Here is a 142978-nt window from a genome sequence, read left to right on the forward strand (position 1 = left end):
ATCAGGGGTTTTGGAGTGAAGTGCCATCAATATGTAGGTGATACTCAGCTCTATCTGAATTTGGAGAGAAAGCTGACTTGCTAGACAGGTTTGGAGGAAGTGATGGGCTGTATTTGGGTCAACAAATTGAAGCCTCTTCTGGGTACCCTGAAAGGAGCCGATTCTTAGCTTGGGAATGTTCCTAGATCCAACATTGACATTTGGAGCTCAGGTAGTCTTGGTGACAAAGCGTGCCTCTTTCCAGCTATGGCTGTTTCACCAGCTACAGCCCAATTTGGACAGAGATGACTTAGCTGTATTCCATACACTGGTAACTTCCAGGTTGGATTATTATCTGGAGCTGCCCTTGAAGATGACTCAGAATTGGTCCAAAATGCAGCTGCCATTGGCTGGGGTTACCTTTAGAACTCATACATCCCCTGTTCTAAAACAGCTTCATTGGCTGTCAGTATGTTTATGGATGCCCGTGTTAGTGTTTAACAACCTAAATGACTTAGGCTCTAAATATGGGACATGCTGACTTTATCTCCACATACCCTACTGTATGTGAAGATCAACCGAGGGGGCCTGTGGTGATCACACAGGGTCCCTGGACGTTTGACGGTCTATTGATCCCTGTGCCACCACTGTGCTCGCTTCCCCGCTGCCACCAACCCGTTACTCTCGGGTACACACTGAGTCCAGACAGTTATTAAAATTGAACCAAATAAACAAGTTTATTGTATAAGCGTTAACAAGTTTATGGTTTCTCAGATAATATTCTTGTCAGTTTCTTAACTTTAGTTTCTTTACCGGCCTATACCTTCCTAATACCTTCTGACTGATTATATCAACTGTTTGACTGACTCCTCTTAACAGATTCTCTCACTCTCTCACATCAGACTAGCCCAACCCACAGACTTATCCTCTCTCCCCTTCTCTAACTCCAGACTGACTTCTCAACAACTCTAACTCTAACTCCTCCCCTTGGGTTCCCATTGGTTAGTCATTTTCCTTAGTTAACCCTTTCCTTATGAACACAGTATGATGTCACACACCTAGGAGGGCAAACGCCACAGGGCCCTCCTGGAAGTTCCACCTCCCTGAGAAGTTTGGGTGGTGGTGGCCCAGGAGAGGGCATTCTTTGTGACAGCCCCTAAGTTGTGGGATTCCATCCCAACAGAGGTGCACCTGGCTTCTTCACTATGCAGCTGGTAGCAAATGCTAAAGACATCTCTCTTTACCTTGGCTTTCACATAATGCACAGATTGGTGAAAATAACATGCAAAATGCATCATATTAGGGGTGATATGCTTTGTAGAGAGGTGTGAATTGAGGAAAACTGAATGCACAATGTTACAATAAATCCACATTAAGATGCTGGTGAATTTTCTGGTGCTTTTATTTATTTAAAAATAATAATAATAGGAAACTGATGTGGGAACATGGAACTCATATTTGGAAAAATAAGAAACTGAGATTGATGTCCTGGGTATGCAGTCAAAATGGTCTCCAGCCTCTTCAGCCTCTTCAGCAGCCTCCGCTTTTGTAGCTGGAGTCTATCAGAGTCCTGCCCTCTCAGGCTCCACCCACCATTTGATCTGACTCCATCCATCATTGGCTGCAGTCAACAGTCCAAATGTACAATGGTGCTGAATGAGGGACAAACACTCCTTTTATCCCCAAGGAGCAGACCTGAGGGAAGTCCTCATGAAGACTCAGTCAGCTCCACCCCTGGGTGTGCCCGCGCCTAAGCCCACCTGCCATTAGCCAATCCACTGGTGGCCTGAATTCAAATTATCCAACTGCTGTGAGAGGTTGCTGCATCTCTCATCGGCTGGGAAAATGTGGCTGTAGCAAAGGCCACAGAGGTGGGGCAGGGCCATGCCGCAATGTTATGCCATCATGGAAAGTAGGTGGAACTGTCCAATTGCTGTGAAAATAGAATAAAAGCCCTAGCTCTCCTGCCAGTTCTCCATGGTGGCAGGATCACCTGCCCGTTTATTTCACTTAGTGATTAGAGAAAGAACATCTAACATATGTCTAAGTGATTGAGAATTATTTCAGCCTGAACATCTCATCATAAATGTTTGAGCCAAAATCTATGTCAACACATGCTGAGACCATGATCCACAGGAAAACAGGGAGCTGCCATATACTGTGTCAGACCATTGGCCCATCTGGCTAAGTATTATCAACACTGACTGGCAGCTACTCCCTGGAGTTTCAGGCAGTTTATCCTACTAGGAGAAAAAGGGGTGGTGGCGGCTGAACCTTGGACCTTCTGTAGGCAAGGCAAATGTTCTGTGTATACCCCAAAGGCATCTGATTGGCTACTGTAAGAATAGGATGCTGAACTTAGATGAGTCTTTGTTCTGATCCAGCAAGGATTATGTTCCTTGAGTGACAGGTTAGACTAACAACAACAACAACAACAACAACAACTCCTTCAGCCCACCTTTCCGGAGAACTATGGATTATATGAAGGTGGGGTTAGGTGGGGGGATTGGCTGAAAGGTGTTGCAGAAATAAATTCTAGCAGACACAATTCCACTCAGTCCTGCTTAGATTAAATGAGTGGCACTTAGTTCCTGTTGAAATCAACAAGATAATAACTCATGAGTAACGGTGTCAGATTGATTTCGGTGGGACTGAGCTTAGACTAGATATAAACCAACTGTCAGGAGCTGCTGTATTTTGTGAGTATATATGTCTACTCCATGTATTCAACCAATGAGCTGCAGGGGGCAGCAAATAACTTTCTGGACTGGCTGCTCATTGGATCATCTTGAATCCTGTTATTCTTCAGCTCTGATGTGTCTCTCCTTCAGTCCTGCTGGGTTTTCAGTTCTGGCCAATAGCCCGTTTCATAGCTCCTGGTTTCTGGCTGCTGAGGCCTGCCAGATCCCTACCCGAAACTCAGTCTTTCCACAAACAACATTGTTTGCAAATAATTGTTCCCCCAGAGAGTTCTTAACAAGAATCACAACTCAATGAGGGTTTGAGACCCATTGGCTCTCCTCACCTGGTTTAGCCAACCAGTTGAAGCCGTTTCCCAGGGTGTGGACTCTGTTGCATTCTGACAGCTTCTAGGAACCACAGGTGAAAGCTGAGTGCAAGGTTGGGGCCAAAAGTGGAGAAACTACCTTGAAGGAGGCGGTTGGAGGTTGGATGGCAGTTAACAGATTGAGGTTGAATCCTGACAAGACAGAAGTACTGTTTTTGGGGGACAGGAGGCGGGCAGGTGTGGAGGATTCCCTGGTCCTGAATGGGGTAACTGTGCCCCTGAAGGACCAGGTGCGCAGCCTGGGAGTAATTTTGGACTCGCAGCTGTCCATGGAGACACAGGTCAAATCTGTGTCCAGGGCAGCTGTCTACCACCTCCATCTGGTACACAGGCTGAGACCCTATCTGCCCACGGACTGCCTTGCCAGAGTGGTGCATGCTCTGGTCATCTCCTGCTTGAACTACTGCAATGCTCTCTATGTGGGGCTACCTTTGAAGGTGACCCGGAAGCTACAACTAATCCAGTACGCAGCAGCTAGACTGGTGACTGGGAGCGGCCGCCAAGACCACATAACACACATACGTTGGCTCCCAGTACATTTCCGAGCACAGTGCAAAAGTGTTGGTGCTGACCTTTAAAGCCCTAAATGGCCTTGGTCCAGTATATCTGAAGGAGCGTCTCCACCCCCATCGTTCTACCTGGACACTGAGATCCAGCACCGAGGGCCTTCTGGAGGTTCCCTCAATGCGAGAAGCCAAGTTACAGGGAAACAGGCAGAGGGCCTTCTCGGTAGTGGCGCCCTCCCTGTGGAACGCCCTCCCACCAGATGTCAAAGAGAACAACAACTACCAGATTTTTGGAAGACATCTGAATGCGGCCCTGTTTAGGGAGGCTTTTAATGTTTGATGTATTACAGTATTTTAATATTTTTTTTGGAAGCCGCCCAGAGTGGCTGGGGGGGGGCAGCCAGATGGGCGCGGTATAAATAAATTATTATTATTATTATTATTATTATTATTATTATTAGAAGCATGACATGTCCCCCACCAGAGGTACTACCACTCCCCTAACACTGCTGTTTATTGTATAGGAAAGCACAACTTCAGTTTGCCTTCAAATGCAAAGTGAATAAAAATTCTTCCCCATCTGTACTCTGTAGTAAATGAGTTTAGATCTGCAGCCTCAGACAGTTATGTTGCAGTCTGGAAGGCAGCCATGGATAAGCAGCAGTCACCTGGAGAAGGACTGTATAAATTGATCTTTAAATGCATGCATGGAAACAGATGAGTGGTGCAAACAAATGAGAATTTGTGGTTACAGATTGTTACTCTTCATCTTGCAGGCACCAGGTTGCAAATGACAGAAAAAAAGACAGTAGAGCTCAGGTGAGTATCCCATGCTCAAGAGCTGCTTGCAAACAGTGGAGATGTTCTTAACCGTTGGAACGCAAGAGTAGGTTTTAGAAAAGCTCGTTTATTTTCTCTGATTTTCAATAAAACTAATTGCAATAACAAGAACTCAGTTAGTTAAGTGCGCGCTGTGTTTTCTACTGCACAATTTCTTCACGCCAACTTTCATCTCATTGTTCCTCAGAGTGTATATGAGAGGGTTTAAGAGAGGGGTTAATGCTGTGTAGAACACAGCAACAATACCATCAAGGGAGTCCTGAGATGGTGGACGCAGGTAGTTGTAAACCACAGGGACATAATAGATAACCACCAAGGTGATATGGGCTGTACAGGTGGAGAAGGCACGTTGTCTCCCTGTGGCAGTGGGAATCCTCAGGATGGCAGAAATGATATACACGTAGGATGTCAGGATCAGGAGGGAGCAGGTAACAGCCACTACTTCAACGTCAACCGAAATCACCATCTCATTGATGGATGTGTCAGTACAGGCCAGCTTCAGAACAGCTGGGATGTCACAGAAGATGTAGTTCACCTGACTTCCTCGTCCATATGGCAAACGGAAGGTGAGGTAGGTCTCTACCACAGAGTGCAGGCAGCCTCCAAACCAAGCGCCAACAGAAAGACAGGTGCCTAGACGATGGTTCATGATGGTGCCGTAGTGGAGTGGCTTGCAGATGGCCAGGAAGCGATCAAAAGCCATCACAGTGTACAGCAAGCACTCTGAACAGCCCAGAGTGTGGAAGAAGAAGAGCTGGGTTGCACATTCTGTAAAGGAAATGTCCCCATTGCCCTTCAGCATCCAGGAGATCATCTTGGGCACCACCACTGAGCAGATCATCATATCTATGATGGACAGATGGCAGAGGAACAAGTACATAGGCTTGTGCAAACTAGGTTCCAGTGCAACCACCAAGAGGATCAAGCCGTTTCCAAAAAGAGACAATATATACATGAGGAAGAAGAAGGTGAGCAACAGGATCTTTAGCTCTTTGGGATATGTAAACCCCATAAGTTCAAAATGTTCAAGCACTGATGTTACATTTCCACACTCCATTCAGGCAATACTTATTATTCTGAAACCTTTGCCAATCTACTGCCAATCATCCAGAGAGCTAACTTCTGCCTGCTTCTGCTTCAGACGCCACTATCCTAGCTCCCTATAAAACCCTTTCCCCCCACTCCAGTAGTCCTTGAACAGAAGCCGAAAGAACCAAAATGCTCAGTAAGACATTACTATTTCAGACACACAGGGATGTACCCAGTTAAGCTCTACTCATACTATACCTCTTGAAATTCATTTACATTATTTTCAATATATCTGCTTTGAACATGACTAACATTGGATAAAACCTCTGGTATATAGGGAGGAGACAGCTATATAGCAGACCCCCAACACATTTTTTTCATTGCAAAATTAGCAGAAACATCCTGATTTTGAAACATAGGCTATGAACGGGCTGTTGTTAGCTGGAATGCTCCTGTGATAGTAGTTTACCCATCACTGTTCATTACATCATTTTATCCCCCTTCCTCTGGAGCAGCAACTGATGGCTGGTATATTGAACAGAGCAGAGGATCTTCGAGAGAAGTGCTGCCTTTTACTCTTCTTACTCCTACAAATGAAACAACTCAGTCTATCCAGATCTCACCTAACATATAGAAAAACAGATATGTGTGTTTCAGTGGAGTGGAAAGAAGGTCAGTTAGCTGAAGATCTTTGGTGATAACCATCATGTGCATGAATCTAGAAAGCTTGTAACAAAATACAACCTGTAATATTTTATCAGTCATTAGTACCCAGTTGGCATACAAGATATCCCATCCTACTCATCCCCCTCCTCCTTAAAATAAAGGTTTCTTCAAATTCCCTTCATCAGCTTTTGGGTAAGAGATAGCTTTGCTGGCAATGAGTTATCAAAAATATTGGGCATATACTTCTGATATAGTGTTCTGGGCTCCAAGCAAGCACCCACTTGAAATAAGTGGCAAGAGGAGCCTAGACAATTGGCTTCCTCTTGAACACCTGCCCTCTGGTACTCATATTTATCTCCTACCTGCATTGCTTTCTTTTCCTTATCCCCACACTGTCGTCTCATTTTGCATGTTGTGGGACATAAGCTTATGAGGCATGGCATGATCTTGAGTTAATGATGATAGGAGCTGAAACCCCAGAAGTCCTTATTAAAGTGTTACTTCCTTTGGGGGAACGTCAAGGAACCATTCCATGATGCAACCCTTTGAATATTTATGCACATCACAATTATATTCATTTGAACACTTTTTGGGAGAGAAGGTTGCTTTTCCATCCATATTTGACTTTCCACATTATTGCTCAGCAGAAAGTGGAGGTAACAAGGCGGCCATCTGAACACTCCACTGTAGCTCCAGCTGCCATGGCAAGTGCTGCCAAGAGCAGTAGAGAACTACATCATTCAACCCACAGTAAACATTGTCAACTTCAGTAGCAAAATACATAGTTCAGTCCACAGTACTGTTCCATTCCATTCCCATTTATTTTCCAACCTTGTTGACCAAAGCAGAGATGATTAGGGGAACCCCTTCCCTCAGCAGTGATTGAATTAATCAAAATTAAATAACTTATAACTAAGTACCAGTTTATGATATTGGAGTTTGACACAGTCAAAGACAGGGATGGCTTAAAATCTGAAGGATCCTCAGGCAACCATCTCTGCTGTTCTTCCCTCTATTGCTGGGCCTTTCCTCTCTCCCCCTTCTTCCTTCCACTGCTGTGTCCTCTTTGAATTGGCTCACAGTCGGCCCTAGTATAGCATTGCATTGTCATTATACTGGGCATATATATTGTGACATACCACCCCAATCTCCATGAGCAGTGCAAAATTCCAGTGGTTCCAGGTGCGCTTGACCCAGAATCTGTGTTTCCGATTGGACAATGAGGCACAGTGGAGACTGTAGTGTCTTTGTGATATTTGGTTTATTTACACATATAAACAATCTGAGTCTAGATGGAGAGAGTGTGGAGCATTCACATTGTAAGAGGGTTTCTTGCTTCTCCCATTGGTCTCAGAACAGAGAAACCAGCCCTGCTCTCGGTCTCTTTGTTTCAGCCTGTCTCAGTCAGCCCGCAGGGTGCTCTTTGCCCCCTTCCTCTTCCTTGTCTCCACTAAAAGACTGTAAGGGATTTCCTCTCCCACCCACATCAGGCAGACTGAAATCCTAAACCCTTTTTTGGTCTCTGCCCACTAGCACACAGCTGGAGGAGGGACCCCACTCCTTTGTTGACTGGCACTTAATGTCCTCACTCACTAGGGGCCGCTGGCCTTGCTTACTTTAGTCACCTACCCTCCAACCCTTTTGCCACCCCACTTCCCACCATCTCACCAACCCCTTGTCCCTTTACAGCTGACCGAACCTCCCTCCTCTACAACACACCTGCCCCATCATCTATCTCCTCCCAGCTTACCCCAAATGCCTCTCCCTCTCCTCACAGATCACCCCAAACAGCTTCCCTAACAGCTTGCCACAACACCCACCCTTAAAAAAAAAAAGAAATAGGAAGGGGCTTCATGGAATGGTTTTTTGAAGCAGCTCCTCCCTCCGTTAGATGTTGCTGCAGCCATGTTTAATATAATTGGGAGAGGCACTGCACAGAGTGACTCGTGAAACGCTTCTCCCCTCTATTAATCCTTGCTGTAGCCATGTTTCACAGTGGGGAGGGGTACTTAGCCCCTACTTTCCTCCATTAAATGGGTCACCTGGGTGGCTGCCACCTTGTTGTTATTTGGTTGGAATAGGTACCTATACGCAGCCACATAAACTAAAATGTGATGATAGCTTTGCATTTTTCTCTATATAGGAACAAATATCTCTCTCTCTCTCTCTCTCTCTCTCTCTCTCTCTCTCTCCCTCTCTCTCTCACACACACACACTGATTTACCACTTTTTAAAAAATTTGGTTAGTAATATTTTGTATTGTATTTGATTTTTATTCTGTATACTGTTTTGAGGTGGTTGTCGTCGTCTTTGAGTTCTGTTTGGTGCCCGTTTTTATTTATTTTCTATACACTTTGTATATTTATTTAAGATTCCTTTATGCTGTATTTGATTTTAATATTGTATATTAATTTGAGGTTTTATTTGTATTGTGTTTGATATGCATTTTGTACAAGGTTTTGATATTCTATTGTATGATATTTGGCCATACTTTGGACTGAAATTGCACTTGCTTTCTATTTTCTCTCATCTCTTTATGAGTCTCTTAAATAGAGAGCAAGTTAGATATTCCCCAAATAAGTAAATATAAATATACATTTACATACATCTGTTAAAGCAACTCTCCAGACTGGGCCCGGTCAATCAAACATTTCAACCCAATTAGTTTCAACATGAGAGAGTTAAACATATTCCACTGAAATCTGTGGGTCATGGATGCCACTGTGGTTGGATCCAGGAGTGTTATATTGGAATGATTGACACAAACATTTCAACAAGGCAACACTCTAGGGCAATTCATTTGAGGAGACTAAAATGAAGACAAGTGCCATTAAAATGAAGCATTCAATCATGAAATATGCTGGGGAAGAAATAGATGCTGTGATTCCTTTCACTTTAAGGGCAGAAGATACTTAGGAAGGAGCACCCTGCATCTTGTACAATTGAATCCTCCAGTTACCAGCTGAGAAACAACATCAGCCTCTCCAGCTGTGATTCCCTAGTGACTTGCTTTCAAAGGCATTCTGCCTGTGATACTGGAGGAAATGAAACCACCATGACTAGTAGCCACGAACAACCTTAAACTCTATGATGGTGTCTATCACTACATTTTCTGTTGTGGTGGTTTTGAGTTGTTGTCTCAAAAGACAATGGAGTGGGAATTGTAGTCCAACAACTTATGGAGAATGCCCCATTGGTTACCCCTGCTTCACAGTTAGTATTTGAAAATAACCAGGTCCCAGTGGTTTACTCCACTGTAGCAGGTTTCCATTAGTTCCACTGCATCTATGCTCTCAATGACAACCAGGCACTCCAGCTGACACATTTTGGCTCAAAAGCTTTTAACATTAACTTATAAAGACCAACAGATTCTCTCTCTCTCTCTCTCTCTCTCTCTCTCTCTCTCTCTCTTAATTGCTCTGGCATGTATGTTTCCCCTTCAAATTTCATTGGTCTCTTTCAATAGCTGCTGCTGTTGTTGTTAACAACCTCAAGGGCATCCTGATCAAATTTGCAGATGACACCAAACTGGGAGGGGTGGCTAACACCCCAGAGGACAGGATCACACTTCAAAACGACCTTGACAGATTGGAGAACTGGGCCAAAACAAACAAGATGAATTTTAACAGGGAAAAATGTAAAGTATTGCACTTGGGCAAAAAAAATGAGAGGCACAAATACAAGATGGGTGACACCTGGCTTGAGAGCAGTACATGTGAAAAGGATCTAGGAGTCTTGGTTGACCACAAACTTGACATGAGCCAACAGTGTGACGCGGCAGCTAAAAAAGCCAATGCAATTCTGGGCTGCATCAATAGGAGTATAGCATCTAGATCAAGGGAAGTAATAGTGCCACTGTATTCTGCTCTGGTCAGACCTCACCTGGAGTACTGTGTCCAGTTCTGGGCGCCACAGTTCAAGAAGGACACTGACAAACTGGAACGTGTCCAGAGGAGGGCAACCAAAATGGTCAAAGGCCTGGAAACGATGCCTTATGAGGAACGGCTAAGGGAGCTGGGCATGTTTAGCCTGGAGAAAAGGAGGTTAAGGGGTGATATGATAGCCATGTTCAAATATATAAAAGGATGTCACATAGAGGAGGGAGAAAGGCTGTTTTCTGCTGCTCCAGAGAAGCGGACATGGAGCAATGGATCCAAACTGCAGGAAAGAAGATTCCACCTAAACATTAGGAAGAACTTCCTGACAGTAAGAGCTGTTTGACAGTGGAATTTGCTGCCAAGGAGTGTGGTGGAGTCTCCTTCTTTGGAGGTCTTTAAGCAGAGGCTTGACAGCCATATGTCAGGAGTGCTCTGATGGTGTTTCCTGCTTGGCAGGGGGTTGGACTCGATGGCCCTTGTGGTCTCTTCCAACTCTATGATTCTATGATTCTATGAAAATTAAATTTATATACTGCCCATCATCCATAGATCTCAGGGCTATTATGTGCTATTGCACTTTGATTGCTTAGTTCTATCCAGCCACCTTTGGACCAGTCAGAAATATTTTCATCCTAATCACTTAGGGATGATTCATCCTGAACCAGAAGTTGCTTAGATCCTATTAGATTTCCCCCAGTTCCATCTTCTCACAATACAAAAAGCCAACAGATGAATAGTTTAGACAAAGAATATTTTTAGGTTTGAGATTTCTATTTACAACAGGTAAAAGGAGAGAGTAGAGATCAGGGAAATGTTCCATGTTCAGATTATTTGTTGTCTCTAGCTATTCCTAAAATACCCATATCTACTTAACAGTTCATAGAATCATAGAATTATAGAGTTGGAAGAGACCACAAGGGCCATCAAGTCCAACCCCCTGCCAAGCAGGAAACACCATCAGAGCACTCCTGACATATGGTTGTCAAGCCTCTGCTTAAAGACCTCCAAAGAAGGAGACTCCACCACACTCCTTGGCAGCAAATTCCACTGTCAAACAGCTCTTATTGTCAGGAAGTTCTTCCTAATGTTTAGGTGGAATCTTCTTTCTTGTAGTTTGGATCCATTGCTCTGTGTCCGCTTCTCTGGAGTTGGACTGCAAGGATTTCTCAATATATAATGTTTTCAAGAAGATGATCTCACATGGTTAAGGGAGTGCTGTGGTTTCCTACTGCACAATTTCTTCACACCAACTTTCATCTCATTGTTCCTCAGAGTGTATATGAGAGGGTTTAAGAATGGTGTCACCGCTGTGTAGAACACAGCAATGGTCCCATCAAGGGAGTCCTGAGATGGTGGACGCAGGTAGTTGTAAACCACAGGGACATAGAATATCACCACCAAAGTGATATGGGCTGTGCAGGTGGAGAAGGCACGGTGTCTCCCTGTAGCAGTGGGAATCCTCAGGATGGCACAAATGATATACATGTAGGATGTGAGGATCAGGAGGAAGGAAACCAAAGACACAATCCCAATGTCAACAAAAGTCACCAGCTCATGGAAGGATGTGTCTCCACAGGCCAGCTTCAGCACAGCTGGGATGTCACAGAAGATGTAGTTCACCTGGTTCCCCCGTCCATATGGCAAATGGAAGGTGAGGTAGGTATGTACCATAGAGTGCAGGCAGCCTCCAAACCAGATGCCAATAGAGAAGTTGAAGCAAATCTGATGGTTCATGATGGTGCCGTAGTGGAGTGGTTTGCAGATGGCCAGGAAGCGATCAAAGGCCATCACGGTGTACAAGAAGCATTCTGTGCAGCCCAGGAAGTGAAAGAGGAAGAGCTGGGACACACAACCTGTGACGGAGATGACCCCATTGCCCTCTATCAGCCAAAAAATCATCTTGGGCACCACCACTGAGCAGATCATCATATCCAACACAGACAGATGGCAGAGGAACCAGTACATAGGCTTGTGCAAATGAGGTTCCAGGGCTACCACTAGAAGGATCAAGCCATTTCCAGAAAGAGATAATATATACATGAGGGAAAAGAAGGTGAGCAACGGGAACTTTAGCTCTTTGGGATATATGAATCCCACAAGTTCAAAATGTTCAAACACTGATGTTACATTTCCACACTCCATTTAGGCAGCACTCGTCTTAGCAGAACAGAACGGATGGTGATAATGGTCACAAATTGAAGGAAAACCAAAGTCAGCATCTCTTGGTGGGATGTGTCAGCTCAGGCTAGTTTTCACCTAGATCTTCCATCAGTGGGTGGATGCAAATTTCAGTTACGTCTAACAACTCCTTTAATGTGCCAGTCTTTTATTGCCACATGATATAAATGGCAAGAGAGTCCTAATATGCTCTTGTATTATGCATCTGCTCCTCTTGTTCTGATCACCCATCTTTATAATCTTCTTTTTGTTCCCTCTCTGCTCTCTTCTTATTTTGTGTCTCTTAGGTTACCAAGCCCTGGCCATTGGGGTGCTCTTGAGTTAATAACAGCTGAAACTCCAGAGGGCCTCATTAAAATGTTGATTCATTTGTGGGAACCATGGGAATCATTCCATAATGGAACCTTGTGTTTAGTTATGTGACTTACTAGGCAGCATAAGTGGTGATGGTGGATACATTATGTGGTTGGTATATGTAAGGTGTGATGGGGCATGTGTGTGTTTGTGTGTGTGTGAAACCACTCTTTACCCCCCTTCCCACTATGTCCCCTAATCCTAAGTTCCTGAGTTCAATGACTTGACCTAGCATCTGATGTTCAGCAAGCAGAAGAACTGTCCCATTGATCAGGCAAATGCACATGGCCAGGATTTTGATATTTATGCTAGATGTGGCCAATCCAGGCAGTACATTACTCAAATATATTTCACCAGAAGCCTGAGAACAAGCTGTGTTAATTATGAACCCCCAAATTTGGAATTTCCTCCAAACCTCCCAAAGAACAGAGTAAATGATACATCAAACTCGGGTACCTTATTAGCAGTGCTTGAAATCCAACCTTGTTCAATTTACTCCTAATCTGGGCCAAAGTTTTGCAATTGTTTTGCAGAATTTGCAGTGCAAACTTCATGTTTTGCAGAGCCCCCAAAACTGAATAGCTGCAAAATGCTGTAAAACTTTGGCCCAATTTTGGAGTAAATCGGACAAAGTTGGATTTTGAGGTGTTAGCCACATGTTCTTATGTTCGTGTTTTATCTACCCCATTTCCAGTCCATGCTTTATTTTAACCCTTTATATCTTTTTCAAAACAGTTTATTAGAGAAAATTAGTATCTGAAAACATTACATAGTGCACTTCAGCAATACACTATGAATATAACATTGGCATCAATGCAAATATGTCTAATCCTGAGAACTATGATTTATGATGAACGAATCTTTATTTTTTTACTGAAGAAGTGTGACTCAAAATATTTACTAAAAATGTCAATTTATTTTTTATTTGTTAGTATTAATGTAACAGAAAAGCAAAATCTTTTAAAATAAAATAAAATAGTTTTTCAACCCAAGAATGTGGATAGTCATCAGGGAGATGCTTATACAATCAAGGTAAGTAAAATTATACACATGTATATTAAACTAAAACATATTTCAGGAGGACCAAACTTCTTTCTTAGGGGCAGGTAAGGAATTGTGCAGAAAAGCAAAAGTTATTTCAACTACAAAACACCCTAGAACATGGCAGACATCCTGAGAAATTCAGAAGGGAATGCAAGGGGGCTTCTTCAAAGTACAGCCACATAGTTTTTTTAATATATCATTTAATTATTTTTGCTTTTCAATCCTACCTTTCAACCAGGGAGTTCAAGGTGAAGTACATTCTCTTCTTCTCCCCCTTTTATCCCCTCAACAACCCTGTGAGGTTGCTTAGGCTGAGAGATGGTGACTGAGCCAAGGTCACCCAGGGAGCTTCATAGCTGACTGGGAACTTGAACCTGGTTTCCCAAGTGTTAGTCCAACACCCTAACCAATACATGGCCCCACACCTTAAACTGAGCATAGACAACACTGGCAGTCACCCCAGGTCCCACAGAATTGGTTGGCTAAGTTCCAGCCTATTCCATCATTGTTTCAGCTCCCGCAACCAATTCATCACATGGTGAAGCTAATCCGACTTGAATGGACATTCTAAAAAGCAGCTAAAAAGCTGTGTGAAGATGGGTGCTGTTTACTCTGCATTACCACTCCACTTTTTCACCAGAGCGGTCTTCATCTCCTTGTTCCTAAGTGTGTAGATGAGCGGGTTCAAAAATGGGGTTATTGTGGTGTAGAACACGCACACCACAGCATCCATGGAGTCCTGAGAAGCTGGCCTCAGGTAGTGATAAACCACAGGTAGGTAATAAACACCCACCACAATGAGATGGGCTGTGCAGGTTGAGAAGGCCCGGCGACGCCCTTCCCTGCTGCTAATCCTCAGAATAGCTGAGATGATGTAGACATAGGAGGTCAAGATAAGGAGGAAGCAGGTCATTGCTACAATGCCAATGTCAATCAACATCACCATCTGATTGAGCTCTGTGTCAGCACAAGTCAGCTTCAGCACTGCAGGGATGTCACAGAAGATGTAGTCAACGGAGTTTCTCCACCCATATGGCAAATGGAAGGTGAGGGTTGTCTCCATGATTGAGTTCAGGCAGCCTCCAATCACCGTCCCCAAGGAGAGGCCAAGGCAGGCTTTCCAATTCATGATGTTGGTGTAATGGAGGGGCTTACAAATGGCCAAGAAGCGATCATAAGCCATCAAGGTGTAAAGGAGACTTTCTGCACATCCAAGGAAGTGGAAGAAAAATAACTGAGAGACGCAACTTGTGAAGGAGATGACTTTTCCACCGGGGATAAATCCTGCAATCACTTTGGGAACAACGACAGAGGAGAAAGCCATGTCCAGGATGGACAGATGGCAGAGGAACCAGTACATGGGCTTGTGCAACTGGAGGTCAGAAGTCACCACCCAGAGAATGAGAGAATTTCCAGACAGGGTCAGCAGGAACATGAGCAAGAAGAAGAGAAACAAAGGGACCTTCAACTCTTGTGGGTATGGAAGCCCGGAGAGGACGAACTCTGTTGGTGCTGTTTCATTTGCACACTCCATTGGTAAGAGAGGCAGATTTAGGGGAGTGTGACTGGCTTGGTTGCACGGGACACGGAGCTTCAAGGGTGCTGTAGGGGGTGTTGCAACTATGCTTTAGAATGGAGTGTGAGAAATGGGGGGGCCTCTGAATTTTGGGGTTGCACAGGGCGCTGCTGAAATTTGAGGCCGCAAGATCTGCTGCTGTTCGTAAGATACTTTGTGGTAGGTGGGATCATAAACTGGGGGAAATAACAGTGCACAATATTCAGAAATAATCCCAAACTACATTAATATCAGGATTTCATGCACATGATGTTTTTGCCATGATCTCATTCTCCAAAGACTATTTTGAGCTTATTTTATTTTATTACTTATTAAATCCTTAACGTCGTCCAGAAATGCATTTGGGAGCTATTCAATCCAGTTTCCTGATAGGCGTTGGCCAAATGACCTCTTTGATGAGATTATAGGTGTGCTATAAAATCACTGGTAAAATTACCTGAGGAATGGCTAGAATGTCTGATGGATCATAGGATAATTTGATCACTTATCAAGACATCATTAGCAAAAGCTTGCTGAAGCTTAGTTGTTATTATATCATTGCAGTTAGTTTCTGTTCAGGAGACTCATGGATATTTTACCAAGCTATTTGCCTCAGACGTACCTTCAGTCAAATGTCAGCTAGTTGAGTGTGCAGAGGAGATTCTGAAACTAACTTTCCTCTTCAGAGTAGTAACTGTGTGATCTTCTGCAGGAGATTATACAGAGGGTGTTGGAACACCTTAACTGCTTTCAGTTGTGTTGTGGCCAGGCAAGTCCTGAGCCCACAAATTATATTTTCTTTAATTCATATTTGTTTTTTCTGAGATGCAGAAAGAAAGAAAAACCAGTCTGGGGAATACAGGTTGGCTACAGGATAGCTGTAGAAGATAATCAACTGAACGTTTTCCACCATGACAGACACCATTTCGTCTCCCCGTGTCTTTATAATGTTGCAGCTTCTCTGAATTTCATGCTACCTCCTGACTTGTTCTCTCGGGATATGTGCACATCTGGGGAACATGATTATGCCCTGTGGTTTCACCAGAGTCCAGTGTGTATTATTAAAACTATTGTTTATTTGAAAGTTAAAAAAATATTGTTGCTTGGAACTCTACTGGGGAACAATCATTTGCAAACAATTGTTTTGGCATAGAGGCTTGGTTATGGGCAAAAGTCTGGGGTGAGACAGCAGCGAGAAACCAGGAATCATAGAATCATAGAGTTGGAAGAGACCACAGGGGCCATCGAGTCCAACCCCCTGCCAAGCAGGAAACACCATCAGAGCACTCCTGACATATGGTTGTCAAGCCTCTGCTTAAAGACCTCCAAAGAAGGAGACTCCACCACACTCCTTGGCAGCAAATTCCACTGTCAAACAGCTCTTACTGTCAGGAAGTTCTTCCTAATGTTTAGGTGGAATCTTCTTTCTTGTAGTTTGGATCCATTGCTCCGTGTCCGCTTCTCTGGAGCAGCAGAAAACAACCTTTCTCCCTCCTCTATGTGACATCCTTTTATATATTTGAACATGGCTATCATATCACCCCTTAACCTCCTCTTCTCCAGGCTAAACATGCCCAGCTCCCTTAGCCGTTCCTCATAAGGCATCATTTCCAGGCCTTTGACCATTTTGGTTGCCCTCCTCTGGACACGTTCCAGTTTGTCAGTGTCCTTCTTGAACTGTGGTGCCCAGAACTGGACACAGTACTCCAGGTGAGGTCTGACCAGAGCAGAATACAGTGGCACTATTACTTCCCTTGATCTAGATGCTATACTCCTATTGATGCAGCCCAGAATTGCATTGGCTTTTTTAGCTGCCACGTCACACTGTGAGCTATGAGACAGGTAATTGGCCAGAACTCGTGGACTGGATAGGGCTGAAGGAGAAACCAGGGATCATGAAAGAACGACCAAGAATACAGAAACACACCAGAGCTGAAGAAGAACTGGTTAAAGAAGATCCAATGGGATGCCTGGGTGGGCAGTATCAGTCCAGAAAGTTCTTCACTGCCCCCTGCATTTCACTGGATGACCACATGGGGCACACACAAAACCAGCAACCATAGGTAGGTACCACCTGCACACTTACTACATAAATTGGACTTTGAATCCATGTGCACAGATAGAGGAAGAGATGTGTGGTATAACCAAAGGAGACTTTGTGGTCATGGGTGGTTATTTCCTATCATGTGCACAACACATTGTAAATGGCATAAAGGGTTACAATAGAGCGAGGTGGGTATTCGATGCTCAGGTTGTGCACCATGTTGTCTGTCTTCTCTTGCAATGACCAGAAAATCAAATGTGCATAAACAGCCAAGATCTGCATAACAGTTGGACGGCATGGTTCTTTAAAAATAAATAAATTACAAAAAACACACACAAAGCAAACCAAAAGGCATGAAATATTTGTTTCCTCCTGGTTTCAGCAAAACTCTTACTTAAAACCCATCAGAGAATTGGAAAGGATCATCTAGTTCAGGGTTTCCCAGACATGGGTCTGCAAGTTCGAAAACAGCTGGAGATGCAAGCTTGGGAAACCCTGATCTTGTCCAATACTCTGCAACACAGCAGTATGCAACTGTCCCTTATGAGGATTAAACCTGCAACCTTGACATTATCAGCACCACGCTCGAACCAACTTGTTAGAACCCTGCCATTTTGTACTGCACAATTTCTTCAATCCCACTTTCATCTCATTGTTCCTCAGTGTGTATATGAGAGGGTTTAAAAAGGGGGTCACTGCTGCATAAAACATGGCAATGATGCCGTCAAAGGATTCCTGAGACGCCGGCCTCAGGTAGTTGTAAACAACAGGCACATAATAGATCATCACCAAGGTGATATGGGCTGTGCAAGTGGAAAAGGCACGGTGTCTCCCCTTGGCAGTGGGAATTCTCAGGATGGCACAAATGATATAAATGTAAGATGTCAGGATCAGGAGGAAGCAAGCCATGGCAACCAACCCCACGTCAATGAAAGTCACCATCTCATTGAGGGATGTGTCCACGCAGGCCAGCTTCAGAACAGCTGGGATGTCGCAGACAATGAAGTTCACCTGGTTTCCCCGTCCGTATGGCAAATGGAAGGTGAGGGAAGTCTCTAGAGCAGAGTGCAGAGCACCTCCCAACACAGTGCCAGCAGAAAGGTATAAGCACACATGGTGGTTCATGATGGTGCTGTAGTGTAGTGGTTTGCAGATGGCCAGGAAGCGATCAAAGGCCATCACAGTGTACAGGAAGCATTCTGTGCAGCCCAGGAAGTGGAAGAAAAAGAGCTGGGCTACACACCCTGCAAAGGAGATGGCCCCATTCCCTCCCATCAGCCAAACAATCAACTTGGGCACTACCACTGAGGAGACCATCATGTCTATGATGGACAGGTGGCAGAGGAACCAGTACATAGGCTTGTGCAAGTGGGGTTCCAGTCCTACCACTAAGAGGATCAAGCCATTTCCGGAAAGACACAATATGTACATGAAGAAGAAGAAGATGAGCAACATGGACTTTAGGTCTTTGGGGTACAGGAATCCTAGAAGTTCAAAATGTTCAAGGACCGATGTTACGTTTCCACACGCCATTCAGGCAGTACGTGTCATGGGAGAACAAAATACATGGCGTCGATGGTCACAAATTGAAGGGCAAGCAAGTCAGCATCTCTTGGCCGGATGTGTCAGCTCAGACCAGTTTATCCTGAGACGTTACCCCAGAGTGAACTATTTTGGGTAATGTTTAGAGGTAAAAATATAGAAATGTCATTTTAGGACACTTGTAGTCTAACAACCCCTCTAATACAGCAATTATATACGCTTGATTTGCATGCTGCTCTGAAGAGAATGTGTTTCTGGATTGAAATCAATGCATTTTCCTAACCTATACAGTTCTCTACTACTCTAAGGTATGGGAATTCACAAGTCTTGAAACCCATTTTTCACCTGTAGTTCTTTATACATCACACAAATCTTTGGGATAAAAAGACAAACAAACAGTTCCTTGTATACATTCCAATACTCCCATTGTTCTACCGTGGTGGGTCTTGCATAGAAGCCCTAATGCTTCAAAACACAGCAAAATTAGGATTTGTAAGGTCGTAGTCAACTAAGTTCTACTCAGAATAGAACCACTGAATGTTGCTAAGTTAGCATACCCATTACTTACAACAGGTCTATTCTGGGCATACAATAATAATAATAATAATAATAATAATAATAATAATAATAATAATAAAAATTGTACCCCGCCCATCTGGCTGGGTTTCCCCAGCCACTCTGGGCGGCTTCTAACAAAGATTAAAAATACATTAAAATGTCACACATTAAAAACTTCCCTGAACAGGGCTGCCTTCAGATGTCTTCTAAATGTCAGGTAGTTGTTTTTCTCTTTGACATCAGATGGGAGGGCATTCCACAGGATGGGTGCCACTACCGGGAAGGCCCTCTGCCTGGTTCCCAATAATAATAATTTATTATGATGATGAACATTGTATGCAATGATGAACACTGCATACAACCCATAATACATAAGGAGGCAAAAGATGCATAGCAGCTTGCAACCTAACGTCTCATTCTATTCTGGAGATCAAAATAGCATACACTTCCTAATTTTGAAAACTACGCTATGAAGTGACTGTTAGTTGAAATACTCCTCAGACAGTACGTATCCTATCACTGTTCACTACATAATTTTATCCCCAGCAGGGGAGTAGCAAATGATGACTGCAATATTGAATGAAAGAGTGGCTCCCCAGGATGGGTGTTATTTGTGACTCCTCTTATGGCTACGGATGAACCAGTCTGTGATGGTACACACCCAATATGGGTAAAAGCAAGGCTACAAGGCCCATCAGCTGAAGATCTCAGTGCAGACAACAATGGGAGTAAATCTAGAAAGTTTTTTTTAAAAGCAGTCTGCATGATTTTATCCATCATCGGTATAACATTTCTACTTGAGATACTTTAGCATTTGAATCCTATTCTTTTACCCTCTGATCACTCCCCAAATTCCCTTTCCCAGCTTTAAGGAAGATACGACTTCGTCAACAATAAGCTTTACCATGTTATCAAGAACTAACGTATTCTTCTGAAATAGCTGGTCAGGTTCAAAGGAAGGACCCACCTGAAAGAAATGGCAACTCTAGCTTTGCAAGGAAAATACCAGGAAATTGACTTTCTCCTAAAGACCTGCCCTCTCATTCTCATCCCCTGTATTTATACCCTGTGTATTTCTTACTTCTCCTTTCCCCTCTGCTCTTTAGTCAAATTGCACTCCTCAAGTGATGGGAAGTTATGCCTGTGAGACCTGGGTTGTTTTGAGTTAATGGTGCTAATGGCAAACTCAAGAGGCCCTCATTAAAACATGGCTGATTTGGAAGTATACAAAATAATCAATTCCATGATGCAACCATCCTGTATCCAATTATTCCCTTTGCAATGATGTTCTTCTGAGCACTTATTGGGAGAAGGAATATTGTTCCATCCATATGCATACCCTCTGAGTGTACCGATTTTCCAGGGACAGTCCCAGAATTTAAAAAACCCACCCTGGCTTCTGATTTGATCCCAGAATATCTCTATGTCCTTTGCCAGGGCTGCTGCTCTGAAGCTTTGGGAGGAAAATGAGTTGGTGCTTGTCCTGAACAAGAGCTGCTGTAGCTACTGTGAGAGAGCATTGCATTGCCTCTCCATGGACGCTGCTGCCATCCTCTTCCCTTGGGCAGATTGCAGCAGCTGCTGGAGAGTGGGCAAGAAGGACGAGAGGCGGCTGCAGCCAAGGCCCAGTACCATGTGACACACTGGGTCTGAAAGGCAAACAGAGGTCAGGGCTGCACTGGGTGGGAACAAAGGAGGAGTGGAGCATAGCACATTGAGAAGAAATGTGGGACACCCATGGGAATGCAGGAGAAGAAAAAGGTAAGGAGCAAACACTACACATATCTGGGGTATGGACCCCGAAAGTGATACCAGCCAGCAAGTACATGCAGCCTCAGACCCAAAAGAACCACAAATTCCACTGTCATTTATACCTTTCTTTGTGTTAGCTGCTCTCTGTTGTTCAGGTCAGGCCTCACCACAATAATGTAGCATTTAGGGCAAAAAATGCAAGCCAGTAACCCAGCACCAGAAGCAAAGATGGAGAAGATCTCCACAGCCACCATGTATTTTCCTCTGGTGCTCAGGTAGGTTGGAATGAAGGAGAGCCAAACACTGCAGAAGACCAGCATGCTGAAGGTGATGAACTTGGCTTCGTTGAAAGTGTCAGGCAACTTCCTGGCTAGGAAGGCCACCGTGAAGCTGATAGTGGCCAGGAAGCCCATGTAGCCCAAAACACAATAGAACATGAAGACTGACCCTTCATTACATAGAAATATGATTTCTTCAGGCATTGAGTGCATGTCCACATCTGGGAATGGAGGAGAGGTTGCCAGCCAGAGGACACAGATTCCTACTTGAACAATGGAACAGGAAAAGACAATGGAATAAGCCAGTTCTTTGCCTACCCATTTCCTCATATTGGATCCTGGTTTGGTAGCCATGAAAGCCAAAACCACCAATATGGTTTTGGCTAAGATGCTGGAGAGGGCCACAGAGAAGACAATGCCAAAAGCAGTTTGTCGGAGAAGGCAAGTCACCATATTAGGTTTTCCAATGAACAACAAAGAAGAGAGGAAACACAAGAGGAGAGAGATAAGGAGACCATAGGTGAGGCTTCGGTTGTTGGCTTTGACTATGGCTGTATTGCAATGCTTAATGAAGATGCTGAGCACCAGAACTGTGATGAGAGAGAATAAAAGTGCAGAGGAAGTTGAAACAATGGCCAAGGTTTCATCAAAGGCTAGGAAGTTTGGAATCTTAGGAATGCATAGATCCTGGCCGCTGTTTGGATACTGATCTGCTGGGCAACTGACACATGTTTCCATGTCTGAAAAGAAGGAAACAATGCATGACAGTTTGAAGCATCCAAAACTATTTTTAAGAATTTCCTCATCAATAATCCATCTAGCACAATGGTTTCCACCTAAAAATGTTTAAGAACTTCAAGCCCAAATGCTTTTAACCTTTAGGCATCAAAAATAAATCTCATGAATCAAACCCGGAATTTTCTACATGGAGGACATCTGCTCTTACAGTCTAAGAACCACATAAACTATTTAGCAAATTTAGTAATAAATTACAGCTGACATCTTTGGAGTCCAGAAAGGCAAGTTTAATGAGACATTCAGCCTCTTGTCAAAAACCTAACTCTTAGTGGAGAAATCACCAATTCTATTCCACTCTAATTTTGTAGAAGTTGAAGGTAAAATATATATTTTTTAAAATTCTTTGAAATATTTTAAAGATAAAAATATGTTGATGTTTTTTATAAACAATGAGATCAACACATCAATTTAATTTAAACCTTCCCTCCTTCAGCAGTTTAATAATCATGGAATTGCATTGTTTGGTATTGTCTTAAGATGACATTGTCCACCTTTCTCATTTGAGATCATTCCTTCTGGACATGGATCACAATCATAGCAGCAAAACTTCTTCCCCTCCTTCTTTTTCTTCCCATATCCAGAATGGCAGATGTCATTACATACAGAAGGGGGTGGCACCTATCCAAAGTGGTAGGAAAAGTTAATTTTTTTGGGGGGGGGTATTTATCTAGTATCCAATATCAGGTGATTTAACAGTAAATACAAGGACTAATAGTGTGAAATATATGATCCATAGGTGCACAGGTGTCACATACAGTGGGGTAAAGAGCTGCTCCTCTAAGCATTGTACAAACTCAATAAAACTGCAATATTTATACCTAGATCATCCACCCTTACAGCTGTGCCAGAATTCAGTCTAATTTCACCTCAGAACCTAACTGCATTTTCTTCAAGGATTTCACATATGTTCTTTGTTGTGACTCAAGGAGATGGGAATTAAAGGTACCCCATTACAGTGGTTCTGTTCCTACCTGCAGGGTCACGCTGAGAAACTAGTACAGTGGTACCTCGGGTTACATATGCTTCAGGTTACATACGCGTCAGGTTACAGACTCTGCTAACCCAGAAATAGTGCTTGAGGTTAAGAACTTTGCTTCAGGATGAGAACAGAAATCGTGCTCCAGTGGTGCAGCCGCAGCAGGAGGCTCCATTACCTAAAGTGGTGCTTCAGGTTAAGAACAGTTTCAGGTTAAGTACGGACCTCTGGAATGAATTAAGTACTTAACCCGAGGTACCACTGTACTAGGAAACTGCTCCATGGCTTTTGGGCTTTGGTGTCCCTTTAAAACCCATTCCGTGTTTTGTTGCCATTTCTCACCTGTATGAAACTCTTCAGAATCATATCCTAGGATCTGGAACACAGTGTCATCTGTATGATGATGATGTGCTGCTCTATCTCTCTATTCCATTGGAATGAGAGGAGGTGGTGAAGGTACTGGACAGGTGTCTGGAGAGAGTGATGGATTGGATGGGATCTGAATCCTGATAGGAGGGAAATGCTTTGGGTACGTGGTTCCTATTCCTGACCTGTTCTGGGAGAGGTTGCACACTCTCTGAAGCCAGAAGTTCTTAAGTCTGGGAGTACTCCTTGATTCTAACTCATCACTAGAGTCTTAAGTTGCTTCTGTGGCTAGAAGGGCTTGCACCCACCTTAGACCTATTCACCAGCTACAACTGCTCCTAGATACATGCACCCTAAAATTAGCATCATACAAACTCAAGAAGATTATAATGTTCATTCTCATTCCAAACAATGATATAGCTGGCTTAGTCTTCAATCTAATGCCACTAACTGAAGATTTGCCTCACGGATTCCACAAACAAGAATGTTGGCCAATGCTGGACTCTCTGTAAGCTGTTCTTCCTTCTTAGTGTGAGATGTCTTTTGTGCCTCTAGATTTTTTGGTATTTTGGCTCATTCTTTAGTTTACTGCTAGATCTTACAGTATTTCTTATAGGACAGTGTTTTCTGCTAGATGGCTTATAGGCATAAAATAAAAATAAAGGGAATTTCAGTCTACATGCAGTATCTTATCATGTACACAGTCAAACAGGCAGGGCCTCAGAAGCTGAAGGTGCAAACATAGAGGAAAAAATACAGTATCTCTCCATCAAAGTAGTATTCATGCAGATTGAAATCTTACTTTAAACCAGATTTTCAATAGTGAATATCAAAGTTAATAATGTGCTATTACGTCCCATATTGGGGATAACCACAGATTATGGCATTTCAGGGACTGTGCATTTATTTTCCATACCTTAGTGAAGCGTCTGTACCATTTGATTCTGTCTTCATTAATGGTGAGCTCTTTGCCCAGAGGGGCCTGAGGATCCAACCTTCCCACTTTCACCCTGACATATGAATTATTTGGGAAAGTGACCAAGTTGGTAATATCCAAGCCAGCTGCTAACTCTCCATACTCATTTAATGTAATGTCATCCCCAGCACTGTTGTTGAATGAGATTCTCTGCAGGAATGAGTGGAGCTAAGAGGAAGAGAATAAAAATGTCTATAAAGCATTCTGATTAAGATTGTTGGATAGCATCCCTAGATGGAATCGAATCCTTTTCCTTTAGCAGTTAAACACTTCAGTTCACAATGAAGAGCAATATTTCAGTTGCACGTACAGGAGTGGGAAATCATGAATCAGTCTCAATTCAACAGTCAAGAGGCTTCCATAAAGATATGTGAAGGACAGTTAAGCCTATAGATCTGTTTGCTTGGGATCAACCTTTGTCAAAACCCATGAAAGGGAGGGAATTTGAGAAGTCAAGTAAGAGAAGAGATGGGAGCTCATTCTCTCAAAACATTGGAAGGCAACATGAGAACGTCTGACTGGACCTTTACTTAGTTTATAGAGTAAACTTGAGCGTTGGTGTTAGGGACTGGCTGGATGTAGAGGAAGGGTAGGAGGCTCCAGCTGGGCAACCCTCAAGGCTCAGAGCCAGGGGATTGGTGGTGGGATAACAACGAGTGGTCAGTGGGAGAAGAGGGAGCAGACTGGGAGGAAGAAGTTTCAGAAACAGAAGAGGCAACAGGGTTAAGTGAGCAGGAAGAGGCTGTGGCAGACTGAAATCCAGACTTAGAGGCAGAAGAGGAGGAGGGAGAAAAGCAGGCTCTGGAGACAGTGATCACACAGTTGGTAGCCTCTTCTGGGGACCTACCAATGAGGCTTCAGGGCCCAGAAACCCCTGGTGGTTGGCAGACAGGGAATGATGAGGAGTTGGGGACAAGGCCTTCCAGGACGTGCCCAGGGCCCCCAATCTTACACCAGTGGGTAACTGGACAGGTCAGAGAGAATTGGGGAGGGATATGGGGAGAAAACGGAGGGGTTTGTAGTGTGAAGGAGGTGGTTGGCACAGCTATAGTTATCTGTAGTTGTTGGTAGTCTGTTGCTTCTGAAAGTCTGTGTCATCTAAAGTCTGTTTAGTATTATTATAGGAAATACTCTAATTCCCATCTTTCATACAATAAATTTATTTAAGGTTTATTTTTAATTTCTTAAGTTTTATTCTTTTATTTCTTTACTGATGATTAAATGCCTACTCACAAAATGGACCAATGCAGTGAATGCTTTGTAACAGGGAACAATACCTGCCAAGGATCTACATATTGAGGAGAGAGTTTTCCTTTAGCATCCCTTATTTTGCGGATGATTCCAGTCAAGTGCTTGCTATTTAAAGCATGTGCCAAAGCATAAACAGCATTATAAATACTGTAGCTGTGGCCAGTCATGCTCATTTCAAAAAGTGGTGCCGGGAGACTCTCCAGTATTTCCTCTCCAGTACACATTTTATCAAAGAATGTTGAGAAAGTGGAATTTGAAAGAGAACAGCCGAATGCATCTTCCCAGAAATCTTGGATAAAACCATCTGCCTCTGTCAAATGAGGATGTATACTTTGAAGAAAGTATTTAAAGTTGTGAATCTCCTTGAAGTGAATTGCAAAGGAGATGGCACCATGGAGCATTTGTATATTAACATCAATACTTTCTTGAAGGCTATGTAATATGAAATCAATTTGGGCAGTTGTAATCCATACTTTTCCTTCACGGGACTTCTTAAGAAGAAATAGCAGCTGAGTTAACTTCATTACCTTTAAAGTAACTGACAACCATATAATAAATCTACTTTCTCCGTATACAAGAACGACATTGGCGCTGCTGGTTGTGAAAGTTGGTAACAAAATCCTTGAGTCATCCAGCATTTCCAGTAAGTTAGCATTATAATGTATATTGGGTTTAACTCTTTCTGTAAATGCTGAACAGATTCCATTCTTTAAAAACATTTGCTCAATTGTCTGTAAGAACTGTTCCCCAGCTTCGTTAGCTGGAGTCAAGAGCCCAACCCATTTCCATCTGAAATGCAGAAGTAACTGGATAATTCCCTGATACTGAAGGTCTTCATTGGGGACCATGCGGTAAAAGGAAGGGAACTTGGTTCCATCATTTATGGCTGGTTCAAATAAACCATATGAAATCTGGAAAAAGCAAAAGCCAAACGTTTCCAAGTGGAAACGAGAACTCATGATATTCCAATTTATTTAAACACGCCCCACACATATATAGAATATATATTCAATATATATCCAAAGTTTACCAGGTTTAGGGACAGCACCAAACCCAACTTACATAGAAAACAGAGATAATTTTGCTCAATGATTCCTGTAGATATTTATTCTTGTTATTATGGCATCATCACATCTTCATTCTTGTACATATTGCTTGTCTCCAATTAGAGAGGAACACTTATCAAGGCTAAGTGGATCATTGAACAAAAGTCCAAGGTGGAGGTGGAGCAATAGAAATTGTTGATCATGCTCTTTTGCTTTGTAACCTTTATAGCGTTTGTAGAGAGAGGTTGATTCTGCATCTGCTAAGAACGCTCTCAGGAAGATATCTTGGGAAATCCTGAAGATCTCTATTAGACTGCATATGTTATTATTCGCTGAGCACAATAAACCACATCATATAAAATATCAGTAAGATACAGAAACACCATGCTAAACATTCCAGGAAAGATTAAAAGAACAAAAATGAAATCCAACAATACTGAAACCACTATATAACGCTCTGAAATGACGGGTGAGAGGTGACAGAACAATAGCAAGGAAACAGCCTTTTCAATTAGCCTCTGAAAGTGAACAATGTTGATTAACATCATACTTTGGGAAAGGAATATCTTGATTCTCAAGGGGAGGAACATTTTTAGTTAATGTCTTCTGAGTAATTTTTGCTTATGAACCAATGTCAATGTCATATATTGAGTAGCTCACAGGAAGCCAGTGCAGGGCCTGCAGGATTGATGTATATTAACCAATCTAAGTGCCTCATATATATACCTGGCAGCTATACAGAAATCTCCTATTTTATCTATTAAACACAAATTGACCTTCTTACAAACATTGTTGGATATGGTTATTATGGCTCTTTTACTTTGTCCATTTTCCCACTCCATATTTATAAATCACTAGATTCCTACTGCAAGGAAAGCATGAAATCTCTGTTTTCCAAAACCCATATTCTACCTGTGGAATCTTGAAAAGACCTAAGATGTTTGCCATGCACCAGGAGGTATCAGAGCTAAGTCCCCCAATGACTCCTATGACATTTTTCTGGATGCCACACCTGTAGTTGGGAACAAAGTGACGTGATTTAAAGATCAGGTCCAGAGTGTTTCGGTAGGTCATCTTTGAATCATAATAGCTATCATAGATGTGGAAGCCGAGAGAGACATTGGGCAACATCCTGGGATTCTCGTTGATCTCATCGACAGCAAACACCAAGGCCAGGATTTGCTGGTAGAACTTTGTCAACACCCTGCAAATGAAGTGAGAGTGGGAAAATTAAACATAATCTAGATATGAGAGTTTCATCTTCTACCTAAAATGAGAGGACAAAGCCAGAATAGTTTATTCATTTATTTAGGCAATAGAATAATACTGTGTCATTAAGAAAGCTGTTGCACTTTTCTTCATATCTTCAGCAACCTATGTTTGTTTTCACCACATTGAAAATTTGGGTATCATCAACAAAGTTGAGTACACTTTTGGCTATATGTTTCGCCTGTGTTTTTATGCCATCTCTTTTCTCTTTCTCCTGCTCTCTTTTCTGTCTCTCTTTACAGAATTGGATTTTTTAAAAAGCTTAATGTTCATATCCTATGTGCACAGAGATTTCTAATAAAATCTCTCCACATTCAAAAAATAAAGTGGAAGAGATTCCCCCCCCCCATCAATAAAAGTTATTTTCAGTCAGAAACAGCTTATAAGCAATAGATAAAATAATATTAATTACCGGTTACTTACAGTGGGGTATCAGTGAAGACCTGGGAAGGGTGTTTCTTGAAGGATAATTTGGGGACTATGTAAAAGATATGAGATGCCATTGCACCAATGACCAGGTCACCTGGCTCATACCACTCGTGTGGAACATGAACAGGATTATTTGTTGTGCATTTAACACTTTGTACGTGGGACACTATATTGGGGAGCAGCAGAAGCAGCAGGAGCAACATCCTGATGGCAAATACACTTGTGTGCATGGACTCCCCTGCTTCTCTCTACAGTATTATTCCTCTCCTCCACCTGATCTGAACAAGACAAATTGGGTGGCAGCTGACTCAGTCAATTTGGCACTTTAAGGGACACGTATCCACCTTCTTGTCAACTTGAACACTGTCACAACAGAATGCCTTGGATGGCAAACAAGATGCAGTGATTTGATATGAAAGAGGGAAACTGATAACTGATAAGTAACAGGGTCCAGCCTTGTCTATGGAGCACAGAGGAGGTTATAATCATTTCAGGCTTGGTTGTTGATTCTTTTTTTCCACTGTGACATCTGGAGGACCAGCCAGGTGGATTGATTATTGTAATTTTAATAATGATAGGGGAGAGAAGCACTTGTGCAGTATTTTTGGATTCTATGGCTCATCAGCAGTAGGGGAACTGCTAAGTTATTACTATTATTATTTTTAAATATATATTTTTATTGATTTAAAAATATTGTTCCAATAGCGACCTCATTATAACAATACCAATTTATTTAATTAATGCAATTATAAATGCGAATTATTCAAATGTCAAATTAAACTGCCCCCCTTGCATGCTAGATCTGATGGCTTCATTTTTTTTACATTATTTCTGCGTTCCACTGTGTTAATAATTTTCATTACATTCCATCCAAATAAAATAATCCCTTATATAACAGTTACAGTCTTGTGTTTCTATTTGTGTTGGAATATTAGGTAATGTATATAAAGCTTTAAGTGAGGAACTCTAACTGTATCCCTTATTCTTTCCTGCATGTGACAGCTTTTCCCCATGATGTTTCCCCATCCATATATGGTGCTATATCCTTCATTCCTACAGCTGTTGATGGATCCCATCATGCCCTGGGAGAAGCAGTTATCCCACTGTTTCCAAAAGTCACTGCAACGTTTTGTCCTGTGATTTGGCTTCTAGTAAAAAAGCAGTGTTCACCATTTTTTTCAGCCTAGGAAGAATGATCTGAATCCAGACTGCAGATAGTTAATCCAAAAACCTCTATTGCCGCAGTTGGTAGACAGGAAGCCGGATCTGCCAATGTAATTATATTTGTCACATCACAAGATCATAGGTAAGGAATGAACCTAAAAGGTCATCTAGTTCACTTCTTGCTATGGCAGAATATCTAGAGTTGAGCTGGCTCCATCCTTTCCCTGCTCCCTAATCTGGGAGATCCTTCATTCTCCCACTTATGTAACACTGATCAGACATGGTTTGCCATCACCCTAATTGAATTGTGGCAGCAATTCTGGAGAGCATTCAAGCCTTATCAAGATGTGGGGGCCCTGGATAATAGCATCAATAGACCTTAGAAACAACACATCTGTATTCTCTGAAGCCATCTGGCATGCTTGAGATATTTTCTGCCACAACTCTTTCAATCTGGTTAGAAGTGTAGTTCAGAAGACTCAAAGTCTTGTCCTATTATAGATAGTAATATCCAATGTGTGGAGAGAGATAAAGATTGTAGAGCCCTCAACTATTTCACAATGTGTGTTCCTTCTGGTACCCTGTGTTGCCTTCAACATGAATTTGCAGATTACTTGAAATAATTGTTGAGACTTTTTATTAATAATCAAGCACTCATACATGTACAATATCCATCAACTGAACGTAGCCCTTTCTAAATTGAAAGTCTGACAGTTTTGCTATTAAGAATCTATTTGATTCAAAGGTACAGTAATACATGACAGGGGTGTATAGAGTGTTAGGGGAGGGGTAGTAACTATAGTGGGAAACAAGTCGTGCTCCTCCTGGTGTAGTTTGTCTACCTCTGATCCCCCACCATCTGCACTCAGCTCTCCCCTGTGGCTCCGAAAACTGTCAGCATGCAACAGCAGCCACACCCCAGGAAACAGATTCACTGGCAGCCTACACCAGGTGAGTGTAGCCAATGGATCTCAAACCTTCAGTGAGTTAGGGAATTTCTCAGCATGCAAAGACAGGATATAGCAGATTGAGTGGATGCGAGCAAAAGAGGTCCAATGCTCAACAAGGTGGCTACTGAAAGGGCTGCAGAAGGAAATGAGGGGCAGATGGGTCTCGTAAACATAGGAAGGGAGCCCATCTAGGAGAAGAAAACTTTGAACTTAAACCAAAACTGCTTTACAGCTGTACTCATTCGTGAAAAAGGCTTTGGGAGTAGACCCTGAAGAAAAATTACCTGTACCCATTGCCTTTGGGAAACTTTGGCAGACAAAAAAGTTAAGAAGCAAACTCTACAAAGATCCAGAGTAGGGACCTGGAAATTTATACCTTCTAGCAAGTCCGTGTAGCCTCAGATCCAACAGAACCACTAATTTTTCTGTCATTTATACCTTTCTTTGTGTTAGCTGTTCTCTGTTGTTCAGGTCAGGCCTCACTACAATAATGTAGCATTTAGGGGGGAAAATGCAACCCAGCAGCCCAGCACCAGAAGCAAAGATGGAGAAGATCTCCACAGCCACCATGTATTTTCCTCTGGCGCTCAGGTAGGTTGGAATGAAGGAGAGCCAAACACTGCAGAAGACCAGCATGCTGAAGGTGATGAATTTGGCTTCATTGAAAGTGTCAGGCAACTTCCTGGCTAGGAAGGCCACTGTGAAGCTGATAATGGCCAGGAAGCCCATGTAGCCCAAAACACAATAGAACATGGAGACCGACCCTTCATTACAAAAAAATATGATTTCTTCAGTCATTGAGTGCATGTCCACATCTGGGAATGGGGGAGAGGTTGCCAGCCAGAGGACGCAGATTCCTACTTGAACAATGGAACAGGAAAAGACAATGGAATAAGCCAGTTCTTTGCCTACCCATTTCCTCATATTGGATCCTGGTTTGGTAGCCATGAATGCCAAAACCACCAATATGGTTTTGGCTAAGATGCTGGAGAGGGCCACAGAGAAGACAATGCCAAAAGCAGTTTGTCGGAGAAGACAGGTCACCATATTAGGTTTTCCGATGAACAACAAAGAAGAGAGGAAACACAAGAGGAGGGAGATAAGGAGACCATAAGTGAGGCTTCGGTTGTTGGCTTTGACTATGGCTGTATTGTGATGCTTAATGAAGATGCTGAGCACCAGAATTGTGATGAGAGAGAATAGAAGCACAGAGGAAGTTGAAACAATGGCCAAGGTTTCATCAAAGGCTAGGAAATTTGGAGTCTTGGGAATGCATAGATCCTGGCCGCTGTTTGGATACTGATCTGCTGGGCAACTGACACATGTTTCCATGTCTGAAAACAAACAAACAAACCATGTGTGACAATTTGAAGTAACCATAACTAATCTTAAGAATTTTCTCATCATTAGTCCATCTAGCATAGCGTTTTCTATCTGAAATTGTTTCTGAACTTCCAGCCCAAATGCCTTCCCTCTTGATGCATCAACAATACATCTCATGTAGAAATCTTTTTACATGAAGGACATCTGTTTTTATTGCCCTCCTTACTTTTTCTTAGAACCACATATACTGCACAGCAAAAGGAGAAATACATTACAGCTGAAATCTTTGAAGCCCAGAAGGGTGAGTTTGATTTAATTTTCACCCTCTCATGAAACAACCTAAGTCTTAGAGGAGAAAACACCACTTCTATTCCCCCCTAACTTTACAGAAGTTGGAGGTGAAATATATTGCCTACAATTTAAATATTTGTCTTCAAGCCATTTGAAATATAGGGTTACATTGAAGTTATCTATAAAAAAATGAGATCAACACATCAATTTGATTTAAACCTGTCCTTCTCCAGTGGTTTAATAACCACGGAATTGCCAGTGAGCCCAGACCTTACTAAAATAAATTGCATTGTTAGGTATTGTCTAAGATGACATTGTCCACCTTTCTCATTTGAGATCATTCCCTCTGGACATGGATCACAATCATAGCAGCAAAACTTCTTCCCCTCCTTCTTTTTCTTCCCGTATCCAGAATGGCAGATGTCATTACATATAGAAGGGGGTGGCACCTATCCAAAGAGGTAGGAAGAGATAAATGTTTTAGGGGATTTATCTAATATCCAAGATCAGGTGATTTAACAGTAAATAGAAGGACTAATAGTGTGAAATATATCATCCATAGGTGCACAGGTGTCACATACGGTGTGGTAAAGAGCTGCTCCTCTAAGCATTATATAAACTCAACAAGACTTCAGTATTCATACCTAGACCATCCACCCTTTCAGCTGCACCAGAATTCAGTCTAATCTCACCTCACAACCTAACTGCATTTTCTTTAAGGCTTTTATTGTTGTGACTCAAGGAGATGGCAACTAAACGTACCCCATTACAGTGGTTCTGTTCCTACCTGCAGGGTCACTCTGAGAAACTAGTACTAGGGAACCACTCCATGGCTTTGGGCTTTGGTGTCCCATTAGGACCCATTCTGTCTTTTATACGATTTATTTATTTTTATACTATTTAAACAACTATTTGACTTTTAGAAGACATCTGAAGGCAGCCCTGTTTAGGGAAGTTTTTAATGTTTGATGTTTTATCAATTTATTATTATCATTATTAACATTTTGTTGGGAGCCGCCCAGAGTGGCTTGGGAAACCCAGCCTGATGGGCAGGGCACTACTACTACTACTACTAATTTATCATATGTATGAAACTCTTCAGAATAATATTCTAGGATCTGGCACATGGTGTCATCTGTATGCTGATGAATTGTAGCTCCATCTCTCCATTCCATTGGATAGCGAGGAGGTGGTGAAGTTGCTGGACAGGTGTCTGGAGAAAGTCATGGATTGTATGGGGGCTGACTCTTTATCAGAAAGAAATGCTTTGGGTGGGTATTTCCTATGCCTGACCTCTTCTGGGAGTGGTTGCACTCTCTCTGAAGCCAGAAGTTCTTAAGTCTGGGAACACTCCTTGATTCTAACTCACTACTAGAGTCTTAAGTGGCTTCTGTGGCTAGAAGGGCTTGCACCCACCTTAGACCTATTCGCCAGCTACAACCGCTCCTAGATGTACGGACCCTGAAATTAGCATCATACAAACTCAATCAGATTATAATATTCCTTCTCAGCCCAAACAACGATATAGCTAGCTTAGTCTTCAGTCTAATGCCACTAACTGGAGATTTGCCTCACGGATTCCACAAACAAGAATGTTGGCTAACTCTGGACTCTCTGATAGCCATTCTTCCTTCTTAGTGTGAGATGTCTTTTGTGCCTCTTGATTTTTTTTGGTATTTTGGCTCATTCTTTAATTTACTGTTAGATCTTACAGTATTTCTTATAGGACAACATTTTCTCCTAGATGGTTTATAGGCATAAAATAAAAATAAAGGGAATTTCAGTCTCACATGCAGTATCTTATCATGTACACAGTCGAACAGGCAGGGCCTCAGAAGCTGAAGGTGCAAACATAGAGGAAAAGTCACTCTTTCAAACAGAGTATCTCTCTATCAAATGCGTATTCATTTTAAGCCAATATTTTCAATAGTAAATATCAAAGTTATAATATGTTAAGTTCTTTTGTTACATCCCATATTTGGGATAACCACAGATTATGGAATTTCAGGGACTGTGCATTTATTTTCCATACCTTAGTGAAGCGTCTGTGCCATTTGATTCTATTATCATTAATGGTGAGCTCTGTGCCTGGAGGGGCCTGAGGATCCAACTTTCCCACTTTGACTCTGATGTATGATCTATTTGGGAAAGTGACCATGTTTGTAATATCAAAGCCAGCTGCTAACTCTCCATATTCATTTAATGTAATTTCATCGCCAGCACTGTTGTTGAATGAGATTCTCTGCAGGAATGAATGGAGCTAAGAGGAAGAGAATAAAAATGTCTATAAAGCATTCTAATAGTTTGATTAAGATTGTTGGATAGCATCCCTAGATGGAATCAAATCCTTTTCCTCTAGGAGTTAAACACTTCAGTTCACAATGGAGAGCAATATTTCAGTTGCACAACGGGGAGCAATATTTCAGTTGCACATACAGGAGGAGTGGGAAACCATGAATCATTCTTAATTCAACAGTAAAGAGCCTTCCATAAAGATATATGAAGGAGAGTTAAACCTGTTTGCTTGGGATCAGCCTTTGTCAAGACCCAAGAAATGGAAGGAATTTGAGAAGTCAAGCAAGAGATGGGAGCTCATGTTCTCAAAACATAGAAACATAATATGAGAACGTCTGACTGGACCTTTCCTTAGTTTATAGAGTGGATTTGAGCATTGGTATTAGGGACTGGCTGGATGCAGAGGATTGGTTAGAGGCACCAGCTGGGGACCCCCAAGGGACCCCCAGGGAAAGAAGGTTTAGAGCCAGGGGATTGGTGGTGGGATGACAAGGAGTGGTCAGTGGCAGAAGAGGGAGCAGAATAGGAGGAGGAGGTGTCAGAAACTGAACTGGCAATGGGGTTAAGGGAGCAGGAAGAGGCAGACAGCAATCCAGGCTCAAAGGCCGAAGAGGAGGATGGAGAGAAGGAGGGTCTAGGGACAGTGATCAAACAGTTGCCAGCGTGTTCTGGGGAGCAAGTGGTGAGGCCTGGTTTGGCTTGAGGGCCCAGAAACCCCTGACGGTGGGCAGACAGGGAAGGATGAGGAGTTGGGGAAGGGCCTTCCAGGATGTGCCCAAGCAGCAGCAGCTCCCTGATTGACTGCTCTTCTGTTTTCTCTTGGACAGAATGAGGATCCCCACAGAAGCCAATGCCTGGGAGTGGGGTCCTGGCATTGCCTCAGAATTATGTGCCTGGGGCCATGCGTTCCTGGCCCCCAACCTTACACCACTGGTAACTGGACAGGTAAGAGAGAGACAGGGACAATTGTGGAGGGATTTGGAGAGAAAACAGAGGGGTTTGCAGTGTGAGGAGGTGGTTGTCACAGCTTCATTGACGTATAATTGTTGGTAAATTTTTGCTTTATTTCTTTACTGATCATTAAATGCCAATTCACATAATAAAGCAATGCAGTGAATACAATGAGGTAGTAGGAAAATATACCTGCCAAGGTTCTGCATATTGAGGAGCAAGTCGTCCACCAGCACCTCTCCTTTTGCGGATGGTTCCAGCCAATTGCTTGGTATTTAAGGCATGTGCCAAAGCATAAACAGCATTATAGATACTGTAGCTGTGGCCAGTCATGCTCATTTCAAAAAATGGTGCCGGGAGGCTCTCCAGCATCTCCTCTCCAGTACACATGTTATCGCTGAATGTTGAGAGAGTGAAATTTGAAAGTGAACAACTGAATGCATCTTCCCAGAAATCTTGGATAAAACCATCTGCCTCTGTCCAATGAGGACGTATACTCCGAAGAAAGTCTTTAAAGTTGTGAATCTCCTTGAAGTGAATTGTAAAGGAGATAGCACCATGGAAATTTCTTATATTAACAAATTTTTGAAGGCTATATAATATGAATTCAATTTGGGTAGTTATAATCCATACTGTTCCTTCATGTGACTTCTTTTGAGGAAATAGTAGCTGAGAAAACTCCATTGCGCTTAGAGCCACTGACAACCATATAATAAATCTACTTTCTCCATATACAAGAATGACATTGGCGCTGCTGGTTGTGAAACTTGGTAACAAAATCTTTATGTCCATCATTTCTATTAAGTTACTGTTATAATTCATATTGAATTTAAGTTTTTCTGTGAATGCTGAACAGATTCCTTTCTTGAAAAGCATTGGCTCAATTGTCTGTAAGAAACGTTCTCCAGCTTCATTAGCTGGAGTGATGAGCCCAACCCATTTCCATCTGAAATGCAGAAGTAACTGGATAATTCCCTGATACTGAAGGTCTTCATTGGGGACCATGCGGTAAAAGGAAGGGAACTTGATTCCATAATTTATGGCTGGTTCAAATGAACCATATGAAATCTGGAAAAAGCAAAAGCCAAACGTTTCCAAGTGGAAACAAGAAATCATGATGTCCCAAAATATTTGTATATAAACACACACACACACACACTCTGAATATATATCCCAAATGTACCAGATTACATAGAAAAACAGATATAATCATGTTCTTGGTTTCTGTAGATATTTATTGTTATTATTATGGCACCATCCCAGCTTTATACTTGTATACACTGATTGTCTCCAAGTAGAGAGGAGTATTTATCATCGCTCATGTTAATATACTAAATGGAGGTGGTTCATGTACTTTTGCTCTGTAACCTTTATAGCGGTTGAAGAGAGAGGTTGATTCTCTAACCTCTAAGAACCCTCTCAGGAAGATTTCCTGGCAAATCCTGAAGAGCTCCAAAAGATTATATATGTTATTGTTTTCTAAGCACAATAAACCACATCATAAAAAAAATCAGCAAAATGCAAAATAATGTACCAACACTAATTAAAACAACTAAAGTGAAATACAACAATGAAGCAGAATAGCACAATGCTGACACCACTATATAAATGATGCTCTGAAATGACAGATGACAAATGCCAGAACAATAGCAAGAAAACAGTGTTTCCAATTAGCCTCTGAAAGTGAACAATGTTGATTAACATCATACTTTGGGAAAGGAATATCTTGATTTTTAAGGGGAGGAACATTTTTAGTTAATGTCTTCTGAGTAATTTTTGCTTATGAAAAACTGTCAATGTCTTATACTGAGTAGCTCAAAGGAAGCCAGTGCAGTGCTTTCAAGATTGATGTATATTGACCAGTCTAGGTGCCTCATGCACATATCTGGCAGCTATACAGAAATCTCCTGTTTTATCTATTAAACACAAATAGCCTTTCTTATAAACATTGTTGGATATGCTTATTATGGCTCTTTTACTTTGTCTATTTCCCCACTCCATATTTATGAATCAGTAGATTCCTACTGCAAGGAAAGCATGATATCTATTTTTCAAAATCCATATTCTACCTGTGGCATCTTGAAAAGACCTAAGATGTTTGCCATGCACCAGGAGGTATCAGAGCTGAGTCCCCCAATGACTCCTATGACATTTTTCTGGATGCCACACCTGTAGTTGGGAACAAAGTGATGTGATTTAAAGAGCAGGTCCAGAGTGTTTCGGTAGGTCATCTTTGAATCATAATAGCTATCATAGATGTGGAAGCCGAGAGAGACATTGGGCAACATCCTGGGATTCTCGTTGATCTCATCGACAGCAAAGACCAAGGCCAGGATTTGCTGGTAGAACTTTGTCAACACCCTGCAAATGAAGGGAGGTTTTGTTTGATGGGAAAATTAAACAGTGCACAGAATCTAGATAGGAGAGATTCATCTGCCTGCCTACAAAGAGAGGATGAAGCCAGCAAAGTTTATTTACTCATTTGTGCAATCTAAGAATACTGTGTAATTCAAAAAGCTGTTGCATATTTCTTTATATCTTCAGCAACCCATATTTGTTTTCGCCACCTTGAAAATTTGGGTATCATAAAAAAAGTTGAGTACCATACTACTTGGCTATATGCTTTTCCTATTTTTTATGCCATCTCTTTTCTCTTTCTCCTACTCTCTTTTCTATTTCTCTTTAAACAATTAGACTCAAAAGAGCTTATTGTTCATTGACAGTATGCACATAGCCTATATGCACAGAGATTTCTAATAAAATCTCTCCACACGTTTAAAAAATAAAGTTCTAAACCTAACCCCCCAGTCAATCAAAGTTATTTTAAGATCTAGCATATATGGAATAATTAAAATAATATTAATTAATTGTTACTTACATTGGGGCGTCGATGAAGTCATGGGAAGGGTGTTTCTTGAAGGAAACCTTGTGGACTATGTAATAGATATGAGATGCCATTGCACCAATGACCAGGTCACCTGGCTCATACCACTCATGTGGCACATGAACAGGATGATTTGTTGCACATTTAGCACTTTGTCCTTTGGACACTATATTGGGGAGCAGCAGAAGCAGCAGGAGCAACATCCTGATGGCAAATATGCTTGTGTGCATGGACTCCCCTGCTTCTCTCGACAGTCTTATTACTCTCCTCCACCTGACCTGAATAAGACAAATTGGGTGGCAGCTGATTCTGTCAATTTGGCACTTTAAAGGACATGTATCCACCTTATTGTTAGCTTGAACACAGTCACAACAGAATGCCTTGAATGCCAAATAAGATGCAGTGGTTTGATATGAAAAAGGGAAACTGATAACTGATAAGTAACAGAGCCCTGCCTAGTTGTCTATGGAGCACAGAGGAGCTTATAATCATTTCAGACTTGCTTGTTGATTCTTTTTTTACACTGTGGCATTTGGCGGTTCAGTCAGGTGGATTGATTATTGTAATTTGAGTAATGATAGGGGAGAGAATCACTTGTGCAGTGTTTTTGGATTCTATGGCGCATCAGCAGTAGGGAAACTGCCAAAATATTACTATTATTATTTTTAAATATATATTTTTATTGATTTAAAAATATTGTTCCAATAGCGACCTCATTATAACAATACCAATTTTATTTAAATAATACAATTATGAATGCCAATTATTCAAATGTCAAATTATATGATTTAATTAAACTGGCCCCCTTGCATGCTAGATTTGATGGCTTCATTCTTCTTCATTAATTCTGTGTTCCACTATGTTAATAATTTCCATTGCATTCCATGCACATATAATAATTTCTTATATAACAGCTACAGTCCTGTGATTTCTATTTGTGTTGGCATATTAGATAATTTATAAAGTTCCAAGTGAGGAACTCTAAGTGTAATCCTTATTCTTTTAGGTGTCCTACAATTCCTCCCATGATATTTTCCTGTCTATATATGGTGCTGTATCTTTCATTCCTGTTGATGGTTCACATCATGCCCTGGGAGAAGCAGTTATCCCACAGTTTCCAAAAATCACTGCATCACTTTGTCCTGTGATTTGGCTTCTAGTAAAAAAGCAGTGTTCACTATTTTTTCCAGCCTAGGAGGAATGCTCTGAATCCACACTGCAGATAGTGAATCCAAAAGCATCTATTACTGCAGCTGGTAGACAGGAAGCCGGATCTGCCAATGTAATTATATTTGTAACATCACAAAATCATAGGCAAGGAATGAAGCTACAAGGTCAGCAGGATATCTAGAGTTGAGCTGGTCCCATCCTTTCCCCGCTTCCTAATTTGTTAGTACTGGATTATCCTTCATTCTCCCACTTATGTAACACTGATCAGACATGGTTTGCCATCACATTAACTGAATGGTGGCAGCAATTCGGGATAGCATCCTTGCCTTATCAAGACGTGGGGACACTGGATTATAGCATCAATAGAATAGAAGTTATTAATATTGCAGTTGTTTTATAAGGGATTATTATTTTGACCGTAATATAATAGAAATTAATAAGGTTTTGGAATGCAGAAATAAAGGAAATCATCTAGCATGTGGGGGGGGGCATCTAAATTATATGAATTGGTATGTGAGTGATTAGCATTAGTATTATAATTTGGTATTGTTTTAATGAGGCTATTATTGGATGGTAATTGTAAATTAATAAAAATTATTATAACAGAAAGAGTGTTTTCCTCCAGATATTGTTGCATATCTCTGCTACTTTTCTTTCTTAAAACTATTTAAAAAACAAGGGAAAAGATGGGCTTACTTGAGATTGTCTCTGCCACCACTCTTTCAAACTGGTTAGAAGTATAATTCAGAAAAAAAAGGTTTGTCCTATTAGTGTTAGTAATATCCAGTGTGTTTTCCTCCAGATATTGTTGCATATCTCTGCTACTTTTCTTTCTTAAAACTATTTAAAAATCAAGGGAAATGGCTGTTTTAAACTTCTCCTACTTCTATTCCTCAGCTGCTTTGTGGGTGAGAGATAAAGAATGTAGAGCCCTCAACTATTTCACAATGTTTTTTGTTTCTGGTACCCTGTGTTGTCTTCAAGATGAATTTGCAGATTCCATGAAGTAATTGATAAGAGACTTTTTATTAACAATCATTCATACAGTACATGTACAACACTGAACAACTGAACTTAACCATTTCTAAAAGAAAAGGCTGAGAGTTTTGCTATTAAGATTCCATTTGCTTTAAATATACAGTAATACATGACAGGGGTGTATGGAGTGTTAGGAAGGGGTAGTAACTCTAGTGGGAAACAAGTCCTGCTCCTTCTGGGGTAGTTTGCCTTCCTCTGATCCCCACCCTGCACTCAGTTCTCACCTGTGGCTCCTGCACATTGTCAGCATGCAACAGCAGCCACATCCCACAAAACAGATTCAACTGACTGCCTAAATCAGGTGAGGGCAGCCAATGGGAAATTCTCTGCATGCAAAGGCAGGATATAGCAGACGAGAGCAAAAGTGGGCTCAATGCTTAAAGAGGTGGCTACTGCGGGTGCTGTAGAGGGAAATGATGTGAGATTTTTGACCAGCTTCGGCCCATCTGAAGCTGATAGAAGCTCGTCTTATCTTGAGCCCAAGCAGAGTAGTCCACACAGCAGAAGGATAAGCAGGTAAATGTGCTACATTGCTAATATTATTTATTTACACTCTATGCTGAGAGAATGCAAACATCCATCCTGCCTCTGCCGGGAGCAGGAAGCAACCGTCTCTCTAACAAAGAAACCGAGAGAACACTGAAAAACAGGAAACCAGGGAACATCACATCCAGTCTCCCATTCCCGTGGGAATCCAACAGTAACTTTGACTGTGGAATGCAAAACAATGTCCTGTGACTGCAGTTGCTGCTCAGTGAGGGAAATAGAAACCAACAAATGAGTGGGCAGATGGTTCTCGTAAACCTAGGAAGGGAGCCCACCTAGGAGATGGAAATTTTGAACCTAAACCTCCACTGCTTTATAGCATTAGTCATTTGTGAAAAAGGCTTAGGAAGAAGAACCTGAGGGAAAATCTGTACCTATTGCCTTTTGGACATTTTTGGCAAACAAAATTTAAGAAGCAAACTCTACCCATATCCAGAGCAGGGACTCAGAAAGTGATACCAGCCAGCAAGTCCATGTATTCTAAGACCCAACAGAACCACAAATTCCACTGTTATTTATACCTTTCTTTGGGTTAGCTGCTCTCTGTTATTCAGGTCAGGCCTCACCACAATAATGTAACATTTAGGGGTGAAAATGCAAGCCAGTAACCCAGCACCAGAAGCAGAGATGGAGAAGATCTCCACAGCCACCATGTATTTTCCTCTGGTGCTCAGGTAGGTTGGAATGAAGGAGAGCCAAACACTGCAGAAGACCAGCATGCTGAAGGTGATGAACTTGGCTTCGTTGAAAGTGTCAGGCAACTTCCTGGCTAGGAAGGCTACCGTTAAGCTGATAATGGCCAGGAAGCCCATGTAGCCCAAAACACAATAGAACATGGAGACTGACCCTTCATTACATAGAAATATGATTTCTTCAGGCATTGAGTGCATGTCCACATCTGGGAATGGGGGAGAGGTTGCCAGCCAGAGGACACAGATTCCTACTTGAACAATGGAGCAGGAAAACACAATGGAATAAGCCAGTTCTTTGCCTACCCATTTCCTCATATTGGATCCTGGTTTGGTAGCCATGAATGCCAAAACCACCAATATGGTTTTGGCTAAGATGCTGGAGAGGGCCACAGAGAAGACAATGACAAAAGCAGTTTGTCGGAGAAGGCAAGTCACCATATTAGGTTTTCCGATAAACAACAAAGAAGAGAGGAAACACAAGAGAAGGGAGATAAGGAGACCATAGGTGAGGCTTCGGTTGTTGGCTTTGACTATGGCTGTATCGCGATGCTTAATGAAGATGCTGAGCACCAGAATTGTTATTAGAGAGAATAAAAGTGCAGAGGAAGTTGAAACAATGGCCAAGGTTTCATCAAAAGCTAGGAAGTTTGGAATCTTAGGAATGCATAGATCCTGGCCGCTGTTTGGATACTGATCTGCTGGGCAACTGATACATGTTTCCGTATCTGAAAATACACAAACAATGTGTGACAATTTGAAGTAACCAAAAGTATTCTTAAGAATTTTACATCACTAGCCCATTTAGCATAGTGTTTTCTGCATCGGAATGTATAAGAGCTTCAAGCCCAAATGCTTTTGTCAAACAACCTTAGAGGAGAAAACACCTAGTCCACCCAAATTTTCTAGAAATGGTAGGTAAAATATATTAGCTGCCACTTAAAAAATAAATCTTCAAGATGTTTTAAAGATTAAAGTATATTGGTGTTATCTATAAACAATGAGATGAACACATCTGTTAATTTAAGCCTTCTCTCCTGCAGCAGTTTAATGTCAACTAAATTGCCAGGAGCCCAGAGGTTCTGCATTATCTTAAGATGTCATCTCTAACCTTTCTCATTTGAGATCATTCCTTCTGGACATGGATCACAATCATAGCAGCAAAACTTCTCCCCTTCCTTCTTTTTCTTCCCGTAACCAGGATGGCAGTTGGCATTACATATAGAAAGTGGTGGCAGCTATCCAAAGAGATAGGAAGAGTTTAATATTAAGATATTGTTTTGAGGAATTTTTTCAAATATACAATATCAGGTGATTTAACAGGAGTTCACATGGTGTTCCTTTTGTAGTGGCTCAAGTAATTTAAGGTAACCTATTATAGTAGTTCTGCTCCTATCTGCAGGGTCACTACAAGCAAATTATCCCATCACTTTTGGGTTGTGGTGTCCTGTTAGGCCCCATTCTGCCTCCTATGGTATTTATCATCTATATGATACTCTTAGGAATAATATGCTAAGATCTGGGACATGACATCACCTGTATGCTGATGATATGCAGTTCTACCTTGTCATTTCATTAGAATGAAAGGAGGGACTGAAGTTATTTGACAGGTGTCTGGAGTGAGTGATGGATGGGATGTGGGCTGAATCCTTATCACAGAGAAATGCTTTGGGTGGGTGTTTCCTACGCCTGCTTTGTTCTGTGAGGGGTTGCATTCCCTTTGAAGCAAGAGATCTGGGAGCACTCCTTGATTCTAACTCATCACTAGAGTCTGAAGTATTTTTTGGTGCTAGCTAGGAGTCCTCCACCCTCCTTAGACCTATTCACCAGCTACAAACACTCCTAGGTGTATATATCCTGAACTTGCTTCATACAAAATCAAGAAAATTATGAAGTTCATTCTCAACCAAAATACTGATACAGCTAGCTTAGTATTTAATCTAAAGCCACTAACTGGAGAACTGCTTCATGGATTTCATAAACAAGAATGCTGGATGATGCTGGACTCTCTGATAGCCATTGCTCCTTCTTAGTGGGAGATGCCTTCTGCGCATGTTGCTCATTTTGGTAATGTGGCTCATTAGTTTTTGTACTGATAGACCTTACAGCATTACTTAAAGGACAATATTTTCTCCTGGATGGCTTATTGACATGCAATAAATAAAAAGGGAATGTCAGTATCACATGTAATGTAATACTATGTACAAAGAAAAGTGCCAATAGCAAAACTGAAGGCCAACAAGCACAGCCTCAGAGGCTGAAGGTGCAAACATGCAGGACAAGTCACTCTTTCAAAAAGAGAATCTCTCCATTAAAGCACTATCCATCTAGATATGAAAACTATATATGAAAAATAAGCTATATTAAATAATAAATTTCAAAATTATTAATGTATGAAATGCTTTGTTACATCCCATTCTGTGGAAAATCAGGGACTGTGCCATTTTTTCCATACCTGAGTGAAGTCTCTGTGCCATTTGATTTGGTCCTCATCAATGGTGAGCTCTTTGCCCGGAGGGGCCTGAGGATCCAGCCTTCCCACTTGGACTCTGATGTATGATCTATTTGGGAAAGTGACCAAGTTGGTAATATCAAGGCCAGCTGCTAACTCTCCATATTCATTTAATGCAATTTGATCCCCAGCACTGTTGTTGAATGAGATTATCTGCAGGAATGAGTGGAGCTAAGAGGAAGAGAATAAAAAGGTCTGTAAAGCATTCAAATAATTTGATTAAGATTGTTGAATAGCTTTCCTAGACGGAATTAATTCCTTTTCCTCTAGTAGTTGAACACTTTGGTTTGCAATGGAAAGGAGGAGGGAGAAAAGCAGAGTCTACAGACAGCGATGACACAGTTGCTATCCTCTTCTGGGGACCTACCAGTGAGTACAGGTTTGGCTTCGGGGGCCAGAAACCCCTGGCAGTGGGTAGACAGGGAAAGATGGGGTCTTCCAGGACATGCCCAAGCAGTGGCAGCCCCCCAAATGAGGATCCCCTCAGAAGCCAGTGCCTGGCATGGGGGTTCTGCTTGTGCTCACTCAGAATAGTGTAAACTGGGGCACGGGCCCCCGGCCTCCATCCTTACACCACTGGGTAACTGGACAGGTAAGAGAGACAGAGAGAATTGCAGAAGGATGTGGGAAAAAATGGAGGGGTTTTGCAGTGTGGAGAAGGTGGTTGGCACAGCTTCAGTTAAATGTAGTTTTTGGTAGTCTGCTGCTTGTGAAAGCCTGTGTCATCTAAAGTCTGTTTAGTATCATTATTGTAAGTATTCTAATTTCTATCTTTGATATAATTACTAAAGGTTTATTTTTTAATTTCTTAAGTTTTATTCTTTTATTTCTTTACTGATAAGTAAATGCCTACTCACAAAATGGACCAATGCAGTGAATACTTTGTAAGAGGGAACAATACCTGCCAAGGATCTGCATACTGAGGAGAGAGTTTTCCCTTAGCATCTCTTCTGTTGCGGATGGCTCCAGCCAAGTGCATGCTATTTAAGGCATGTGCCAAAGCATAGACAGCATTATAAACACTGTAGCTGTGGCCAGTCATACTCATTTCAAAATATGGTGCAGGGAGGCTCTCCAGCATTTCCTCTCCAGTACACATTTGATCGCTGGATGTTGAGAGAGTGGAATTTGAAAGTGAACAACTGAATGCATCTTCCCAGAAATCTTGGATAAAACCATCTGCCTCTGTCCAATGAGGACGTATACTCCGAAGAAAGTCTTTAAAGTTGTGAATCTCCTTGAAGTGAATTGCAAAGGAGATAGCACCATGGAACATTCGTATATTAACAGTAAATTTTTGAAGGCTATATAATATGAAGTCAATTTGGGTAGTTGTAATCCATACTTTTCCTTCACGTGACTTCTTTTGAGGAAATAGTAGCTGAGTTAATTCCATTGTGATTAAAGCACCTGATAACCATATAATAAATCTACCTTCTCCATATACAAGAACTGCATTGGCTCTGCTGGTTGTGAAAGTTGGTAACCAAATCCTTGCGTCCTGCAGCATTTCTAGGTTGTTACTGTTATAAATTATATTGAGTTCCACTCTTTCTGTGAATGCTGAACAGATTCCATTCTTGAAAAGCATTGGCTCAATTGTCTGTAAGAAACGTTCCCCAGCTTCATTAGCTGGAGTGATGAGCCCAACCCATTTCCATCTAAAATGCAGAAGTAACTGGATAATTCCCTGATACTGAAGGTCTTCATTGGGGACCATGCGGTAAAAGGAAGGGAACTTGGTTCCATAATTTATGGGTGGTTCAAATGAACCATATGAAATCTGGAAAAGCAAAGGCCAAACGTTTCCAAGTGGAAACAAGAAATCATGATATCCCAAAATATTTGTATATAAACACACACACACACACACACACACACACACACACACACTGAATATATATCCCAAATGTACCAAATTACATAGAAAAACAGATATAATCTTGTTCTTGGTTTCTGTAGATATTTATTGTTATTATTATGGCATCATCCCAGCTTTATACTTGTACACACTGATAGTCTACAAGTAGAGAGGAGCATTGATCATCATTCATGTTAATATACTAAATGGAAGACTCAACAAAAGTCCAAAGTGGACTTTTGCTCTGTAACCTTTATAGTGATTGTAGGGAGCGGCTGATTCTCTATCTATTGATATTTATTTATTATTTATTTATTATTTATTCTTATTTATTATTAATGACATCATCACAGCTTCATTCTTGTACATTTTGATTGTAACCAAGAATAGGGGAGCATTTATCATGGGTCATGTTTATATACTAAGTGGATGATTAAGAAAAACTTCAAGGTGGAAGTGGAGTGAAAGAAATTGTTGATTATGTACTTTTGCTCTATAACCTTTGTAATGTTTGTAGGGTGCCATTGATTCTCTATCTACTAAGTACTCTCTCAGGAAGTTTTCCTGGGAAATCCTGAAGAGCTCCATTAGATTGTACAGTGGTACCTCGGGTTAAGTACTTAATTCGTTCTGGAGGTCCGTTCTTAACCTGAAACATTTCTTAACCTGAAGTACCACTTTGGCTAATGGGGCCTCCTGCTGCTACCGTGCCGCCGGAGCACAATTTCTGTTCTTATCCTGAAGCAAAGTTCTTAATCTGAAGCACTATTTCTGGGTTAGCGGAGTCTGTAACCTGACGCGTATGTAACCCAAGGTACCATTGTATATGCTATTCTTCTCTGAGCACTATAAACCAAATCATATAAAATATCAGTAAAATATAAAATACTGTACCAACACTATTTAAAGTGACTAAAGTGAAATACAACAATGAAGCACAATGCTGACACCACCATATAACGCTCTGAAGTGACAAATGCCAGAACAATAGCAAGAAAACAGTGTTTTCAATTAGCCTCTGAAAGTGAACAATGTTGAGTAACATCATACTTTGGGAAAGGACTATCTTGATTTTTAAGGGAAGGAATATTTTTAGTTAATGTGTTCTCTGCTATTTTTGCCTATGAATCCAATGCCAATGTCATATATTCAGTAGCTCACAGGAAGCCAGTGCAGTGCTCTCAGGATTGATGTATATGAACCCATCTAGGTGTCTCATTTACAAACCTGGCAGCTTTAGCGAAACCTATTACATCTATTAAACAGAAACGGTCCCTTCTTACACACATTGTTGGATATGCATATTATGGCCCTTTTACTTTGTCCATTTTACAACTCCATATTTGTGAATCAGTAGATTCCTAATGCAAGGAAAGCATGACATCTCTGTTTTTCAAAATCCATATTCTACCTGTGGCATCTTGAAAAGACCTAAGATGTTTGCCATGCACCAGGAGGTATCAGAGCTGAGTCCCCCAATGACTCCTATGACATTTTTCTGGATGCCACACCTGTAGTTGGGAACAAAGTGACGTGATTTAAAGAGCAGGTCCAGAGTGTTTCGGTAGGTCATCTTTGAATCATAATAGCTATCATAGATGTGGAAGCCGAGAGAGACATTGGGCAACATCCTGGGATTCTCGTTGATCTCATCAACAGCAAACACCAAGGCCAGGATTTGCTGGTAGAACTTTGTCAACACCCTGCAAATGAAGGGAGGTTTTGTTTGATGGGAAAATTAAACAGTGCACAGAATCTAGATAGGAGAGATTCACCTGCCTCCTGATAAGGAGAGGATGAAGCCAGCAAAGTTTATTTACTCATTTGTGCAATCTGAGAATACTGTGTAATTCAAAAAGCTGTTGCATATTTCTTTATATCTTCAGCAACCCATATTTGTTTTCGCCACCTTGAAAATTTGGGTATTATCAAAAAAGTTCAGTACCAGACTACTTGGCTATATGCTTTTCCTAATTTTTATGCCATCTCTTTTCTCTTTCTCCTACTCTCTTTTCTATTTCTCTTTAAACAATTAGACTCAAAAGAGCTTATTGTTCATTGACAGTATGCACATAGCCTATACGTACAGAGATTTCTAATAAAATCTCTCCTCACATTTAAAAATTAAAGTTCTAAAGCAACCCCCCTTCATATCAATCAAAGTTATTTTTTGTCCCATTAAGCATATATGGAATAATTAAAATAATATCAATTAACGGTTACTTACAGTGGGGCATCAATGAAGTCCTGGGAAGGGTGTTTCTTGAAGGAAACCTTGCGGACTATGTAATAAATATGAGATGCCATTGCACCAATGACCAGGTCTCCTGGCTCATACCACTCGTGTGGAACATGAACAGGATGATTTGTTGCGCATTGAGAGCTTTGTCCTTGGGACACTATATTGGGGAGCAGCAGAAGCAGCAGGAGCAACATCCTGATGGCAAATTCCCTTGTGTGCATGGACTCCCCTGCTTCTCTCGACAGTATTATTCCTCTCCTCCACCTGATCTGAACAAGACAAATTGGGTGGCAGCTGACTCTGTCAATTTGGTACTTTAAAGGACATGTATCCACCTTATTGTTAGCTTGAAGATTGTCACAACAGAATGCCTTGGATACCAAATAAGATGTAGTGGTTTGATATGAAAGAGGGAAACTGATAACTGATAAGTAACAGAGCCCTGCCTAGTCGTCTATGGAGCACAGAGGAGCTTATAATCATTTCAGGATTGCTTGTTGATTCTTTTTCCCCACTGTGACATCTGGAGGTTCAGTCAGGTAGATTGATTATTGTAATTTTAGTAATGATAGGGGAGAGAATCAGTTGTGCAGTGTTTTTGGATTCTATGGCGCATCAGCAGTAGGGGAACTGCCAAAATATTACTATTATTATTTTTTAAATAGATATTTTTATTGATTTCTCAATATTGTTCCATTAGCGACCTCATTATAACAATACCAGTTTTATCTAATTAATGCAATTATGAATGCCAATTATGCAAATGTCAATTATATGATTTAATTAAACGTTTCCACTTGTATGCTAGATTTGATGGCTTCATTCTTCTTCATTATTTCTGTGTTCCACTATGTTAATAACTTCCATTGCATTCCATGCACATATAGCAATCTGTTAGATAACAGCTACAGTCTTCTGTTTTCTATTTGTGTTGGTATATTAGGTAATTTATAAAGTTTGAAGTGAGGAACTCTAAGTGTAATACTTATTCTTTCCTGCGTGTGACAATTTCCCCCCCATGATGTTTTCCCGTCCATATATGGTGCTGGATCCTTCATTCCTGCAACTGTTGATGGTTCACATCATGGCCTGTGGTAAGCAGTTATTCCACAGGTTCCAAAAGTCACTGCATCACTTTGTCCTGTGATTTGGCTTCCAGTAAAGAAGCAGTGTTCACCATTTTTTCCAGCCTAGGAGGAACGGTCTGAATCTAGACTGCAGATAATAATAATAATATAATAAAATTTTATTTATATCCCGCCGAAGCTGGGCTCAGAGCGGCTAATAACAGTAAAAGTAACACAGTTTACATAAAATCACAAGCTATTAATTGAAATACGTTCTAAAATCAATTCATAATCAAATTAATGGCAACCATTGCACTAGAGTTCTATGAGGATTACCAAAGGAGGGGGTCAGACTGTGCCTTGGCCAAAGGCCTGGTGGAATAGCTCTGTCTTGCAGGCCCTGCGGAAAGACGTCAAGTCCCGCATGGCCCTAGTCTCTTGTGACAGAGCCTTCCACCACATCAAGGCCACAGCCGAAAAAGCTCTGGCTCTGCTTGAGGCCAGCCTAACTTCCCTGCAGTCCGGCACCTCCAAGATGTTTCTGTTTGAAGACCGTAAGGTCATTCATGGGATATACCAGGAGAGGCGGTCCCGTAGGTACGAGGGTCCTAGGCTGTACAGGGTTATAAATGTTAAAACCAGCACCTTAAACCTGATCCTGTACTCCACCGGGAGCCAGTGCAGCTGGTATAGCTCCAGGTGAATGTGATCCTGATAGTTAATCCAAAAGCATCTATTGCCGTAGCTGGTAGACAGGAAGCTGGACCTGCCAATGTAATTATTTTTGTAACATCACAAAATCATAGGCAAGGAATGAACCTACAAGGTCAGCAGGATATCTAGAGTTGAGCTGGTCCCATCCTTTCCCCGCTTCCTATTTTGTTAGTATTGTGGGATCCTTCAGTCTCCCACCTATGTAAGACTGATCAGACATGGTTTGCCATCACATTAACTGAATGGTGGCAGCAGTTCTGGATAGCATCCTTGCCTTATCAAGAAGTGGGAGCACTGGATTATAGCATCAATACACCAATGGGATATCAGAGCCCCACAAGGCATGATGGAGAACAGCAACAACTTGGAAAAGAGAGATGCGACAAACTTGGCACCTCAGTTACTGCTCAAGCCCATGTGCCCGCTCTCACTGAAATATATTGCCCCCACCTCACTGAACAACCTTTGACCTGAAGGCTTAAAAACAAAACCTCACTATCCCAGGGGGATCTTTGTGAGGGGGATAACCAAGAATTTAGAGTCTCAAGCAGGTGTTCTTTAAATAAACAATAAAGATTTATTTTTAGAACAAGGTAGTATAATACAACTGGAGAAACTGAGGTTACTTCAATAAGAATAGGTAAAGGTAAAGGTACCCCTGCCCGTACGGGCCAGTCTTGACAGACTCTAGGGTTGTGCGCCCATCTCACTCAAGAGGCCGAGGGCCAGCGCTGTCCGCAGACACTTCCGGGTCACGTGGCCAGCGTGACAAGCTGCATCTGGCGAGCCAGCGCAGCACACGGAACGCCGTTTACCTTCCCGCCGGTAAGCGGTCCCTATTTATCTACTTGCACCCGGGGGTGCTTTCGAACTGCTAGGTTGGCAGGCGCTGGGACAGAGCAACGGGAGCGCACTCCGCCGTGGGGATTCGAACCGCCGACCTTTCGATCGGCAAGCCCTAGGTGCTGAGGCTTTTACCCACAGTGCCACCCGCGCTATTCAATAAGAATACACTACTTCAATTCGCTTTCAGAGGTTTGGGCTTTATAGTTTGTTTCCTTTCTAAGGTGGTACTTTCCTTCAGTTACCCACCCCTTTAACAAATGCAGCTCTTTTTTTAAAAAATAATATTTATTAAAGTTTTGAAAAAAATTCAAAAATAAAGAAAAACAAAAAAATACAAAATACAGAAAAAGTAAAAACAATGAAAAAGAAATCCATCTTTCCATGTCTTGTCTTTCATTTACTTGTTTCCTTGACCTCCTCACACCTCCCTTTTTTGTATTCTAGTTCAATTGATTATTTCAGCAAATCCTTTCCATTCTTGTTTTTATCTTACTAATTTATCTTAATATATTGTAACTTTACATTCTGACCTGTTAACAATCCATTCTTCCTTAACCCTATATAACATTACTGCAAAAGCCACATTACATCATTCCAACATCCTTTTAGCATTCCTTAATTTTACAGTGTTTCTGTAGATAGTCTTTAAATTTCTTCCAATCTTCTTCTACTGACTCTTCTCCCTGGTCTCGGATTCTGCCAGTCATTTCCGCCAGTTCCATATAGTCCATCACCTTCATCTGCCATTCTTCCCGGGTGGGTAAATCTTGTGTCTTCCAATTCTTCGCTATAAGTATTCTTGCTGCTGTTGTTGCATACATAAAAAAAGTTCTATCCTTCTTTAACACCAATTGGCTGACCATGCCCAGGAGAAAGGCCTCTGGTTTCTTCAGAAAGGTATATTTAAATACCTTTTTCATTTCATTATAGATCATCTCCCAGAAAGCCTTAATACTTGGGCACGTCCACCAAAGGTGAAAGAATGTACCTTCATTTTCTTTACATTTCCAACACTTATTATCGGGCAAGTGATATATTTTTGCAAGCTTGACTGGTGTCATGTACCACCTGTATATCATTTTCATAATATTTTCTCTTAAGGCATTACATGCTGTAAATTTCATACCTGTGGTCCATAACTGTTCCCAGTCAGCCAACATAATGTTATGTCCGACATCTTGTGCCCATTTTATCATAGCAGATTTCACCGTTTCATCCTGAGTATTCCATTTCAACAGCAAGTTATACATTCTTGATAATATCTTAGTTTTGGGATCTAACAGTTCTGTTTCCAATTTTGATTTTTCCACCTGGAAGCCAATTTTCTTGTCCAGATTGTAAGCCTCCCTTATTTGATAATAATGAAGCCAATCCCGCACTTTGTCTTTTAGTTTCTCAAAGCTCTGCAATTTCAATTTATCTCCTTCTTGTTCCAAACAACAAATGCAGCTCCTGAGGTACTTTCAGTAAAAGTCTTAAGGGCTCACCCCCCCCCATCTGCCTTCACTGGGATTTGGGAGTCTCTTCTTTCCTCAGAAGAGTCTCTCCCCTCCAGATTAGTTGGAGACCTAAGTAGACTCATCTCTTTCAGCTCCTCCTTCTCCTGTCTCACCCTCAGTCTCCCAGCAAGATCCGGTCCTATTACTCCTGCAGGACATTACACTCAGTCCTTCACTGTACACTCAGAGTGGATGTTTTATTCCAGAACCAACTCTCCCTCCTCCACCCTCCTATATCCCTAATTCCTAACCTCTCCAGCCTCCCTCCTCAACCACCTCAACTCAGCTCCCCTCTTAACCAATTACCGCCCGGTTTCGAATCTCCCATTCCTGGGTAAGGTGATTGAGAGAGCGGTTGCTGAACAGCTTGGTAGGTTTCTGGATGAAACATCGGCTCTCGATCCATTCCAGTCCGGCTTCCGCGCTGGTCATGGGACCGAGACGGCTCTGGTCGCCCTAACAGATGATCTCCGCAGGCAGCTGGATCGAGGCGGGTCAGGGCTGCTGATTCTTCTAGACCTGTCAGCAGCCTTCGACATGGTCGATCATGAACTCCTAGACCACCGCCTTGCCGACGTGGGGATCCAGGGCACAGTCCTCCAATGGCTGCGCTCGTTTCTCTCTGGTCGGGGACAGAGGGTGGCGCTTGGGGGGGAATTGTCATCGCGCCACTCCTTGGTGTGTGGAGTGCCTCAGGGTGCGATTCTCTCCCCGATGCTTTTTAACATCTTTATGCGCCCCCTCGCCCAGCTTGTTCGGAGTTTTGGGCTGGGTTGCCATCAGTATGCCGATGACACCCAACTCTATCTGTTGATGGATGGCCATCCTGACTCGGCCCCAGACACACTGACCAGATGCCTGGAGGCTGTGGCTGGATGGTTACGTGGGAGCCGGTTGAAGTTAAATCCTTCGAAGACAGAGGTCCTCTGGCTGGGACGGGACGATATGGGATTGAGGGGGCAACTCCCATCTCTTGCGGGGGTGCAGTTAGTGCCAGCACCGTCCGTTAAGAGTTTGGGTGTAATCTTCGATACCTCCCTCTCTATGGAGGCGCAGATTACAGCTATAACAAAGGCGGCATTTTTTCATCTCCGCCAAGCTAAGCAGTTGGCCCCTTATCTCTTTCGCCCTGACCTAGCCACTGTGATCCATGCGACGGTCACCTCCAGACTGGATTATTGTAACTCGCTCTACGTGGGGCTGCCCTTGAGACTGACCCAGAAACTCCAGCGGGTGCAGAATGCCGCGGCGAGACTCCTTATGGGGTCTTCGCTGCGAGACCACATTCATCCGGTGCTATATCAGCTGCACTGGCTCCCGGTGGAGTACAGGATCAGGTTTAAGGTGCTGGTTTTAACCTTTAAAGCCCTATACGGCCTAGGACCCTCGTACCTACGGGACCGCCTCTCCTGGTATGCCCCACAAAGAAACCTACGGTCTGCAAATAAAAACATCCTGAAGGTCCCAGGCCTCAGAGAGGTTAGGCTGGCCTCAACTAGAGCCAGGGCCTTCTCGGCTGCGGCTCCAATCTGGTGGAACGCTCTGTCAGAAGAGACTAGGGCCCTGCGGGACTTGACATCTTTCCGCAGGGCCTGCAAGACAGAGTTGTTCCACCAGGCCTTTGGTCAGGGCGCAGCCTGACTCCCTCCTCTGGCAACCTGCACAGAGTTTTGCTTAATGGTTGCCATTAATTTGATTTTAATTAATTTTTATAATGAAATATTTTTAGAATGTTGGTTTATTTGATTGTTTGATTATTTGATTGTTGTTAGCCGCTCTGAGCCTGGCTTCGGCTGGGGAGGGCGGGATATAAATAAAATTTATTATTATTATTATTATTATTAACCACACTCTAACTCCATCTCCCTCAAAATCCACTCCTTTTAAACTCTCCCTCCTGGAACCACAGCCAATCAGAGGCTGCCGTTCTTTAACCATTTACTGGCAGGAGAAAAAAGTAAAAAGAAATACTTGTGGAACCAACGTTTCCATCACAACAGACACAACATTTTACAGGGACTGAAAGAAACACCACGGACAGAATAACTGCCACACAGGAAGAACAAGGATATAGTTTGAGTGCCTCATTTTTAGTTCTATGAATCATTTCATGTGTCAACACGAATAGAAGTTATTAATATTGCAGTTGTTGCATAAAGGATTATTATTCTGACCGGAATATAATAGAAAGTAATAAGATTTTCGAATGTAGAAATAAAGGAAATCATCTAGCATGTGGGGGGGACGGGACCTAAATTATATGATTCGGTATTTGAGTGATTAGTATTAGTATTATAATTTGGTATTGTTTTAATGACACTATTATTGGATGGCAATTGTAAATTAATAAAAATTATTATAACAGAAATAATGTTTTCCTCCAGATATTGTTGCATATCTCTGCTACTTTTCTTTCTTAAAACTATTTAAAAAACAAGGGAAATGGCTGTTTTAAACTTCTCCTTCTATTCCTCAGGTGCCTTGTGTGAGAGAGATAAAGAATGTAGAGCCCTTAACTATTTCACAATGTTTTTTGTTTCTGGTACCCTTTTTTTTGTCTTCAAGATGAATTTGCAGATTCCATGAAGTAATTGATAAGAGACTTTTTATTAACAATCATTCATACAGTACATGTACAACACTGAACAACTGAACTTAACCTTTCTAAATGAAAAGGCTGAGAGTTTTGCTATTAAGATTCCATTTGCTTTAAATATACAGTAATACATGACAGGGGTGTATGGAGTGTTAGGGAGGGGTAGTAACTCTAGCGGGGACCAAGTCGTGATCCTTCTGGTGCAGTTTGTCTACCTCAGATCCCCACCCTGCACTCAGTTCTCACCTGTGGCTCCTACACATTGTCAGCTTGCAACAACAGCCACATCCCATGAATCAGATTCAACTGGCTCCCTAAATCAGGTGAGGGCAGCCAATGGGCCTCAAATTCTCAGTGAGTTAGGGAATTTCTCTGCATGCAAAGACAGGATGTAGAATATGAGAGCAAAAGTGGGCCCAATGCTCAAAAAGGTGGCTACTGCAGGTGCTGTAGAGGGAAATGAGGGGCAGATGGGTCTCGTAAACCTAAGAAGGGAGCCCACCTAGGAGAAGGATATTTTGAACCTAAACCTCCATTGCTTTACAGCATTACTCATTTGTGAAAAAGCCTTTGGGAATAGAACCTGAGGAAAAATCTGCACCCATTGCCTTGGGGAAACTTTGGCAGACAAAAAAGTTAAGAAGCAAATTCTACACATATCCAGAGTTAGGACGTGTAAAGTGATACCAGCCAGCAAGTCCCAACAGAGCCACAAATTCCACTGTTATTTATACCTTTCTTTGTGTTAGCTGCTCTTTGTTGTTTAGGTCTGGCCTCACCACAATAATGTAGCATTTAGGGGTGAAAATGCAAACCAGTAACCCAGCACCAGAAGCAAAGATGGAGAAGATCTCCACAGCCACCATGTATTTTCCTCTGGTGCTCAGGTAGGTTGGAATGAAGGAGAGCCAAACACTGCAGAAGACCAGCATGCTGAAGGTGATGAACTTGGCTTCGTTGAAAGTGTCAGGCAACTTCCTGGCTAAGAAGGCCACCGTGAAGCTGATAGTGGCCAGGAAGCCCATGTAGCCCAAAACACAATAGAACATGGAGACTGACCCTTCATTACATAGAAATATGATTTCTTCAGGCATTGAGTGCATGTCCACATCTGGGAATGGGGGAGAGGTTGCCAGCCAGAGGACACAGATTCCTACTTGAACAATGGAACAGGAAAAGACAATGGAATAAGCCAGTTCTTTGCCTACCCATTTCCTCATATTGGATCCTGGTTTGGTAGCCATGAATGCCAAAACCACCAATATGGTTTTGGCTAAGATGCTGGAGAGGGCCACAGAGAAGACAATGCCAAAAGCAGTTTGTCGGAGAAGGCAAGTTGCCATATTAGGTTTTCCGATAAACAACAAAGAAGAGAGGAAACACAAGAGGAGGGAGATAAGGAGACCATAGGTGAGGCTTCGGTTGTTGGCTTTGACTATGGCTGTATTGCGATGCTTAATGAAGATGCCTAGCACTAAAATTGTGATCAGAGAGAATAGAAGCACAGAGGAAGTTGAAACAATGGTCAGGGTTTCATCAAAGGCTAGGAAGTTTGGAATCTTAGGAATGCATAGATCCTGGCCGCTGTTTGGATACTGATCTGCTGGGCAACTGATACATGTTTCCATGTCTGAAAATACACAAGTAATGTGTGACAATTTGAAGTAACCAAAAGTATTCTTAAGAATTTCACATCACTAGTCCATTTTGCATAGTGTTTTCTATGTCAGAATGTATAAGCCCAAATGCTTTTGTACTAGGTGTATCAAAAATAAAACTTGTGTATCAATTCTGGAATTTTCTACATGGGTGACATCTTTTTTTACTGTCCCCCTGCTTTTTCTTAGAGCCACATAAACAGTACAACAAAATGAGAAATGAATTACTGCTGAAATCTTTGGATCTTGGAAAAGCGAGTTTGATAAGACTTTCACCCTATTGTCAAAAACCTACTTATTCGAGGAGAAAACACCACTTCTATTCCACCCTAATTTTGTAGAAGATGGAGGTAAAATATATTAAAGGTAAAGGGACCCCTGACCATTAGGAGTTGCGGCGCTCCTCTCGCTTTATTGGCCGAGGGAGCTGGCGTACAGTTTCCAGGTTATGCTGCCAGCATGACTATGCCGCTTCTGGCGAACCGGAGCAGCGCACAGAAACGCCATTTACCTTCCCGCTGGAGCGGTACCTATTTATCTACTTTGATGTGCTTTCGAACTGCTAGGTTGGCAGGAGCAGGGACCAAGCAGTGGCAGAGCACCCTGTCGCGGGGATTTGAACTGTCGACCTTCTGATCTGCAAGTCCTAGGCGCTGTGGTTTAACCCACAGCGCCACCCGTGTCCCCAGAATATATTAGCTTCCACTTAAAAAAGAAAACTTCAGGATTTTAAAGGTAAAAATATATTGATGTTATCTATAAACAATGAGAAGAACAAATCTGTTAATTTAAGCCTTCTCTCCTGCAGCAGTTTAATGTCAACTAAATTGCCAGGAGCCCAGAGGTTCTGCATTATCTTAAGATGTCATCTCTAACCTTTCTCATTTGAAATCATTCCTTCTGGACATGGATCACAATCATAGCAGCAAAACTTCTCCCCCTCCTTCTTTTTCTTCCCGTAACCAGGATGGCAGTTGGCATTACATACAGAAAGCGGTGGCACCTATGCAAAGAGATAGGAAGAGTATAATATTATGATATTGTTTTGGGGAATTTACCAAATATCCACTATTAGGTGATTTAATAGTAAATGGGAGGACTAATAGCGTGAAATTATCCGTAGGTACACTTATTCTTAAGGAAATCAGTCCTATGTGCTCACTGGAAGGACAGGTCCTGAAGCTGAGACTCCAATACTTTGGCCACCTCATGAGAAGAGAAGATTCCCTGGAAGAGACCCTGATGTTGGTAATGAAATTAAGAAGGTGCTTAAGTGTACCTTTCATAAAAAACCAGAGGCCTTTCTCCTGGGCATGGTAGGCCAATTGGTGTCAAAGAAAGATAGGACGTTCTTTATGTATGCTACAACAGCAGCAAGAGTTCTCCTAGCAAAGTATTGGAAGACACAAGAACTACCTATGCTGGAAGAGTGGCAGACGAAGGTGATCGACTACATGGGACTGGCGGAGATGACGGGCAGAATCCGAGACCAAGGGAAAGAGACGGTGGAAGAAGATTGGAAGAAATTTTATCTTAAAAATTGTTGTAAAATTAGTGAGTGATAAAATGTCATGGGTAAAGCATAGCAGATTTGCAGCGATAAATGAGTGGACAAGTAGGGAAGAAAAGGGTTAAAGAAAGGGAATTACAAGTAATTTAGATCAGGGGTTGCTGAAAAAGTTTTAAACAAGGATGCAGAAAAGGGAGGCATGGGGAAGTCGTTGAAATTGGGTACAAGAAAAAATTTATGAAATTATACATGTTTATATGTGTGTTTGTCTGTGTATTGTTGTTTGTAATGTCCTATAATATATGTTGAAAAGCCAATAAAAATTTTATATATATATAAAAAAGAGACCCTGATGTTGGGAAAGATGGAGGGCACAAGGAGAAGGGGACAACAGAGCACGAGATGGTTGGACAGTGTTCTCGAAGCTACCAGCATGAGTTTGACTAAACTGCGGGAGGCAGTGGAAGACAGAAGTGCCTGGCGTGCTCTGGTCCATGGGGTCATGAAGAGTCGGACACGACTAAACGACTAAACAACAAGAACACACAAGTGGCACATACAGTAGGGTAAAAAGCTGCTGTTCTAAGCATCATACAAGCTTAAGATGTCAGTATTCATGCCTGGACCATCCAACCATATAGCTGTGTTTGACTCCATCAAAAGGCCAAGCCAGGGGTGAAATCACACCGAATTCTGTGTGATTTCACCCCTGGTTTGGCCTTTTGATGGAGTCACCACCTAACGGCATTTGCTTCAAGGAGTCCACATGGTGTTCCTTTGTGTGGCACAAGGAATTAAAGGTAAGCCATTATAGTGGTTCTGCTCCTACCTACAGGGTCATTACAAGAAACTAGCAATAGGAAATCATTCCATGACTTTTGGGTAGTGGTTTCCTGTTAGGCCACATCCTGTCTCAGAGAGAAATGCTTTCGGATCCTATGCCTGACCTGTTCTGGGAGGAGTTGCATTCCATTTGAAGCAAGAGGTCTGGGAGCACTCCTCTATTCTAACTCATCACTAGTCTGAAGTGGTTTCAAGTGCTAGTGAATTTCAAAATGAATAATGTGTGAAGTGCTTTTGTTACATCCCATTTTGTGGATAATCACAAATTCTGGGTTTTCAGGGACTGTGCCTTTATTTCCATACCTTAGTGAAGCGTCTGTGCCATTTGATTCTGTCTTCATTAATGGTGAGCTCTTTGCCCGGAGGGGCCTGAGGATCCAAGCTGCCCACTTTGACTCTGACATAGGAATTATTTGGGAAAGTGACCAAGTTGGTAATATCAAAGCCAGCTGCTAACTCTCCATATTCATTTAATGCAATTTCATCCCCAGCACTGTTGTTGAATGAGATTCTCTGCAGGAATGAGTGGAGCTAAGTGGAAAGAGAACCAAAGTTAAACACTTCAGTTCACAATAGAGAACATCCATATTTTAGTTGCACATACAGTAGGAGTAGGAAATCATGAATCAGTGCCAATTCAACATTCAACAGACTTGCATCAATATATTATGGAGAGATGGGACCATACACCTGCTGGCTTGGGACCAGCCTTTGTCAAGATCCAAGAAAGGGAAGGGATTTGAGAAGTCATGTAAGAGAAGAGTTGGGAGCTCATGTCCTCAAAGGATAGGAATGCAACATGAGAACATCGGACTGGACCTTTCCATAGTTTATAGAGTGGATTTGACCATGGTTGGATGTTGGATGCAGAGAAGTGATAGGGAGCCGCAGCTGGAGAACCCTAAAGGGACACCCCGAGGAAAGGAGGCTCAGAGCCAGGGGATTGGTGGTGGGATGACAAGGAGTGATCAGTGGGAGAAGAGGGAGCCGACAGGGAGGAAGAGGTGTCAGAAACAGAAGAGGCAACAGGGTTAAGGGAGCAGGAAAATTTCAGCAGACTGAAATCCAGACTCAGAGGGAGAAGAGGAGAAGGGAGAAAAGCAGGGTCTAGAGACAGTGATCACACAGTTGCTAGCCTCTTCTGGGGACCTACCAGTGAGGCTGCAGAACCTCCCTGGTGGTGGGCATACAGGGAAAGATGAGTAGTTGGGGAGAAGGCCTTCCAGGATGTGCCCAGGTAAAGGCAGCTCCCTGATGGGCTGCTCTTCGGTTTTCTCTCGGATATGAGGATCCCTGCAAAAGCCAGTGCCTGGGGTTGGGGTCCTGGTTGTGCTCCCTCAGAATAATGCTCCCAGGGCCATGGGCCCCAGGCCCCCAACCTTACACCACTGGGTAACTGGACAGGTAAGAGAGACAGAGAGAATTGGGGAGGGATATGGGGAGAAAACGGAGGGGTTTGCAGTGTGAAGGAGGTGGTTGGCACAGCTACAGTTACCTGTAGTTGTTGGTAGTCTGTTGCTTCTGAAAGTCTGCGTAATCTAAAGTCCATTTAGTATCAATATAGGAAATATTCTAATTCCCATCTTTCATACAATAAATTTACTTAAGGTTTATTTTTAATTTCTTAAGTTTTATTCTTTCATTTCTTTACTGATGATTAAATGCCAACTCACATAATGTACCAATGCAGTGAATGCTTTGTAACAGAGAACATTACCTGCCAAGGATTTGTATACCGAGGAGAGAGTTTTCCCTTAGCACCTCTTCTGTTGCGGATGGCTCCAGCCAAGTGCATGCTATTTAAGGCATGTGCCAAAGCATAGACAGCATTGTAAATACTATAGCTGTGGCCAGTCATGCTCATTTCAAAAAATGGTGCAGGGAGGCTCTCCAGCATCTCCTCTCCAGTACACATAGTTGCTGAGAGAGTGGAATTTGAAAGTGAACAACTGAATGCATCTTCCCAGAAATCTTGGATAAAACCATCTGTGTCTGTCCAATGAGGATATATACGCCGAAGAAAGTCTTTAAAGTTGTGAATCGCCTTGGAGTGAATTGCAAAGGATATAGCACCATGGAGAATTCGTATTTTAAAATTAAATTTTTTTTGAAGGCTATATAATATGAAATCAATTTGGGTACTTGTAATCCATACTTTTCCTTCATGTGACTTCTTTTGAGCAAATAGTAGCTGAGTAAACTCCATTATGATAAAAGCATTTGCCAACCATATACTAAATCTACTTCCTCCATGTAGAAGAATTGCATTAGCTTTGCTTGTTGTGAAGCTTGGTAACTTAATCTTTATGTCCACCATTTCTAGTAAGTTATTGTTATAATGTATATTGGGTTTAACTCTTTCTGTGAATGCTGAACAGATTCCATTCTTGAAAAGCATTGGCTCAATATTCTGCAAGAAACGTTCTCCGGCTTCATTAGCTGGAGTGATGAGCCCAACCCATTTCCATCTGAAATGCAGAAGTAACTGGATAATTCCCTGATACTGAAGGTCTTCATTGGGGACCATGCGGTAAAAGGAAGGGAACTTGGTTCCATAATTTATGGCTGGTTCAAATGAACCGTATGAAATCTGGAAAAAGCAAAAGCCAAATGTTTTCAAGTGGAAACAAGAACTCATGATATTCCAATTTATTTAGATATAAACACATGCACGCACACACACTTAAAAATTGAATATATATTGAATCTATATCCGAAGTTTACCAAGTTTAGGGAGAGCACCAACCCCAGCTTGTACATACTGATTGTATCCAAGAATAGGGGAGCATTTGGGGGAGGAGCTTCTGGCAAGCTGCGATGGAGGATTGCTGAATTCCATCACCGCTGTACGTTCCAGAATCAGAGGCTGAGATGGGAGTAATCAGCCACCCTACATTCCCCAGGCTGGGGAGTGGCAGCTCATCCACAGATCGCCCAACACCCCAAATTCAGAAGGAGGGGCTGGGGGCGCTGGATGGAAAGCCCGGAATGTTTCTTGGCAACTCTTTAAAGTCACCACCATTTAGCAGCAAGCTTCCAGTTCTTAAGATGAAAAATTGGGTTTAAGTTTTGGACATGATCTTAGCGAAGGGGGAGAAACTACTCTGCTAATTAATTCAGCCACTGAGGTGCTAAAAAGTATTTGAATGGAAGAAGGATTAACATCTATGTAGACTATAAACAACATGGTTCCAAACAGTTTGACTGAGATTACATACAGACTCGGTTTACAGCTAAAGCAGACTGACTCTCACATCTTACAGAGAGCACAAAGTGAAACTGGCTACTAAGTCACATGTCAGAATGACTCAATAGTTAGCAGTTAGGCCTGAATAACTTTAGCTATTGTGCAGTCCCAGCACTTCCCAGCCTGATACATGTTGCACCCTAGGGAACGCTTTTATAAATAAATCAGACAAATTATCCGGTGATTGACAATAAACCAACTTAATCACATTACGTTGTATATGGTCTTTAACATTGAACAATTTGATCGCTACGTGTTTGCGTGTTGAGGTCCCCAATCCACCCCCCAAAATAACTCACAACGGACACGTAATTTTTTGTTTAAGATTTTTGGCATGATTTTGGCCACAACTTTATTAAAATACAAACTGTGAGTGGTTGTTTAGGCATTGGTTAAGACTATCTGTCCCCCCACCTGGGGACAGAACTGACTTCCGGGCACCACCGAAAGACAGTGCGGGGGAAAGCAAGTCGGGGAAGAATTGGAGCTGAGACACAGACCCTCAACTCTCACCCGCCTGCTCCCCGAAGGCTTGCCGGCCCTAGTCCCATTCCAGGGATTGGACGAAAAGATGGCAAGCCCCAGGATTCCTTTAACGGAATTCCCTTTCCGCAGCAACCATGGAGGGGCAGGCCCAGCCTATCCTAACCCCTCCTCCACCAGATTTATAACCAATGCCTAACCACAACCTTACAAGTTGTGACGATTTGCTACGCAGTAGGCAAAAACCACCCAGCCAGCCAATTTGCCAGGTGGAAAAATTCCTACCAGGCCCCTGCTCAAAGGCAGACGACCCCATGACAGGCATAGCAAGGTCAACGCAACAACCCCTTATTCTAGGGCGGGTGGGCGGGTGATCCGTTGCACGCAGCAAAAGAGAAAGTAGAAGGCTGCATGCAGAGTATTTAAACCTTTTACCCCTCCCACCAAAATTGCAACATAACTTTTCCCCCAGCAACTCGGCAATCCAATCAATGCCCCCTGGCCATCTTGGAGAACTTACCCAGCAACAAAGGGGGTGGCTCAGTAGACCCCACCGCAACACGTGCTCTCCCTGAAGGAGAACACGCTTTTGCACGTGCTGAAGTGTTCCCTGAATTAGCCATTGCGATACAAGCTTGATTATCCTCATAGATGGTCACAGGCTGTTGCACTTCATATCCCAAATCATTTAATACCTGGTTGTACCATGTGACTTCATTACACACTTCAAATAATGCAGAAAATTCTGCTTCACATGTAGATGTGGCAACAAAACTTTGCTTTTTGGATTTCCAACCAATTAGTGAATTTCTAAACATGACCACTAGACCGCTGATTGATTTTCTCGTGGATGGAAGTTTGTGAAGTCATTGTCCACAAACACCTGCAAATCACTTGAATTAGATGCAGATAACTTTATACACTTATTCTGTGTACCCTTCAGATCTCAGTATTCGCTTCAGAGCAGCCCAATCATGTATACTAGGCTTAGTTACTTTTCTGCTTAGAATACCTACACAAAATGAAATATCAGGCCTTGACCATTGGCTCAGGTACAGAAGAGATCCTATTACCGATTGGTATAAATCTGTTTGATCAAACAAAACATCACTTTCAATCTTTTGAAAATCTACAGTCATAGGAGTTTGCACAGCATTACAATCCTGCATTTCTAGCTGTTCAAGCAGACCTTTAATCTTTTCCTCTTGGCATATTAAGAAACTTCCATCTGCTTCTCTGCCTATTTGGACACCTAAATAGTGACTTATTGGTCCTAGGTCTTTCAGTTTGAAATGTTTTTCCAACTGATTTGCTATCTTTCGAATTTTACCTGTGGAACCACCTGCCACCATCAAGTCATCTACAAAGATCAAAACCAATATGTAATTGTCACCTGATCCTCTTGTATACAAGCAAGGGTCAGCAATGCTCCTTTTAAATCCAATATTTAAGAGTTGTGTGTTTATACAATCGTTCCAGCATTTAGCACTTTGCCGAAGACCATAAACAGCTTTGTCTAATTTCCACACCAAATCATTCCCCTCCTCAAACCCTGGGGGTTGCCGCATGTATATCACCTGGTCCAGAGGAGCATTTAGATATGCAGAAGTAATATCCTAATGATTTACTTCCAATTTCTCGTCAGCTGCAACAGACAAAAGAATCCTCACTGATTTTGCCTTGGCAGTGCGCGCAAAAAGCTCATCATAGTGAATTCCTGGCTTTTGTGCAAAACCTTTTGCTACCAGTCTGGCTTTAAAACGTGTGTCACCAGACACCTGAGTCTTCCTTTTAAAGACCCACCTGCTAGAAATTAACTTTTCACCTGGTGGCAATTTGGCTAGTGTGTAAACCTTATTTTCTTTGAATGATCCCAACTCTTCTTTCATGGCGTCAAACCACTGGGTTTGTTCCTTAGAAGGTAGTTTAAGAACTTGAGCAAAGTTCTGTGGCTCTGTACAATTAACATGACACACTTTTGTTGCGCCAAAAGTCAATTTATCGGGGGTAATACCCTTGGTAGTCCGTGTGGACCTCCTAGGAATAACCACTGGGCTTTCCTTCTCTTGTTGCTCCTCCAGTTCATCATTTTGTTGTTCCTCTGATTCACTGTTTGTTGCACTTTGCAAAGTATCAGTGTCTGAGGGCAATTTCCCCCCACTTTCTAGCCTTTCCTCAGCAGCTGGCTGTACTGAGAGAGGAATTAAAATACTAGGATTGGCATGAACCTGTTCCCACCTATCCTGATCAGCAAATTCAGCATTTTGTGAAATGACTACTCTGCCACGTCCCAAAGCAAAACGATAATGCCAGCTAGAATAGCCCTGATAGCCAATGAAACGTAGCTTTCTGGTTTTAGGCTCACCTTTGCATCTCAGAGACTTAGGGATATGAACAAAAGCCCAACTCCCCCACACATGTAAACCTGCGTAATCTGGTTCCTTCCCAAAAAGAGAATATCACCCGTTGAGGCATCTGATCAAGACTTGTATTTTAAAATGAGCTTAAAAATATATATTTGCAGATGCTTGTGTGTTTTTATGCCAGGCAGAAGACCAGCTGGCTAAAAGACTTTGGCAGATGTTTATCCTCCTGGCCAAAGGCCCCCCCGATTTATTTATAGCAGGAGCCAAAATTCTCAAAGTTGTAAAAAGGGAATTACAGGCTGGGAGCAAAGGTTACTAGGTTACTGACCCTACAGAATACAATCAAGCTGCAAAAGCACTAATTAAGAGTTAGTAAATAGTAGGATTTATTGTTTAACAGAAAATAATACCATGTGCCTCCCATTAGAGACTTTAGCCACATTTTCCTAAGGTTAAAGGGCAAGAGCTAATAGAAACAGCAGCTGGCTTGAAAGGGGGGTTGCTTTTGGAAAGTGTTTTTACTAAGTTCCTTTTTACTTTGAAAAGGCCTTTGCTTCTAAAAATCTATATATGTTATGTATGAAATATATTGGCTTAAATGCAATTATGCAAAGGATTTAGAAAGTAAGAAATGTTAGATTCTTATGTTAGATTCTTATTTCATTGATGGTGTGTGAGAATGTGAACCCAAGATCTCTGATCTCTGTTTAAGACAGAATGAGCATCTGTTTTAACCATCTGTTTTGGAGGGCAATAGGGCAAGAAGGGCAAAAGGTGATCTGGTAATTAAGGTGCCTTGTTGAGGCAAATGTAAGATATATGGCTACTTGTTTGCCATTTATAGATAGAAGGAAATATAGCTCTTTGTCTCCCATAAAAGGTAATAGGAAATGGGTGTATCTTTTATGATTGGTTCTAGCAAACAGCCAATAGGAATTTCAACCAGGCTGATTGGACAGAGGCAGCCAAAGGAGGAGCAAGGGGGCTGGGCTGAGGAAATATAAGTGCTGACCATCAGGGCTGGAGTGCGCAGAGCTTTGGTAACCATATACCACTGTGTCTCTCATTTATTTGTCTGACAAATAAATTATTATTTTAATTTCTCTATTGCTGCGTGGAATATTTCATTCCAGCTAAGCGTTAACCACAAGCAGGGTGCTACACCGTGGCAGTAGTCAAAGTACGGTTCACTAAAAAATTGGCAGTCAAGAGAGCTTCTCTCCAGAGCTTTGCATCATTTTGCAATCCAGCATCAGTTAACAAGCTGTCATTTACAATTTGTATGACACCCACACGTCTCTCTGCAACTCCATTTTGCCAGGGACTATTTGGACATGTGAGACGATGGCGTTTAAGCCATGCCTGGAAATGATTACTTAAATATTCGCCTCCTCGGTCGGTTTGGAGTTGAATAAGTGGCCTTTGAAAACATCATTCTGCCCATACCTTCCAGGACTTAAAAGCATCAGCACATTCTGATTTGTTTCTCAATAGATATAGCCATGAATACCTTGTTTTATCAGCCACAATAATTAGGCCATATCTAGATCCTCCCTCACTCTCTGGAAAAGGACCAATTAAGTCAGAATGAACAAGTTTCAAAGCATGTGTAGAAATTCTATCACTTCTACCTGGTATTGGCTGCAACTTTGATTTTGCTTGCTTGCAAATAGCACAATCAAGGTATGTGCTACACTGGTTAACATTTAAATCTTTACATATTTTTTGCATGTTCTCTAGATATTTGAAACTTGCTTGCTCCATTTTTCTGTGCAAAGCATGGATGCAGTTTTTATGTGGGCAATTAGAGTTTCGCTGACATAGTTCAGTTATTAACACATCATTTTTTCCAGCTTTAGGTCTCTCTGTTACCCCATCACTTGGCGGAGAATGCTGTAAAGGGTACAAGCCATCCACCATTTTTGTAGAAGCAATTACCTAGCCCTGTTTCTTAATAAAACATTCATCACCCTCAAAAATAAATTCAAAACCAACATTGATAAGGCATGAAATTGACAATAAAGAAAATTTTAGTTCTTCAACAAACAATACATACCTCAATTCTGCATCTAGGCATGGCAAATAACACATACCTATACCTGATATTGGGCAAGACAAATGCTGTCCTTGCCTTTTGGCAATTTGCTGAGTGTTGTAAAGCAGTCAGGGCTGTCCATTATGATTCTGGCAGAGCCAGAGTCCAAAATGTAGCTGTCTGGAGAAATTTTCTTTTCTTTTCTTGCGGTGGCCGAGACGAAATGCGTCCGCTTTTCTGTCTCATGTGTATCGCTTGCTTTTCCTGGGTTTTTCATGTGCCCGAGCTTGCCACGCCGATAGCATTTCTTTGCCAACATGGCACAATCTGTGGAGCGTTCTTCGGTCCCATCGCCTCCTGAGAATCTGGGTTTCTGGTTAGCAGGGCGACTCAAACTCCTCTGGTCTGCCTTCTCACTCAGCTTTTCCACGCACTTTTCAGATTCCTCCTGTAGACGGGTTGTTACATACACCATCGATAAATCTTCTTGCCTCATGCTTTCAAGAGAGGTTATCACAATATTAAAGCTTGGTGGGAGACTGGATAGCAGGATATAGACTTGATCCAGGTCTGGAAATCTTTTACCTCTCCTTTGCAACTGGAGGAATAGCATGCGCAAAGTCTGGAGGTGTGTAGTTAAACATCCACCTTCAGGTAGCACAGTTCTATACAGTCTCCTAGTTAATCCAATTATTGAACAAGCACTGTCAGACAGGTGTATCTGATGTAGACAATCCCAATATTCTTTGGCAGAGTCCAAATGTGCAATGTGCAGGACCTGTGGTTTCTCTAGAGCCAACAAAATGTGCGCTCTGGCTCTATCATCTTCTTCACGTTCCTGCTCAGAGGGTTGTGGATTCAAACCAGTTTCCACACAGTGCCAAAGTCTATCATGTTTTAGAACCAGTTCAAGCTTAAGAGCCCAAGTCAGTGCTTCTTGAAAACACAGACATTTTGGACTTGGAAGGGTTTAATAATAGATTTGGCTGGCATGCATATATATGGTACGACAAGGTCAAGATCCACCAAGGTTTCAAAAATCATATTGTTAGAAAAGCCCTATATAATGTATGGATTAGATATAAAGACTTGTTGGAAAACAAAACACCCAGGTGGTTGTCACCGATGGAAGCTAAGGAAGTGAAAAAATTAAACATGGAATCTAAATGGCCGAAATATGGGGAAATTATAGAGTATGAGGAGGGAAAAGTTAAATTGCAAAGTTATGAGAAATTGAAGTCCAAAGTAAGAGATTGGCTCCATTATTACCAGATAAATGAAGTTTTTAAACAGGACAGGAAAATTGGCTTTCAGGTGGAAAGGTCGAAATTAGAAACAGAGCTTTTGGAACCCAGTACTAAGAATCTGTCAAGAATGTATAACTTGCTGTTGAAATGGAATACACAGGATGAGATGGTTAAATCAGCTATGATTAAATGGGCACAGGACATTGGACATGACATTATGTTTGCAGACTGGGAACAGTTATGGACCACCGGTATAAAGTTTACGGCATGTAATGCCTTAAGAGAGAATATTATGAAAATGATTTATAGGTGGTACATGACCCCAGTCAAGCTTGCAAAAATTTACCATTTGCCCAATAACAAATGCTGGAAATGTAATGAAACTGAAGGTACTTTTTATCACCTTTGGTGGACATGCCCAAAGATTAAGGCTTTCTGGGAAAGGATCTATAATGAAATGAAAAAGGTGCTTAAATGCACGTTTGTGAAGAAACCAGAGGCCTTTCTCTTGGGCATGGTAGGCCAATTGGTGTCAAAGAAAGATAGGATGTTTTTTATGTATGCGACAACAGCAGCAAGAGTACTTTTAGCAAAGTACTGGAAGACACAAGAACTACCCACACTGGAAGAATGGCAGACGAAGGTGATTGACTACATGGGACTGGCTGAGATGACCGGCAGAATCCGAGACCAAGGGAAAGAGACGGTGGAAGAAGACTGGAAGAAATTTAAAGTTTACCTTAAGAACTGTTGTAAAATTAATGAGTGCTAAAATGTTTTGAGTAATGCAAAATAGAATTGCAGCGATAAACAATTGGATATGGGAAAAAGGATTTAAAGGAAGTGCCATAAGTAAATAAAATTAGAGGTTGCTGGAAAAATTTAAAACAAGGATGCAGAAAAAGGAGGTATGGGGAAGTCGTTGAAAGAAGGTTTAAGGAAAAGAAGGTTAAGAAATTATACATGTTTATATGTGTGTTTGTTTTTGTATTGTCTTGTATTGTTATTTAATATGTGTTGGAAAATTAATAAAAATTTATTTAAAAAAAAAGAAAAAGAGCCCAAGTCAGGTAGTTTTTACCATTCAGACGTTCCATCTGGGCAGTGTTGCCAAGATTAATAAACTGCGCAGGTTGCTGAGCTGACATGACTTCTGCTCCTTGCTGCACCAGGTCTGCTTCTTCGGTAAGCGGCCTCACCACTGGACATTCAGTCCCTTCAAGGTCCTCACCAACAGCACCCTGATTCTACAGCTTTAGCAATTCGCCATCCATAAAACATTGGGTCCCATAACCTGACGCATGACATTTGTATGTTGGAAGTGAAAGTGTGTGTGTGTGTGGGGGGGGGTTGAGCCTCCTTTGTTATTTTATTTCATTTTGCTATGTTATATGGCAAAATCCTCCTCTGAAAAAACCAACTGCCTGATTATATATAGCAAGCGAGACTGGAGAGGTGGTTTATTTGGTGATATAATATGATTCCAACAGTCATTAACTGTGTGGAAATAACAATTATTCAAAAGTGGAAAACCAAGTTCAAAGTATTCGGCTGCAGATATATTTGGAAGGGGATAAACACTTTCCCAACTTTGATTTGGAGAATGACTAGAGAGACGCCAAAAAAATTTAGGAAGTTTGCCTAGAATTAGAATCAGAATGACGCAGCTCCAATTAAACGAGTGGCCAAGACAGGAGGTAGATCAGCTTCTCAGATTAAATGCAGAGCCTTAGGGGGATAGGTGCCTTTTAATATCTTACTTAATATTTGCATTCCCAGTTTTATATGGCAAAACCTTCCCTGGACAGGTTAACCATTTGAAGGACACCTGGTCTTAAAAGCATTGGGCAGATGCCTTGCTTTGATTTTATCTGGACTGACTTGGCTGCTGCCTGAGGTGAGAAGCTTTTTGGACTGGCTTGGCGGAAACATCATTTTGTGAAGAGACACCGTGAACATACAGAGGGAACTCGGGATGTAAATTGCACACAGAATATATTGTTTTGTTTTATCTCGCTTGTTCAGAGGCTGTGAAATGTAATGAGGATTAACATCAGAATAATTTATGGGAACTATCATGAAAATTATGAAAGCAGCAGAAGTATGAGATGATCAGAACCACCTCGACCTCAGAACATGGGAAGATACCTCCAATTTTTTTTATAATTTGGCATAATATTTGGACTGTTTGATTGTTGAATAATATGTATAATTTGGAATATTTAATATGATTGGATAGGATTGTTTAAGTGGAAAATTTAATAAATATTATTTTTAAAAAAAGAAGAATAGGGGAGCATTTATCATGGCTCATGTTAATATACTAAGTGGATGACCAACACTATTTAAAACAACTAAAATGAAATACAACAATGCAGGAGAATAGTACAATGCTGACACCACTATATAAGGCTCTGAAGTGACAGATGACAAATGCCAGAACAATGCAAGAAAACACTTTTTCAACTAGCCTCTGAAAGTGAACAATGTTGATTAATACCATATTCTGGGAAAGGACTGTCTTGATTTTTAAGGGGAGGAACATTTTTAGTTAACATGTTCTCAGTTATTTTTGCCTATGAAGCCAATGTCAATTTCATATATTCAGTAGCTCACAGGAACCCAGTGCAGTGCATTCAGGATTGACGTATATGAACCAGCCTAGGTGCCTCCTTTACAAACCTGGCAGCTTTACAGAAATATTCTATTACATCTATTAAACACAAATTGCCCTTCTTACACACATTGTTGGTTAAGCATATTATGGCCCTTTTACTTTGTCTATTTTCCCACTCCATATATATGAATCAGTAGATTCCTAATGAAAGGAAAGCATGAAAGCTATTTTTCAAAATCCATATTCTACCTGTGGAATCTTGAAAAGACCTAAGATGTTTGCCATGCACCAGGAGGTATCAGAGCTGAGTCCCCCAATGACTCCTATGACATTTTTCTGGATGCCACACCTGTAGTTGGGAACAAAGTGACGTGATTTAAAGAGCAGGTCCAGAGTGTTTCGGTAGGTCATCTTTGAATCATAATAGCTATCATAGATGTGGAAGCCGAGAGAGACATTGGGCAACATCCTGGGATTCTCGTTGATCTCATCAACAGCAAACACCAAGGCCAGGATTTGCTGGTAAAACTTTGTCACCACCCTGCAGATGAAGTGAGATTTTGTTTGACGGGAAAATGAAACAGTGCACAGAATCTAGATAGGAGAGATTCACCTGCCTGCTTATAGAGGATAAACCCAGCAAAGCTTATTTACTTATTTGGGCAATCTAAGAATATTGAGTAATTTTAAAAGCTGTTGCATATTTCTTTATATCTTCAGCAACCCATATTTGTTTTCGCCGCCTTGAAAACTTGGGTATCATGAAAAAAGTTGAATACTATACTACCTGACTATATGCTTTTCCTATTTTTAATGCCATCTCTTTTCTCTTTCTCCTACTCTTTTCTGTCTGTCTTTATAGATTTGGTGTTTTTAAAAAGCTTATTGTTCATTGACAATATGCACATAGTCTATATGCGCAGAGATTTCTAATAAAATCTCTCCACACATTTAAAAAATAAAGTTCTAAAGCAATCCCCACTTCAAATCAATCAAAGTTATTTTCAGTCAGATATAAGGAATAATTATAATAATATTAATTAACGGTTACTTACAGTGGGGCATCAATGAAGTCCTGGGAAGGGTGTTTCTTGAAGGAAACCGTGCGGACTATGTAATAAATATGAGATGCCATTGCACCAATGACCAGGTCACCTGGCTCATACCACTCGTGTGGAACATGAACAGGATTATTTGTTGTGCATTGAGCACTTTGTCCTTGGGACACTATATTGGGGAGCAGCAGAAGCAGCAGGAGAAACATCCTGATGGCAAATACACTTGTGTGCATCGACTCCCCTGCTTCTCTCGACAGTATTATTCCTCTCCTCCACCTGATCTGAATAAGACAAATTGGGTGGCAGCTGACTCTGTCAATTTGGCGCTTTAACGGACATGTATCCACCTTATTGTTAGCTTGAACACAGTCACAACAGAATGCCTTGGATGCCAAATAAGATGCAGTGGTTTGATAGGAAAAAGGGAAACTGATAACTGATAAGTAACAGAGTCCAGCCTTGTTGTCTATGGAGCACAGAGGAGCTTATAATCATTTCAGGCTTGCTTGTTGATTCTTTTTTTCCACTGTGACATCTAGAGGTTCAGTCAGGTGGATTGATTATTGTAATTTTAGTAATGATAGGGGAGAGAATCACTTGCGCTGTGCTTTTGGATTCTATGGCGCATCAGCAGTATGGGAACTGCCAAAATAAAATATATATTTAAAATATATATTTTTATTGATTTTATTGATTTAGAGAATCACTTGTGCAGTGTTTTTGGGTTCTATGGCGCATCAGCAGTTGCAGAACTGCCAAATTATTACTATTATTATTTTTTAAATATATATTTTTATTGATTTACCAATATTGTCCCAAAAGCGACCTCATCATAACAATACCAATTTTATCTAATTAATGCAATTATGAATGCCAACTATTCAAATGTCAAATGATATGATTAATTTAAACGTATCCCCTTGCGTGCTAGATTTGATGGCTTCTATCTTCTTGATTATTTCTGTGTTTCACTATGTTAATAATTTCCATTGCATTCCATGCACATATAATAATCTCTTATATAACAGCTGCAGTCTTGTGATTTCTGTTTGTGTTGGTATATTAGATAATTTATAAAGTTTCAAGTGAGGAACTCTAAGTGTGATCTTTATTCTTTCCTGCGTGTGACAATATCCCCTCATGATGTTTTCCTGTCCATATATGGTGCTGTATCCTTCAATCCTGCAACTGTTGATGGTTCCCCTCATGCCCTAGGAGAAGCGGTTATTCCACAGTTTCCAAAAGTCACTTCATCACTTTGTCCTGTGTTTGGCTTCCAGTAAAAAAGCAGTGTTCGCCTTTTTTTTTTCCTGCCTAGGAGGAATGCTCTGAATCCAGACTCCCACTAGCTAATCCTAAACAATCTATCACTGCAGCTGGTAGACAGGAAGACGGATCTGCCAATGTAATTATATTTGTAACATCACAAAATCATAGGCAAGGAATGAACCTACAAGGTCAGCAGGATATCTAGAGCTGAGCTGGACCCATCCTTTCCCTGCTTCCTAATTTGTTAGTACTGGGGTATCCATCACTCTCCCACCTATGTAACACTGATCAGACATAGTTTGCCATCACATTAACTGAATGGTGGCAGCAATTCTGGATAAAATCCTTGCCTTATCAAGAAGTGGGAGCACTGGATTATAGCATTAATAGACCAATGGGATATCAGATCCCCATAAGGCATGATGGAGAACCGCAACAACTTGGAAAAGATGGATGCGCCAAGCTTGGCGCCTCAGTTACCGCTCACGCCCATGTGCCTGCTCTCACTTTAATATATTGCTCCCACCACACCAACAACCTTTGACCCGAAGGCTTAAAAACAAAACCTAACTATCCCAGCATAATCTGTGGGGGATCTTTGTGAGGGGGATAACCAAAAAGCTGGAATCTCTTATTGTTTATTCTTTAAATAAACAATAAAGATTTATTTTTTAAAGCAAGGCAGTATAATATAAGTGGATAAACTTAGATTACTTCAATAATAATAATATGCTAGTTCACTTCAATTTGCTTTCAGAGATTTGGGCTTTATAGTTTGGTTCCTTTCTAAGGCTTTACTTTCCTTCAGTTACCCACCCCTTTAACAAATGCAGATCCTGAGGTACTTTCAGTAATAGTCTTAAGGGCTCACCCCCCCTTCCTTCAGTGGGTTTTGGGAGTCCTTTCTTTCCTCAGAAGAGTCTCTCCCCTTCCGATTAGTTTGAGACCTAAGTAGACTCATCTCTTTCAGTTCCTACTTCTCCTGTCTCACACCCAGTCTCCCAGCAAGATTTGGTCCTATTACTCCTGCAGGACACTACGCTCAGTCCTTCACTGTATGTTTTATTCCAGAACCAACTCTCCCTCCTCCACACTCCTATCCTATCTCCCTACCTAACTCCCAACCTCTACAGCCTCCCTCCTCAACCACCTCAACTCAACCCCCCTCTTAACCGCACTCTGACTCCATTTCTCTTGAAATCCGCTCCTTTTAAATTCCCCCTCCTTGAACCACAGTGAATCAGAGTCTGCCGCTCTTTAACCATTTTCTGGCAGGAGAGAAAAGTAAAAAGAAATACTTGTGGAACCAACTTTTCCAGAACAATAGACACAACATTTTACAAGGATTGGAAGAAACACGACAGAAAGAATAATTGCCACACACAGGAAGAACAAGGATGTAGTTTGAGTGCCTCATTTGTAGTTCTATGAATCATTTAATGTGTCAACAGGAATAGAAGTTATTAATATTGCAGTTGTTGTATAAGGGATTATTAGAAATTAATAAGATTTTGGAATGCAGAAATAAAGGAAATCATCAAACATAGGGGGGTCACCAAAATTATATGATTCGGTATTTGAGTGATTAGTATTAGTATTACAATTTGGTATTGTTTTAATGACGCTATTATTGGATAGTAATTGAAAATTAATAAAAAATATTATATATAAAAAATAAACAGATTCTTGAATAAACTTCAGAAACAATATATCTGTATTTTGTGAGGCCATTTGGCTTACTTGAGATATTCTCTGCCACCACTCTTTCAAACTGGTTAGAAGTATAATTCAGAAAAAAGGCTTGTCCTATTAGTGTTAGCAATATCCAATATGTTTTCCACCAGATATTGTTGCACATCTCTGCTACTTTTCCTTGTTAAAACTATTTAAAAAACAAGGGAAATGGCTGTTTTAAACTTCTCCTTCTTCTGTTCCTCAGCTGCCTTGTGGGTGAGAGATAAATAATGTAGAGCCGTCAACTATTTCACAATGTTTTTTGTTTCTGGTTATGGAGAGAGGCTCAGAACTTACAGGGTTAAGAGTTCTGAGTGATGACGTCTCACATTTTGAGGCGGGTTTAGAACACTGAAGGGAGGGTTTTACTGCGTCTCTCAGTGTGCGTGTTTGCTCCGAAGAGAGAGCAGCGATGAGTGAACTGTCGCCGGGAAATTTATAGCTGTTGTGTTTTGCTAAGGAATAAAGACTTTAAAGATAAGGAGACAGCCTGCGTTCAGCCTGAATTATTGCCCCCACACGAACGACGTTTCCTGCTTCTGTTCCGCTGTGTTTACGCTCTGCTGAGTCAAAGGTCCCTGGGGGAAGACCAGAGCCGCGCAGGGAAGTGTGCCGGACCCCCCGGACGCCATTGGCCTCCATAGGTTATGGGAGATCAGCAATAAAGATAAGAAACGTTCATGCGTGTGAGAGACTGCAGCCAGAGGCCAGCCGATGAGACGCTGGGAAGGGTGACTGCAGGCAAAGTCGGCTGAGGAGCAGCCAAAGGCCAGCTAAGGAGTAGCTGGAGCCAGCCGGGAGGAGCTGAGATCTGCCGGACCGGGAGGCACTACCGCTACCTGTAAGTAGGCCGGGCCCCGGGGAGAGATGGCAGACAGCCAGAAGTCGTCAATCCCTTTTGATAAGGTGGACGGGAGCAAGCCCTGGGTCGAGAGAAGGCAGGCACTGAAGAAGAAGACAGTGGGAGCCAGGCCAGAGGGGGCTGAGAATTGCTCTGAGGAAGCACCAAGCCCAGGAGGGGCTGAGGGATGCCCAAGAAGCCCAGAGGGGGCTGGAAGTCCAAGAGGGGCTGAGGGACGCCCAGAAGGCCCAGAGGGGGCTGGGACTGTGTTGGAGGGCTGCCGGAATGCCCCTACAAAAGAGCTGCGTGCTAGAGAAGAGGAGAGAGATGCAGTGGCTATCTCTTCCACTGAGAACTTTGCACCTGGGAATGGGGGTGCAGGCCATTCCAAGGGTCTTGAGAGTGCCCAGGCTGTTTGGCAGGAGCTGGAGGGGGTTTGCAGAGAAACCACAGCAGAAGCCAAAGGCCATTTCCCCAACAGCAGAAAAGCTTCAGGGAGTGCTGCTGGAAAGGTTGGGGGGGCAGAGAAGACCAAAGGCAAGTTTGCAAAGTTTTCCACTCGGCGATGTTTTGTTTGTGCTTCGGCTGAACACCTGCGTCGCAGCTGCCCACAGAGAGCAAGGGAGACAGGGCAGGATGTTTCCAAGGTTGCTTCCCATGGGAACCAGCCGGGTTTCCATGGCAACAGAGATGGCAGGCGTGTGAAACCGCAGATACTACGCGCTCCAGAGAAGGGAGGAAACGCTTATCAGCTGACTGCGTCAATGGCTGTTTTGGAGAACACCTGCAGCGAACGCCTCAAGGTCGGGGGCAGCAGGAAGTCGGTTGCTAAGGCAACAAAGAAGGACAACTCCGGAGGGGGGAGGGTCCTACGTTGGGTTGTTGACTCGGCTGCGAATGCCCATCTGGTAACAGCGCCACCTGATGGACAAATGTGGAACTGCAAGGCTGTTTCAACTGAGAAAACAGTTAAATTTGCTACAAGTTCACAGGGACATGTGACCCATGTTGCTAACATGTTTGTCTCTTTCTTGCAGGATGAACTGAAGGTCTATGTTCTCCCTGAGATAAAACACTGCCTGTTATCTGTACCTTGTCTTTTACAGGAGGGATATTCAGTGAGTTTTGAAAAAAATGTTTGTACAATTTCCAGAGATGGGAAGAAGCTAATAAGTGTTGAGAAAGATCAGAACAACCTCTTTGTTCTGGAAACACCTCTGGAGGGTGAGGGGAATACTGGGAAAGCCACTGATCACACTCATGTGTCGTGTGCTTGCGTGTGGCACAAGAGAATGTCACATGGGTCCTGTGAGGACGTTCAGATGTTATCAGAGTGCACCAAAGGATGCCGGGTAAAAGAATGTGGTCAACCTTTGAATTGCAAAGCTTGCAGAAAAGCCAGAAACAAGGGATTTAATCATCCCAGGGTGGAGAGAGTAACCACAAAGCCTTTTGAGCTTGTGCATGCAGACCTTTTTGGTATGCCACAGCCAAGTCTGGGCAAGGCCAAGTGGCTGATGGTGCTGACAGATGATTATACGCGGAACGCATGGGGTTTCACGCTGAAAACTAAGGAGGAGGCAACACAACTGATCAAAGATTGGGTTGCAGAGGTGGAACTAAGGTTCTCCACCAAGGTGCAGGGGTTCAAGTGTGACCGAGGTTCAGAGGTCACTGGGTCTGCTCTAAAGGGTTTCTTTCGACAGAGGGGGATACGTCACAAGGTGACTTCTCCTAAGGACAGTGGCGTGGCAGAGCTTAGGAGTAAAGCTCTGGTTCGAGCATCAGAGATTCTACTGGATGACTCTGGTTTGCCTCAAAGTTTCTGGGGGGAGGCGGTAAAGACAGCCAATTTCACGATGAACAGGTGCTACAATGCAGTGGTAGGTGACACCCCGTATTTCCTGCTTCATCGGCAGAAGCCGCTTGTGCATTTCTTTCGCACTTTTGGTAGCAGAGCCATGGTGCCTGTACCAAAGTTTCTGCAGCAGGAGGGTGGCCCAAGGTACCAGGAAATGATCTTCTGTGGATATGAGCCTGCGACAAAAGGGTGGAGATTCGCATACCCAGAAGGTGATCAGACCAAGCTTTTGGTCAGTAAACAGGCTAAGTTCTTTGAGCAGGATGGTTGGGCAAGGCGCAAAGTGCGCTCTGACGTTCACTCAGATTGTCTGTCTGACTCTGAGGAGGAAGGAGAGCCAGAGCCTGAACCTGCTGGTGGAGACCAGGTCCCTGAACAGAGTAGGGCGTCTCCACAGGTTGTTAAGAGAGTGTCCAAGAGTGAGCCCTCATCTCCTGTGCGCATAATGGAGAAAGCTCACAGACGTGTCAAGTCAGAGGGGGAGTCTTCTGATGGGGAAGACGCACATGCTGGCCCCAGTGGGTCAGAAGGAGTACCCCAGTTTGTGCCCAGGCGGTCATCGTGGGCTACAAAGGGAATTCCACCTGAGAGGTTTCAGGTCACAAATGCGTGGGTTGGTTTCGCACAGTGCGAACCTAAGGTTTGTGAGGTTCAACAGGTGCCTAACAACGATGCCAGGAAGGGGCGGAAGGCAATGGGGAAGGTGTTGAACACTCAGAAGTCCTCTCAAAATATGATTCGAGAGGGGGTATGGAGAGAGGCTCAGAACTTACAGGGTTAAGAGTTCTGAGTGATGACGTCTCACATTTTGAGGCGGGTTTAGAACACTGAAGGGAGGGTTTTACTGCGTCTCTCAGTGTGCGTGTTTGCTCCGAAGAGAGAGCAGCGATGAGTGAACTGTCGCCGGGAAATTTATAGCTGTTGTGTTTTGCTAAGGAATAAAGACTTTAAAGATAAGAAGACAGCCTGCGTTCAGCCTGAATTATTGCCCCCACACGAACGACATTTCCTGCTTCTGTTCCGCTGTGTTTACGCTCTGCTGAGTCAAAGGTCCCTGGGGGAAGACCAGAGCCGCGCAGGGAAGTGTGCCGGACCCCCCCGGACGCCATTGGCCTCCATACTGGTACCCTGTGTTGTCTTCAAGATGAATTTGTAGATTTCATGAAGTAATTGATAAGAGACTTTTTATTAACATTCATATATGTACAACATTCATAAACAGAACTTAACCATTTCTAAATTAAAAGGCTGAAAGTTTTGCTATTAAGATTCCATTTGCTTTAAGTATACAGTAATACATGACAGGGACGTAAAGAGTCTTAGGGAGGGGTAGTAACTCTAGCGGGCAAGAAGTTGTGGTCCTTCTGGTGAAGTTTGTATACCTCTGATCCCCACCTTGCACTCAGTTCTCACCTGTGGCTCCTAGAAGTTGTCAGCTTGAAACAGCAGCCACATCCCATGAATCAGATTCAAGTGGCTCCCTAAACCAGGTGAGGGCAGCCAATGGGCCTCAAATCCTCAGTGAGTTGGGGAATTTCTCTGCATGCAAAGACAGGATATAGCAGATGAGAGCAAAAGTGGGCTCAATGCTCCAAAAGGTGGCTACTGAAGGTGCTGAAGAGGGAAATGAGGGGCATATGGGTCTCGTAAACCTAGGAAGGGAGCCCACCTAGGAGAAGGAAACTTTGAACCTAAACCTCCACTGCATTACAGCATTACTCATTTGTGAAAAAGGCTTTGGGTGTAGAACCTGAGGAAAAATCTGTCCCCTTTGCCTTTGGAACATCTTTGGCAAGTTAAGAAGCAAACTCTACACATATCCAGAGTAGGGACCTGCAAAGTGATACCAGCCAGGAAGTCCATGTATTCTAAGACCCAACAGAACCACAAATTCCACTGTCATTTATACCTTTCTTTGTGTTAGCTGCTCTTTGTTGTTCAGGTCTGGCCTCACCACAATAATGTAGCATTTAGGGGTGAAAATGCAAACCAGTAACCCAGCACCAGAAGCAAAGATGGAGAAGATCTCCACAGCCACCATGTATTTTCCTCTGGTGCTCAGGTAGGTTGGAATGAAGGAGAGCCAAACGCTGCTGAAGACCAGCATGCTGAAGGTGATGAACTTGGCTTCGTTGAAAGTGTCAGGCAACTTCCTGGCTAGGAAGGCCACCGTGAAGCTGATAGTGGCCAGGAAGCCCATGTAGCCCAAAACACAATAGAACATGGAGACTGACCCTTCATTACATAGAAATATGATTTCTTCCGTCATTGAGTGCATGTCCACATCTGGGAATGGGGGAGAGGTTGCCAGCCAGAGGACACAGATTCCTACTTGAACAATGGAGCAGGAAAAGACAATAGAATAAGCCAGTTCTTTGCCTACCCATTTCCTCATATTGGATCCTGGTTTGGTAGCCATGAAAGCCAAAACCACCAATATGGTTTTGGCTAAGATGCTGGAGAGGGCCACAGAGAAGACAATGCCAAAAGCAGTTTGTCGGAGAAGGCAAGTCGCCTCATTAGGTTTTCCGATGAACAACAAAGAAGAGAGGAAACACAAGAGGAGGGAGCTAAGGAGACCATAGGTGAGGCTTCGGTTGTTGGCTTTGACTATGGCTGTATTGCGATGCTTAATGAAGATGCTGAGCACCAGAATAGTGATCAGAGAGAATAGAAGCACAGAGGAAGTTGAAACAATGGCCAAGGTTTCATCAAAGGCTAGGAAGTTTGGAATCTTAGGAATGCATAGATCCTGGCCGCTGTTTGGATACTGATCTGCTGGGCAACTGACACAAGTTTCCATGTCTGAAAATACACAAACAATGCATGACAATTTGAAGTAATCAAAAGTATTCTTAAGAATTTCCTCATCACTAGTCCATTTAGCATAGTGTTTTCTATGTCAGAATGTATAAGAACTTCAAGTCCCAATGCTTTTCTACTAGGTATATAAAAAATAAAACTTGTGCATCAATTCTTGAATTTTCTACATGGGTAAAATCTTTTTTTTACTGTCCCCCTGCTTTTTCTTAGAGCCACATAAACAGTACAACAAAATGAGAAATACATTACAGCTGAAATCTTTGGATCTCAGAAAATCGAGTTTAATGAGACTTTCACCCCCTTGGCAAACAACATAATTCTTAGAGGAGAAAACACCACTTCTATTCCACTCTAATTTTCTCGAAGTTGGAGGTAAAATATATTTGCTTCCACTTAAAAAAGAAATCTTCAAGATGTTTTAAAGATTAAAATATACTGACATTATCTATAAACATTTAGAAGAACACATGTCTTATACATGTCTGAAAATACACAAACAATGTGTGACATTTTGAAGTAACCAAAAGTATTCTTAAGAAGTTCACATCACTAGTCCATTTAGCATAGTGTTTTCTACATCACAATGTATAAGAGCTTCAATGTATAAGAGCTTGTACTAGGTGTATCAAAAATAAAACTCGTGTATCAATTCTGGAGTTTTCTACATGGGTGACATCTGTTTTTAATGTCCCCCTGCTTTTTCTTAGAGCCACATAAACAGTACAACAAAATGAGAAATGCAATGCAGCTTAATGAGACTTTCACCCCCTTGGCAAAGAACCTACCGTATTTTTCGCACCATAGGACGCACCGCCCTATAGGACGCACCTAGTTTTTTTGGGGGGGAAATAAAGAAAAAAATTTATTTCCCCCCCAGGCACGGGGCTGGCGCGGGGGAAGCCCGAGCTTCCCCCGTCCCCAGCCCCCAGAACAGCCTGCTATCCGCAAGCCTAGGGAGCCGTGCCTGTCTCCCCAGGCTTGTGGACAGCTGTGCGAAGCCCGGGTGTGCTGAAGAGGCTTCAAAATGCAGGCAGCTCTGCGCAACCCTCCGGAGGCCGGCGCGGCTTGGCGCCAGGTTCCGGAGGGTCACACAGAGCTGTGTGGAGCCTGTATTCGCCCCATAGGACGCACCCACATTTCCCCTTCATTTTTGGAGGGGAAAAAGTGTGTCCTATAGGGCGAAAAATATGGTAATTCTTAGAGGAGAAAACACCACTTCAATTCCACCCTAATTTTGTAGAAGTTAGAGGAAAAACATATTAGCTTCCACTTAAAAAAGAAATCTTCAAGATGCTTTAAAGATTAAAATATATTGATGTTATCTATAAACAGTGAGAAGAACACATCTGTTAATTTAAGCCTTCTCTCCTGCAGCAGTTTAATGTCAACTAAATTGCCAGGAGCCCAGAGGTTCGGCAGTATCTTAAGATGTCATCTCTAACCTTTCTCATTTGAAATCATTCCTTCTGGACATGGATCACAATCATAGCAGCAAAACTTCTCCCCCTCCTTCTTTTTCTTCCCATAACCAGGATGGCAGTTGGCATTACATAGAGAAAGCGGTGGCACCTATCCAAATAGATAGGAATAGTTTAATATTATGATATTGTTTTGAGGAATTTATCAAATATCCAATATCAGGTGATTTAATAGTAAATAGGAGGACTAATAGCATGAAATGATCCGTAGGTACACAAGTGGCACATACAGTGGGGTAAAAAGCTGCTGTTCTAAGAATCATACAAACTTAAGAAGATTCCTGGACCATCCAGCCTTACAGCTGTGTTAGAATTCAGTGTGATTCAGTGTGATTTCATCCCTGGCTTGGCCTTTTGATGGAGTCACCACCTAACGGCATTTGCTTCAAGGAGTCCACATAGTGTTCCTTTGTGTGGCACAAGGAATTAAAGGTAAACCATTATAGTGGTTCTGCTCCTACCTGCAGGGTCAGTACAAGAAACTAGCAATAGGAAATCATTCCATGACTTTTGGGTTGTGGTTTCCTGTTAGGCCACATCCTGTCTCAGAGAGAAATGCTTTGGGTTCCTATGCCTGACCTGTTCTGGGAGGAGTTGCATTCCGTTTGAAGCAAGAGGTCTGGGAGAACTCCTCGATTCTAACTCATCACTAGTCTGAAGTGGTTTCAGGTGCTAGTGAATTTCAAAATGAATAATGTGTGAAGTGCTTTTGTTACATTCCATTTTGTGGATAGCCACTAATTCTGGGTTTTCAGGGACTGTGCCATTATTTCCATACCTTAGTGAAGCGTCTGTGCCATTTGATTCTGTCTTCATTAATGGTGAGCTCTTTGCCCGGAGGGGCCTGAGGATCCAAACTTCCCACTTTGACTCTGACATAGGAATTATTTGGGAAAGTGACCAAGTTGGTAATATCAAAGCCAGCTGCTAACTCTCCATATTCATTTAATGTAATTTCATCTCCAGCACTGTTGTTGAATGAGATTCTCTGCAGGAATGAGTGGAGCTAAGTGGAAAGAGAATCGAAGTTAAACGCTTCAGTTCACAACGGAGAGCATCCATATTCTAGTTGCACACACAGAAGGAGTAGGAAATCATGAATCAGTGCCAATTCAACATTCAACAGACTTGCATCAAGATATTATGGAGAGATGAGACCATACACCTGCTTGCTTGAGACCAGCCTTTGTAAAGATCCAAGAAAGGGAAGGGATTTGAGAAGTCATGTATGAGAAGAAATGGGAGCTTATGTTCTCAAAGGATAGGAATGCAACATGAGAACATCAGACTGGACCTTTCCATAGTTAATAGGGTGGATTTGAGCACGTTTGGATGTTGGATGCAGTGGAGTGGTAGGGAGCAGCTGCTGGGGAACCCCCAAAGGACACTCCAAGGAAAGGAGGCTCTGAGCCAGGGGATTGGTGGTGGAATGACAAGGAGTGGTCAGTGGGAGAAGAGGGAGCAAATTGAGAGGAAGAGGTGTCAGAAACAGAAGAGGCAACAGGGTTAAGGGAGCAGGAAGAGGCTGTGGCAGACTGAAATCCAGACTCAGAGGGAGAAGAGGGGAAGGGAGAAAAGCAGGGTCTAGAGACAGTGGTCACACAGTTGCTAGCCTCTTCTGGGGATCTACCAGTGAGGCTTCAGGCCCCAGAAACCCCTGGTGGTGTGCATACAGGGAAAGATGAGGAGTTGGGGACGGGGCTTTCCAGGACATGCCCAGGTAGTGGCAGCCACCTGATGGGCTGCTCTTCTCTTTTCTCTTGGATATGAGGATCCCTGCAAAAGCCAGTGCCTGGGGTTGGGGTCCTGGTTGTGCTCCCTCTGAATTATGCTCCCAGGGCCATGGGTCCCAGCAGTGGCGTAGCGTGGGTTGTCAGCACCCGGGGCAAGGCAAGTAATTTGCGCCCCCTAACCCATGGATTTGCGCCCCCTAACCCGTGGATTTGCGCCCCCTAACCCGTGGATTTGCGCCCCCAACCCATGGATTTGCGCCCCCTAACCCTAACCCCCAGATGTTGCGCCCGGTGCGGCCGGCCCCCCCTGCACCCCCCACGCTACGCCACTGGGTCCCAGGCCCCCAACCTTACACCACTGGGTAACTGGACAGGTAAGAGAGACAGAGAGAATTGCGGAGGGATGTGTATAGAAAAGGGAGGGGTTTTGTAGTATGGAGAAGGTGGTTGGCACAGCTTCAGTCACGTTTAGTTGTTGGTAGTCTGTTGATTCTGAAAGCATGTGTCACCTAAAGTCTGTTTTAGTATAATTATAGGAAATATTCTAATTCCCATCTTTGATATAATTACTAAAGGTTTATTTTTTAATTTCTTAAGTTTTATTCTTTTATTTCTTTATGGAAAAGTAAATGCCTACTCACAAAATGTACCAATGCAGTGAATGCTTTGTAACAGGGAACAATACCTGCCAAGGATCTACATATTGAGGAGAGAGTTTTCCCTTAGCATATCTTCTGTTACGGATGGTTCCAGCCAAGTGCATGCTACTTAAGGCATGTGCCAAAGCATAGACAGCATTATAAATAGTGTAACTGTGGCCAGTCATGCTCATTTCAAAAAATGGTGCAGGGAGGCTCTCCAGCATCTCCTCTCCAGTACAAATGTTATCACTGAATGTTGAGAGAGTGGAGTTTGAAAGTGAACAACTGAATGCATCTTCCCAGAAATCTTGGATAAAACCATCTGTCTCTGTCCAATGAGGACGTATACTCCGAAGAAAGTCTTTAAAGTTGTGAATCTCCTTGAAGTGAATTGCAAAGGAGATAGCACCATGGAACATTCGTATATTAACAGTCAATTTTTGAAGGCTATATAATATGAAGTCAATTTGGATAGTTGTAATCCATAGTTTTCCTTCACGTGACTTCTTTTGAGGAAATAGTTGCTGAGTTAACTCCATTGTGAATAAAAAAGCTGACAACCATATACTAAATCTACTTTCTCCATATAGAAGAATTGCATTAGCTTTGCTGGTTGTGAATGTTGTAAGCAAAATCCTTGAGTCCTCTGCGATTTCTAGTTTGTTACTGTTATAATTCATATTGAATTTAAGTCTTTTTGTAAATGCCGAACAGATTCCATTCTTGAAAAGCATTGGCTCAATTGTCTGTAAGAAACGTTCCCCAGCTTCATTAGCTGAAGTGATGAGCCCAACCCATTTCCATCTGAAATGCAGAAGTAACTGGATAATTCCCTGATACTGAAGGTCTTCATTGGGGACCATGCGGTAAAAGGAAGGGAACTTGGTTCCATAATTTATGGCTGGTTCAAATGAACTGTATGAAATCTGGAAAAAGCAAAAGCCAAATGTTTCCAAGTGGAAACAAGAACTCATGATATTCCAGTTTATTCAAATATAAACACGTGCATGCACACACACTTAAATATTGAATATATATTGAATCTATATCCCACGTTTACCAAGTTTAGAGACAGCACCAACCCCAGATTATATTGGAAAACACAGATATGCTTGCTCAATGTTTTCTGTTGATATTTATTATTATTATGGCATCATTACAGCTTCATTCTTGTACATATTGATTGTATCCAAGAATAGGGGAGCATTTGGGAGAGGAGCTTTTGGCTAACTGCAATGGAGGATTGCTGAATTACATCACTGCCGTACGTTTCGGAATCAGAGGGTGAGATGGGAGTAATCAGCCTCCCTACATTCCCCAGGCTGGGGAGTGGCAGCTCATCCGCAGATTGCCCAACACCTGGCCCCAAATTCAGAAGGAAGGGGGGCGCTGGGGGTGGCTGGATGGAAAGCCTGGAATGTTTCTTGGCAACTCTCCAAAGTCGCCTCCATTTAGCAACAAACTTCCAATTATTAAGATGAAAAATTGGATTTAGGTTTTGGACATGATCTGAGCAAAGGGGAAGAAACTACTCTGCTAATTAATTCAGCCACTGAGGTGCTAAAAAGGACTTGAATGGAAGAAGTATTAACATCTATGTTGACTTGGTATGTTGGAACTGAAAGGGGGGGGTTCAGCCTTCTTTATTATTATATTTCATTTTGCTTTCTTATATGGCAAAATCCTCCCCTGAAAGAACCAACTCCCTGATTATTTATAGCAAGCGAGACTGGAGAGGTGGTGTATTTGGTGATATAATATGATTCTAGTAGTCATTAACTGTGTGGAAATAACAATTATTCAAAAGTGGAAAACCAAGTTCAAAGTATTTGGCTGCAGATATATTTGGAAGAAGATAAAGAGTTTCCCAACTTTGATTTGGAGAATGACTGGAGAGACGCCAAAAACACTTAGGAAGTTTGCCTAGAATTAGAATCGGAATGACGCAGCTCCAACGAGCGGCCATGACCGAAAGTAGATCAGCTTGTCAAATTAAATGCAGAGCCTTAGGGGGATAGGTGCCTTTTAATATCTTACTTAATATTTGCATTCCCACTTTTATATGGCAAAACCTTCCCTGGACAGGTTAACCATTTGAAGGACAGCTGGTCTTAAAAGCATTGGGCAGATGCCTTGCTTTGATTTTATCTGGACTGACTTGGCTGCTGCCCAAGTTGAGAAGATTTTTGGACTGGCTTGGTGGAAACATCATTTTGTGAAGAGACATGGTGAACATACAGAGGGAACTCGGGATGTAAATTCCACAAAGAATATATTGTTTTGTTTTATCTCGCTTGTTCAGAGGCTGTGAAATGTAATGAGGATTAACATCGGAATCATTTATGGGAAGTATCGTGAAAATTATGAAAGCAGTAGAAGTATGAGATGATCAGTACAACCTGCCCCCCGGCCTGAGAACATGGGAAGATACCTCCAATTTCTTTTTATCATTTGGCATAATGTTTGGACTGATTGATGGTTGAATAATATGTATAATTTGGAATATTTAATATGGTTTTATTGAATTGTTAAAGTGGAAAATTTAATAAATATTATTTTTTTTTAAAAAAGAAGAATAGGGGAGCATTTATCATGGCTCATGTTAATATACTAAGTGGATGATTAAGCAAAACTCCAAGGTGGAAGTGGAGTGATAGAAATTGTTTGATCTGTAAGCTTTGTAATGATTGTAGGGAGCGGTTGATTCTCTACCTATTAAGAACTTTCTCAGGAAGATTTCCTGGGAAATCCTGAAGATCTCCATTAGATTGTACATTCTATTCTTCTCTGAACACTATAAACCAAATCATATAAAATATCAGTAAAATATAAAATACTGTACCAGCACTATTTAAAACAACTAAAATGAAATACTGCAATGTAGCAGAATAGCACAATGCTGACACCACTATATAACGCTCTGAAATGACAGATGACAAATGCCAGAACAATAGCAAGAAAACAGTGTTTCCAATTAGCCTCTGAAAGTGAACAATGTTGATTGACATCATACTTTGGGAAAGGACTATCTTGATTTTTTAAGGGGAAGAATATTTTTAGTTAATGTGTTCTCAGTTATTTTTGCCTATGAAGCCAATGTCAATGTCCTATATTCAGTAGCTCACAGGAAGCCAGTGCAGTGCATTCAGGATTGATGTATATGAACCAGTCTGGGTGCCTCCTTTACAAACCTGGCAGCTTTACAGAAATCTTCTATTACATCTATTAAACACAAATTGCCCCTCTTACACACATTGTTGGTTATGCATATTATGGCCCTTTTACTTTGTCCATTTAACAGCTCCATATTTGTGAATCAGTAGATTCCTAATGCAAGGAAAGCATGAAATCTCTGTTAATCCATATTCTACCTGTGGTATCTTGAAAAGACCTAAGACGTTTGCCATGCACCAGGAGGTATCAGAGCTGAGTCCCCCAATGACTCCTATGACATTTTTCTGGATGCCACACCTGTAGTTGGGAACAAAGTGATGTGATTTAAAGAGCAGGTCCAGAGTGTTTCGGTAGGTCATCTTTGAATCATAATAGCTATCATAGATGTGGAAGCCGAGAGAGACATTGGGCAACATCCTGGGATTCTCGTTGATCTCATCGACAGCAAACACCAAGGCCAGGATTTGTTGGTAGAACTTTGTCAACACCCTGCAAATGAAGTGAGATTTTGTTTGACGGGAAAATTAAGCAGTGCACAGAATCTAGATAGGCGAGATTCACCTGCCTGCATATAAAGAGAGGATAAAGCCAGCAAAGTTTATTTACTTATTTGGCAATCTAAGAATACTGTGTAATTAAAAAAGCTGTTGCATATTTTTTCATATCTTTAGCAATCCGAGTTTGTTTTCACCACCTTGAAAATTTGAGTATCATCAAAAAAGTTCAGTACCATACTACTTGGCTATATGCTTTTCCTATTTTTTATGCCATCTCTTTTCTCTTTCTCTTTAAACAATTAGACTAAAAAAAGCTTATTGTTCATTTACAATATGCAGATAGCCTATATGCGCAGAGATTTCTAATAAACCCTCTCCACGCATTTAAAAAATAAAGTTCTAAAGCAATCCACCCTTCATATCAATCAAAGTTATTTTCAGTCAGTTATAGCATATATGGAATAATTAAAATAATATTAATTAACAGTTACTTACAGTGGGGCATCAATGAAGTCCTGGGAAGGGTGATTCTTGAAGGAAACCTTGCGGACTATGTAATAAATATGAGATGCCATTCCACCAATGACCAGGTCACCTGGCTCATACCACTCGTGTGGCACATGAACAGGATGATTTTTTGCGCATTGAGTGCTTTGTCCTTGGGACACTATATTGGGGAGCAGCAGAAGCAGCAGGAGCAACATCCTGATGGCAAATACACTTGTGTGCATCGACTCCCCTGCTTCTCTCGACAGTATTATTCCTCTCCTCCGCCTGATCTGAACAAGAGAAATTGGGTGGCAGCTGACTCTGTCAATTTGGTACTTTAAGGGAAACGTATCCACCTTATTGTTAACTTGAACACTGTCACAACAGAATGCCTTGGCTGCTAAACAAGATGCAGTGGTTTGATATGAAAAAGGGAAACTGATAACTGATAAGTAACAGAGCCCTGCCTAGTTGTCTATGGAGTACAGAGGAGCTTATAATCATTTCAGGCTTGCTTGTTGATTCTTTTTTTCCACTGTGACAACTGAAGGTTCAGTCAGGTGGATTGATTATTGTAATTTGAGTAATGATAGGGGAGAGAATCAGTTGTGCAGTGTTTTTGGATTCTATGGCGCATCAGCAGTAGGGGAACTGCCAAAATATTACTACTATTATTTTCTATATATATATTTTTATTGATTTTCCTATATTGTTCCAAAAGCGACCTCATTATAACAATACCAATTTTATCTAATTAATGCAGCTATGAATGCCAATTATTAAAATGTCAAATTATATGATTTAATCAAACGTTTCCCCTTGCATGCTAGATTTGATAGCTTCATTCTTCATGATTTCTGTGTTCCACTATGTTAATAATTTCCATTGCATTCCATGCACATATAATAATCCCTTATATAACAGCTACAGTCTTGTGATTTCTATTTGTGTTGGTATATTAGAAAATTTATAAAGTTTCAAGTGAGGAACTCTAAGTGTGATCTTTATTCTTCCCTGCGTGTGACAATTTCCCCCCATGATGTTTTCCTGTCCATATATGGTGCTGTATCCTTCATTCCTGCAACTGTTGATGGTTCCCATCATGCCCTGGGAGAAGCGGTTATTCCACAGTTTCCAAAAATCACTGCATCGCTTTGTCCTGTGATTCAGCTTCCAGTAAAAAAAGCTGTGTTCACCATTTTCCCCAGCCTAGGAGGAACGGTTTGAATCCTGACTGCAGATAGTGAATCCAAAAGCATCTATTACTGCAGCTGGTGGACAGGAAGCCAGATCTGCCAATGTATTTATATTTGTAACATCACAAAATCATAGGCAAGGAATGAACCTACAAGGTCAGCAGGATGGCTAGAGTTGAGCTGGCCCCATCCTTTCCCTGCTTCCTAATTTGTTAGTACTGTGGTATATTGCCCCCACCTCACTGAACAACCTTTGACCTGAAGGCTTAAAAACAAAACCTCACTATCCCAGGGGCATCTTTGTGAGGGGGATAACCAAGAAGTTGGAGTCTCAAGCAGGTGTTCTTTAAATAAACAATAAAGATTTATTTTTAGAACAAGGTAGTATAATACAAGTGGAGAAACTTAGGTTACTTCAATAAGAATACACTAGTTCACTTCAATTCGCTTTATAGTTTGTTTCCTTTCTAAGTTGGTACTTTCCTTCATTTACTCACCCCTTTAACAAATGCAGCTCCTGAGGTACTTTCAGTAATAGTCTTAAGGGCTCAGCCCCCCATCTGCCTTCACTGGGATTTGGAAGTCTCTTCTTTCCTCAGAAGAGTCTCTCCCCTCCAGATTAGTTTGAAACCTAAGTTGACCCATCTCTTTCAGCTCCTCCTTCTCCTGTCTCACCCTCAGTCTCCCAGAAAGATTTGGTCCTTTTACTCCTGCAGGACAAAACACTCAGTCCTTCACGGTACACTCAGAGTGGATGTTTTATTCCAGAACCAACTCTCCCTCCTCCACACTCCTATCCTATATCCCTAACTCACAATCTCTCCAGCCTCCCTCCTCAACCACCTCAACTCAACCCCCCTCTTAACCACACTCTAACTCCATCTCCCTCGAAGTGTGTTCCTTTTAAACTCTCCCTCCTGGAACCACAGCCAATCAGAGGCTGCTGTTCTTTAAGCATTTGCTGGCAGGAGAAAAAAGTAAAAAGAAATACTTGTGGAACCAACTTTTCCGTCACAATAGACAAAACATTTTACAAGGACTGGAAGAAACACCATGGAAAGAATAATTGCCACAAACAGGAAGAACAAGGATATGGCTTGAGTGCCTCATTTTTAGTTCTATGAATCATTTAATGTGCCAACATGAATAGAAGTTATTAATATTGCAGTTGTTGTATAAGGCATTATTATTCTGACCGAAATATAATAGAAATTAATAAGATTTTGGAATGTAGAAATAAAGGAAATCATCTAGCACGTGGGGGGGGGCACCTAAATTATATGACTCGGTATTTGAGTGATTAGCATTAGTATTACAATTTGGTATTGTTTTAATAATGCTATTATTGGATGGTAATTGAAAATTAATAAAAATATTATTACAGAAATAGCATTCATAGACTTTAGAATCAACTTTAGAAACAACACATCTGTATTCTTACAGATGGGCTTACTTGAGATATTCTCTGCTGCCTCTCTTTCAAACTGGTTAGAAGTATAATTCAGAAAAAAAAGGGTTGTCCTATTAGTGTTAGTAATATCCAGTGTGTTTTCCTCCAGATATTGTTGCATATCTCTGCTACTTTTCTTTCTTAAAACTATTTAAAAAACAAGGGAAATGGCTGTTTTAAACTTCTCCTTCTTCTATTCCTCAGCTGCCTTGTGTGTGAGGGATAAAGAATGTAACTATTTCACAATGTTTTTTTGTTTCTGGTAGCCTGTGTTGTCTTCAAGATGAATTTGCAGATTCCATGAAGTAATTGATAAGAGACTTTTTATTAACATTCATATATGTACAACATTCATCAATTGAACTTAACCATATCTTAACTGAAAGTCTGACAGTTTTGCTATTAAAATTCCATTTGCATCAAATATATAGTAATAAATGACAGGGATGTTTGGAGTGTTAGGGAGGGGTAGTAACTCTAGCGGGGAACAAGTCGTGCTCCTTCTGGGGTAGTTTGTCTACCTCAGATCCCCACCCTGCACTCAGTTCTCACCTGTGGCTCCTAGAAGTTGTCAGCATGCAACAGCAGCCACATACCATGAATCAGATTCAACTGGCTGCCTAAATAATAATAATGATAAACTTTCATTTATATCCCGCCCTCCCCAGCCAAGGCCGGGATCAGGGCGGCTAACATTCTAAAATCATTTCATTAAAAAATCAGATGGATGGCAACCATTGGGGTAGAGTTCTGTGAAGATTGCCAAAGGAGGGAGTGAAGCTGTGCCCTGGCCAAAGGCTTGGCGGAACAGCTCTGTCTTACAGGCCCTGCGGAAAGATGTCATGTCCCGCAGGGCCCTAATCTCTTGTGGCAGAATGGAGCCACAGCCAAAAAAGTCCTGGCTCTGGTTGAGGCCAGCCTAACCTCTCTGTGGCCTGGGACCTCCAAGATGTTTTTTGTTTGAAGATCGTAAGTTCCTCTGTGGGACATACCAGGTGAGGGCAGCCAATGGGCCTCTAATCTTCAGTGAATTGGGGAATTTCTCTGCATGCAAAGACAGGATATAGCAGATGAGAACAAAAGTGGGCTCAATGCTCCAAAAGGTGGCAACTGCACGTGCTGTAGAGGGAAATGAGGGGCAGATGGGTCTCATAAACCTAGGAAGGGAGTCCATCTAGGATAAGGAAACTTTGAACTTAAACCTCCACTGCTTTACAGCATTAGTCATTTGTGAAAAAGGCTTTGGGACTAGAACCTGAGGAAAAATCTGTACCCGTTGCCTTTGGAACATCTTTGGCAAGTTAAGAAGCAAACTCTACACATATCCAGAGTAGGGACCTGCAAAGTGATACCAGCTAGCAAGTCCATGTATTCTAAGACCCAACAGAACCACAAATTCCACTGTCATTTATACCTTTCTTTGGGTTAGCTGCTCTTTGTTGTTCAGGTCTGGCCTCACCACAATAATGTAGCATTTAGGGGAAAAAATACAAGCCAGTAACCCAGCAACAGAAGCAAAGATGGAGAAGATCTCCACAGCCACCATGTATTTTCCTCTGGTGCTCAGGTAGGTTGGAATGAAGGAGAGCCAAACACTGCAGAAGACCAGCATGCTGAAGGTGATGAATTTGGCTTCATTGAAAGTGTCAGGCAACTTCCTGGCTAGGAAGGCCACCGTGAAGCTGATAGTGGCCAGGAAGCCCATGTAGCCCAAAACACAATAGAACATGGAGACTGACCCTTCATTACATAGAAATATGATTTCTTCCATCATTGAGTGCATGTCCACATCTGGGAATGGGGGAGAGGTTGCCAGCCAGAGGACACAGATTCCTACTTGAACAATGGAGCAGGAAAAGACAATGGAATAAGCCAGTTCTTTGCCTACCCATTTCCTCATATTGGATCCTGGTTTGGTAGCCATGAATGCCAAAACCACCAATATGGTTTTGGCTAAGATGCTGGAGAGGGCTATAGAGAAGACAATACCAAAAGCAGTTTGTCGGAGAAGGCAAGTCACCATATTAGGTTTTCCGAGAAACAACAAAGAAGAGAGGAAACACAAGAGGAGGGAGATAAGGAGACCATAGGTGAGGCTTCGGTTGTTGGCTTTGACTATGGCTGTATTGCGATGCTTAATGAAGATGCCAAGCACCAGAATTGTGATCAGAGAGAATAGAAGCACAGAGGAAGTTGAAACAATGGCCAAGGTTTCATCAAAGGCTAGGACGTTTGGAATCTTAGGAATGCATAGATACTGGCCGCTGTTTGGATACTGATCTGCTGGGCAACTGACACATGTTTCCATGTCTGAAAATACAAAAACAATGTGTGACAATTTGAAGGAACCAAAAGTATTCTTAAGAATTTCACATCACTAGTCCATTTAGCATAGTGTTTTCTACATCACAATGTATAAGAGCTTCAAGCCCCAATGCTTTTGTACTAGGTGTATCAAAAATAAAACTTGTGGATCAAAACTGGAATTTTCTACATGGGTAACATCTTTTTTTTCTTTATTGTCTCCCTGCTTTTTCTTAGAGCCACATAAACAGTACTACAAAATGAGAAATGCATTACAGCTGAAATCTTTGGATCTCAGAAAATCGAGTTTGATAAGAGTTTCACCCTATTGTCAAACAACCTAATTCTTAGAGGAGGAAACACCACTTCCATTCCACCCCAATTTTGTAGAAGTTGAAAGTAAAATATATTAGCTTCCACTTAAAAAAGAAATCTTCAAGATGTTTTAAAGATTAAAATATATTGATGATATCTATAAACAGTGAGAAGCCTTCTCTCCTGCAGCAATTTAATGCTAACAAAATTGCCAGGAGCCCAGAGGTTCTGCAGTATCTTAAGATGTCATCTCTAACCTTTCTCATTTGAAATCATTCCTTCTGGACATGGATCACAATCATAGCAGCAAAACTTCTCCCCCTCCTTCTTTTTCTTCCCGTAACCAGGATGGCAGTTGGCATTACATAGAGAAAGCGGTGGCACCTATGCAAAGAGATAGGAAGAGTTTAATATTATGATACTGTTTTGAGAAATTTATCGAATATCCAATATCAGGTGATTTAATAGTAAATAGGAAGACTAATAGCGTGAAATGATCTGTAGGTACACAAGGTACATACAGTGGGGTAAAAACCTGCTGTTCTAAGCATCTTACAAACTTAAGAAGCTGTCAGTATTCATGCCTGGACCATCCAACCTTATAGCTGTGTTAGAATTCAGTGTGATTTCACCCCTGGCTTGGCCTTTTGATGGAGTCACCACTTAATGGCATTTGCTTCAAGGAGTTCACATGGTGTTCCTTTGTGTGGCACAAGGAATTAAAGGTAAGTCATTATAGTGGTTCTTTTCCTAACTGCAGGGTCATTACAAGCAACTAGGACTAGGATATCATTCCATGACTTTTGGGTTGTGGTTTCCTGTTAGGCCACATCCTGTCTCAGAGAGAAATGCTTTGGGTTCCCACGCCTGACCTGTTCTGGGAGGAGTTGCATTCCATTTGAAGCAAGAGGTCTGGGAGAACTCCTCTATTCTCACTCATCACTAGTCTGAAGTGGTTTCAGGTGCTAGTGAATTTCAAAATGAATAATGTGTGAAGTGCTTTTGTTACATCCCATTTTGTGGATAACCACAAATTCTGGGTTTTCCGGGACTGTGCCTTTATTCCCATACCTTAGTGAAGCGTCTGTGCCATTTGATTCTGTCTTCATTAATGGTGAGCTCTTTGCCCGGAGGGGCCTGAGGATCCAACCTGCCCACTTTGACTCTGACATAGGAATTATTTGGGAAAGTGACCAAGTTGGTAATATCAAAGCCAGCTGCTAACTCTCCATATTCATTTAATGTAATTTCATCTCCAGCACTGTTGTTGAATGAGATTCTCTGCAGGAATGAGTGGAGCTAAGTGGAAAGAGAATCGAAGTTAAACACTTCAGTTCACAATGGAGAGCATCCATATTCTAGCTGCACATACAGGAGGAGTAGGAAATCATGAATCAGTGTCAATTCAACATTCAACAGACTTGCATCAAGATATTATGGAGAGATGAGACTATAAACCTGCTTGATTGAGACCAGCCTTTGTCACAATCCAAGAAAGGAAGGAATTTGAGAAGTCATGTATGAGAAGAAATGGTAGCTTATATTCTTAAAGGATAGGAATGCAACATGAGAACATCGGACTGGACCTTTCCATAGTTTATGGAGTGGATTTGAGCATGGTTGGATGTTGGATGCAGATGAGTGGTAGGAAGCAGCAGCTGAGGAACCCGAAAGGGACACCCCAAGGAAAGGAGGCTCAGAGCCAGGGGTTTGTGGTGGGATGACAAGGAGTTGTCAGTGGGCGAAAAGGGAGCAGACTGGGAGGAAGAGGCAACAGGGTTAAGGGAGCAGGAAGAGGCTGTGGCAGACTGAAATCCAGACTCAGAGGCAGAAGAGGGAAAGGGAGAAAAGCAGGGTCTGGAGACAGTGATCACACAATTGATAGCATCTTCTGGGGTGAGAGCCTCTAAGAGTGAGGCTTCAGGCCCCAGAAACCCCTGGTGGTGTGCATACAGGGAAAGATGAGGAGTTGGGGATGGGGCTTTTCAGGACGTGCCCAGGTAGTGGCAGCCATCTGATGGGCTGCTCTTCTCTTTTCTCTTTGATATGAGGATCCCTGCAAAAGCCAGTGCCTGGGGTTGGGGTCCTGGTTGTGCTCCCTTATAATTATGCGCCCGGGGCCCCCAACCTTACACCACTGGGTAACTGGACAGGTAAGAGAGACAGAGGGAATTGCGGAAGGATGTGGATAGAAAATGGAGGGGTTTTCAGTATGGAGAAGGTGGTTGGCACAGCTTCAGTTATGTGTCGTTTTTTCCTTATGTCATCTAAAGTCTGTTTAGTAGCATTATTGTAAGTTTTCTAATTCCTATCTTTGATATAATTACTAAAGGTTTATTTTTTAATTTCTTAAGTTTTATTCTTTTATTTCTTTACTGATAAGTAAATGCCTACTCACAAAATGTACCAATGCAGTGAATGCTTTGTAAGAGGGAACAATACCTGCCAAGGATCTACATATTGAGGAGAGAGTTTTCCCTTAGCATCTCTTCTGTTGCGGATGGTTCCAGCCAAGTGCATGCTGTTTAAGGCATGTGCCAAAGCATAGACAGCATTATAAATGGTGTAGCTGTGGCCAGTCATGCTCATTTCAAAAAATGGTGCAGGGAGACTCTCCAGCATCTCCTCTCCAGTACAAATGTTATCACTGAATGTTGAGTGAGTGGAGTTTGAAAGTGAACAACTGAATGCATCTTCCCAGAAATCTTGGATAAAACCATCTGTCTCTGTCCAATGAGGACGTATACTCCGAAGAAAGTCTTTAAAGTTGTGAATCTCCTTGAAGTGAATTGCAAAGGAGATAGCACCATGGAACATTCGTATATTAACAGTCAATTTTTGAAGGCTATATAATATGAAATCAATTTGGGTAGTTGTAATCCATACTGTTCCTTTACGTGAATTCTTTTGAGGAAATAGTAGCTGAGATAACTCCATTGTGCTTAAAGCAGCTGACAGCCATATACTAAATCTACTTTCTCCATATACAAGAACTACATTGGTTCTGCTGGTTGTGAAAATTGGTAACCAGATCCTTGAGTCATGCAGTTGGTTACTGTTATAAATTAGATTGAGTTCCACTCTTTCTGTGAATGCTGAACAGATTCCATTCTTGAAAAGCATTGGCTCAATTGTCTGTAAGAAACGTTCTCCAGCTTCATTAGCTGGAGTCATGAGCCCAACCCATTTCCACCTGAAATGCAGAATTAACCGGATAATTCCTTGATACTGAAGGTCTTCATTGGGGACCATGCGGTAAAAGGAAGGGAATTTGGTTCCATAATTTATGAGTGGTTCAAATGAACCATATGAAATCTGGAAAACATTTTTAAGGGGAGGAACATTTTTAGTTAATGTGTTCTCAGCAATTTTTGCTTATGAATCCAATGCCAATGTCATATATTGAGTAGTTCACAGGAAGCTAATGCAGTGCATTCAGGATTGATGTATATGAACCAGTCTAGGTGCCTCCTTTACAAACCTGGCAGCTTTAGAGAAACCTTCTATTACATCTATTAAACAGATACGGTCCCTTCTTACACACACTGTTGGATATGCATATTATGGCCCTTTTACTTTGTCTATTTCCCCACTCCATATGTATGAATCAGTAGATTCCTAATGCAAGAAAAGCATGATATCTCTGTTTTTCAAATCCATATTCTACCTGTGGCATCTTGAAAAGACCTAAGACGTTTGCCATGCACCAGGAGGTATCAGAGCTGAGTCCCCCAATGACTCCTATGACATTTTTCTGGATGCCACACCTGTAGTTGGGAACAAAGTGATGTGATTTAAAGAGCAGGTCCAGAGTGTTTCGGTAGGTCATCTTTGAATCATAATAGCTATCATAGATGTGGAAGCCGAGAGAGACATTAGGCAACATCCTGGGATTCTCGTTGATCTCATCAACAGCAAAGACCAAAGCCAGGATTTGCTGGTAGAACTTTGTCAACACCCTGCAAATGAAGTTAGATTTTGTTTGATAGGGAAATTAAACAGTGCACAGAATCTAGATAGGAGAGATTCACCTGCCTGCCTATAAAGAGAGGATGAAGCCAGCGAAGTTTATTTACTTATTTGGGCAATCTAAGAATACTGTGTAATTAAAAAAGCTGTTTCTTCATATCTTCAGCAACCCGTGTTTGTTTTCACCACCTTGAAAATTTGGGTATCATCAAAAAAGTTGAGTACGATACCACTTTGCTATATGCTTTCCCTATTTTTTATGCCATCTCTTTTCTCTTTCCCCTACTCTCTTTCCTATCTCTCTTTAAACAATTAGACTAAAAAAAGCTTATTGTTCATTGACAGTATGCACATAGCCTATATGCACAGAGATTTCTAATAAAATTTCTCCACACATTTAAAAAATAAAGTTCTAAAGCTATCTTCCTCCCCAATCAATCAAAGTTATTTTTAGTCAGATATAGCATATAAGGAATAATTAAATAATATTAGTTAACGGTTACTTACAGTGGAGCATCAATGAAGTCCTGGGGAGGGTGTTTCTTGAAGGATACCTTGCGGACTATGTAATAAATATGAGATGCCATTGCACCAATGACCAGGTCACCTGGCTCATACCACTCGTGTGGAACATGAACAGGATTATTTGTTGCGCATTGAGCGCTTTGTACTTGGGACACTATATTGGGGAGCAGCAGAAGCAGCAGGAGCAACATCCTGATGGCAAATACCCTTGTGTGCATGGACTCCCCTGCTTCTCTCTACAGTATTATTCCTCTCCTCTACCTGATCTGAACAAGATAAATTGGGTGGCAGCTGACTCTGTCAATTTGGCACTGTAAGGGACATGTATCCGCCTTATTGTTAGCTTGAAGATTGTCACAACAGAATTCTTGGATGCCAAACAAGATGCAGTGATTTGATATGAAAGAGGGAAACTGATAACTGATAAGTAACAGAGTCTAGCCTAGTTGTCTATAGAGCACAGAGGAGCTTATAATCATTTCAGGCTTGCTTGTTGATTCTTTTTTTCCACTCTGGCATTTGGCGGTTCAGTCAGGTAGTTTGATTATTGTAATTTGAGTAATGATAGGGGAGAGAATCACTTGTGCAGTGTTTTTGGATTCTATGGCGCATCAGCAGTAGAGGAACTGCCAAAATATTACTATTATTAATTTTTAAATATATATTATTGATTTACCAATATTGTTTCAATAGCGACCTCAATATAACAATACCAATTTTATCCAAATAATGCAATTATGAATGCCAAGTTTTCAAATGTCAAATTATACGATTTAATTAAAAGTTTCCCCTTGCGTGCTAGATTTGATGGCTTCATTCTTCTTCATGATTTCTGTGTTCCACTATGTTAATAATTTCCATTGCATTCTATCCACATATAGTAATCTCTTAGATGACAGCTACAGTCTTGTGATTTCTATTTGTGTTGGTATATATTAAGTAATTTATAAAGTTTGAAGTGAGGAACTCTAAGTGTAGTCCTTATTCTTTCCTGCGTGTGACAAGTTCCCCCCATGATGTTTTCCTTTTCATATATGGTGCTGTACCCTTCATTCCTGCAACTGTTGATATTTCCCATCATGCCCCGGGAGAAGCAGTTATCCCACAGTTTCCAAAAGTCACTTCATCACTTTGTCCTGTGTTTGGCTTCCAGTAAAAAAGCAGTGTTCGCCATTTTTTTCCAGCCTAGGAGGAATGGTCTGAATCCAGACCACAGATGTTGAACCCAAAAGCATCTATTACTGCAACTGGTAGACCGGAAGCCGGATCTGCCAATGTAATTATATTTGTAACATCACAAAATCATAGGCAAGGAATGAACCTACAAGGTCAGCAGGATGGCTAGAGTTGAGCTGGTCCCATCCTTTCCCCGCTTCTTAATTTGTTAGTACTGTGGTATCCATCACCTTCCCACTTATGTAACACTGATGAGACATAGTTTGCCATCATATCCTGCAGATCAACTAGCAGGAGTTTTCACTGGGATTTTAAATCGATCCCTAGCCCAGGCTATTGTTCCATCCTGCTTAAAGTCACGCCATTGAGAGCGTGCTCACTTATGGCTTATGTGTGTGGTACGGAAGCTGTACTACCCTGGACAGGATGGGGTTGGGCAGAGTTGTTAAGGCAGCAGAGAGCATTGTTGGCTGCCCACTCTCCACCTTAGAGCAGATTTATGCCACAAGGTGCCATAGGAAGGCACTGGACATACTAAAAGATCCATCGCATCCTGGTCACTGTCTCTTCGAGCTCCTGCCGTCGGGACGGAGATACAGGACGATGAAGACAAGAACGAGCCGTCTTAAGAACAGCTTCTTCTCCAGAGCGATCTCAGCCCTGAATGGGAAGCCTGGACTTTGAAAGTCATCTAATCTTCCTTGCTGTGCTATACTGTATTGTTTAATTAGTGTTTTTATGAAGTAGTCAAGTAATTTCGTTGTCCCCGAGAGGGGGCAATGACAATAAAGATATTATTATTATTATTATTATTATTATTATTATTATTATTATTATTATTATATTAACTGAGTGGTGGCAGCTATTCTGGATAGCATCCTTGCCTTACGAAGAAGTGGGGACACTGGATTATAGCATCAATAGACCATGGGATATCAGATCCACACAAAGCATGATGGAGAACAGCAACAACTTGGAGAAGGTAGTTGTGACAAACTTGGCACCTCAGTTACCGCTCACGCCCATGTGTCCGCTCTCACTTAAATATATTGTCCCCACCTCACCAAACAACCTTTGACCCGAAGGCTTAAGAACAAAACCTAACTATCCCTGAATACCTGTAGGGGATCTTTATGAGGGGGATAACCACGAAGTTGGAGCAGGTGTTCTTTAAATAAACAATAAAGATTTATTTTTAAAACAAGGTAGTATAATACAAGTGGAGAAACTTAGCGTACTTCTTTAATAATAATACGCTAGTTCACTTCAATTCGCTTTCAGAAGTTTCGGCTTTATAGTTCAGTTCCTTTCTAAGGCGGTACTTTCTTCAGTTACCCACCCCTTTAACAAATCTAACTCCTGATGTACTTTCAGTAATAGTCTTAAGGGCTCACCACACACCCCTTCCTTTACTGGGATTTGGGAGTTTCTTCTTTCCTCAGAAGAGTCTCTCCCCTCCAAATTAGTTTGAGACCTAAGTAGAATCATCTCTTTCAGCTTCTCATTCTCCTGCCTCACCCTCAGTCTCCCCGCAGAATGTGGTCCTTTTACTCCTGCAGGACAATACACTCAGTCCTTCACGGTACACTCAGAGTGGATGTTTTATTCCAGAACCAACTCTCCCTCCTCAACGCTCTTTATATTTCAACCTGACTCCTATCCTATCTCCCTACCTAACTCTCAGCCTCTCTCCTCAACCCCCCTCTTAACCACACTTTAACTCCATCTCCCTCGAAGTGTGTTCCTTTTAAACTCTCCCTCCTGGAACCACAGCCAATCAGAGGCTGCTGTTCTTTAAGCATTTGCTGGAAGGAGAAAAAAGAAAAAAAATACTTGAGGAACCAACTTTTCTGTCACAATAGACACAACATTTTACAAGGACTGGAAGAAACACGACGGAAGGAATAATTGCCACACACAGGAAGAACAAGGATGTAGTTTGAGTGCCACATTTGTAGTTCTATGAATCATTTCATGTGTCAACACGACTAGAAGTTATTCATATTGCAGTTGGTGTATAAGGGATTATTATTTTGACTGGAATATAATAGATATTAATACGATTTTGGAATGCGGAAATAAAGGAAATCTAGCATGTGGGGGGACACCTAAATTATATGATTCGGTATTTGAGTGATTAGTATTAGTATTACAATTTGGTATTGTTTTATTGACGCTATTATTGGATGGTATTTGAAAATAAATAAAAATTATTATAAAAGAAATAGCATAAATAGACTTTAAATCAACTTTAGAAACAACACATCTGTATTCTCTGAAGCCATTTGGCTTATTTGAGATATTCTCTGAGACCTCTCTTTCAAACTGGTTAGAAGTATAATTCAGGAAAAAAAGGTTTGTCCTATTAGTGTTAGTAATATCCAATGTATTTTCCTCCAGATAATGTTGCATATCTCTGCTAATTTGTTAGTTTGTTAAAACTATTTAAAAACTATTTAAAAATCAAGGGAAATGGCTGTTTTAAACATCTCCTTCTTTTGTTCCTCAGCTGCCAGGTGAGAGATAAAGAATGTAGAGCCCTTAACTATTTCACAATGTTTTTTGTTTCTGGTACCCTGTGTTGTCTTCAAGATGAATTTGCAGATTCCATGAAGTAATTGATAAGAGACTTTTTATTAACAATCATTCATACAGTACATGTACAACACTGAACTACTGAAATTAACCATTTCTAAAAGAAAAGGCTGAGAGTTTTGCTATTAAGATTCCATTTGCTTTAAATATACAGTAATACATGACAGGGGTGTATGGAGCGTTAGGGATGGGTAGTAACTCTAGCGGGGAACAAGTCGTGCTCCTTCTGGGGTAGTTTGTCTACCTCAGATCCCCACCCTGCACTCAGTTCTCACCTGTGGCTCCTAGACGTTGTCAGCATTCAACAGCAGCCACATACCACGAATCAGATTCAACTGGCTCCCTAAATAATAATAATAATAATAATAATAATAATAATAATAATAATGGCAATAAATCCTGTCGTCCAGTCAGCGCTTCCCCTGCGCAGCTCTGCTTGGGGCTGACCTGGGCAGGAAAACAGAGTTGCAGCGGTCCTGCTGTCCGTGTGAGATAGAGGGATAAATCAAGTCCAGAGACAGTTTGTTGCTATCTCTAAAAAGGTTTATTTACAAGCCATAAATCAGTCTCATTCCATCGGAGCTTTCTGGCATCTTTCCCGTGCTAAAAACACACACAGCCTCTCTGCTGCGTCTTTCAGTCTAAAGTGAAAGCAACTCTCACAGACAAAGACGGACAAAGCCTGTGACGTACGGCCCTGCGTCAGGCCACTCCCCAGATACAGGACACCAAAGAGTTTTAACCCTGTAAACTCCAAACTCCACAAATAATAATAAACTTTTATTTATATCCCGCCCTCCCCAGCCAAGGCCGGGATCAGGGCGGCTAACATTCTAAAATCATTTCATTAAAAAATCAGATGGATGGCAACCATTGGGCTAGAGTTCTGTGAAGATTGCCAAAGGAGGGAGTGAGGCTGTGCCCTGGCTTAGTGGAACAGCTCTGTCTTGCAGGCCATGCGGAAAGATGTCATGTCCCGCAGGGCCCTAATCTCTTGTGGCAGACTGGAGCCACAGCCAAAAAAGTCCTGGCTCTGGTTGAGGCCAGCCTAACCTCTCTGTGGCCTGGGACCTCCAAGATGTTTTGTGTTTGAAGATCATAAGTTCCTCTGTGGGACATACCAGGTGAGGGCAGCCAATGGGCCTCAAATCTTCAGTGAATTGGGGAATTTCTCTGCATGCAAAGACAGGATATAGCAGATGAGAGCAAAATTGGGCCCAGTGCTCAAAAAGGTGGCTACTGCAGGAGCTGTAGAGGGAAATGAGGGGCAGATGGGTCTCATAAACCTAGGAAGGGAGTCCATCTAGGATAAGGAAACTTTGAACTTAAACCTCCACTGCTATACAGCATTAGTCATTTGTGAAAAAGGTTTAGGGAGTAGAACCTGAAAAAAATCTGTACCCGTTGCCTTTGGAACATCTTTGGCAAGTTAAGAAGCAAACTCTACACATATCCAGAGTAGGGGCCTGCAAAGTGATACCAGCTAGCAAGTCCATGTATTCTAAGACCCAACAGAACCACAAATTCCACTGTCATTTATACCTTTCTTTGTGTTAGCTGCTCTCTATTGTTCAGGTCAGGCCTCACCACAATAATGTAGCATTTAGGGGAAAATATGCAAGCCAGTAACCCAGCACCAGAAGCAAAGATGGAAAAGATCTCCACAGCCACCATGTATTTTCCTCTGGTGCTCAGGTAGGTTGGAATGAAGGAGAGCCAAACACTGCAGAAGACCAGCATGCTGAAGGTGATGAATTTGGCTTCATTAAAAGTGTCAGGCAACTTCCTGGCTAGGAAGGCCACCGTGAAGCTGATAGTGGCCAGGAAGCCCATGTAGCCCAAAACACAATAGAACATGGAGACTGACCCTTCATTACATAGAAATATGATTTCTTCAGGCATTGAGTGCATGTCCACATCTGGGAATGGGGGAGAGGTTGCCAGCCAGAGGACACAGATTCCTACTTGAACAATGGAGCAGGAAAAGACAATGGAATAAGCCAGTTCTTTGCCTACCCATTTCCTCATATTGGATCCTGGTTTGGTAGCCATAAATGCCAAAACCACCAATATGGTTTTGGCTAAGATGCTGGAGAGAGCCACAGAGAAGACAATGCCAAAAGCAGTTTGTCGGAGAAGGCAAGTCACCATATTAGGTTTTCCGAGAAACAACAAAGAAGAGAGGAAACACAAGAGGAGGGAGATAAGAAGACCATAGGTGAGGCTTTGGTTGTTGGCTTTGACTATGGCTGTATCGCGATGCTTAATGAAGATGCCAAGCACCAAAATTGTGATCAGAGAGAATAGAAGCACAGAGGAAGTTGAAACAATGGCCAAGGTTTCATCAAAGGCTAGGAAGTTTGGAATCTTAGGAATGCATAGATCCTGGCCGCTGTTTGGATACTGATCTGCTGGGCAACTGACACATGTTTCCATGTCTGAAAATACAGAAACAATGTGTGACAATTTGAAGTAACCAAAAGTATTCTTAAGAATTCCCTCATCACTAGTCCATTTAGCATAGTGTTTTCTACGTCAGAATGTATACGATCTTCAAGTCCAAATGCTTTTATAATAGGTGTATCAAAAATAATACTTGTGTATCAATTCTGGAATTTTCTACATGGGTAACATCTTTTTTTTCTTTATTGTCTCCCTGCTTTTTCTTAGAGCCACATAAACAGTACTACAAAATGAGAAATGCATTACAGCTGAAATCTTTGGATCTCAGAAAAGCGAGTTTGATAAGAGTTTCACCCTATTGTCAAACAACCTAATTCTTAGAGGAGAAAACACCACTTCTATTCCACCGTAATTTTGTAGAAGTTAGAGGAAAAACATATTAGCTTCCACTTAAAAAATAAATCTTCAAGATGTTTTAAAGATTTAAATATATTGGTGTTATCTATAAACAATGAGAAGAACACATCTGTTAATTTAAGCCTTCTCTCCTGCAGCAGTTTAATGTTAACAAAATTGCCAGGAGCCCAGAGGTTCTGCATTATCTTAAGATGTCATCTCTAACCTTTCTCATTTGAAATCATTGCTTCTGGACATGGATCACAATCATAGCAGCAAAACTTCTCCCCCTCTTTCTTTTTCTTCCCATAACCAGGATGGCAGTTGGCATTACATACAGAAAGCGGTGGCACCTATGCAAAGAGATAGGAAGAGTTTAATATTATGATATTGTTTTGAGGAATTTATCCAATATCCAATATCAGGTGATTTAATAGTAAATAGGAGTACTAATAGTGTGAAATGATCCGTAGCTACACAAGTGGCACAAACTTATGAAGATGCCTGGACCATCCAACCTTACAGCTGTGTAAGAATTCAGTGTGATTTCACCCCTGGTTTGGCCTTTTGATGGAGTCACCACTTAATGGCATTTGCTTCAAGGAGTTCACATGGTGTTCCTTTGTGGTGGCAGAAGGAATTAAAAGGTAAGCCATTCTAGTGGTTCTGCTCCTACCTGCAGGTTCATTACAAGCAACTAGGACTAGGAAATCATTCCATGACTTTTGGGTTGCGCTTTCCTGTTAGGCCACATCCTGTCTCAGAGAGAAATGCTTTGGGTTCCTCCGCCTGACCTGTTCTGGGAGGAGTTGCATTCCGTTTGAAGCAAGAGGTCTGGGAGCACTCCTCGATTCTAACTCATCACTAGTCTGAAGTGGTTTCAGGTGCTAGTGAATTTCAAAATGAATAATGTATGAAGTGCTTTTGTTACATCCCATTTTGTGGATAACCGCAAATTCTGGGTTTTCCGGGACTGTGCCATTATTTCCATACCTTAGTGAAGCGCCTGTGCCATTTGATTCTGTCTTCATTAATTGTGAGCTCTTTGCCCGGAGGGGCCTGAGGATCCAAACTTCCCACTTTGACCCTGATATAGGAATTATTTGGGAAAGTGACCAAGTTGGTAATATCAAAGCCAGCTGCTAACTCTCCATATTCATCTAATGTAATTTCATCTCCAGCACTGTTGTTGAATGAGATTCTCTGCAGGAATGAGTGGAGCTAAGTGGAAAGAGCATTGAAGTTAAACACCTCAGTTCACAACAAAGAGCATCCATATTTTAGTTGCCCATACAGGAGGAGTAGGAAATCTTGAATCAGTGCCAATTCAACATTCAACATACTTGCATAAAGATATTATGGAGAGAAGAGACCATAGACCTGCTTGCTTGACACCAGCTTTTGTCTGTATCCAAGAAAGGGAAGGAAATTGAGAAGTCATGTATGAGAAGAGATGGGAGCTTATGTCCTCAAACGATAGGAAAGCAACATGAGAACCTTGGACTGGACCTTTCCATAGTTTATAGAGTGGATTTGACCATGGTTGGATGTTGGATGCAGAGGAGTGGAAGGAAGCAGCTGCTGGGGAACCCCAAAGGGACACCCCAAGGAAAGGAGGCTCAGAGCCAGGGGATTGGTGGTGGGATGACAAGGAGTGGTCAGTGGGAGAAGAGGGAGCAGACTGGAAGAAAGAGGTGTCAGAAACAGAAGAGGCAACAGGTTTAACGGAGCAGGAAGAGGATGCGCCAGACTGAAATCCAGACTTAAAGGCAGAAAAGTGTCTAGAGACAGTGATCACACAGTTGCTAGCCTCTTCTGGGGACCTACCAGTGAGGCTGCAGAACCTCCCTGGTGGTGGGCATATTGGGAAAGATGAGGAGTTGGGGAGAAGGCCTTCCAGGATGTGCCCAGGTAAAGGTAGCTCCCTGATGGGCTGCTCTTCTTTTTTCTCTAGGATATGAGGATCCCTGCAAAAGCCAGTGCCTAGGGTTGGGATCCTGGTTGTGCTCCCTCAGAATAATGCTCCCAGGGCCATGGGCCCCAGGCCCCCAACCTTACACCACTGGGGAACTGGACAGGTAAGAGAGACAGAGAGAACTGGGGAGGAATGTGGATGGAAAATGGAGGGTTTTATAATATGGAGAAGGTGGATGGCACAGCTTCAGTTACATGTAGTTTTTGGTAGTCTGTTGCTTGTGAAAGCCTGTGTCATCTAAAGTCTTTTTAGTATCATTATAGGAAATATTCTAATTCCCATCTTTGATATAATTACTAAAGGTTTATTTTTTAATTTCTTAAGTTTTATTCTTTTATTTCTTTACTGATAAGTAAATACCTACTCACATAATGTACCAATGCAGTGAATGCTTTATAAGAGAGAACAATACCTGCCAAGGATCTGCATACTGAGGAGAGAGTTTTCCCTTAGCATCTCTTCTGTTGCGGATGGTTCCAGCCAAGTGCATGCTATTTAAGGCATGTGCCAAAGCACAGACAGCATTATAAACACTGTAGCTGTGGCCAGTCATGCTCATTTCAAAATATGGTGCAGGAAGGCTCTCCAGCATCTCCTCTCCAGTACACACAGTTTTTGAGAGAGTGGAATTTGAAAGTGAACAACTGAATGCATCTTCCCAGAAATCTTGGATAAAACCATCTGCCTCTGTCCAATGAGGACGTATACTCCGAAGAAAGTCTTTAAAGTTGTGAATCTCCTTGGAGTGATGTGCAAAGGAGATAGCACCATGGAGCATTCGTATATTAACAGTAAATTTTTGAAGGCTATATAATATGAAATCAATTTGGGTAGTTGTAATCCATACTTTTCCTTCACGTGACTTCTTTTGAGGAAATAGTAACTGAGTAAACTCCATTGTGCTTAAAGCAGTTGACAACCATATACTAGATCTACTTTCTCCATATAGAAGAATTGCATTAGCTTTGCTGGTTGTGAATGCTGGTGATAAAATCTTTATGTCCACCCATTCTAGTAAGTTACCATTATAATGTATACTAGTTTTAACGCTTTCTGTGAATGCTGAACAGATTCCATTCTTGAAAAGCATTGGCTCAATGTTCTGCAAGAAACGTTCTCCAGCTTCATTAGCTGGAGTGATGAGCCCAACCCATTTCCACCTGAAATGCAGAAGTAACCGGATAATTCCCTGATACTGAAGGACTTCATTGGGGACCATGCGGTAAAAGGAAGGGAACTTGGTTCCATAATTTATGGCTGGTTCAAATGAACCATATGAAATCTGGAAAAAGCAAAAGCCAAACGTTTCCAAGTGGAAACAAGAAATGATGATGTCCCAAAATATTTGTATATAAACACACACACACACACACTGAATATATATCCCAAATGTACCAAATTACATAGAAAAACAGATATAATCTTGCTCATGGTTTCTACAGATATTTATTGTTATTATTATGGCATCATCCCAGCTTTATACCGTTACACACTGATTGTCTCCAAGTAGAGAGGAGCATTCATCATAGCTCCTGTTAATATACTAAATGGAAAACTCAACAAAAGTCCAAAGTGGAGGTGGATCATGTACTTTTGCTCTGTAACCTTTATAGCGGTTTAAGAGAGAGGTTGATTCTCTATCTATTGATATTTATTATTAATATTATGGCATCATCACAGCTTCAGTCTTGTACATTTTGACTGTAACCAAGAGTAGGGGAGTATTTATCATGGCTCATGTTTATTTATTAAGTGGATGATTAAGCAAAACTCCAAGGTGGAAGTGGAGTGATAGAAATTGTTGATTATGTACTTTTGCTCTGTAACCTTTGTGATATTTGTAGGGAGCCGTTGATTCTCTGTATACTAAGTACTCTCTCAGGAAGTTTTCCTGGGAAATCCTGAAGAGCTCCATTAGATTGTACAGTTGTACCTCGGGTTAAGTACTTAATTTGTTCTGGAGGCAGAATAGCACAATGCTGACACCACTCTATAACGCTCTGAAGTGAGAAATGCCAGAACAATAAGAAGAAAACAGTGTTTTCAATTAGCCTCTGAAAGTGAACAATGTTGATTGACATCATACTTTGGGAAAGCACTATCATGATTTTTAAGGGGAGGAACATTTTTAGTTAATGTGTTCTCAGCTATTTTTGCCTATGAAGCCAATGTCAATATCATATATTCAGTAGCTCACAGGCAGCCAGGGCAGTGCATTCAGGATTGATGTATATGAACCAGTCTAGGTGTCTCCTTTACAAACCTGGCAGCTTTACAGAAATCTTCTATTACATCTATTCGACAGAAATTGTCCTTCTTACACACATTGTTGGATATGCATATTATGGCCCTTTTACTTTGTCCATTTTTCCACTCCAGATATATGAATCAGTAGATTCCTAATGCAAGGAAAGCATGAAATCTCTGTCTTTCAAAATCCATATTCTACCTGTGGAATCTTGAAAAGACCTAAGACGTTTGCCATGCACCAGGAGGTATCAGAGCTGAATCCCCCAATGACTCCTATTAAATTTTTCTGGATGCCACACCTGTAGTTGGGAAAAAAGTGACGTGATTTAAAGAGCAGGTCCAGAGTGTTTCTGTAGGTCATCTTTGAATCATAATAGCTATCATAGATGTGGAAGCCGAGAGAGACATTGGGCAACATCCTGGGATTCTCGTTGATCTCATCAACAGCAAATACCAAGGCCAGGATTTGCTGGTAGAACTTTGTCAACACCCTGCAAATGAAGTGAGATTTTGTTTGATGGGAAAATTAAACAGTGCACAGAATCTAGATAGGAGAGATTCACCTGCCTGCATATAAAGAGAGGATAAAGCCAGCAAAGTTTATTTATTTATTTGGGCAATCTAAGAATACTGTGTAATTTTAAAAGCTGTTGCATATTTCTTCATATCTTCAGCAACCTGTGTTTGTTTTTGCCACCTTGAAAGTTTGGGTATCATCAAAAAAATTAAGTACCATGCTACTTGGCTATATGCTTTCCTATTTTTTATGCCATCTCTTTTCTATTTCACTTTAAACAATTAGACTCAAAAAAACCTTGTTCATTGACAATATGCAGAGAGTCTATATGTACAGAGATTTCTAATAAAACCTCTCCACACATTAAAAAACAAAGTTCTATAGCAATCTCCCCTTCAAATCAATCAAAGTTATTTTCTGTCCGATTTAGCATATAAGGAATAATTAAAATAATATTAATTACCAGTTACTTACAGTGGGGCATCAATGAAGTCCTGGGAAGGGTGTTTCTTGAAGGAAACCTTGCGGACTATGTAATAAATATGAGATGCCATTGCACCAATGACCAGGTCACCTGGCTCATACCACTCATGTGGCACATGAACAGGATGATTTGTTGCGCATTGAGTGCTTTGTCCTTGGGACACTATATTGGGGAGCAGCAGAAGCAGCAGGAGCAACGTCCTGATGGCAAATACACTTGTGTGCATAGACTCCCCTGCTTCTCTCAACAGTATTATTCCTCTCCTCCACCTGATCTGAACAAGACAAATTGGGTGGCAGCTGACTCTGTCAATTTGGCACTTTAAAGGACATGTATCCACCTTATTGTTAGCTTGAAGGTTGTCACAACAGAATGCCTTGGATGCCAAATAAGATGCAGTGGTTTGATATGAAAGAGGGAAACTGATAACTGATAAGGAGAGATTCACCTGCCTCCCTATAAGGAGAGGATGAAGCCAGCAAAGTTTATTTACTTATTTGGGCAATCTAAGAATACTGTGTAATTTTAAAAGCTGTTGGATATTTCTTCATCTCTTCAGCAACCCGTGTTTGTATTTGCCACCTTGAAAATTTAGGTATCATCAAAAACTTCAGTACCATACTACTTTGCTATATACTTTTCCTATTTTTTTATGCCATCTCTTTTCTCTTTCTCCTACTCTCTTTTCTATCTCTCTTTACACAATTAGACTCAAAAAAGCTTATTGTTCATCGACAATATGCACATAGCCTTTATGTACAGATTTCTAATAAAATCTCTCCACACATTTAAAAAATAAAGTTCTATAGCAATCAATCAAAGTTATTTTCTGTCAGATATAGCATATAAGGAATAATTATAATAATATTAATTAACAGTTACTTACATTGGGGCATCAATGAAGTCCTGGGAAGGGTGCTTCTTGAAGAATAATTTGGGGTGTATGTAGCAGATATGAGATGCCATTGCACCAATGACCAGGTCACCTGGCTCATACCACTCGTGTGGAACATGAACAGGATTATTTGTTGCGCATTGAGCACTTTGTCCTTGGGACACTATATTGGGGAGCAGCAGAAGCAGCAGAAGCAACATCCTGATGGCAAATACCCTTGTGTGCATGGACTCCCCTGCTTCTCTCGACAGTATTAGTCCTCTCCTCCACCGGATATCAACAAGACAAATTGGGTGGCAGCTGACTCTGTCAATTTGGCACTGTAAGGGACATGTATCCACCTTATTGTTAGCTTGAACACTGTCACAACAGAATGCCTTGGATACCAAACAAGATGCAGTGGTTTGATATGAAAAAGGGAAACTGATAAGTGATAAGTAATAAAGCCCTGTCTAGTTGTTTATGGAGCACTGAGGAGCTTATAATCATTTCAGGCTTGCTAGTTGATTCTTTTTTCCCACCCCAGCCTTTGGAGGTTCAGTCAGGTGGATTGATTATTGTAATTTGAGTAATGATAGGGGAGAGAATCAGTTGTGCAGTGTTTTTGGATTCTGTGGCGCATCAGCCAAAATATTACTATTATTATTTTTTAAATATATATTTTTATTGATTTTTCAATATTGTTCCCATTGCGACCTCATTATAACAATAGCAATTTTATCTAATTAATGCATTTATGAATGCCAATTATTCAAATGTCAAACGATATGATTTAATTAAACTGGCCCCCATGCATGCTAGATTTGATGGCTTCATTCTTCTTCATTAATTCTGTCTTCCACTATATTAATAATTTCCATTGCATTCCATGCACATATAATAATCTCTTATATAACGGCTACAGTCTTATGATTTCTATTTGTGTTGGTATATTAGGTAATTTATAAAGTTTCAAGTGAGGAACTCTAAGTGTAATCCTTATTCTTTCCTTCCCCCTACCCTGATGGTTGCTCCCTTCCCGATAGAGTGACAGCAGTGACCTGTGAAAGACAGGATGAATCCTCATACTGTCCGGCAGCATTAACTTAAACGCCACGGGATTGACCTGTTGGATGACCTCAAAGGGACCCACTCTCCTGGGCTTGAGCTTTTTGCACCCACCCCTCCAGGGCAACCCCTGTCTGGACAACCACACCCTATTCCCCACCCGGATGACCTCCCCTGGTCTTCGATGCCTGTCTGCTTCCCTCTTGTACACCTCTTTGGCCCTCTCCAAGTTCAACTGAAGCTGTTGCTGAATGGCCTCCATCTCTTCCGCAAACTGTTCAGCGGCCGGCACACTCGATGACTCTTCTCCCCTCCCCGGAAAGGCCCTGGGGTGACACCCGTGATTGGCAAAGAATGGAGTCATCCCTGTGGACACATTCTCGGCGTTGTTGTACGCAAATTCTGCTAGTGCTAATTTGTCCACCCAGTCGTTCTGTCTCTGACTGACATAACACCGCAAATACTGTTGCAAAATGGCATTTGCTCTCTCCGTTTGCCCGTTGGTTTCGGGGTGCCTTGCTGTTGTGAAGCTCACTTCTACTTGCAGCAAACCCCTGAGCTTGCGCCAAAATCGTGAGGTGAACTGCGTCCCCCAGTCAGAAATTACCTTAGAAGGACTCCATGCAACCGAAACACATGCTCTACGAACAGCGTGGCTGTCTCCTCCGCCATCACTGCATGGGAACATGCCACAAAGTGACACATCTTGGTTAGTAGATCCACCACTACCATGACTGATGTTTTACCTCTGGACACAGGTAGGTCAGTCATAAATTCTACAGACACCACTTCCCATGGCTTCCCTGGTGTGGGCAAAGGTTCTAGTAACCCTGCCGGAGCAGCCCTCTCCCCTTTGGCCCTCTGACAGGTGTCACAACCTCTCAAGTATTCCTGCACGTCCTCCCTCACCTTGGGCCACCAAAAGTCCCTTGTAACCAACAACATGGTCTTGTATTGCCCAAAATGTCCCACAGTGGGGTTGTCGTAGAGCTGCTTGAGGATCTTGGCCCTTAGGGATTCACCTGGGACATACAGTGCCCCCCGATAGAACAAAAGCCCCCCTTTCTCCTCAAAACCTCCCTCACCTCCCCCGTTTTCCTTAAGTTTGTTCAGCTTCCGCTGAGCAAAAGCATCGTTTCTGATCAGTTGCACCAGTTCATTGTCCTCCACCAGTGACCCCCCACAAGTCCACCTGTTCTCCGGGAACATGAGCCTGGCTACAGGAGGTCCCTCTTCCACCCAGTACTCCGGTTTGCGTGATAGCGCATCCGCCCTCACATTCTGCTCTCCTGGAACGTACTGAATCCTAAAGTTGAAGTTGGCAAAAAACTCCGCCCAGCATATTTGCCTTTGGCACAACACATGCGCCGTCCGCCAGTACTCCAGGTTCTTATGAACCGTGCACACCTGTATCTGATGTTTCGCAATAATCAGGAAGTGTCTCCACTCTTTAAAAGCTGCAAAAATAGCAAGCAATTCTTTGTCGTAAATACTGTAGTTTAGCTCCGACTTTTTCAGTTTCCTGGAGAAAAAGGCGCACTGTCTCCAATCCCCCCTACCATCTTGCTGCATCAGGACCGCTCTGATGGACCAATCTGACGCATCAGTTTCCACTCGAAGCGGCAGGTCAGGGTTGACGTGCAATAACTGCTCCTCCGAGGCAAAAACTTTCTTCAGTTTCTCAAATCCCTCTTGCGCTGCCTCAGTCCACTTCTTCTTCCCACTAAGGCAGTCAGTTATGGGCGCCGTCAAACGTGCAAAGTTCTTGATGAACTTCCTGTAGAAGTTGCGGAACCCCAGGAACCACAGAACATCCTTCCTGGTCTTGGGGCTTTTCCATTCCACCACGGCTTTCACCTTCTCAGGATCCATTGCTAGACCCTTATCCGACAGCCGGTAGCCCAGGAACTCAACCACCCTCGTGTGGAACTGGCACTTTTCCAGCTTTACCCACAGGCGATGCTCCTTTAGCTTCCCCAGAACCTCACGCAGTCCTCCACATGCTGCTTTTCGTTCTCGAAGTATACCAGAATGTCATCCAAAAAACAAACGCAGTTACGGCACAGTAGCGGTCCCAGCATGTGGTGCATGAACGCCTGAAAGCATGGGCTTCCGCTTTGTAAGCTGAAGGGCATAACGAGATATTCAAATGCCCCAAGGGGGGTAAACATGGTGGTTTTCCATTCGTCTCCCTCTCGCACCCTAATGAGATTGTGCGCCCCCCGAGGTCTAGCTTAGTAAAATTTTTCCCTTTCCGCACTCTTGCCAAAACGTTGTCGATTCTTGGCATGGGGAAGGCCATCAAGGAGCTCAAAATTCTAAAGTAAACTACAAGTCTCTTTTCTTTCGTTGCCTTCTTGTCCACAAAAAACACAGGGCTGCCACCCACTGCCTTGGACTCCCTGATGAGCCCCCTTTTCAAGTTTTTGTCAATAAACTCCTTCAACTCCTGTATCTCTTGGTCGGACATTGAGTACAGCTTACCCACCGGTAGCTTGGCCCCCAGGACCAAGTTAATCTGGCAGTCATATGGCTGGTGAGGCGGTAACGTGTCGGCTTCTCTCTCACTGAACACCTCCTCCAAGTCCCTGTATTGTGGAGGGATTTCGCCTTTCTTCCCCAGGCACATTGTCGCCACCTGGGCCTTCTTTTCCCAAGGTTCTCCTCCTCCCAGGCAGTTCTCCAAACAGTGAGTCGACCCGAAAGACAGGGATCGCTGGTGCCAAGAAACCACCGGGTCATGCAAGGCCAACCAACTCATTCCCAGAATAATGGGTGGCCCAGCCAAGGTGGCTACGTGAAAAGCGATGGTCTCGGAGTGCGTGGAAATCCGCATTCACATGGGAGGAGTCTGATGCATGACTTCCCCTCCCAAAAGTTCCCTTCCATCAATCGCGGTAACTTGCAGAGGAAAATCAAGGGGCAGGAGATGCAGCTGGTGCTGTGCAGCAAAGTCCCTGCTGAAGAAGTTAGCACTGGTCCCCGAATCCACTAAGGCGTGGACCTCCATTGTGTGGCCATTTGGGAGCTCCTGCAGCACCCTAACCACTATGCCTGCTTTGGGGTGGCCTGGTCGGGGCTCTTCGCTGCTGCTCCTGCCTGGTTGCTGCCCCAGTTTCCCACCAGCCAAGCTTTCCCATTTCCCTGCATCTGGGGCACTTCTTCTTCTCCCTGTGGAGTGGCCCCCACCATTCCCTGCCAGTTACTACGTTCAGGACACACTCTGGCAAAGTTGCCTGGTTTCTGGCACAGAAAACACTTCTTGGCAGCCTGCCAGTCCTTTCCCTCCTTTTTGCCCTGTGGCTGGACTTTTGAATGCTCCCATGCGTGGGCTGAGTCGATTTCCATGGGCTCTGGCTGACTCCGACCTTGAGTAGCCCCTGCCAGCATCTCAGGAATGCGATTGCCATGGAAACCCTCCCCTCTGTTCTCCCGCCTCTCCAGCAAACGGGCTTCCTGTCTAACAGCTAAGGCAGCCTTGGTTAACGAGTCCATATCTTTGGGCCAGGGGCCTCTTGAAAGCTCATCTTTCACGTCTGAATTTAGCCCTGCCTTAAAAAGGGCCTGCACTGGTTAAGAACTCAAATCCCAGCCCAGCTTGTGGACCAGCATGGCAAATTGAGACCAGTAACTGCGGACAGTCAGTTTCCCTTGCCTCAAAGCCAGTAGTTGCTGCTGAGTCATATCAACTTGGATCTCATTTGTAAACATGGCATCCATCGCCTCATAAAACTTCCCCAAGTACCGGAGTGCATCGTTACCGGTGGCAATTAGGGGCCTCACCCATTCCCTAGCCGTCCCAGATAGATGACTGATTACAAATGCCACTCTCTACTGATTGTTAGAAAATTCACTCTCCTGGAGCTCCAATGCATATTTTATTTCAGTCTTAAAGCTCAAATATTCCTGAGGGTCCCCATCGAACCTACCGACCAATGAACGCATTTTCCTTCCCAGCAGGTCACCCCTTGGTTGCTTATTTTGCGAACGACTCTCCTCCAGACTAATTCGCAGCTCCTGCGCGTGCTCTTCCAATTGCAAATGACATTGCTTCAACTCAGCAAATTCTTTCCTTGCTGCCTCTTCCATCGCTGTTATCTGTCCTTTCTTGCTAGCACCCGGCATATGAGTTTCGGCAAGCTGTCAAGATGATTAGTGGGTGCTAGAAGAGATAAGAGCACGGGACTCCAGCCAGCTTTAAAAGATTTATTAAGTCCATTATACTATTTACAATCCGGAGCTCTTAAAAGCATGCCCTTCTCAGTTGGTGTCAGTTGCCGAAACTGCCCCCTCCCTTCAGCATAACAACTTCCTGAAGCCTCCCCTTTTCCTTCCTCCCTTACGTAAAGAGCGAAGCCCCGGAAGTTGTTTCTCGCTCCCTGATTCATTGCTTCCTGATAGCCCCTCCTCATCTTCCCTCTCTGACGAGGTGCAGCTGCTCATTATCGGAGGCTGCTCTCTATATTTCCCCAGCGTTTCCCCTTTCTCAGCCCCCAGTTCCCTGACAATGTGCCTGCTTCCCTTTAATATATTGCCCCCAACACACTGAACAACCTTTGACCGGAAGGCTTAAAAACAAAACCTAACTATCCCAGCTTATCCTGTGGACGATCTTTGTGAGGGGATAACCAAGAAGTTGGAGTCTCAAGCAGCTGTTCTTTAAATAAACAATAAAGATTTATTTTTAAAAACAAGGTAGTATAATAAAAGTGGAGAAACATAGGTTACTTCAATAAGAATACGCTAGTTCACTTCAATTCGCTTTCAGAGGTTTCGGCTTTATAGTTCAGTTCCTTTCTAAGGTGGTACTTTCCTTCAGTTACGCGCCCCTTTCAAAAATGCAGCTCCTGAGGTGCTTTCAGTAAAAGTCTTAAGGGCTCACCACTTCCCCACTTCCTTCACTGGGATTTGGGAGTCTCTTCTTTCCTCAGAAGAGTCTCTCCCCTCCAGATTAGTTTGAGACCTAAGTAGACTCATCTCTTTCAGATCCTACTTCTCCTGTCTCACCCTCACTCTCCCAGGAAGAATTAGTCCTATTATTCCTGTAGGACAATACCCTCAGTCCTTCACTGTACACTCGGAGTGGATGTTTTATTCCAGAACCAACTCTCCTTCCTCCACAATCTTTATATTTCAACCTGACTCCTATCCTATCTCCCTACCTACCTCCCAACCTCCCACCTCAACTCAGCTCCCCTCTTAACCACAGTCTAACTCTATCTCCCTCGAAATCCGCTCCTTTTAAACTCTCCCTCCTGGAAACAAGGCCAATCAGAGGCTGCCGCTCTTTAACCATTTGCTGGCAGGAGAAAAAAAGTAAAAAGAAATACTTGGGGAACCAACTTTTCCATCACAACAGACACAACATTTTACAAGGATTGGAAGAAACACCACGGACAGAATAACTGCCACAGACAGGAAGAACAAGAATGTAGTTTGAGTGCCACATTTGTAGTTCTATGAATCATTTAATGTGTCAACATGAATAGAAGTTATTAATATTGCAGTTGTTGTATAAGGGATTATTATTTTGACCGGAATATAATAGAAATTAATAAGATTTTGGAATGCAGAAATAAAGGAAATCATCTAGCATGTGGGGGGGCACCTAAATTATATGATTCAGTATTTGAGTGCTTAGTATTAATATTACAATTTGATATTGTTTTAATGATGCTATTCTTGGATAGTAATTGAAAATTATAACAGAAATAGACTTTAGAATCAACTTTACAAGCAACACATCTGTATTCTCTGAAGCCATTTGGCTTACTTGAGATATTCGCTGCCGCCTCTCTTTCAAACTGGTTAGAAGTATAATCCAGAAATAAAAGGTTTGTCCTATTAGTGTTAGTAATATCCAGTGTGTTTTCCTCCAAATATTGTTGCATATCTCTGCTACTTTTCTTTCTTAAAACTTTTTTTTTAAAAAAAGGGAAATGACTGTTTTAAACTTCTCCTTCTATTCCTCAGCTGCCTTGTGGGTTAGAGATAAAGAATGTAGAGCCCTGAACCATTTCACAATGTTTTTTGTTTCTGGTATTCTTTTTTTGTCTTCAAGATGAATTTGCAGATTCCATGAAGAAATTGATAAGAGACTTTATATTAACAATCATTCATACAGTACATGTACAATGTTGATCAACTGAACTTAACCATTTCTAAATGAAAAGGCTGAGAGTTTTGCTATTAAGATTCCATTTGCTTTAAATATACAGTAATAGATGACAGCGGGAATGGAGTGTCAGGGAGGGGTAGTAACTCTAGCGGGGAACAAGTCGTGCTCCTTCTATGGTAGTTTGCCTTCCTCTGATCCCCACCCTGCACTCAGTTCTCACCTGTGGCTCCTAGAAGTTGTCAGCTTGCAACAGCAGCCACATCCCACAAATCAGATTCAAGTGGCTCCCTAAACCAGGTGAGGGCAGCCAATGGGCCTCAAATCCTCAGTGAGTTAGGGAATTTCTCTGCATGCAAAGACAGGATATAGCAGATGAGAGCAAAAGTGGGCCCAGTGCTCAAAATGGTGGCTACTGCAGGAGCTGTAGAGGGAAATGAGGGGCAGATGGGTCTTGTAAACCTAAGAAGGGAGCCCACCTAGGAGAAGGAATCTTTGAACATAAACCTCCACTGCTTTACAGCATTACTCATTTGTGAAAAAGGCTTAGGGAGTAGAACCTAAGGAAAAATCTGTACCCATTGCCTTTGGGACATCTTTGGCAGACAAAACAGTTAAGGAGCAAACTCTACACAGATCCACAGCAGGGACCTGGAAAGTGATACCTGCCACCAAGTCAATGTATTCTAAGACCCAACAGAGCCATAAATTCTACTGTCATTTATACCTTTCTTTGTGTTAGCTGCTCTCTGTTGTTCAGGTCAGGCCTCACCACAATAATGTAGCATTTAGGGGAAAAAATGCAAACCAGTAACCAAGCACCAGAAGCAAAGATGGAGAAGATCTCCACAGCCACCATGTATTTTCCTCTGGTGCTCAGGTAGGTTGGAATGAAGGAGAGCCAAACACTGCAGAAGACCAGCATGCTGAAGGTGATGAACTTGGCTTCGTTGAAAGTGTCAGGCAACTTCCTGGCTAGGAAAGCCACCGTGAGGCTGATAGTGGCCAGGAAGCCCATGTAGCCCAAAACACAATAGAACATGGAGACTGACCCTTCATTACATAGAAATATGATTTCTTCAGGCATTGAGTGCATGTCCACATCTGGGAATGGGGGAGAGGTTGCCAGCCAGAGGACACAGATTCCTACTTGAACAATGGAGCAGGAAAAGACAATGGAATAAGCCAGTTCTTTGCCTACCCATTTCTTTATATTGGATCCTGGTTTGGTAGCCATAAATGCCAAAACCACCAATATGGTTTTGGCTAAGATGCTGGAGAGGGCCACAGAGAAGACAATGCCAAAAGCCGTTTGTCGGAAAAGGCACGTCACATTATTAGGTCTTCCAATGAACAACAATGAAGAGAGGAAACACAAGAGGAGGGAGATAAGGAGACCATAGGTGAGGCTTCGGTTGTTGGCTTTGACTATGGCTGTATTGCGATGCTTAATGAAGATGCCTAGCACTAGAATCGTAATCAGAGAGAATAGAAGTGCAGAGGAAGTTGAAACAATGGCCAAGTTTTCATCAAAGGCTAGGAAGTTTGGAATCTTAGGAATGCATAGATCCTGGCCGCTGTTTGGATACTGATCTGCTGGGCAACTGACACATGTTTCCATGTCTGAAAATACAGAAGTAATGTGTGGCAATTTAAAGTAACCAAAAGTAATCTTAAGAATTTCACTTCACTAGTCCATTTAGCATAGTGTTTTCTACGTCAGAATGTATAAGAGCTTCAAGCCCCAATGCTTTTGTACTAGGTGTATCAAAAATAAAACTTGTGTATCAATTCTGGAATTTTCCACATGTGTGACATCTGTTTTCACTGTCCCCCTGCTTTTTCTTAGAGCCACATAAACAGTACAATGCATTACTGCTGAAAACAACCTAATTCTTAGAGGAGAAAACACCACTTCCATTCCACCCCAATTTTGTAGAAGTTGAAAGTAAAATATATTAGCTTCCACTTAAAAAAGAAATCTTCAAGATGTTTTAAAGATTTAAATATATTGGTGTTATCTATAAACAATGAGAAGAACACATCTGTTAATTTAAGCCTTCTCTCCTGCAGCAGTTTAATGTTAACAAAATTGCCAGGAGCCCAGAGGTTCTGCAGTATCTTAAGATGTCATCTCTAACCTTTCTCATTTGAAATCATTCCTTCTGGACATGGATCACAATCATAGCAGCAAAACTTCTCTCCCTCCTTCTTTTTCTTCCCGTAACCAGGATGGCAGTTGGCATTACATACAGAAAGCGGTGGCACCTATGCAAAGAGATAGGAAGAGTTTAATATTATGATATTGTTTTGGAGAATTTATCAAGTATCCAATATCAGGTGATTTAATAGTAAATAGGAAGACTAATAGCGTGAAATGATCCGTAGGTACACAAGTGGCACATACAGTGGGGTAAAAAGCTGCTGTTCTAAGCATCATACAAACTTAAGAAGATGTCAGTATTCATGCCTGGACCATCCAACCTTACAGCTGTGTTAGAATTCGGTGTGATTTCACCCCTGGCTTGGCCTTTTGATGGAGTCACCACTTAATGGCATTTGCTTCAAGGAGTTCACATGCTGTTCCTTTGTGGTGGCACAAGGAATTAAAGGTAAGCCATTATAGTGGTTCTGCTCCTACCTGCTGGTTCATTACAAGCAACTAAGACTAGGAAATCATTCCATGACTTTTGGGTTGCGCTTTCCTGTTCGGCCACATCCTGTCTCAGAGAGAAATGCTTTGGGTTCTCAGAGAAAAATGCTTTGGGTTCCTATGCCTGACCTGTTCTGGGAGGAGTTGCATTCCGTTTGAAGCAAGAGGTCTGGGAGCATTCTTCGATTCTAATTCATCACTAGTTTGAAGTGGTTTCAGTTTCTAGTGAATTTCAAAATGAATAATGTATGAAGTGCTTTTGTTACATCCCATTTTGTGGATAACCACAAATTCTGGGTTTTCAGGGACTGTGCCATTATTTCCATACCTTAGTGAAGCGTCTGTTCCATTTGATTCTGTCTTCATTAATGGTGAGCTCTTTGCCCGGAGGGGCCTGAGGATCCAAACTTCCCACTTTGACTCTGACATAGGAATTATTTGGGAAAGTGACCAAGTTGGTAATATCAAAGCCAGCTGCTAACTCTCCATACTCATTTAATGTAATTTCATCCCCAGCACTATTGTTGAATGAGATTCTCTGCAGGAATGAGTGGAGCTAAGTGGAAAGAGAATCAAAGTTAAACACTTCAGTTCACAACGAAGAGCATCCATATTTTAGTTGCACATACAGAAGGAGTAGGGAATCATGAATCAGTGCCAATTCAACATTCAACAGACTTGCATAAAGATATTATGGAGAGATGAGACCATACACCTGCTGGCTTGAGACCAGCCTTTGTCTGTATCCAAGAAAGGGAACCAATTTAAGAAGTCATGTATGAGAAGAGATGGGAGCTCATGTTCTCAAAGGATAGGAATGCAACATGAGAACATTGGACTGGACCTTTCCATATTTTATAGAGTGGATTTGACCATGGTTGGATGTTGGATGCAGAGAAGTGATAGGGAGCCGCAGCTGGAGAACCCCAAAGGGACACCCCAAGGAAAGGAGGCTCAGAGCCAGGGGATTGGTGGTGGGATGACAAGGAGTGGTCAGTGGGAGAAGAGGGAGCCGACAGGGAGGAAGAGGTGTCAGATGCAGAAGGGGCAACAGGGTTAAGGGAGCAGGAAGAGGATGTGCCAGACTGAAATCCAGAAGAGGAGTAGGGAGAAAAGCAGGGTCTAGAGACAGTGATCACACAATTGCTAGCCTCTTCTGGGGACCTACCAGTGAGGCTTCAGCGCCCAGAAACCCCTGGTGGTTGACAGACAGGGAAAGATGAGGAGTTGGGGACGGGGCTTTCCAGGACATGCCCAGGTAGTGGCAGCCACCTGATGGGCTGCTCTTCTGTTTTCTCTTGGATATGAAGATCCCTGCAAAAGCCAGTGCCTGGGGTTGGGGTCCTGGTTGTGCTCCGTCAGAATTATGCACCCGGGGCCAAGGGCCCCGGGCCCCAAACCTTACACCACTGGGTAACTGGACAGGTAAGAGAGACAGAAAGAACTGGGGAGGGATATTTGGAGAAAACGGAGGGGTTTGCAGCGTGAAGGAGGTAGTTGTTGGTAGTCTGTTGCTTCTGAAAGTCTGTGTCATTTAAAGTCTGTTTAGTACCATTATAGGAAGTATTCTAATTCCCATCTTTCAAACAATAAATTTACTTAAGGTTTATTTTTAATTTCTTAAGTTTTATTCTTTTATTTCTTTACTGATGATTAATTGCTATCTCACATAATGTATCAATGAAGTGAATGCTTTGTAACAGAGAACATTACCTGCCAAGGTTCTACATATTGAGGAGAGAGTCTTCCCCCAGCATCTCTCCTTTCGCGGATGACTGCAGCCAAGTGCATGCTATTTAAGGCATGTGCCAAAGCATAGACAGCATTATAGATACTGTAGCTGTGGCCAGTCATGCTCATTTCAAAAAATGGTGCAGGAAGGCTTTCCAGCATCTCCTCTCCAGTACACATGTGATCGTTGGATGTTGAGAGAGTGGCATTTGGAAGTGAACAACTGAATGCATCTTCCCAGAAATCTTGGATAAAACCATCTGTGTCTGTCCAATGAGGATGTATACTCCGAAGAAAGTCTTGAAAGTTGTGAATCTCCTTGGAGTGAATTGCAAAGGATATTGCACCATGGAGCATTCGTATATTAACATTAATTTTTTTTTGAAGGCTATATAATATGAAATCAATTTGGGTACTTGTAATCCATACTTTTCCTTCATGTGACTTCTTTTGAGGAAATAGTAGCTGAGTTAACTCCATTATGATTAAAGCACTTGACAACCATATACTAAATCTACTTCCTCCATGTAGAAGAATTGCATTAGCTTTGCTTGTTGTGAAACTTGGTGACAAACTCTTTATGTCCACCATTTCTAGTAAGTTACCATTATAATGTATATTGGGTTTAACTCTTTCAGTGAATGCTGAACAGATTCCATTCTTGAAAAGCATTGGCTCAATTGTCTGTAAGAAACGTTCTCCAGCTTCATTAGCTGGAGTGATGAGCCCAACCCATTTCCATCTGAAATGCAGAAGTAACCGGATAATTCCCTGATACTGAAGGTCTTCATTGGGGACCATGCGGTAAAAGGAAGGGAACTTGGTTCCATCATTTATGGCTGGTTCAAATGAACCATATGAAATCTGGAAAAAGCAAAAGCCAAACGTTTCCAAGTGGAAACAAGAAATCATGATATTCCTATGTATTCAAATATAAACACGTGCACGCACACACACTAAAATATTGAATATATATTGAATCTATATCCCAAGTTTACCAAGTTTAGGGACAGCACCAACCCCAGCTTACATAGGAAAACACAGATAACCTTGCTCAATTTTTTCTGTTGATATTTATTATTATTATGGCATCATCATAGCTTCATACTTGTACATATTGATTGTATCCAATAATAGGGGAGCATTTGGGAGAGGAGCTTTCGGCTAGCTGCGATGGAGGATTGCTGAATTCCATCACCGCTGTACGTTCCGGAATCAGAGGCTGAGAAGGGAGTAATCAGCCTCCCTACATTCCCCAGGCTGGGGAGTGGCAGCTCATCCACAGATCGCCCAACACCCCAAATTCAGAAGGAGGGGCTGGGGGCAGCTGGGTGGAAAGCCTGGATCGTTTCTTGGTAACTCTCCTAAGTCGCCTTCATTTAGCAGCAAGCTTCCAGTTCTTAAGATGAAAAATTGGATTTAAGTTTTGAACATGATCTGAGTGAAGGGGAAGAAACTACTCTGCTAATTAATTCATCCACTGAGGTGTTAAAAAGGATTTGAACGGAAAAAGGATAAACATCTATGTTGACTTGGTATGTTGGAACTGAAAGTGTCTGTGTGTGGGGGGGTGAGCCTCCTTTGTTATAATATCTTGTTTTGCTATGCTATATGGCAAAATCCTCCTCTCAAAGAATCAACTGCCTGATTATTTATAGCAAGCGAGACTGGGGAGGTGGTGTATTTGGTGATATAATATGAGTCTAATAGTCATTAGGGGACCTGGGTGGCACTGTGGGTTAAACCACAGAGCCTAGGACTTGCCGATCAGAAGGTCGGCGGTTTGAATCCCCATGACGGGGTGAGCTTCCGTTGCTCGGTCCCAGCTCCTGCCAACCTAGCAGTTTGAAAGCACATCAAAAGTGCAAGTAGATAAATAGGTACCGCTCCGGTGGGAAGGTAAACGGTGTTTCTGTGCTCTGCTCTGGTTTGCCAGAAGCGGCTTAGTCATGCTGGCCACATGACCTGGAAGCTGTACGCCGGCTCCCTCAGACAATAAAGCGAGATGAGCACCGCAACCCCAGAGTCGGTCGCGACTGGACCTAACGGTCAGGGGTCCCTTTACCTTTACCTTATTAGTCATTAATTTTGTGGAAATAACAATTATTCAAAAGTGGAAAACCAAGTTCAAAGTATTCGGCTGCAGATATATTTTGAAGAGGATAAAGACTTTCCCAACTTTGATTTGGAGAATGACAGGAGGGACACCAAAAAAACTTAGGAAAATTTGCATAGAATTGGAATCGGAATGATACAGCTCCAATCAAACGAGCGGCCATGACCGGAGGTAGATCAGCTTGTCAAATTAAATGCGGTGCCTTAGGGGGATAGGTGCCTTTTAATATCTTACTTAATATTTGCATTCCCACTTTTATATGGCAAAACCTTCCCTGGACAGGTTAACCATTTGAAGGACAGCTGGTCTTAAAAGCATTGGGCAGATGCCTTGCTTTGATTTTATCTGGACTGACTTGGCTGCTGCCCGAGGTGAGAAGATTTTTGGACTGGCTTGGCGGAAACATCATTTTGTGAAGAGACATCGTGAACATACAGAGGGAACTCGGGATGTAAATTCCACAAAGAATATATTCTTTTGTTTTATCTCGCTTGTTCAGAGGCTGTGAAATGTAATGAGTATTAACATCGGAATGATTTATGGGAACTATCGTGAAAATTATGAAAGCAGCAGAAGTATGAGATGATCAGAACCACCCCGGCCTGAGAACATGGGAATATACCTCCAATTTTTTATATAATTTGGCATTATATTTGGACTGTTTGATTGTTGAATAATATGTATAATTTGGAATATTTAATATCATTGGATAGGATTGTTAACGTGGAAAATTTAATAAATATTTTTTTTTAAAAAAAGAATAGGGGAGCATTTATCATGGCTCATGTTAATATACTAAGTGGATGATTAAGCAAAACTCCAAGGTGGAAGTGGAGTGATAGAAATTGTTGACCATGTACTTTTGATCTGTAACCTTTGTAATGATTGTAGGGAGCGGTAGATTCTCTGTTTACTAAGAACTCTCTCAGGAAGATTTCCTGGGAAATCCTGAAGATATCCATTAGATTGTGAATACTATTCATCTCTGAGCACAAAACCAAATCATATAAAATATCAGTAAGATACAAAAAACTGTACCAGCACTATTTAAAACAACTAAAATGAAATACAACAATGCAGGAGAATAGCACAATGCTGACACCACTATATAAGGCTCTGAAGTGACAGATGACAAATGCCAGAACAAAGCAAGAAAACACTTTTTCAATTAGCCTCTGAAAATGAACAATGTTGATTAAAATCATACTTTGGGAAAGGACTATCTTGATTTTTAAGGGGAGGAACATTTTTAGTTAATGTGTTCTCAGTTATTTTTGCCTATGAAGCCAATGTCAATGTCATATATTCAGTAGCTCACAGGAAGCCAGTGCAGTGCACTCAGGATTGATGTATATGAACCAGTCTAGGTGCCTCCTTTACAAACCTGGTAGCTTTACAGAAATCTTCTATTACATCTATTAAACACAAATTGCCCTTCTTACACACATTGTTGGTTATGCATATTATGGCCCTTTTACTTTGTCTATTTCCCCACTCCATATTTATGAATCAGTAGATTCCTAATGTAAGGAAAGCGTGAAAACTCTGTTTTTCAAAATCCATATTCTACCTGTGGAATCTTGAAAAGACCTAAGACGTTTGCCATGCACCAGGAGGTATCAGAGCTGAGTCCCCCAATGACTCCTATAACATTTTTCTGGATGCCACACCTGTAGTTGGGAACAAAGTGACGTGATTTAAAGAGCAGGTCCAGAGTGTTTCGGTAGGTCATCTTTGAATCATAATAGCTATCATAGATGTGGAAGCCGAGAGAGACATTGGGCAACATACTTGGATTCTCATTGATCTCATCAACAGCAAATACCAAGGCCAGGATTTGCTGGTAGAACTTTGTCAACATCCTGCAAATGAAGTGAGATTTTGTTTAATGGGAAAATTAAACAGTGCACAGAATCTAGATAGGAGAGATTCACCTGCCTCCCTATAAGGAGAGGATGAAGCCAGCAAAGTTTATTTACTTATTTGGGCAATCTAAGAACACTGTGTAATTTTAAAAGCTGTTGCATATTTCTTCATCTCTTCAGCAACCCGTGTTTGTTTTTGCCACCTTGAAAATTTAGGTATCATCAAAAACTTCAGTACCATACTACTTTGCTATATACTTTTCCTATTTTTTTATGCCATCTCTTTTCTCTTTCTCCTACTCTCTTTTCTATCTCTCCTTACACAATTAGACTCAAAAAAGCTTATTGTTCATCGACAATATGCACATAGCCTTTATGTACAGATTTCTAATAAAATCTCTCCACACATTTAAAAAATAAAGTCCTATAGCAATCAATCAAAGTTATTTTCTGTCAGATATAGCATATAAGGAATAATTATAATAATATTAATTAACAGTTACTTACATTGGGGCATCAATGAAGTCCTGGGAAGGGTGCTTCTTGAAGGATAATTTGGGGACTATGTAATAAATATGAGATGCCATTGCACCAATGACCAGGTCACCTGGCTCATGCCACTCGTGTGGAACATGAACAGGATTATTTGTTGCGCATTGAGCACTTTGTGCTTGGGACACTATATTGGGGAGCAGCAGAAGCAGCAGAAGCAACATCCTGATGGCAAATACACTTGTGTGCATAGACTCCCCTGCTTCTCCCGACAGTATTATTCCTCTCCTCCACCTGATATCAACAAGACAAATTGGGTGGCAGCTGACTCTGTCAATTTGGTACTGTAAGGGACATGTATCCACCTTATTGTTAGCTTGAAGATTGTCACAACAGAATGCCTTGGATACCAAATAAGATGCAGTGGTTTGATATGAAAGAGGGAAACTGATAACTGATAAGTAACAGAGCCCTGCCTAGTTGTCTATGGAGCACAGAGGAGCTTATAATCATTTCAGGCTTGCTTGTTGATTCTTTTTTTACACTGTGGCATTTGGCGGTTCAGTCAGGTAGTTTGATTATTGTAATTTGAGTAATGATAGGGGAGAGAATCACTTGTGCAGTGTTTTGGGATTCTATGGCGCATCAGCAGTAGGGGAACTGCCAAAATATTACTATCATTATTTTTTAAATATATAGTTTTATTGATTTACCAATATTGTTCCAATAGTGACCTCAATATAACAATAGCAATTTTATCTAATTAATGCAATTATGAATGCCAATTATTCAAATGTCAATTATATGATTTAATTAAACATTTCCCCTTGCATGCTAAATTTGATGGCTTCATTCTTCTTCATTATTTCTGTGTTCCACTATGTTAATAACTCCCATGGCATTCCATGTACATATAGCAATCTGTTAGATAACAGCTACAGACTTCTGCTTTCTATTTGTGTTGGTATATTAGGTAATTTATAAAGTTTCAATTGAGGAATCTAAGTGTAATCCTTATTTCTTCCTGCGTGTGACAATTTCCCCCCATGTTGTTTTCCTGTCCATATATGGTGCTGGATCCTTCATTCCTGCAACTGTTCATATTTCCCATCATGCCCTGGGAGAAGCAGTTATCCCACCGTTTCCAAAAGTCACTGCATCGCTTTGGCATGTGATTCGGCTTCCAGTAAAAAAGCTGTGTTCACTGTTTTTTTTCCAGCCTAGGAGGAACGGTCTGAATCCAGACCGCAGATAGTGAATCCAAAAGCATCTATTACTGCAGCTGGTAGACAGGAAGCTGGATCTGCCAATGTAATTATATGTGTAATATCACAAAATCATAGGCAAGGAATGAACCTACAAGGTCAGCAGGATTGAGTTGAAATGGCCCCATCCTTTCCCTACTTCCAAATTTGTTAGTACTGGGGCATCCTTCACTCTCTCACCTATGTAACACTGATCAGACATGGTTTGCCATCACATTAACTGAATGGTGGCAGCAATTCTGGATAGCATCCTTGCCTTATCAAGAAGTGGGGGCACTGGATTATAGCATCAATGGGATATCAGATGCACAGAAGGCATGATGGAGAACAGCAAGAACTTGGAAAAGATGGATGCGCCAAGCTTGGCGCCTCAGTTACTGCTCACGTCCATGTGCCTGCTCTCACTTTAATATATTGCTCCCACTACACCAAACAACTTTTTACCCGAATGCTTAAAAAAAAACCCCTAACAATCCCAGCATATCCTGTGGGGGATCTTTGTGAGGGGGATAACCAAGAAGTTGGAGTCTCAAGCAGGTGTTCTTTAAATAAACAATAACGATTTATTTTTTAAAGCAAGGTAGTATAATATAAGTCGAGAAACTTAGGTTACTTCAGCAATAATCATATGCTAGTTCACTTCAATTCAGTTTCTGAGGTTTGGGCTTTATAGTTCGGTTCCTTTCTAAGGCGGTACTTTCCTTCATTTACCCACCCCTTTAACAAATGCAGCTCCTGAGGTGCTTTCAGTAAAAGTCTTAAGGGCTCACCCCCCTTCCTTCACTGGGATTTGGAAGTCTCTTCTTTCCTCAGAAGAGTCTCTCCCCTCCAGATTAGTTTGAGACCTAAGTAGACTCATCTCTTTCAGCTCCTCCTTCTCCTGTCTCACCCTCACTCTCCCAGGAAGAATTAGTCCTATTACTCCTGTAGGACAATACACTCAGTCCTTCACTGTACACTCGGAGTGGATGTTTTATTCCAGAACCAACTCTCCCTCCTCCACACTCCTATCCTATCTCCCTAACTCACAATCTCTCCAGCCTCCCTCCTCAACCACCTCAACTCAACCCCCCTCTTAACCACACTCTAACTCCATCTCCCTCGAAGTGTGTTCCTTTTAAACTCTCCCTCCTGGAACCACAGCCAGTCAGAGGCAGCTGTTATTTATCCATTTGCTGGCAGGAGAAAAAAGTAAAAAGAAATACTTGGGGAACTAACATTTCTGTCACAATAGACACAACATTTTAGAAGGACTGGAAGAAACACTGTGGACAGCATACCTGCTACACATTGGAAGAACAAGGATGTAGTTTGAGTGCCTCATTTGCAGTTCTATGAATCAATGTGTCAATACAAATAGAAAATATTAATATTGCAGTTGTTGTATAAGGGATTATTATTTTGACTGGAATATAATAGAAATTAATAAGATTTTGGAATGCAGATATAAAGGAAATCATCTAGCATGTGGGGAGGGGCCCCTAAATTATATGATTCAGTATTTGAGTGCTTGGTATTAGTATTACAATTTGATATTGTTTTAATGATGCTATTATTGGATGGTAATTGAAAATTAATAAAAATTATTATAACAGAAATAGAATTTAGAATCAACTTTAGAAACAACACATCTGTATTCTTAAAAATGGGCTGACTTGAGATATTCTCTGAGACCTCTCTTTCAAACTGGTTAGAAGTATAATTCAGAAATAAAAGGTTTGTCCTATTAGTGTTAGTAATATCCAATGTGTTTTCCTCCAGATATTGTTGCATATCTCTGCTCATTTTCTTTCTTAAAACTATTTAAAAAAACAAGGGAAATGGCTGTTTTAAACTTCTCCTTCTTCTATTCCTCAGCTGCTTTGTGGATGAGAGATAAAGAATGTAGAGCCCTTAATTATTTCACAATGTTTTTTGTTTCTGGTACGCTTTTTTTGTCTTCAAGATGAATTTGTAGATACCATGAAGTAATTGATAAGAGACTTTTTATTAACAATCATTTATACAGTACATGTAGAACATTGATCAACTGAACTTAACCATTTCTAAATGAAAAGGCTGAGAGTTTTGCTATTAAGATTCCATTTGCTTTAAATATACAGTAAGACATGACAGGTTAGTATAGTGGTAAGTATCCCCGCCTGTCACGCGGGAGACCGGGGTTCGATTCCCCGACGGGGAGAGGCAGCAATGTTTAAGGGACGCGGGTGGTGCTGTGGGTTAAACCACAGAGTCTAGGGCTTGCTGATCGGAAGGTCGGCAGTTCAAATCCCCGCGACGGGGTGAGCTCCCATTGCTCGGTCCCAGCTCCTGCCACCCTAGCAGTTCGAAAGCACGTCAAAGTGCAAGTAGATAAATAGGTACCGCTCTGGCGGAAAGGTGAACACCATTTCCGTGCACTGCTCTGGTTTGCCAGAAGCGGTTAGTCATGCTGGCCACATGACCCGGAAGCTGTACGCCGGCTCCCTCGGCCAGTAAAGCAAGATGAGCGCCGCAACCCCAGAGTCAGTCATGACTGGACCTAATGGTCAGGGGTCCCTTTACCTTTAATACACGACAGGGGTGTATGGAGTGTTAGGGAGGAGTAGTAACTCTAGCGGGGACCAAGTCGTGCTCCTTCTGGGGTAGTTTGTCTACCTCTGATCCCCCCCCCTTCACTCAGTTCTCACCTGTGGCTCCTAGAAATTGTCAGCTTGCAACAGCAGCCACATCCCATGTATCAGATACAACTGGCTGGCTCCCTAAACCAGGTGAGGGCAGCCAAGGGCCTTTAAATCCTCAGTCTGTTAGGGAATTTCTCTGCATGCAAAGACAGGACATAGCAGATAAGAGCAAAAGTGGGCCCAATGCTTAAAGAGGTGGCTACTGCAGGTGCTGTAGAGGGAAATGAGGGGCAGATGGGTCTCGTAAACCTAGGAAGGGAGCCCACCTAGGAGATGGAAATTTTGAACCTAAACCTCCACTGCTTTACAGCATTACTCATTTGTGAAGAAGGCTTTGGGACTAGAACCTGAGGAAAAATTTGAATCCATTGCCTTTGGCACATCTTTGGCGAACAAAACAGTTAAGGAGCTAACTCTACAAAGATCCAGAGCAGGAACTCGGAAATTGATACCCGCCACCAAGTCCATAAGACTCAACAGAACCACAAATTCTACTGTCATTTATACCTTTCTTTGTGTTAGCTGCTCTCTGTTGTTCAGGTCAGGCCTCACCACAATAATGTAGCATTTAGGGGAAAAAATGCAAGCCAGTAACCCAGCACCAGAAGCAAAGATGGAGAAGACCTCCACAGCCACCATGTATTTTCCTCTGGTGCTCAGGTAGGTTGGAATGAAGGAGAGCCAAACACTGCAGAAGACCAGGATGCTGAAGGTGATGAACTTGGCTTCATTGAAGCTGTCAGGCAACTTCCTGGCTAAGAAGGCCACCGTGAAGCTGATAGTGGCCAGGAAGCCCATGTAGCCTAAAACACAATAGAACATGGAGACTGACCCTTCATTACATAGAAATATGATTTCTTCAGGCATTGAGTGCATGTCCACATCTGGGAATGGGGGAGACGTTGCCAGCCAGAGGACACAGATTCCTACTTGAACAATGGAGCAGGAAAAGACAATGGAATAAGCCAGTTCTTTGCCTACCCATTTCCTCATATTGGATCCTGGTTTGGTAGCCATGAATGCCAGAACCACCAATATGGTTTTGGCTAAGATGCTGGAGAGGGCCACAGAGAAGACAATGCCAAAAGCAGTTTGCCGGAGAAGGCAAGTCACCATATTAGGTTTTCCGATAAACAACAAAGAAGAGAGGAAACACAAGAGGAGGGAGATAAGGAGACCATAGGTGAGGCTTCGGTTGTTGGCCTTGACTATGGCTGTATTGCGATGCTTAATGAAGATGCCTAGCACTAAAATTGTGATCAGAGAGAATAAAAGTGCAGAGGAAGATGAAAAAATGGCCAAGGTTTCATCAAAGGCTAGGAAGTTTGGAATCTTAGGAATGCATAGATCCTGGCCGCTGTTTGGATACTGATCTGCTGGGCAACTGACACATGTATCCATGTCTGAAAATACACAAACAGTGTGTGACAATTTGAAGCAACCAAAAGTATTCTTAAGAATTCCCTCATCACTAGTCCATTTAGTACAGTGTTGCCCCGCAAGACGTATGCCTCGCAAAACGAAAAATGCGCAAGACGAAAGGGTTTTTCGGTTTTTGCGTCGCTTCGCTAGACGATTTTCCCTATGGGCTTGCTTCGCAAGACAAAACGTCTTGCGAGTTCTTGCGAGTTTGTTTCCTTTTTCTTAAAGCCTCTAAGCCGCTAAGCTGTTAATAGCCTCTAAGCCGCTAAGCCGTTAATAGCCGCTAAGCCGCTAAGCCGCTAATAGCCGCTAAGCCGCTAAGCCGCTAAGCCGCTAATAGCCGTGCTTCGCAAGACGAAAAAACCGCAAGACGAAGAGACTCGCGGAACGGATTAATTTCGTCTTGCGAGGCACCACTGTATAGTGTTTTCTACGTCAGAATGTATACGAGCTTCAAGTCCAAATGTTTTTGTACTAGGTGTATCAAAAATAAAAGTTGTGTATCAATTCTGGAATTTTCTACATGGGTAACGTCTTTTATTTATTTTATTTTATTTATTTTATTTCTACATGGGTAACGTCTTTTATTGTTTCCCTGCTTTTTCTTAGAGCCACATAAACAGTACAACAAAATGAGAAATGCATTACAGCTTAAATCTTTGGATCTCAGAAAAGTGAGTTTGATTAGAGTTTCACCCTATTGTCAAATAACCTAATTCTTAGAGGAGAAAACACCACTTCTATTCCACCCAAATTTTGTAGAAGTTGGAGGTAAAATATATTAGCTTCCACTTAAAAAAGAAATCTTCAAGATGCTTTAAAGATTAAAATATATTGATGTTATCTATAAACAGTGAGAAGAACACATCTGTTAATTTAAGCCTTCTCTCCTGCAGCAGTTTAATGTTAACAAAATTGCCAGGAGCCCAGAGGTTATGCATTATCTTAAGACGTCATCTCTAACCTTTCTCATTTGAAATCATTCCTTCTGGACATGGATCACAATCATAGCAGCAAAACTTCTCCCCCTCCTTCTTTTTCTTCCCGTAACCAGGATGGCAGTTGGCATTACATACAGAAAGCGGTGGCACCTATGCAAAGAGATAGGAAGAGTTTAATATTATGATATTGTTTTGGGGAATTTATCAAATTTCCAATATCAGGTGATTTAATAGTAAATAGGAGGACTAATAGCGTGACATGATCCGTAGGTACACAAGTGGCACATACAGTGGGGTAAAAAGCTGCTGTTCTAAGCATCATACAAACTTAAGAAGATATCAGTATTTCCATACCTTAGTGAAGCGTCTGTTCCATTTGATTTTGTCTTCATTAATGGTGAGCTCTTTCCCTGGAGGGGCCTGAGGATCCAACCTGCCCACTTTGATTCTGACATAGGAATTATTTGGGAAAGTGACCAAGTTGGTAATATCAAAGCCAGCTGCTAACTCTCCATATTCATTTAATGTAATTTCATCTCCAGCACTGTTGTTGAAGGAGATTCTCTGCAGGAATGAGTGGAGCTAAGTGGAAAGAGAATCAAAGTTGAACACTTCAGTTCACAGCGGAGAGCATCCATATTTTAGTTGCACATACAGGAGGAGTAGGAAATAATGAATCAGTGCCAATTCAACATTCAACAGACTTGCATCAAGATGGAGAGACCTTAGTCCTGCTTGCCTGAGACCAGCCTTTGTCTGTATCCAAGAAAGGGAAGGAAATTGAGAAGTTATGTAAGAGAAGAGATGGGAGTTTATGTTCTCAAAAGATAGGAAAGCAACATGAGAACCTCGGACTGGACCTTTCCATAGTTTATAGAGTGGATTTGAGCATGATTGGATGTTGGATGCAGAGGAGTGGTAGGAAGCAGCAGCTGGAGAACCCGAAAGGGACGCCCCAAGGAAAGGGGGCTCAGAGCCAGGGGATTGGTGGTGGGATAACAAGGAGTGGTCAGTGGGAGAAGAGGGAGCAGACTGGGAGGAAGAGGTGTCAGAAGCAGAAAAGTCAACAGGGTTAAGGGAGCAGGAAGAGGCTGTGGCAGACTGAAATCCAGACTCAGAGGCAGAAGAGGAGAAGGGAGAAAAGCAGGGTCTAGAGACAGTGATCAAACAGTTGCTAGCCTCTTCTGGGGACCTACCAGTGAGGCCAGAAACCCCTGGTGATTGGCAGACAGGGAAAGATGAGGAGCTGGGGACAGGGCCTTCCAAGATGTGCCCAGGTAGTGGCAGCTCCCTGGTGGGCTGCTCTTCTGTTTTCTCTTGGATATGAGGATCCCTGCAAAAGCCAGTGCCTGGTGTTGGGGTTCTGGTTGTTCTCCCTTAGAATTATGTGCCCAGGGTCAATGGGCCCCAGGCCCCCAACCTTAGAACACTGGGTAACTGGACAGGTAAGAGAGACAGAAAGAATTGGGGAGGGTCTTGAGATGGTGATCACACAATTGCTAGCCTCTTCTGGGGGTCAGCCAGCAAGGCTTCAGGGTCCAGAAACCCCTGGTGGTTGACAGACAGGGAAAGATGAGGAGTTGCGGAGCTCCCTGATGGGGAGATGAGGAAAGATGAGGAGTCGGAGCTCCCTGATGGGGAGATGAGGAAAGATGAGGAGTCGGAGCTCCCTGATGGGCTGCTCTTCTGTTTTCTTTTGGATATGAAGATCCCTGCAAAAGCCAGTGCCTGGGGTTGGGGTCCTGGTTGTACTTGCTCAGAATTATGCGCCCGGGGCCCCCAATCTTACACCACTGGGTAACTGGAGAGGTAAGAGAGACAGAGAGAAGTGGGGAGGGATATTTGGAGAAAATGGAGGGGTTTGCAGCGTGAAGGAGGTAGTTGTTTGTAGTCTGTTGCTTCTGAAAGTCTGTGTCATCTAAAGTCTGTTTAGTATCATTATAGGAAATATTCTAATTCCCATCTTTCATACAATAAATTTACTTAAGGTTCATTTTTAATTTCTTAAGTTTTATTCTTTTATTTCTTTACTGATGATTTCTTTACTGATGATTAAATGCTATCATAATGTACCAATGCAGTGAATGCTTTGTAACAGGGAACAATACCTGCCAAGGTTCTACATATTGAGGAGAGAGTCTTCCCCTAGCACCTCTCCATTTGCAGATGACTGCAGCCAGGTGCATGCTATTTAAGGCATGTGCCAAAGCATAGACAGCATTATAAACACTGTAGCTGTGGCCAGTCATGCTCATTTCAAAAAATGGTGCAGGAAGGCTCTCCAGCATCTCCTCTCCAGTACACATGGTTGCTAAGAGAGTGGAATTTGGAAGTGAACAACTGAATGCATCTTCCCAGAAATCTTGGATAAAACCATCTGTCTCTGTCCAATGAGGATATACACTCCGAAGAAAGTCTTGAAAGTTGTGAATCTCCTTGGAGTGAATTGCAAAGGATATTGCACCATGGAGCATTCGTATTTTAACATTAATTTTTTTTTGAAGGCTATATAATATGAAATCAATTTGGGTAGTTGTAATCCATACTTTTCCTTCACGTGACCTCTTTTGAGGAAATAGTAGCTGAGTTAACTCCATTATGATTAAAGCACTTGACAACCATATACTAAATCTACTTTCTCCATATAGAAGAATTGCATTGGCTTTGCTGGTTGTGAAAGTTGGTAACAAAATCCTTGAGTCCTCCAGCATTTCTAGTAAGTTACTGTTATAATGTATATTGGGTTTAACGCTTTCTGTGAATGCCGAACAGATTCCATTCTTGAAAAGCATTGGCTCAATTGTCTGTAAGAAACGTTCCCCAGCTTCATTAGCTGGAGTGATGAGCCCAACCCATTTCCATCTGAAATGCAGAAGTAACTGGATAATTCCCTGATACTGAAGGTCTTCATTGGGGACCATGCGGTAAAAGGAAGGGAACTTGGTTCCATCATTTATGGCTGGTTCAAATGAATCATATGAAATCTGGAAAAAGCAAAAGCCAAACGTTTCCAAGTGGAAACAAGAACTCATGATACTCCAATTTATTCAAATATAAACACTTGCACACACGCACACTAAAAATATTGAATATATATTGAATCTGTATGCCAAGTTTACCAAGTTTAGGGACAGCACCAACTCCAGCTTATATAGGAAAACACAGATAACCTTGCTCCATGTTTTCTGTTGATATTTATTATGATTATGGCATCATCGCAGCTTCATTCTTGTACATATTGATTGTATCCAATAATAGGGGAGCATTTGGGGGAGGAGCTTTCGGCTAGCTGCGATGGAGGATTGCTGAATTCCATCACTCCCGTACGTTCTGGAATCAGAGGCTGAGAAGGGAGTAATCAGCCTCCCTACATTCCCCAGGCTGGGGAGTGGCAGCTCATCCGCAGATCGCCCAACACCTGGCCCCAAATTCAGAAGGAGGGGGGCGCTGGGGGTGGCTGGATGGAAAGCCTGGATCGTTTCTTGGTAACTCTCCTAAGTCGCCTTCATTTAGCAGCAAGCTTCCAGTTCTTAAGATGAAAAATTGGATTTAAGTTTTGAACATGATCTGAGTGAAGGGGAAGAAACTACTCTGCTAATTAATTCATCCACTGAGGTGTTAAAAAGGATTTGAACGGAAAAAGGATAAACATCTATGTAGACTTGGTATGTTGGAACTGAAAGTGTGTGTGTGGGGGGGTGAGCCTCCTTTGTTATAATATCTTGTTTTGCTATGCTATATGGCAAAATCCTCCTCTCAAAGAATCAACTGCCTGATTATTTATAGCAAGCGAGACTGGGGAGGTGGTGTATTTGGTGATATAATATGAGTCTAATAGTCATTAGGGGACCTGGGTGGCACTGTGGGTTAAACCACAGAGCCTAGGACTTGCCGATCAGAAGGTCGGCGGTTTGAATCCCCATGACGGGGTGAGCTCCTGTTGCTCGGTCCCAGTTCCTGCCAACCTAGCAGTTTGAAAGCACATCAAAAGTGCAAGTAGACAAATAGGTACCGCTCCGGTGGGAAGGTAAACGGTGTTTCTGTGCTCTGCTCTGGTTTGCCAGAAGCGGCTTAGTCATGCTGGCCACATGACCTGGAAGCTGTACGCCGGCTCCCTCAGACAATAAAGCGAGATGAGCACCGCAACCCCAGAGTCGGTCGCGACTGGACCTAACGGTCAGGGGTCCCTTTACCTTTACCTTATTAGTCATTAATTTTGTGGAAATAACAATTATTCAAAAGTGGAAAACCAAGTTCAAAGTATTCGGCTGCAGATATATTTTGAAGAGGATAAAGACTTTCCCAACTTTGATTTGGAGAATGACTGGAGGGACACCAAAAAAACTTAGGAAAATTTGCATAGAATTGGAATCGGAATGATGCAGCTCCAATTAAACGAGCAGCCATGACCGGAGGTAGATCAGCTTGTCAAATTAAATGCGGTGTCTTAGGGGGATAGGTGAACAATGTTGATTAAACTCATACTTTGGGAAAGGACTATCTTGATTTTTAAGGGGAGGAACATTTTTAGTTAATGTGTTCTCAGCTATTTTTGCCTATGAAGCCAATGTCAATGTCCTATATTCAGTAGCTCACAGGAAGCCAGTGCAGTGCATTCAGGATTGATGTATATGAACCAGTCTAGGTGCCTCCTTTACAAACCTGGTAGCTTTACAGAAATCTTCTATTACATCTATTAAACACAAATTGCCCTTCTTACACACATTGTTGGTTATGCATATTATGGACCTTTTACTTTGTCTATTTCCCCTATATTCTACCTGTGGCATCTTGAAAAGACCTAAGACGTTTGCCATGCACCAGGAGGTGTCAGAGCTGAGTCCCCCAATGACTCCTATGACATTTTTCTGGATGCCACACCTGTAGTTGGGAACAAAGTGACGTGATTTAAAGAGCAGGTCCAGGGTGTTTCGGTAGGTCATCTTTGAATCATAATAGCTATCATAGATGTGGAAGCCGAGAGAGACATTGGGCAACATCCTGGGATTCTCATTGATCTCATCAACAGCAAATACCAAGGCCAGGATTTGCTGGTAGAACTTTGTCAACACCCTGCAAATGAAGTGAGATTTTGTTTGATGGAAAAATTAAACAGTGCACAGAATCTAGATAGGAGAGATTCATTTGCCTCCCTATAAGGAGAGGATGAAGCCAGCAAAGTTTATTTACTTATTTGGGCAATCTAAGAATACTGTGTAATTTTAAAAGCTGTTGCATATTTCTTCATCTCTTCAGCAACCCGTGTTTGTTTTCACCACCTTGAAAATTTAGGTATCATCAAAAACTTCAGTACCATACTACTTTGCTATATACTTTTCCTATTTTTTTATGCCATCTCTTTTCTCTTTCTCCTACTCTCTTTTCTATCTCTCTTTACACAATTAGACTCAAAAAAGCTTATTGTTCATCGACAATATGCACATAGCCTTTATGTACAGATTTCTAATAAAATCTCTCCACATTTAAAAAATAAAGTTCTATAGCAATCAATCAAAGTTATTTTCTGTCCGATATAGCATATAAGGAATAATTATAATAATATTAATTAACAGTTACTTACATTGGGGCATCAATGAAGTCCTGGGAAGGGTGCTTCTTGAAGGATAATTTGGGGACTATGTAATCAATATGAGATGCCATTCCACCAATGACCAGGTCACCTGGCTCATGCCACTCGTGTGGAACATGAACAGGATTATTTGTTGTGCATTGAGCACTTTGTGCTTGGGACACTATATTGGGGAGCAGCAGAAGCAGCAGAAGCAACATCCTGATGGCAAATACCCTTTTGTGCATGGACTCCCCTGCTTCTCTCTACAGTATTATTCCTCTCCTCCACCTGATATCAACAAGACAAATTGGGTGGCAGCTGACTCTGTCAATTTGGCATTGTAAGGGACATGTATCCACCTTCTTGTTAGCTTGAACATTGTCACAACAGAATGCCTTGGATACCAAATAAGATGCAGTGGTTTGATATGAAAGAGGGAAACTGATAACTGATAAGTAACAGAGCCCTGCCTAGTTGTCTATGGAGCACAGAGGAGCTTATAATCATTTCAGGCTTGCTTGTTGATTCTTTTTTTACACTGTGGCATTTGGCGGTTCAGTCAGTTAGTTTGATTATTGTAATTTGAGTAATGATAGGGGAGAGAATCACTTGTGCAGTGTTTTTGGATTCTATGGCGCATCAGCAGTAGGGGAACTGCCAAAATATTACTATTATTAATTTTTAAATATATAGTTTTATTGATTTACCAATATTGTTCCAATAGTGACCTCAATATAACAATAGCAATTTTATCTAATTAATGCAATTATGAATGCCAATTATTCAAATGTCAATTATATGATTTAATTAAACATTTCCCCTTGCATGCTAAATTTGATGGCTTCATTCTTCTTCATTATTTCTGTGTTCCACTATGTTAATAACTCCCATGGCATTCCATGTACATATAGCAATCTGTTAGATAGCATCTACAGTCTTCTGCTTTCTATTTGTGCTGGTATATTAGGTAATTTATAAAGTTTCAATTGAGGAACTCTAAGTGTAATCCTTATTTCTTCCTGCGTGTGACAATTTTCCCCCATGTTGTTTTCCCGTCCATATATGTTGATGGATCCTTCATTCCTGCAACTGTTCATATTTCCCATCATGCCCTGGGAGAAGCAGTTATCCCACCGTTTCCAAAAGTCACTGCATCGCTTTGGCATGTGATTCGGCTTCCAGTAAAAAAGCTGTGTTCACTGTTTTTTTTCCAGCCTAGGAGGAACGGTCTGAATCCAGACCACAGATAGTGAATCCAAAAGCATCTATTACTGCAGCTGGTAGACAGGAAGCTGGATCTGCCAATGTAATTATATTTGTAACATCACAAAATCATAGGCAAGGAATGAACCTACAAGGTCAGCAGGATTGAGTTGAAATGGCCCCATCCTTTCCCTACTTCCAAATTTGTTAGTACTGGGGCATCCTTCACTCTCCCACCTATGTAACACTGATCAGACATGGTTTGCCATCACATTAACTGAATGGTGGCAGCAATTCTGGATAGCATCCTTGCCTTATCAAGAAGTGGGGGCACTGGATTATAGCATCAATGGGATATCAGATGCACAGAAGGCATGATGGAGAACAGCAAGAACTTGGAAAAGATGGATGCGCCAAGCTTGGCGCCTCAGTTACTGCTCACGTCCATGTGCCTGCTCTCACTTTAATATATTACTCCCACTACACCAAACAACTTTTTACCTGAATGCTTAAAAAAAAACCCCTAACAATCCCAGCATATCCTGTGGGGGATCTTTGTGAGGGGGATAACCAAGAAGTTGGAGTCTCAAGCAGGTGTTCTTTAAATAAACAATAACGATTTATTTTTTAAAGCAAGGTTGTATAATATAAGTCGAGAAACTTAGGTTACTTCAGCAATAATCATATGCTAGTTCACTTCAATTCAGTTTCTGAGGTTTGGGCTTTATAGTTCGGTTCCTTTCTAAGGCGGTACTTTCCTTCATTTACCCACCCCTTTAACAAATGCAGCTCCTGAGGTACTTTCAGTAATAGTCTTAAGGGCTCACCCCCCTTCCTTCACTGGGGTTTGGAAGTCTCTTCTTTCCTCAGAAGAGTCTCTCCCCTCCAGATTAGTTTGAGACCTAAGTAGACTCATCTCTTTCAGCTCCTCCTTCTCCTGTCTCACCCTCACTCTCCCAGGAAGAATTAGTCCTATTACTCCTGTAGGACAATACACTCAGTCCTTCTCTGTACACTCGGAGTGGATGTTTTATTCCAGAACCAACTCTCCCTCCTCCACACTCCTATCCTATCTCCCTACCTAACTCCCAACCTCCCTCCTCAACCACCTCAACTCAACCCCACTCTTAACCACAGTCTAACCCCATCTCCCTTGAAATCTGCTCCTTTTAAACTCTCCCTCCTGGAACCACAGCCAGTCAGAGGCAGCTGTTATTTATCCATTTGCTGTCAGGAGAAAAAAGTAAAAAGAAATACTTGTGGAACTAACATTTCTGTCACAATAGACACAACATTTTAGAAGGACTGGAAGAAACACTGTGGACAGCATATCTGCTACACATTGGAAGAACAAGGATGTAGTTTGAGTGCCTCATTTGCAGTTCTATGAATCAATGTGTCAATACAAATAGAAAATATTAATATTGCAGTTGTTGTATAAGGGATTATTATTTTGACTGGAATATAATAGAAATTAATAAGATTTTGGAATGCAGATATAAAGGAAATCATGTGGGGAGGGGCCCCTAAATTATATGATTCAGTATTTGAGTGCTTGGTATTAGTATTACAATTTGATATTGTTTTAATGATGCTATTATTGGATGGTAATTGAAAATTAATAAAAATTATTATAACAGAAATAGAATTTAGAATCAACTTTAGAAACAACACATCTGTATTCTTAAAAATGGGCTGACTTGAGATATTCTCTGAGACCTCTCTTTCAAACTGGTTAGAAGTATAATTCGGAAATAAATGGTTTGTCCTATTAGTGTTAGTAATATCCAGTGTGTTTTCCTCCAGATATTGTTGCATATCTCTGCTCATTTTCTTTCTTAAAACTATTTAAAAAAACAAGGGAAGTGGCTGTTTTAAACTTCTCCTTCTTCTATTCCTCAGCTGCTTTGTGGGTGAGAGATAAAGAATGTAGAGTCCTTAACTATTTCACAATGTTTTTTGTTTCTGGTACGCTTTTTTTGTATTCAAGATGAATTTGCAGATTCCATGAAGTAATTGATAAGAGACTTTTTATTAACAATCATTTATACAGTACATGTAGAACGTTGATCAACTGAACTTAACCATTTCTAAATGAAAAGGCTGAGAGTTTTGCTATTAAGATTCCATTTGCTTTAAATATACAGTAAGACATGACAGGTTAGTATAGTGGTAAGTATCCCCGCCTGTCACGCAGGAGACCGGGGTTCGATTCCCCGACGGGGAGAGGCAGCAATGTTTAAGGGACACGGGTGGTGCTGTGGGTTAAACCACAGAGTCTAGGGCTTGCTGATCGGAAGGTCGGCGGTTCAAATCCCCGCGACGGGGTGAGCTCCCATTGCTCGGTCCCAGCTCCTGCCACCCTAGCAGTTTGAAAGCACGTCAAAGTGCAAGTAGATAAATAGGTACCACTCCGGCGGAAAGGTAAACGCCATTTCCATGCACTGCTCTGGTTTGCCAGAAGCGGTTAGTCATGCTGGCCACATGACCTGGAAGCTGTACGCCGGCTCCCTCGGCCAGTAAAGCAAGATGAGCGCCGCAACCCCAGAGTCAGTCATGACTGGACCTAATGGTCAGTGGTCCCTTTACCTTTAATACACGACAGGGGTGTATGGAGTGTTAGGGAGGGATAGTAACTCTAGCGGGGACCAAGTCGTGCTCCTTCTGAGGTAGCTTGTCTACCTCTGATCCCCCCCCCTTCACTCAGTTCTCACCTGTGGCTCCTAGAAATTGTCAGCTTGCAACAGCAGCCACATCCCATGTATCAGATACAACTGGCTGGCTCCCTAAACCAGGTGAGGGCAGCCAAGGGCCTTTAAA

The 142978-nt window shown here is 42.0% G+C and overlaps 12 protein-coding genes across 12 annotated transcripts; all 12 read right to left on the reverse strand.

The window, feature by feature from the left end:
• Positions 1–4504: 4504 nt before the first annotated feature.
• On the reverse strand, positions 4505–5449 carry LOC128399060 (olfactory receptor 10G6-like). Its single transcript, XM_053360319.1, has one exon. It carries the CDS (start codon positions 5447–5449, stop codon positions 4505–4507), a length of 945 nt encoding a protein of 314 aa, XP_053216294.1.
• Positions 5450–11147: 5698 nt separating this feature from the next.
• LOC128399061 (olfactory receptor 10G6-like) lies at positions 11148–12107 on the reverse strand. Its single transcript, XM_053360320.1, has one exon. It carries the CDS (start codon positions 12105–12107, stop codon positions 11148–11150), a length of 960 nt encoding a protein of 319 aa, XP_053216295.1.
• Positions 12108–14148: 2041 nt separating this feature from the next.
• Positions 14149–15075, reverse strand: LOC128399062 (olfactory receptor 10G6-like). The gene has a single exon (XM_053360321.1). It carries the CDS (start codon positions 15073–15075, stop codon positions 14149–14151), a length of 927 nt encoding a protein of 308 aa, XP_053216296.1.
• A 2638-nt stretch (positions 15076–17713) lies between these two features.
• LOC128399063 (olfactory receptor 10G6-like) lies at positions 17714–18673 on the reverse strand. The gene has a single exon (XM_053360322.1). It carries the CDS (start codon positions 18671–18673, stop codon positions 17714–17716), a length of 960 nt encoding a protein of 319 aa, XP_053216297.1.
• A 2435-nt stretch (positions 18674–21108) lies between these two features.
• On the reverse strand, positions 21109–28455 carry LOC128399064 (vomeronasal type-2 receptor 26-like). The gene is made up of 5 exons (XM_053360323.1): positions 28376–28455; positions 27596–27887; positions 24327–24554; positions 22560–22605; positions 21109–22010 (listed from the first exon to the last, which is right to left on the reverse strand). The coding sequence occupies exons 1-5, from the start codon at positions 28453–28455 to the stop codon at positions 21109–21111; spliced, it is 1548 nt and encodes a 515-aa protein (XP_053216298.1).
• Positions 28456–30927: 2472 nt separating this feature from the next.
• Positions 30928–38313, reverse strand: LOC128399066 (vomeronasal type-2 receptor 26-like). Its single transcript, XM_053360324.1, has 5 exons — positions 38234–38313; positions 37425–37716; positions 34142–34369; positions 32432–32486; positions 30928–31829 (listed from the first exon to the last, which is right to left on the reverse strand). The coding sequence occupies exons 1-5, from the start codon at positions 38311–38313 to the stop codon at positions 30928–30930; spliced, it is 1557 nt and encodes a 518-aa protein (XP_053216299.1).
• Positions 38314–41508: 3195 nt separating this feature from the next.
• Positions 41509–48362, reverse strand: LOC128399067 (vomeronasal type-2 receptor 26-like). The gene is made up of 5 exons (XM_053360325.1): positions 48283–48362; positions 47467–47758; positions 44138–44365; positions 42794–42839; positions 41509–42410 (listed from the first exon to the last, which is right to left on the reverse strand). The coding sequence occupies exons 1-5, from the start codon at positions 48360–48362 to the stop codon at positions 41509–41511; spliced, it is 1548 nt and encodes a 515-aa protein (XP_053216300.1).
• A 7385-nt stretch (positions 48363–55747) lies between these two features.
• Positions 55748–67657, reverse strand: LOC128399068 (vomeronasal type-2 receptor 116-like). The gene is made up of 5 exons (XM_053360326.1): positions 67258–67657; positions 64389–64951; positions 59334–59561; positions 57554–57680; positions 55748–56649 (listed from the first exon to the last, which is right to left on the reverse strand). Exons 1-5 carry the CDS (start codon positions 67655–67657, stop codon positions 55748–55750), a joined length of 2220 nt encoding a protein of 739 aa, XP_053216301.1.
• A 12021-nt stretch (positions 67658–79678) lies between these two features.
• LOC128399069 (vomeronasal type-2 receptor 26-like) lies at positions 79679–88709 on the reverse strand. The gene is made up of 6 exons (XM_053360328.1): positions 88630–88709; positions 87835–88126; positions 86622–86768; positions 82868–83095; positions 82054–82180; positions 79679–80593 (listed from the first exon to the last, which is right to left on the reverse strand). Exons 1-6 carry the CDS (start codon positions 88707–88709, stop codon positions 79692–79694), a joined length of 1776 nt encoding a protein of 591 aa, XP_053216303.1. The 3' UTR covers positions 79679–79691.
• Positions 88710–92677: 3968 nt separating this feature from the next.
• Positions 92678–98444, reverse strand: LOC128399070 (vomeronasal type-2 receptor 26-like). Its single transcript, XM_053360329.1, has 5 exons — positions 98365–98444; positions 97556–97847; positions 94960–95187; positions 94146–94272; positions 92678–93579 (listed from the first exon to the last, which is right to left on the reverse strand). The coding sequence occupies exons 1-5, from the start codon at positions 98442–98444 to the stop codon at positions 92678–92680; spliced, it is 1629 nt and encodes a 542-aa protein (XP_053216304.1).
• Positions 98445–118956: 20512 nt separating this feature from the next.
• On the reverse strand, positions 118957–127187 carry LOC128399071 (vomeronasal type-2 receptor 26-like). The gene is made up of 7 exons (XM_053360330.1): positions 127108–127187; positions 126306–126597; positions 125091–125237; positions 122057–122305; positions 121217–121444; positions 120377–120503; positions 118957–119858 (listed from the first exon to the last, which is right to left on the reverse strand). The coding sequence occupies exons 1-7, from the start codon at positions 127185–127187 to the stop codon at positions 118957–118959; spliced, it is 2025 nt and encodes a 674-aa protein (XP_053216305.1).
• Positions 127188–131521: 4334 nt separating this feature from the next.
• Positions 131522–139044, reverse strand: LOC128399072 (vomeronasal type-2 receptor 26-like). The gene is made up of 5 exons (XM_053360331.1): positions 138965–139044; positions 138165–138456; positions 133738–133965; positions 133407–133533; positions 131522–132423 (listed from the first exon to the last, which is right to left on the reverse strand). The coding sequence occupies exons 1-5, from the start codon at positions 139042–139044 to the stop codon at positions 131522–131524; spliced, it is 1629 nt and encodes a 542-aa protein (XP_053216306.1).
• Positions 139045–142978: the final 3934 nt, after the last annotated feature.

The sequence above is a fragment of the Podarcis raffonei genome, chromosome 13 (genome assembly GCF_027172205.1).
Source record: "Podarcis raffonei isolate rPodRaf1 chromosome 13, rPodRaf1.pri, whole genome shotgun sequence".
Classification (NCBI taxonomy): domain Eukaryota; kingdom Metazoa; phylum Chordata; class Lepidosauria; order Squamata; family Lacertidae; genus Podarcis; species Podarcis raffonei.

Coding starts and splice junctions, on each gene's coding strand:
- LOC128399072 (XM_053360331.1), bottom strand. CDS start 139,044: ATGGCATCTCATATTGATTACATAGTCCCCAAATTATCCTTCAAGAAG. Junction 138,457..138,964: donor GACTTCATTGATGCCCCAAT/GTAAGTAACTGT, acceptor CTTCATTTGCAG/GGTGTTGACAAAGTTCTACC. Junction 133,534..133,737: donor GGAACAGACGCTTCACTAAG/GTATGGAAATAC, acceptor CTCTTTGCATAG/GTGCCACCGCTTTCTGTATG.
- LOC128399070 (XM_053360329.1), bottom strand. CDS start 98,444: ATGGCATCTCATATTTATTACATAGTCCGCAAGGTATCCTTCAAGAAA. Junction 95,188..97,555: donor GTCTTTTCAAGATGCCACAG/GTAGAATATGGA, acceptor CTTTCCACTTAG/CTCCACTCATTCCTGCAGAG. Junction 93,580..94,145: donor AATGATTTCAAATGAGAAAG/GTTAGAGATGAC, acceptor TTGTATTTTCAG/ACATGGAAACATGTGTCAGT.
- LOC128399064 (XM_053360323.1), bottom strand. CDS start 28,455: ATGGCATCTCATATCTTTTACATAGTCCCCAAATTATCCTTCAAGAAA. Junction 22,606..24,326: donor GGTACAGACGCTTCACTAAG/GTATGGAAAATA, acceptor AAGTTTTGCTGC/TATGATTGTGATCCATGTCC. Junction 22,011..22,559: donor AATGATCTCAAATGAGAAAG/GTGGACAATGTC, acceptor CCTTCTTTTCAG/ACATGGAAACATGTGTCAGT.
- LOC128399062 (XM_053360321.1), bottom strand. CDS start 15,075: ATGGAGTGTGCAAATGAAACAGCACCAACAGAGTTCGTCCTCTCCGGG.
- LOC128399061 (XM_053360320.1), bottom strand. CDS start 12,107: ATGGAGTGTGGAAATGTAACATCAGTGTTTGAACATTTTGAACTTGTG.
- LOC128399066 (XM_053360324.1), bottom strand. CDS start 38,313: ATGGCATCTCATATCTATTACATAGTCCACAAGGTTTCCTTCAAGAAA. Junction 32,487..34,141: donor GGCACAGACGCTTCACTAAG/GTATGGAAAATA, acceptor GAGGGGAAGAAG/TTTTGCTGCTATGATTGTGA. Junction 31,830..32,431: donor AATGATCTCAAATGAGAAAG/GTGGACAATGTC, acceptor GTTTGTTTTCAG/ACATGGAAACATGTGTCAGT.
- LOC128399063 (XM_053360322.1), bottom strand. CDS start 18,673: ATGGCGTGTGGAAACGTAACATCGGTCCTTGAACATTTTGAACTTCTA.
- LOC128399069 (XM_053360328.1), bottom strand. CDS start 88,709: ATGGCATCTCATATTTATTACATAGTCCGCAAGGTTTCCTTCAAGAAT. Junction 83,096..86,621: donor TCAACTTGGGCAGCAGCCAA/GTCAGTCCAGAT, acceptor CTTTCCACTTAG/CTCCACTCATTCCTGCAGAG. Junction 82,181..82,867: donor GGCACAGACGCTTCACTAAG/GTATGGAAATAA, acceptor CTATTTGGATAG/GTGCCACCGCTTTCTCTATG.
- LOC128399067 (XM_053360325.1), bottom strand. CDS start 48,362: ATGGCATCTCATATTTATTACATAGTCCGCAAGGTTTCCTTCAAGAAA. Junction 47,759..48,282: donor GACTTCATTGATGCCCCACT/GTAAGTAACCGT, acceptor CTTCATTTGCAG/GGTGTTGACAAAGTTCTACC. Junction 42,840..44,137: donor GGCACAGAGACTTCACTCAG/GTATGGAAAAAA, acceptor AAGTTTTGCTGC/TATGATTGTGATCCATGTCC.
- LOC128399068 (XM_053360326.1), bottom strand. CDS start 67,657: ATGAGGCAAGAAGATTTATCGATGGTGTATGTAACAACCCGTCTACAG. Junction 59,562..64,388: donor CAGCTGACGAGAAATTGGAA/GTAAATCATTAG, acceptor CTTTCCACTTAG/CTCCACTCATTCCTGCAGAG. Junction 57,681..59,333: donor GGCACAGACGCTTCACTAAG/GTATGGAAATAA, acceptor CTCTTTGCATAG/GTGCCACCGCTTTCTGTATG.
- LOC128399071 (XM_053360330.1), bottom strand. CDS start 127,187: ATGGCATCTCATATTTATTACATAGTCCCCAAATTATCCTTCAAGAAG. Junction 125,238..126,305: donor GTCTTTTCAAGATTCCACAG/GTAGAATATGGA, acceptor TACATTTCACAG/CCTCTGAACAAGCGAGATAA. Junction 121,445..122,056: donor TGGGCGCTGAAGCCTCACTG/GTAGGTCCCCAG, acceptor CTTTCCACTTAG/CTCCACTCATTCCTGCAGAG.
- LOC128399060 (XM_053360319.1), bottom strand. CDS start 5,449: ATGGAGTGTGGAAATGTAACATCAGTGCTTGAACATTTTGAACTTATG.